At 38.0% G+C, this 144,179-nt stretch overlaps 1 protein-coding gene across 1 annotated transcript; it reads left to right on the top strand.

Annotated features, from left to right (window-relative positions):
* The first annotated feature begins 4,342 nt into the window (after window positions 1–4,342).
* Window positions 4,343–117,561, top strand: IQCM (IQ motif containing M). The gene is given in 12 exon segments (XM_074864956.1): window positions 4,343–4,480; window positions 8,675–8,819; window positions 14,353–14,443; window positions 17,819–17,896; window positions 24,871–24,895; window positions 41,488–41,561; window positions 47,231–47,411; window positions 47,717–47,724; window positions 48,760–48,895; window positions 51,924–52,071; window positions 92,962–93,120; window positions 117,464–117,561. Coding segments are annotated over 12 exon segments (1,281 nt in total).
* Window positions 117,562–144,179: the final 26,618 nt, after the last annotated feature.

The following is a 144,179-nucleotide window of genomic DNA, read 5'->3' on the forward strand; positions in this document are numbered from 1 at the left end:
ATTAACCTGTATCTACCCAGCTGCAAATTTAGTGGTTTATTGCTTGTCTTGTCAGCTGTGGATAGAGGATACCCTTTACAGATAACTATGTATGAAAGCTCTTTTTTTTCCTCCATTCAATCATTTCATTAATTGTCCTTGAGAAGTTAGGGCATCTTTGGGTGTGTGTATGTGTATGAATAAAAGAGATTTTTGGTGAACAGGAACAGAGGGAGAAAGGGGAATTAAATGGCAGTCTCCCCAAAAGTCTGCTTTTGCTTTCATCCTACATGTGTACCTTCCCACTAGCTAACTTCCAAACGTATTGTGAGAAGTGATATCTTTAATGACAGCACTCCAAGGTTATTCCTTGCTGTTTAGTAACTGATAGGAATGCAGTAAGTCGCACAGTTAGAGTGAGTCTAATCTGGGTTAAAATAATAGTTTGGAGGTAAAAATGGTGTGGTGAATTTATAAAGAATTGCAGATTCATTTCTCAGAGACGTCCGAGAAAAATAAGGCCCTGCTTACTGCATCTGTTCATAGTAAAATCCTCCTTTGACTAAACACTGCTCTTTCAACATCGCCATTTTCAAGAATCAGATCAGGAACTCCAGGGCCATTTTGATGAAGAAGAAGTCTTTTCAATGATTAGAATTGAGAGGTTTCTCACAGAGTCTCCTGCTACTCAACTAGTCATTGTTTCAATAACAAGAAGTTACCCTGCAGTGATAGTATCAGACTTTTCTGCTTCCTATGGTGCATTCAGAGGTCAGCTGCAATCAGAAGTCTGTTTGACAGAATAAAAGGAAAACTGCAACCTTATAAATCATCATGAAAGAGGTAAAAATTGATGTCTTAAGAAAATAAGATTACTTTTTTGTTCAGATAGGAGAATAAGGGAACAGGTTATATTTCTGGACATCTTTGGGAAAAGAAAGAAGTAAAGGCTCTGCAGAATTAACAGTCATATAAAATAACGTTGGTTTTGGCTGGAATTGCCACAACGTGAAGGTTGAAGGTGAACTTTCTCTCTGCATTCCCCTTCACATTTTTAAAAATTATTTTCACCTGTGCTGTAATTCTAAGATTGTTTTTGAGAAAAATAACCCATGAAACTTTAAATTCAGGCACAGAGATGTTGACCAAAGCCTTATTTTCATATATGGTTGTCCATATTTGGGAAGAAAATGGTTGTGTCACACATCTAAATAACTTGATAATTTTTCTCTTGGCTACTTTTCTTCCCTCCAATTTGCCTCCTACTGGCTATTTATCATGGAATCTGCTGTCATGAAAAGATTACATTTTATTTTTTTACATAATTATAGATTTCTTCTCCGTATATTTTTTCTTTCCCTGCAGAAATTATCTACATTATTATTATTATTTATTGCAATAAACAATAACATGTATTTGACAAAATAAAATTAGCATAAGCTCAAATACTTTACTGCAGCTTAATATTTCATACTGTTCTCTATAACAGAGAATCTTTTAAAGATACAAAAATTTATTTGGAAACATCACACAGAATACTTCAGGCTTATAATAAATGATATTTAAACCTTGAAAAATGAAGCTAATGCTGAAAGCCCAACAAATTAAAAGTATTTCTAGGTGATTAGTCAATGTGTGTGTAGTACTTTGAAAATGAAATGCTATATCTGTGCTTAATTATGATTGTCCTTGGAATTACTAGATGCAGTCTGAAGAAATATGAAAACATATGGATGTACATTTTAATTTCTGATGCCCCTCTTACCCTTTTGAGTCTTCTGTCCCCCCATTGGTCTTATAAAATATATTTTCAGGAAAGCCAGAAAATGCTGTGTCACCTACCCCTCTCCAGACGATGAGGATTCATTTAGTATACGGTCTGTCTGTATACGCTGCCATTTCTCTCTGGTGCAGTTTATGTTTTCTGTTGCAATGGGATTTAGGAATCCCTCTATTCTTCACAGTTTCAATGAATTCAAAGCTGGAAAAATAATCTAGACTGGCTTCCTGCATAACACGGCTGAGGAATTCTTGCATGATGCCATAATTTTTGAAATATATCTTTTAGATTAACATCCGATTTTGACTTAGAGATTTCAGATTATGGAAAATCTAATACCTCTTGGTGAGTTTTATCTTGCAACAGGTACCTTCTGTGTAAACAAGTGCACTTAATTTTAATTCTACGTGTTGGGTTTTTCTACACCTTTCTGTCTGATTAAAAAGCCAGTTACAATTTGAAATCTTTCCATGTAGGCACATACAGACTGTGATTTGTTGCACAAACCTTATTCTGCTATTACAGAAGATTTTCTCCCTCACTGTAAATAGGGGAATGAGAAGTTGACAGTTGATACCCAAGGTTTACTGAATCTTTGTTTGCTGGGAGTAACACAGTAAGTGTTCTTGGTTTGCAAACAAACAAACAATTCAATTTTTATTGATTTCTTTAGAGATATTGTCTGTATTTCGTGAGGTGGTTCTAAAGGAATTGTCCTTTCAACTTTTTCTGGATTTTTTTTTTTTATTTCCAATGCTGTGGTTGTTTAAAAAAACCCCTGAAAAACAACCCAAAACACACACTCCCAACCTCTGAACCCTATTTAATGTTTCCATCCTCTTTTCAGATCTGAATTTATCTTAATCCTTCTTTGTCTGGCTTATCCAGATTCCTTTGTCTCTTGTTTTTGAAGGAGTGGTGAAAGAAAATATAGTCCTCATAGCATTTTCAGCTTCTGACCAAACTTGTTTCTTTTCTGCCTGGTCTGAACATGAATGGTAGGTAATAAGGCAACATCTCTTCCTTAACTCTAGAATTGTCTGTTTTCATGATTTCTTGGAAATTAACACTGCAAATCTCTCATTTTAATAACAATGGTACCCTTTATATTTAACAGTATTAAGAGAAAGCAAGAGAAAACACCTGCAGGTGCATAATCAAACTATTTAACAGCTTTTAGTTGCCATCTATCTGCACGAATTCTGCACACATAACATGCACATGTTCCTCTAAACAGCTGAATCTTTAAGCTTATTGCCTTCCATGATTTCTCCTGGTTTCCTCTAGCTTCTCTAAAGATGAACAAATAATTTTCTCTCATTCTCTTTATTAGACTAAGTGTATTTGACCTTCTTTGGTCTTAAGGCAGATTTTTCAGGTGTCAAAATATGCTTTAATTGACTTCTGAATATTTTCCATTTTTTAATGTTTTTAAAAATGCAAATGCCAGACTAAACATAGTGCTCCAGCACTGGTGACATCAGTTTTTGAATATGGAAATAATGAAAAGCATCTACTTCTTTTCAATATTCCTTTACTCTTCCAAGGTACAAATTAGTTCATTTAGCTTTGCACTGGGAGTTCAGACAGTTTCTTACCCACCTGCAGTTTCAGAATCACTTTTTTCAGTGTCCCATCCTATAAATATGACCTGCATTCCCTGTGCCTAGATTTATGACTTTGCATTTGTCCTTATTAAAATTTATCTTGTTCAAATGAAGCCAGCTAACCAATTGAGACAGATCATTCTATAGAACATTTGCCTTATTACTTGCCACTCCACCAATTTTTGCGTGCTCTTCAAGTTTTACCAGCAATTGCTTTGTATTTTCTTCCAGATCATTGATAACAATACTTAGGACTTAAGACTTAGATATTGTTTAACCCATATTAGAAATACTGTGATTAGAAGGTATTCCTCCATTATAGCTGAAGAAGAATGTAGAATATATTTATAGCAGCTATAGCTAATAACTAATTAGTCATTTTAAAAATAAACTTTAATAATTTAAATACCATTTAAGTTATTGTATTTAATACTATCCACCCCTAGCTTCAAGAAATCAGCAAGAATGTGGTAGCTCAGAATGTGGAAATAAGCCAAATGCTTTACAGTCATGTAAGTACAGTATATTAACCAATTTCTTCTCTCAAGAAAAACTCTAAAGCTTGCAGCCAGAGAGCTCAAGGTACAATCCTCCATTTCCATAAAATCAATTAAACTTTTGGGGAAGATAAGAAAGCCACATTTCACAGTCCTTTTTTTCTAATAGCAGGATATAAGCTCAAAAATGTTATTTAAATTTTAAAACAGCAGTTCATTCTAAGCTTGCAGAAGATTACTGCATTATGACATCCCTGCTGGTCCATGAAGAATGAAAGGTGAAGCCAGCAAATGGTGTCAGGTGTTTTGGTTATGGGGTTATACACATGGGGTTATTTGGTTACACAGCTCTACTATCCCCTTGTTGGTCTGTTCCTATTGAAGGAGCTCCAAAACAGAGTAAGCTTGATCTAAGTCAGATCAGCTGTAGTCCTCTTTCCCTCCCACTGCACAGAGCCGCGTGTTTTGTACTGATATCAATGTTCACCTGGATCTGTGCTCAGTGGGCCTGGGGAGTTAAACCGGCTCAAAACTCTGAGGATGGTGATGATGATGCAGGAACCTGGCCTGCTCAGCCGTGCAGTAGGAGTGTGAGAACATGGTCTGAGCCGACAAAGGTCAGCATCAGTATAAATTGGATTTAGCAGCCTGTGCAAATTTTTTTAGGTCTGTTGTGCCTCTCCATTTCATAAACTGGAGTCACATGATTTTCCAATTCTTAGACTGGCAGGATCTTAAAAAATATTTGAGTTTGTCTAGCTCTGTTTTCTGCTGGAGTCAGTAGGACTTACCTTCCTGCTAATGATGGATTGGGAGAGGGAGGAGTTATTTACTCAACTGCAACATTTCCTTATGGAGCTAGTGCTCACAAAATAGTTCAAATGTATAAGCAGCTGTAAGGAGAATAGATAAATCATTCTTTATCATATTGCACATTAATTTTTGTCATGCAGGCACCATCTTGGTGATAATTAATTTTTTATTTGTAATGAACAAAACTATGCTATGTGAGTAAATGTAGAGATTATGCAGAGAAGTGTGATGTAGTGGGCATATACAAGGCGAAGTGACATGCATTCATAGATAATTTTTTCTACAGGTAAATGATTTGAAATTAAATACATGATGTTGTTTTCCATATAAACATATACTCTAAAAAGAGCAGTTCAATCTGATTAAGCAGTTTATAGATACTGTGGGCCACATAACTGTCTGTCTATACGCAATACCTCAAGCTGTAACATGCAGACAAGCCTCCCTTCCGTAATTTCCACTGCTCAAACTTGTTAGAAATCTAAATTCATTGACTTTGCAAACAGGAGTATTTACTTAATTTCTGTAACTATACCTTGAGTCACTTCTAGTCTGCTTTTTGTCTCAACACTTTCCTGAAACTCCTTTCAGCTAGCCAAATCTTGGAATTGCTTGGAATGCCTTCTGCTCTTTTCTCTCCTTTATTTTCTTTATACCACTGACACTTTCAAGTCAATCTTTCCTTTGAAAATACTATGTTTTGCAGGGTTTGGTGAAACATTCTGCTAATTTTCTGCCCACCTCTCTGCTTAATTCTACAGCATCTCTTTCAGTATGTTGTTTTTTTTTTTTTTTTTTTTTTTTTTTCACACTGTGAGAGTGCCAGGGCCTTTCTATCTGTCCCTAAAGGGCTTTCCCTCTGCACTGCATCTACTACCATTTTTATATTGGTGACTTATTTCTGACCCATCTCCTGCAACCTACCGGTCTTTGTTCTCATCATCCATTTTGGTAGTCCTCCTGTCTCCAGCTCTACTATCCCCATCACACCCTTTCAATCCTTTTACTGTCTCTTTCCTTCTTACTAAATTACATTGATTCTATTCATTATCTTTGGGTTTCTTCCACAGCTTTACTTTTGTCCTATGTGCTTTTACCTCTACTACATCATCATAATCTCTAAGCCTTTCTACTGAAAACAAATTTGATGAGTGCTATATCTGTGCCCCTCCTATCCCTGACAAGATCATATCCTTCTTGAAACAAGCTATATAGGAAACTGCTCCCTTTTGCACATCCTTTCTAAAGCTGGTGTCAAATTAAATGTCTCATGAAAATAATTAATTCATAACGTTCAAGCAAAAGGCAGTTGAGGATAGCTGCATTTTCTTCCTTTCCCCTCAAATTTAATGTTGCTTGTCTTTGATTGTAAGTCCTTTGAATTTGGGCTTGCATCTGTTTGCAAGTTTGGAAAGTGACTAGCCTGGGATGCATATAATAATTTTTAGAAAAGATTCTCTTGACTTATGAAGAACAAAACCCATCATCATCGTAAAATATTTAAAATATTACTACTTGATGTATTTAGCACGTACAGACAAATAACTGTTAGCTGCCTTCTCCAAACAGTGCATTGTTATGGCGATTTTTATTAAAATACTTGAAAACTCATGAATCTCCTGATTTAGAAGCCAATAGGCATTATTAAGCCAACAAGTTCTTAAAGTGTAAATATCACTGAATACCTCTAAGTTACCAAGCAGAAGACAATATTGTTTCTGACCATTGAAAATTTTTTCATCTGGGCACGGAAGAAGGGATAAAGGAAGGAATGTGGCCCATTCAAAAGGATGAAGTCAACAGGAGAATGAAAAGTCTCTCTTATTGCATCTTGAACAGAGAGTTGGTGGGGAAGGAAGTCACAAGCTCCAAGGCGCCTACAACAAATTTAGATTAAGGATAAACCTCTTGAGGAAGGTCTCAGATGATACAAATTGTCATAGGACTGGTTAAAAGTTATCTCCCTTGCTTACTTTACCTTCCATCACCCATGACTATTAAATAATTATTAACATATATTCAGATGGAGAGGGGCAGTGCAGGCATAACTTTAGCACATTCTCCTACTGTATTTGTGCTGTGGAAAGATGTGGTCCACTTGCTTGTAGCAGCTTGGAGAAGCATGTACCACCATACAGAGCAGCACAAACACGGCTTTTGTTGGGGTGCAACGCAGCTTCTGAAGGAGAGGAGCCAGGAGCTCGCCATGGAACCACCAGCAGGTCCCATCCCTCCACCCCAGTGAGGGCAGCGGGGCAGCCCAGGGCTGGCATCACCAGGCAGGGAGACAGGGATGGATTGCGCTCAAGGTGTGGGCAGGAAGCCATGCTGCGAGGGTGTCCTTGCCCAGGATTGCGCTCGGCGTACTCATTTGTGAGGTGCTGTGGCCATGGCGGGAGCATACCTGTTATCTGCTGGGTCCCTGGACAGGGGCCCAGGAAGTCACTGAGGGGTTATCTCAGAATGTACAGTGGGGAGAACTTCAGATGGATGGATGAGATGCTGGGCACATTTTATCAAGGACACTTTATTTTCAGGGGAGTGAGAGAAAAGGGAGAATTTTGGTGTCATTTGACACCCAAGTGGGGACTTGTTTGTGTCCTTAACTGAAGCTAGAAATTCTGGGATGCTGAATGCATTGATACACATGACCCATTTCTTTTTGAATCTGTCTTACAAAACTTCTCTCTCTCTTTTTTTTTTTTTTTTTTTTTTTTCTGCTCAGCTGAGCTGCTGCCCTTCTCAAATGTGGTCTGTCTGTTCCAGCACAGAGACTGATTCTCTCTACAGCCCCTTTCCTACTGGTTCCAATAGGAACTGGCTTAGTTATGAAAGACCTTTAGGATATTTTCACCTACTGATAAGAGTAGTTGAGGCCTTGTGAATCCTTGCGAATGCATCCCTCTTTTGTGGTATTACAGCCTGCAGCAAAACCAGGCTCAGAATTTAGATGGAAGAACTCTCTGAAATACTGTGTAATTACTACAGTAATTCACCTCTGCTGAACTACCTATAGATATGTGTGCAAAATGATTGTCAGTCAAACTTTTCTTCATTAAAGTTAATTTTACCTACATAAGCATGACAAAATGCACCAATATAGTGATCCTTGTTAGAACAGGGACCTACACTATATGTTCTCTAGATAAGACAGGGATCTCTGTACTTCATATCTGTGAGCTACCAGCCATGCTGTGGGTGTGATAGAATACTAAATAGCAGTAACATATTTAAAATATAATTACAAGTATTTGACTACATTCATCCATGGCATAATGTGGCAGCTGTATTATTAGGCTGTCCTTAGGAAATTGAATTACTCTAATAAATGGAAATGACTGTTATTCAAATGGAAGACTATTTGCATAAAATAGGCCAATGCTAAGTGACCAGCTGTTAAAAAGGTGTAAAATCTAATCTCAAAGTTCTGGGTCAAGGATGGATGGGTTCTTGCCAAAGATTTTCATATTTGGGCACTTAGCCTATATATAAAAATTTTGCGTTCAGAAGCAGCTTCAAGATCTGAAAATTGCAGATTAATTTATTCATTTTCCTTTTTCATATTTTTTATTTAAGAACAAGCTAGTGATTTGCATTCAACAAAATCAACAATTTCTCTTAAATGGAAATAAAGAATAAGAAGTCAGATGATGCAGCTTCATTTCATAAGGGAAACGAAGAGAAATGTCACTGTTGGACTTGTGGCATTTCTGAGATAACTAAGTGCTTATTTCACTGTTATCTTATTTGATAACAGGAGCTTGGAGATAATTCAGTGCAAAAGAAATAATTAAAAGTGATCATCATCTTAATAACATATATATTCACTTTATCAACAGAAATGCAATGGGTCCATATCTTCCTAGCAACTTTGTGTACTTTATTGCAGCTGAGGCTTGTCTTAGACTCCTGTGAGGGCTCCTTCTATTTTGGAAAATAATGCTGACTCTTACGGCACCAAAGCTTTCAGAAAGGTAATCTGCAAAAGGTTTTTTCAGCAAGATTCTTGGTTAGAAGAAAGGTTGTACAAGTGATCTAAAAGACCATTTTCTGTAACATTCAACCCTACATTCCCTGGAAAGGCTATCAAAAGTTACAAGGCTTATATCTACCTATCTCCACAGCATGCTATGGAGCAAGAAGGTGAGAATTTTTTCCTTTCACATGTAATTTTTTTAAACAGGAGGAAATTCAGCACTCTACTGTTTGCCCACTGCTGCTTTTTTTGTCGTGAGGCCACATTCTCATGTGACCTGACACTGGTACTTTCCCATGTCCATTAATAGATCTATGCAGCTGATGAGCTATGTTATAATCTTAGCAGTCTGTAAGCATGGTGTAGCTTGGTTTATGAATAACAAGCACTAGCAGAACTGCACAGTGAAAAAAAACTTGAGCAGACCACCATCTTGGAAAGGTTTTTTTTTTTTGGTATTGTTTTCTGTCTCTCACAAGTAACTTTTTCTGCCGAAAGCAGATAAGTTGGATATAAAATATTAATTTGCTCAAAGCTCCAGTTTCCATCAAAATGGTATCTTTTCAGCCAACGGTTTTTTATATTGAATATGACCCTTATTTGTTTTCTCACAATGACTCTCAGAGTCACTCTGATGTGGAAGAAAATGAAGCAAGATGTCATGTGAATACTATGACTGTTCTGTGCCATTCATGTAATGTCATGTGATTGGTCCTGGTTTGGAGTCAATTTATTTATTCCATGATGTGGAAGGGAACTTCACTTTTTGTGAAGTTGAAGAATTTTTTTCACTGAAGACCCTGAACTGTGTGTGTCAGAAGCGAACACGTTGTCCGCACATCTCTCTGTTGATCTTGCTTTGAAGACTGGAATTTAATACCCTTTTAAACTTGAATGTCCTGGCTTCATGTGTTTCCCTGCCATCTGCTAAGAAAGAAAACCACTGTAATAATAGACATTGTAGAAATATTTCCAATTTTCATACCTAGGGAGCTGATAAGTTTAACAACTTTCACTAGTTCTAGCTGAGGTAAAACAAAACTTACACAGGGTTATAAAGGGCTGCTGGATGCATATCTCTGAAGGAAAATATCTGTAAGTCTGATTTTTTCCTTTTCTGTAGAGCAAATGTTCAAGCCGTTCAACACTGAGAAAACTGTTCACATTTTGGGGAGAATGTCTTCAAGCTTTACTTCTTTGGCCTTGCCAAGTATTTATTTGGAGATAAAAAGAATGAAGCCACTAAATACTGCAAGATATAAACCACATCCAGCATCCTGTGTTCTTTAAGCTATAGACTTTTATCTGTATTTTGTACAGGTGGTCCAGGTCCCACAGTACTATGACATTTGTCAAGTTCTGAGGGAAAAAAAAAAGATCTTTGCAATTTAATAAGAATGTTGAGAAAGCCTACCTGGCAATTCTGAAGCCCCAAAGATCCACTTTTACATTTAGATTTGTATTTTTTTTTTCTTTTTCCACCAAGAAAGAGTGTACCTACCTTTGATGGATTGCACCTCATTTCAAATACTCTGAATCACATCAGCTTCTCCACCAGTATCCATCCAGATATTTAGATAGATAAATAACGCTAAATCTAGAGTCAAACCACACCAAATTCTACAGGAATAGGTAGAGATGACTGATACTGTGATATGTAGGTGAATATGTAGGTGACCAATTTGTAAAAGGTGACGTGAAACTTGCACTGGTTCATTTCATTAGCTAAGTTTGGGCCCAGCAAGGAGATATTGACTGATACCTGCTATGTTATTGAAGTATGTGTAATTAAGTAGTTCTCTCTAGGCATCAGAGAAAATGAGAGTGTTTCTGGAGAGAAAGTATCTAGGGTAAAGTTTTTTCTACAAAAATGATCCCTAAACAACAGAGAAAAGTGAAGAGAAAAATCTCTGAATAACAACAAAAAGGGGGAAAAAATCTGAAATTTATATTTTCATGAACTCCTAATTTCTTCCAGTTATGGTACCCTATTCCTTGAGCTAGTAACACAGTGATAGTTTAAATTATCTCTTTTTTTGTGTGTCTTTATTCTTGTACTAGTAAAAGGGCAAAATGAACAACATTAGCTCTTCTCTACCTCAGTTAAAATTCCAGTTTTCTAAAAGGTAATGGGCCAAGACAGCTCTCAGAGATTTTACTTTCTCCCCTAAAGAAACCTTCAATTATACTTGCCAAAGTGAACAGGGTTGCATCTCTAATATTTTCTTGATTTGGGAGCCCTTTCTTCTGGAATACAAGGATAAGATAGCTACAGAAAAGATAGCATAAGCATAACTATATTAGCACACTGTGGTAGATTTCCATGCTCAGCATGAAATCCCTGTTTCCACATGTTGGAGCAGGCTTGAGTTGCTACTAAAAGTGAACTCAGAAATGGTTCAGGGACTTCTGAAAAAAATAAGACCTCCTGAGTGTGCTCGCTCATCTAATTGAATATTTCAGTAAACTCAAGGCAATTATTAATCAGAGCTGGACTGGCACAAAATGCGTGAGTAGTTCCGCTTTCTTTGCTATGTTTATAAAACTGCCCAAATTCCATTAAATAAACTTTTCCTTAAAATAATCAGTTTCGTAACTTCCTGTAACCTTCAGCACTAACCTTTTTTAGATACTTGTGAAATTAGATCTCCTGAGCCTCCATGATATCATCAGAAATGTGTAATGCATTAGCATTGTATTTGTTTAACTGCATAAATACACGCAAGCAGATTTATTCATTTTAGCCCTTGGTAACGGCAGTCTTTCAGAGTGCTCTCCTTCCCATTAAGTTTTCTAAAGACACTGTTGTTTTCTTTCTAAATGTAAGTGGCAAAGAAAAGTGTCCCAGGCATGTAATTTTAGTAGTATCTTCTTCCCTTATGACTCACTGCTGCTGAAATCAACACAACTTGGGATGTGCTCAGGAACTTCAGTACCTCTTTAATGTTTTCAAATAGTAACATCTGTGCATGTTTATGACTTCATGCTCTGCCTTAGCGTTAGTCTTGGCCAATGTTTCTGGCTGTTAAATGGTTGCAGTTTTAGAGAGTAAGGTCCCTACACATTACAAGAAGCAGGAGAATTACCATTATTGAATATTTCATTGAACAGAACAGCAGCAATGCTGCAGAAACAGACCTACTTTTATCAGAACCATACAGGTTTGTTTAGAGCTTGCACCTTATATTCAAAGGTAACTGATACCCATTTTTTTTTTTTTTTCCTCCCAAGTCATGACCAAACCCTTCCTTTCACTTTCTACCTTCATTTAGAGACAATAACGCTTCTGGATTTGAACACCTCTGGATCTTCTTGCAGACCAACTTATTTCAGCTTGCCTTCTACCATGATGTCTGGCTGAGGGGAGAAGAGATACAGAGAGGGGAGAGGAGACAGAGGTGAAGAAAAGGCTGTCTTGAAGATAGATAGTGAGAAAAGGAGAGAGCAGATCTCAGGGAACAGTAGTGACCTAAACCACCCCTCCTTTAGGAGACGGCTGAAAAGGAATCTAGCAGTGGAAGCCTGCAACCATTCTTGCTTGTACTTACACAAATGTGTATTTTTATAGAGGCTATACAAGAGCAATATCTTAAAGAACAATTGCACATAGTCTGATGGAACATTTGCCATCACCTGACACTGTATCTTGTGTATTACTATGAGAATGGCTGATCTTTGAGCAAACAATACAGGGTGCAAATTGTCAGACCTGAATCTGCAGTCTAGCAGGACTGCTGGTTTTGCTACTCTAGACAAAGGGCAATTATATTAGATCAATTTCTGGAATGCTTTCAGGATAATTATCTGTGTCTGGCTACTTCATCACTATCTTGCTCTACATCTTTATATAGTGTGTTCAAAGTTTTGTGGTATCTAGATATAGCAAATAAATGAGCTATCTTTTAAAGCTCAAAGTGTTAATAAAACTGTGAAGTATGAAATGAAAGTGCCAAAATGTGAGAGAGGTGTTGCAAACTTGCATGCAAAGAGGAAAGACAATATCAGCTGGAAAAGCCATGGGATTAATGCTAATATTAAGTCTTCTCATAAAAGATGTGTACCTGGCATTTACAACAGTAGTTGTACAGTACTGCATGCTGGGGAAGTTACAGATGTCATGTAAAGCCTTTCCATGTACTTGATGGTACATAAAGAAATCTTGAAAGGTTTATGCCAAAGACAGAATTTTTCTGCTTCGTTTCTACATTTGAAATTCAAATTCTCTAAGGAAAATTCTCTTGTTGATTGAGGAACTAATGACATGTTAATAATCACAAGAACAAAGAGACTGAAAGTTGTGCAACTCTGATGAGAATGGGTTTAGGGTCATTCTGTTTAAAACAGAGTTTGCAAAAATGCATAAATGTATTGAACACAAAACTGAGGAAATATCCACACTAAAGACCAAAAATATGCAGCCTGCCTCGCTGTGGAATATGTGAATTTCCTTATGGCTCTGAAACTGAAAATGCTTTTACCTGTGTTAAATCAACATGTACACATTTTAAATGCAAAAGAGGAATGATTGATTTCGAAGTGATGTATTATAAAGTACAATATAAATCAGGGGGAACTTTATATTCCTAAGCAGGTACAAATCAAGACATCAGCACTGCTACTCTGGGTTTGGCACTCCATCTACTAGCGATACATACTTTGGTGCTATTTTTTTCTGTCTGGTACTTGAGTGTGGTAAAACTATATGAGCGTGTTGCCAGACTAATGGGAGTGAGCTGTTACTGGGTGAAAGCTGCGTGCACTGCATTGCATCTGCTGCAACGAGGTGAGAGCAGTTCACGGGATGAGTTAAATTGACTGATTTCTGAATAAAGAATATTTTTTAAAGAATACATATTTTTTAAAGAATATAGGGATATCCTTTACTTGCAAATTACAGTTCACACTTGTATTCCACTTTGTTTTAATGAAGTTAAGGGACTTCATTTGTTTTCTCCCAGTGTTTTGTTTCTCTATGAAAAGTGTGTGCACTCTGTTTGCAGGAGAGACTTAAAAATTGGTTTGTTTGCCAGTGTGCTGAACTGGCCTGATGGGGCTTGGAGGAATGAGCATCTTCAGTTCTACCTCACCCATAGTGCCCTGTGGTATGATTACGTGGGTACTAAAAGAAACAGAAAGCTTCCAAATTCATCTGTCTGTGCGTGTGAACACAGTACAAAATATAAAACATTTTTAAAAAGTATAATTTGTTAATTTGGGAAAGTAAATGGGAAGTAAATACAGAAGAAATATTTTTATTGTTTAAGGAAAGCTTCTGAAGGGAGCAAGGGAAAAGAAACAGTACTTCTAGTGTACATATTTGAAGTCTATTGAATGTTTTTGCTATCTTTGGTACTTCTAAAACAATTGCTGTATGTGTACATTCCTAATCAGATCCTTTCTAAAGCAATTTTTATGTTTAAAAGTAGTTTAGTTTTCTCTGTGCTTGTGAATATAAAACAGAGCTATGTGGAGTGTGTGGTCCACTTGTATAATGGTTTGCAGTCCAAAATTAAATGCAGAGTGACACTGGAAAAGATGTCTGCTTGCAGTATGTGCATATGTTTGTAGTTTTCCTGAGAAGTTTCTCATACTCTTGCAGAAAAACATGATGACTTGGTGTCTCTCTTGAGCTGGCTGTGCTTATAACTACAGAAATAAATATATTTTAAATCTTTGTTATATCACTTGCCTTTTTCATAGAGACAGTAAGTATAACTTAGTTGTTGTCCGGGATTGACTCTGTGAGTAGAGCTCTGGAGAATGAGAAAAAGGAGAACTTTTCATCTCTCAGGTAAGACCTGGGATAATTGGCTGGACTATTAATTTATTTTTCCTCTCAAAGCCGAATAAGAAGTTGACTCTGCCTGTTTACAAATTATATGTTATATTTACTGTAAATTTACTGTAAATTCTTTGAGAAATTATAAAGTTCTAAAAAATCTAGGACTAAAAGTTCTGTTTGGTTGCTCATTTACATTTATTTTTATGGAGGTTGCTATTGCCTCTTCAATACATAGATTATTCCAAAGATCTCACTGAAGAATGAAGGATGAGCTATCTTTTCCAGCAATATATTTTAAAGACTTATAGTAAGAACTGAACCTTCTTTTTTATATGTATAAATTTGCTAGTTTAAACTCCTGATTTTTTTTTTCTCATAGTGGTCAAACTCATATTTACATCTTGTGATATTTGGCCAGGCCCTATACCTAAACTAAAGCACTACTGAAATGTAGTAAAACACTACTGAAATGAAAGTTTTTTTTTAAAAAGAGCACTTATATAATTTTTAGAGTACCTACTTTGCCTTTTCAAAACATCAGTTATGCAATAACTTATCGTAGCTACAAAAAGAACAAGATCTTTGATTGTCTTGACCTAAACAAGCTGGTGATCATTTACGGCAGCTGAAGTTCTGACCCAGTTCTGCTCCAAAAAGCAGCTTTTCCCTTTGTTCTGTTCCAATCAGCATGGCATAATCATTCTGTGGCACATTTCTCCCTGTGGTGGTACCACTTCCTGTGAATCTGCATAGACCTGGGCTGCATAGCTCTTAACTGTTTTGGTAAGTTTTTAGTGATGGCTGCAGCCCATGTGCTCTGATGAGACTGTGTGTATGAACACATGCCTACCCACCAACATGAGTAATGGAGCACACTCTAACCCATTATGAATATTTATTTACAATCTTGGCTGATGCTTTGTGAGCCAAATCTTCCCCAAAGTTGCTTTATGCTTTTGATAATTTTAAAGATTTCACAAACATCCTTATTACTATTTCAAACACCTTTCTAATAATGCCTCAAAAAATAACTTTCTTTTGTCATCTGAATCCTAGAACTTTAAGGAACTCTTAGTGGAACACTCTCAATTTCAATTTGAGATTAAAATATTTGTAGGAGAATATAGAGATCTAAGTGTGTAGTTTTAGAGACTTATCACTTTATCTGTTTAGCAGGGTAATTATATTTGCCTTGCATGAGCACAAAGAAATGGCTGCTTACAGAAAATGATTTAGCTGTATCAGCGAGCTTTGGCTTCTTCTTTCCACGTATCCTCAAATGAAGACAAAATTATAGTTTATGAAAGACCTTCCCTTTGCTCCTGCTTCCATCAAAAAAGAACAAACCTTAATGTATTTACTAAAATGTTTATTTGATCATTTTGAAGGGTTTCCACTGTTTAGTATCCCCTCTCCATCCCCCATTTCTTGTGTGCACCTAGGTAGAAAAGAGAAGTGGAATCATAACGAGGGGAGGAAGTAGGGAGTAGCAAAGACCGCTATAGATCAGAAAAAGCAGGGGAGAAAGATGGCTATGTGCAAATGGATTTTGCATCAAGGTCTCTAATCCTGAATTTTTGGGCTGCTTTTTTGATTACTTTGAGTTTACCTGCACCTCTGTGACAACATTTTGCAGACACAATCCTGTTTACTGGAAATCCTTATGTGTGCTTGTTACGATCTCCCACACCTGTAGTTGCATTTGCACCTTCTTACATGTTTTCTAAGTGAAGGTAGTAACATGAACACATTGCCTAGCTACTTTTGGGGCACACGCACATCCACTGCAATTGTATATGTCTATTGAAGTGCAGAGACATGGCTGAAAATAAATTTGATAGTGGCCCACCATCATCAGTAGTACACGAATGTGAACCCTAACCTCAAAATAAATGGAAAATCCTATTCAGAATTTCTCTTTTGCCTTCTCTTACATCAGGCTCTTAAGATTCTTCAAGAATTACAGGAAAGCTCATTTAGTTTGCCCAAATCCTTGTGAATTTATGTAAGGGTCCAGTGGTGACACTCCCAAGGAAGAATAAACTGTAGCTATATTGATGAAATCTGACAAGCATCTAGTAAGTTTCTATACCTATTGTATCCTAGATCTTCATGAACATGAATATGGCTATTAAATAAATAGAATAGGAAAAAAAAATGCATTCTTTACAAGATGGCATACCTAAATATCAACCTCAATTACATACATGAGTTGTGATAGTGATTTCCTTTCCATGAATTTCCTGTTGATCTTTTGATAATATCTGGATCCTTGTTGCACAGCAGGTGTGGAAAAAAGTGCTCAAGTTTCAAAAGCACTTTGTGTTACTGTTGGCCATGGCAATTCTTGATAGCCTTGTTTCCAAGCCAGAGCTGAACCTGAGCTGTGTTTATCCCATGGAGGCTCCTGTGACTCTTCGTTATTTCACAACAGTCCTAGAAACCAGCCATGGGAACAAACTTGTTCCCTGGGATGGGTATGTTTTATGTGTCCAGCATTATGCAAGATTAACCATAGTTAAGCAGCTAGGTTAAAACACGTTAAATTTATTTATGTTAATATAATGTATTTATATATTTAATGGAGCACAATCTCCATGACTGAATTAAAATTCAGCAAATATGTGACTGCTACTCATGAACAGTGGGTAGTTTTCAGTAACTGATTTTTCAAATAGAATATACTTTTTTATTTCTGAAAATTACCACCATGACAGCTACACACCACAACGTTTTAACGGTAAAATAAACAAAACATCTGGAACTGATTCCACAGAGCAGCCCATGAACAGATGAGCAGACAGATTGGCATGACTATGAAGAAGCAAAAGCCGGACCAGTCTGCTCCCACCCATCCAAAAGAGAATGCGGCTTCACAGAAGTCATTCTTCTTGTCTCACTGACACCTATTATTCACATAACAGCTACAGCATAACCATAGGCAATGTTGCCTGCCCAGTCTTCTTTACCAATATGGACAAATTCATGTTTTGCAGTGCTACCACAGAAAATATTTGTTTACTTTCATTCTTTGACTTCCATACCCACAGTGCCAACATGAGTGGCAGCTAATTGCAGTCACAATGACAGAAGTCAGTCTGTGAAGAACTAGAATGAAGCCATCAATTTATTTCCTATTATAACCAAGCAGTTTTTAGATTGTAATGACTTTAAGCACATCTAATAAGAATAGCTAATTTAGAAATTAAGCACTCTTGCATTAAAAAGTCCCCAACCCATTTATTCAAATGGTTAATTTTGACTTTTAAGTGTTTAAAAACATATTTTGAAGTGATACTTTACACAGAATGAGACTTTAGCTTATAATGTAAGCTTGTAGAGATAGAGAAAAGATAATTTTGCTTTCTTTTTATTTTTTAAAAGCAGATCCTTGGACTTACCCTGTGCTTCTAGACCATATGGTATTCCTGGGTTTCAGATCATACACAAGAGTAAAGAGGAGTAAATTCTGTTCTGGTACAGAGAGTAGATATTATCTGACTAACCTACACTGAGTATTAGAAAAGTTATCTTGAGTTTTTGGAGGGAGAGGTATTTTTAAAAAATTCCTCATGTTGAGTGTGTTCTTTGTAATGTTCTGCAAAACTTCAAAAGATTTACAACACTGATGCTAGACAAATTTAGATTTTCTTTTTTTAAGAAAAATTCAGACTGTTTTGTAAATCCGTGTATCTCAGGGACAACAGTCCATATTTATCTCCTAATCCCCTCCTACTGAATAGTCTTTGCGAGTTTTCTTGAAACCTTTATGCTCTGCCCTTCAAACTCAGAGTGAAAGGTGTCTCTTTTCCTGTGAGCTATTACACGTATTTCTCTGTGTACGTGAGCACGTACCAAGAACTTGGCTGACTGACAGTACTGTTGTCACGTCCCGTTGTGCCTCCTCCTGTCTTAAGCAATCCTAGCATGCAACAAACCCCTTCCAAACCTTACTTGGATACTTGGGCACCTAATCACTGTCAATCCAAACAACAGCCAAATGGCCTGGTCGCAGTCTGTCCCCCAGGAATTCAGATACTGCCTTGAAATCTTGGCTGATGGTTTTCCCATCAGCCAGGTTTCCCCATCAGGCACTTGGGTGTAGCACTGTGATCCTGAGACCTAGCACCTGTTTGTATCTGCTCCAGCCTTGGTTTTTGATCCTGACTCTTAGATACGTATCCCTCTGTTCTGCCTCCTGTCCCAGCTTGTCCCTGCTGCCAAACAGCCAGCCTAATTCTGCTCCAGCCTGTTTGACACCTTCATCTTGCAGGATGGATCTCATAACCCTCAGCTGAGTCTGCCCTTTGCCAGCATTAACTGCTTGAATCCTGACTTTAGCTTGCATTAGCTCTTCATCAGCCTAATCTGCTGTAGTATAAGGGCAGACTGAGAGCCTGAACTCATATTCCTCCGTGGAAACTCACTAAAAATAATGTGACTGCAAAGAGAGCTGCAGTAAGAGCTCCTGGTGCAAAATTTGAGACTTAATACTTTTGAGACCTAAGGAACTTACTCAGTTCCATCTCTTTCAGTCAAAGGGCGCTGAAAAAAGATCTGACTCTTGTGGAAATAAGACACTTAATCTGACCCGAGTTCTCCTTGATAAACAGAAAAATAGCAAAAACATGTTTGCCAAAAATGCTTCTTAGGGCTTTCGCAGACTTAACTGGGCTCTGAATCATGATAGTCACTACACATTTTCTTAATCTACTGCACTTAAAAGTCCCCAGGTAGGCTGTTGCTAGCAGCAAAGTGATCTGTCTGCTCTGATCTTCCATTTCTCTGCACTCTGAAACCTTGGTATAAGGAAATGTAAGACTATGAAAAGCCAATGGATTCTGAAACAATCAGGTATTGAGAATGAGTTAACATCGGTTCTGTCTTCCAATGCCTTCTGTTTAGGTCTTTCACACATTTCAAAATCCAAATTTTCATGCAAGTAGACAAGAAAGAACTGATTTTTAAGCTACTATCAATAGGATACTGCTGTCTCAATGAACAGGAATGTTTAGACTATATCCACAATGTGTTTTTGCAAATATTGTTTAAAAAGGCAAAGAAAGACTCTGAAAACCTTTATTTGATTGTTTTTTAGGATTAAATTGCAACATGACAACTTGCCTTAAACTGACTCAGTGGCAGCCTATAGTTGTCCACCCCCAGATCAGATCAAGCAGGGAGCTAGCTCTCAATTACATTTTGTGCTTTGGTCCGCCATTCATTACAAGGAGGAAGCAATCTGTTACAGTCTATTCAGCACAGGATTACTTTTCCTTCCTAGCTGGTCCAGATTTGCTGGCCAACAAGGCTGGATATCCTGCTCCCACCACTCATGCTGTGCACATTAGTGTATGCGACGAAGAGTAAAAACCTCTGTGGAGTCACTGTGAGAGCTGTGATGCTATTCAGTGGAACAGAAGAATGTGAGACTATCTTGCAAAAACCTGTAACTGTCCTTTTTTAAAGGACACAGTTGCTTTTACTTTGTGATAGTCTCCTATTTCGGTCTATTAGTCAGAAACGTATACCCTGATATATACATATATGTGATCAAGCCCTAGATGTGCTGGCAGATTAGATTGCAGTGCTAGGGTTGTGAATGAAAAGAGGGAACACAATTTGACAGCCTATTTTAAAACCAAATAACTGATTATTTTATTGGTACTACTTAAACATTTGTACTATAAGTAGAGAAAGTTGAAGCTGAGCATCAGCTCAGCTATGACATGGTGTGTTACATATCTTTATAAAAAAGCCTCATAATTGTATCCTCACAATATCTGAAAAAATGTTGATTTCAAAGAAAAAGTTTTTAAAAATCTGCTATTTAATGCTTTTAAAGCTTTTAAGTCCATGCATTTCTAAAAAAATATACATTTTTAAAATACACTAAAAGAACACAAACTGCAGGTTATCCCTCTTTTTGAGGTAAAAGTGAGTCTTTCTTTAGGATTAGTGGATTTTATCATTAAGAGCTAGGAACTGATAAATAGTGGTGAAAATGGCTAGGAATATGCAAGAAAAATATGTTTTCTAATAATTTATTCAATGATTTGTGCCAATATTCCTCAAACCATATTCAAACAACTGTCAGACTAGCTGAATACCTAAATCTTCAGTAAAAAAATAGTAAATTATTTGATTAAAAATGTCAGAATTAGTTCTACAATGTTTTTAGCAAATGACATTAGTCCACCTGTCTTGTAAAGTAAGAGGACCAGAGCTTCTTCCATATCTTCTGGGAACAAAAACTGGCTAATTCTGTAAATGTTTGTACAGATTTGATTGTATTCCTTTGAGTCTAAACTGCATATTAATTTATGAATATTGTCATTCCTCTTGTAGGAGAGGCTTGAAACACTGTTAAAAAAGCTAAATAATTCCATTAAAAATATGAGGCAAGAGCTTTAAGGCAAACATCAATTCTTGTGTGTTAATGTCAGCATTTTTGTGTATATCACTAGGCATACGTAAAAATACATATGAACTCCTAGGATCTACTGATCCACTTGGCTTACAGATGCATCAAAGTAGGCACAGATACTCTGTTGATAGTACAGAATGGATATGATCTGTTTATTTGTTGATGCCAAATAATTAGCAACCTGCCATTTTGGAAACATTAATATCAAGAAGAATAACTCTAATGTTCTGTGAGCTTATTAACATAACTCCTTACAGTATTTACATGACCCTCTTAAGGTTCATACTACCATCTTGCATGATGGAGAGGCAGCACATATTTTTGTCAGCATTTCTTACTGGCAGTCTTCCTACAGGACCCTGGAGAGACATTCTACAAGAGCAGAAGCGTGCAAGTGAGGAGAGACTGAGGGAAGAAGAGGAGTGTTTCTTTTGCTGTTTTCTACCTACCCTTCTTGAGTAAAGTTCGTATGAGTAATAGGATCCAGAGGAACTAGATGGGTGTAAGGTAGTGTAAACTGTGAAGAGAAACATTGATTTTCTGGTAGTCCACTGTGGTCTGCAAGAGCTGAAGGGACTTGCAGGTTGACCTGGATCCTGTTTTTCATTCCTCCTCCTCTCAGCAAAAGTGTGAAACCTTTTGAACAGAACTTTGAGTCTGTCTTTTACTCTTTATTTTCTGCTATAAGTTATTCCTCATATAAAGGTGATAGAATGCAGAGTATTTCTCTTTCAATGAGCTAGATAGCTAAAGATGTGAGTTAAATCAAGGGTCTAGCTTATCTCTATCAGCCAAAAACAATCCAAGCCAAAGGAGCTGATGACAAATATGTGAGAAATCAAACATATTTGATGATAAGGAAATAATGCCAGAAACCTTGCATTGACTGGGTTCATCCTTATTCATGAACAGAGATGAGTCACAATCAGGCACTCGTTTGAACTTAGTTCAGCTTTTTCATTCTGTTGCCCACCTCTATTTCTGTCATATGGAATAATGATTTTCTAGCAGAAAACAAGGAGGCAAGTTGGAATTCAGTTTTTGTCTAGTAGGCTGTTTTGAGGTTTTTTTGGTGGGTTTTTTGTTGTTGTTTAAAGATGCATATGCTCAGCAAAGAAAACTTCAGCTCCAATAGTTGAGGTTCCTCTAAGTAGCTGAAAACAGCATTTTAATGAAAAAGCATTGACCAATTTTCATGGGAAGGACTGGTGACAACGCTTCTATTGCCCATTCATGCAAAAACATGGTTGAAGAAAGAGTCATTGAACATATTAACAGCAGTCTCAATGTTGAGTGAGGTGCTTCAAATAAGCCATCTGATCTATACTTTGAAAAAATAATGCTATGATTGAAACACTTGCAAACCCACCCATCTTTTATGGTTGGACTTACTCAATAAGGCAATACTGTTCTCTCCAGAATGGCTCATCCTGGCAAGCAAAGTCTGATTCAGATTCTTCACCTTTCTTTTAATGAATTAAAATAGTGAGCTTTTCCCAAGTCACTGTTAGTGTATATATTTTCATAGTTAGGCTGTGACAGATGTGGTACTGGAAAGAAAATAGAATCCCAGAATCCATATATCTATAAATATTTGCCAAACCTATGTTTTCTACAGATAGGTCCTGTATGAAAAAATACATTAAAATTAGCACCTCTGAAAGCTCTGATGTAAATTAACTTTTACAATGAAAGTCAGTTTTCCTCCCCTGGCTTAACAGATGATGCTAGTAAGAAATCTGTTTTCTGAGTGAAAGACTTGGTGCAACAGAGGACAGAAACTGAAAGGCCAAGTTTTGGATGGTACTTATGGCAGCAGAAGAGTTTTGAAAATCTGGTCTTCAGAGCTGAAGGACTACCAAAAGCTGGAGACCTTAGTCTGTTGCTCGGGCTCACTACTAAATAGGGGTTGCAGAATCACACTGCCTCTTGAGTTCCCTCAGTGTGAAAACATCTACACTCCCTTTTTCCTCTCTAAAGGGACATTGGCTAGTTGCTGAGCTTCAGTAGAAGCATAAGTCTAGCTCTAATTCCCTTTGTGTCACCATTTTAGGTGATCTGTAGTCAGTCACACCTGGGTAGAATGGAAAAAATCAAGGCTGGGATTCAATTTGAGTCCTCTATAAATGGGTTTTTAAGAAACAATCAAATTACTCCTGTCTGCTTCAGGCACATTTACCTAATTTTTTCTTATTGTGTAAGAGAAATGGCCAATTTTTCTGTCAAAAACTAAAAAATAGTATCAGATGAAGAGATGTTATCCTTTTTAGATTCCAACATAACTGATTTTCAATGATGTGCTCCTAAAATTGCACGGCTATTGGTAATTAACACTATTGCAAGTATAATTTCAAACCACCTAGCAAAATTCATGGGGGTTACATTTTAGGACGGCTCACTTCAATCTTACAACAGAAAACTCTGGAACCAATTATTTTTCTTGCTTGATTTATCACAGTTCATGGTCATACATCAATCAGAAAAAAAAAATACTTGTTTAATAACATGAAGATACACAGCCGATGGGGCTTTTTCATGGGTAAGCATGTAAAACATTTTATTTCATAAAGGACAGTGCTAGCTGGAAATAAGATTTACAGGAAGGAAAGGAGAAGAAAGAGCTATAGTACTGCAAATAAACAGTGCATTTTCAAATACAGCTTGAATCATAAAATAAAAAAGGTGAGGAGATTTCTCTTTCTAAGACAGGAAAACAATTTGACCTTTATGAAAGATATTCACACTACATATTGCTCAGGCCCTTTGATGCTTTCTTGATAAAATCAAAAGCTGTTTAGAGCAAATTAGAGTTAGCTTGATCTTGAAGCAATTGAAAAAATGAGAACAGTTTGCAGCAGTGATAAAACAGACTTTTGCTCTCCCAAGCAAGGCCACAGTTGTTTGAACTACGGTCTTTATTCTTTCCTCTGTTTCTTCTGACCCAGTATTATTTCTTCTCAGTCTTATATTTTTGCATTACACTTTAACAGAAAAGCTTCGCTGAATGGAACAGGACTTGTTTGGGACTACAGCTTTGTATGTATTTCTAAAGGGATTTGTAGGCAATCTTTATGAGTGCTGCTATATTTTTAGTAGTCCTCTCACTTGCCTATTAAATACAGGGCTGAACAATAGTAATTACTGCACAAATACCAAGGTCCCAAAGTAGCACCATTCACTTCAGTGAAGAGCTGCTGTGAAAGCACATTTGAAAAATAACCCATGGTGACAAGAGACGGGGAGGAAGGGAAAGAAACTGCAGTTCAGAGGGCTTTTTCTGAGGGAGCATAATTCATTCACGTGTATACAAGATCGTTTTGCCCGTTGTTTGCATTTTCACGACAATAAAATAGGCCCATGCAAGTGCCTTGTGGGCAGAAAGTGAGTTCTTTAATGGAAAGGTTTATATGACTGAAGTTAAGAAAAGCTGTGAAATAGAGTATCGCTGGGAGGCTGGAAATGAGCTGCATCAGCTAGGAGGGGATCAGCTGTACAAGGGGTAGAAGGGAGAAAATTAACTGTGGGATCATATTTAGAGAGTAGAAGGGGGCAACAAAAGACCTGCAAGGTGTAGCAGGAGAGATGTCAAGGAGTGCCAGTGAAGTAACTCTTCTGAACTGGAAATTTTAGGGCCATCTTCCATCAATGTCCCTATGCCAGCGCAATGACAGTGAGGGACCCCCAAGGTGTGTACTGGTTTAACTTCTATTTTGTTTGCAAATTCAGTATTGCTTTGGTGAAGTGTTGTAGTGGCATAATGTTTTTACTATTTGCAAGCCCTAATTGTACACTGCAATGGAAAACTCCATTTTTTTCAGGTTATGTTTCTGCTCTTTCAGGAGTGTTGCAAACTAAGAACTGTTCATTTTATTAAGCTTTTCCCTTTTTTAGAAAGAAAGTTTTCTTGAGAAAGTGTCACTTTTTTAAGGATTATTTTGCTTTTGCCAAAAAATATATTTTTCTTATCCCTTTAAGTTTTTCTACATTCGTGGAGCTCTTTTCCCTTTAGGTTAAATAAGGAATTCGTGAAGGAAGTAAGGAAAGAGAAAAAGGCATATGTTTCCTTTTGTCCCAAAATCTTAAGAAGACAGAAAATAGGACATTCAACACTGTTTTCACTCTATCTAATATTTCACATTTTGTCTTTCTTTCATATATTATGTACTCCAGATCTCAAACAAACTTTTGTGTACATGCTAATACATGCTAATTCTGTTTTAAGATGGGTCCACTGCTTGATTCAGTACACCATGTCATCGTTGAACTCTGGCATTAGGGGAAAACAAAAAAAAAGGGTCAGTGCTTTGCTCACATTTCCTTTTAAACAGGACAGCTTTGTAGATCTGCCTCAGCCCATGTTTAACCAGTGAAAATTCATCACAAAAAAACCCCCAACAAACTAAACAACCCAAAAAACCTCCAGGCTTGTCAGAAAGGCTGTCTGCAAATGCTGTATGGGAACCCTATTTATAACTAGATTTGTGCCATTGAGGTTGAAGACTCCATTCTCTTCCCTGGTGAGGTGTGGGTGTGCTAACCAAGCAGCTGAACTGGGTGAATGATACTCTGCTATTACAGGCACTTGGAAGAGATTTCAAGATTTCTAATGCACAAAAATAAAGCTGATGAGACCATCATGACATAAACACTTAATATTCTTCTTAACACAAGCAGGAAATGAGACCAAATTTCAGATGCATTTCTTGAATTACTGTGGTTTTCTAAGTGCCCTTCAAATGTGTTGCATGTAAACAAACCTATCCTTTGGGTTGGATAACTGGACTAACCCATGCATTCTTGATCCTTCAAAGCCAATGCTTTACTTGCCAATATCAAATTCAATTCTAAAGCCTCAGAAAAGTTTAAGGATTTCAACACATCTTCTGTGTTTTTTGACCAAAATGTAAAACGTGGTCTGACTTGTTTATGATTAGAAACACGCTTAGAAAAAACACACAACTTTAATTGAGGGTAAATTTATAACTCTAGTATGGGCCTGCCCAGTTGCAGTATGTACAAGCTTTACCACAGGACATTTTATCAGAGTTTGTGCTAAGCAGAGAGCACCTTAACAGAAAGTTCAGTTTACAGAAAGTATGTTTATTTCAAGTATTTCATGCAGGTAGATGTTTTCAATTCGAGCTGGCAAAAACACTACATAAAATGTGCAACAATGCAACTACCTTTTCTAAACAAAACAAGGTTGTTCTGTTTGCTTGTCAAGTCAGCTTTAGCAGTTCTTAGAAATGTCATTTATTAAATGTCAAGCTAATTACTTGTAATATCAACCCTGAAAAGCAAACCTTTGTGGGTGCACTTTCAGAAGCCTTATTCTTCTCTGTTCACAGTCTGTCTGGTACATTTCTAGTAAACTAATTGTCATTTTTCCAAAGATACTAAACTATTTGCTAAATATGCACTTTTTTTTTAGAAAATAGAAGGATGTTTCATAATACTTTAATGAAAGGAAATGCAGAATGTATTTTTATTTTAAGTAACCAGGTTTTTAAAATGTGGCTGTGATACACAACAAATGAATTCTAGAAAATATCGCATGTTTGGCAGGGACCAGTTCTACTTCTGCGGGATAGCGGGGACTGGTTTTGTTCTTGCTGCTGAACCTGACACCAAAAGTACAATTAGTGATGATTCAATAGCTATTTCTATACCATGAATCATTGCATCTTACACTGGCCACTTGGCACTGGAAGTGTGCTACCAGCAGTAACTGCACTATTAGGAAGAGTAACAGACCTCCTTTTGTTGAGAAAAAGAGGTTAGTAGAAAGAAAACACGTCTCAGTGTCACAAGTGCTTTGTCTGCAACAACCTGTAAATCAGTAACAATGAAATGAAAGTTGTAAATCAGTAGAAATAAAATAAATGTACTGAGAATTTCTATACTGTTTAGATTACAAAAACAGAATTCTTGCATTTGAAAACTCGTAACAAGCTCTGAAGTAGCCTAAGGATATATATCTGCAAGGGAAAATAAAGATGAACACTGTCATGGTGTGTTAGTTAAAACTGGTTTACATAGGTAACCATAAAGTAAAATTGCAGCAGTCCAAAGGAGCTAGCATATCATGAAAGTTGAGAATAGAAGTGACAAAGCTTGAAGCTTGGAGATGAAAGAGCTTGGGAATAGAAACAGTAATTTTTGCATTGGTAGTGCTGTACCTACATGTGGGCACAGGTATCTCCCGTCCTGGAAAGTTTGCATTCTGCATATCAACAAAGGCAAGTTAAATGAATGCATTCACAAAATAGACCAAAACTGAAGCTAAAAGGTCTGACTTTAGTAATGTTTTGGCATGCCAAAATGCATGCCAAAATGAGCACTGGATATTTTAGGAAAACCCATCAGGTTTTAATTGTTCTATTGATTCATGTGGGAGTTAAGGTCTTAGATTTGCCCAAAATTCCATTAGACAGGTAGCTATGTGTTTGTACAATTTTTAAGTTTGCCCACAAAAAATCACATGTCAAGGCAAAAAGTTAATCAGCATATATTTTGAGATGAAGTTTTGAAAACAAAAATAGTTCGTAACAGAGGAATTTATTAGCATGATATCTTGTCTTTAAATGTTACAAGTTTCTAATGAGATCTTGAATGTTTTTATATCTTACATTACCAGAGAATTGGAAAGACATCATAACATTATGTTTATTCTGGAATATTTAAATACTTCCTTGCTGCACTGAAGTTGTGCTTTTAATTCTTATATATGTATATAATCTCTTACTATACATACGCATAAATATACATAAAACATTTGCATACATTTATATAAAGTTGCATAAAAATATTCTAATTCTATTACAGCCTCAGCCACTGGAGACATACAGAAAATACTTATTTCTTGTTATGCAACTTTATTTAAAATAAATATAATGGAAGTTGCAATGTAACAGGGAGTGCAATCTCCTGTTTTGGTGCTGAGATGAGCCACAATCTTATTTATGCTATCCTGGCAGTGTAAAAGATGTCAAAGTGGATATAAACTTCAACCTCATGCGTTCTGTGACTGCTTTATATTTCTAGATCCTGGCCACTATTTTCCTGTTCACTGTTTTAAAGCAGTCATAGACTGACTTTATAGATAAAATTGAAATGCTTTGAATTAATTCTCTAACACGAAGTTATTAAACTAGCCCCCCCTTTAAATTATACATATAAACTGTGAGCTCCTAATTCTATATTCTAGCTAATAATTGCTTGTAAGTACTGTAGATTAAAAATGAGTGTCCTATTTAAAAAGGCATTAGCTAGCTGTGAATTTTCATCAACTTCCTCCTCTTCCCTCCACGAGCTCATTTTTGGAGTGAAATGGTAACTGGGAAAAAGAGTGTTTTTATGAGAAACTTGGTTTAAACTCTGGCTTTTCTCACCTATTTAGTGGATCACATAGATAAACCTTTCACAGGATTCCTGCAACAGCCTTTGACTTTAAAAAGAGTCCATGAAGGTTAAAAGCACTCCTGGTTGACCTTACAGAAATGTTCTCTATGGAAAAGGGCTAAATAAAAATGCCTGACATCAAAATGAAGCACAATAAGAATTCAGAAGAGAAGTTTATTTGGGACCTGATAAAGTTCAATAAGTATCAGAGAACTTGGGAAGGTATAAAGAATATTAATCTGTTTATTTCTTTTTTAAACTGAATTTTGACTCACTGGTCCCTGGAATTGCAAAGGGATGTAAACTCATTGGTTTTTCCTCACCAATCTTTCTTTGATATTGCTGATATTTATTAAGTTCTCAGGCTCCAAGGGAAATGGTGGTGTGCATAACGGAAAAGCAAATTACCAAGCTGTGGGAAGAAACGATTGAAGCAGAGAGCCCCAATGTGTTGTGATCTCTGAACGTCTCTGCATTAAGATGTTTGACTGTAATCAGTACATGACTTCTTTATCTTTCATACCTAGGTGTCTCAGACATTTTTCAAATATAATTTCAATATAGACAACAATAGACAACATTCTGCAATATTTCCTAAATGATCAAGGTTTTTAGAAGTGACTCAAATAACAACTTTGCAGTGGATTCCCTGAGTTAGGTGTTCACAGACAGAGTTAGAACCTGTAAAATCCATCCCACTAAACAGAAACACGCTTAACCGAATAAATAAAAGGTGCAAAAGAAAGAGATGTCTTTAAATCCTGTTCTTTCCTGCATGTAGAGGCTTAACTCAACATCATTTAGCTGCATGTTTCCTAATGCTATGCTGTGCCTGCTCTATCAAATATAGAGCAGCATTTGCTGTGTTTTTTTAACATATAGTCTACGAGGTCATCCAGTGCTAAGTAACTTAGTAGTTAGGAAGCTCATCTCTCCTGGTAGCAGTCATGAGACTACCATCCATGTTGGTTTTGGATAGAAGGCTAAGCTCTCATGTTCTATTAAATGTAAGTGTTGTGACCAGTAGAATAAAAGAAAGCACATTATGTTGTTAAGTGTTAATATGGCAAATGCAGAAAGAATAATAAAATTTCTTCATAAATTACTGATGCAGCCTCATCTGAAATACAGTGTGCAGTCCTGGTCACAGCATTCCAAAAAGCACGTGGCAGAAACAGAATGGTCCTTTTACAGTCCAAAATTTACCTGGAAAAAATCTTCAGAAAAGTGGACTTTACTATAAAAAAAGGACATTTAAACATGTATATATGTCTCAGGAATGCTGAATAGTAAAGAAAAGATGCATCAGAAAATTCCGTCTTCATGTGCTCCCTTGTTTCCAACAGAAAAACAAGGAATGTTTAAAAGAGAAAATAAACCCCCATACTTCCAACAAAACTGCAATTACTTTTTGCAATTATTGATGTAAAAATGTCAAGAATAGTTAGAGTCATTATTAATTATAACACTAAAATGTTCTAGTGACATTAAACATCATGACTGAAGACCAGGCAATCCAGAGAGGAGAAGGAGCTCTGTTGATTTGAGATTCCTCTATGTGGTTTGCAATTAAAATTTTCTCAGAAGTGTTTAGTGTGTGCTATTTTTGGAGAATGAGTCCTGGACAAGAAGGACTGTTGACCTCTTTCAGTAAGGCAGCTTCTATTGTTGTGTATATAATAGGCAAAACTGGCACAATTAAGATTTTCATTTCATTAGCCAAATTTGATGCCATTTTTCTGAAATGGTCACATCTACTGCAAGAGATATCAAACTCCTTTGATCTCCCTGGTGTTGCAGTACACTCACTGAAGTCAAGGTTATATTTTCTTTTCAAAATCTAGAGCAGAAAATTATTTCTCCCCTCAGCATCAAAACTACTGTGTTATGGGTTAAGCATGTTACCATTTAAAATTCATGTTATTATATATAGAACAAAACAATTACTGCTATCTGATGGAATAACTGCTTGCAGTCATTCATTTGTACAAAAACATTAGATGATCTAATTGTTTTTGAGAACTTTATAGTTAAGTACTTTATCTTACAATGTAAGCTGGCAATTCATGATTTTAAGTAATGCATGCATTTTCATTAAATAAGATGGTATAGGAGCCAGGAATTCAATGCAGTTGAAGTTGCTAGGGAAGGTTTTTCTTAGAAAATATTGTATTTTATCATTCAGAGTATTTTAAAGCTAGAGTATATTATCACATTAGAGCAAGAACTAAGTTGTGACTTGGCACAAGGCACTCATACTGACTGTGGCGGAGCTGCAGTTTCATAAGAAATTAGACTGGCTCTTTAAAATACCTTCAAAAGCAGCCTCGTTCCCAGTTTTAGCCCTGATCTGAAAAGAGGTGTACTAGTTAGATAATTTTCAGGAGATGAAAGAACAGTAAGTCTTGCAGCCAACATGCTTGAAGAGAAGAACAGGAAAGTATGCTAGTTCGATCCATGGTAAGGTGGATGGAAGAATGTAGAGCTGCTTTTATGCCTTTCTGTGAAGGATATCTGGATAAAAATTAGGCTTTCTCCTTTGAAAATACTTATGGGATTGCATTAAAAGCTATGCAATGAGATGCAGACTTTGAGATTTTACTAGTTTTGTTGTCAACGATCTAGACCATAGGCTTGAGAATATTTGAAGTGATTTATGGAAACTCCTGACTGACTCGGTAGGAAGCAGATGTCAGCTCCACTTCCAGGAACTGAAACTACTAATTCAATAACTTGAATACAAATAAATAATGTGATTTGGATAAATGACACATTTTTCAAAACCACACCGTTCTTCCCAACAGGCAAAGTATACCAGGACTGGAGAGGTGTGATGGCACCGAATCCTCTGAAGGAGTACAGCCAAGCGAGGCAAAAAAAGCATGAAGGGCAAGGAGGTATGTAAAATGGCAGAACATTGATCTGTACATTAGAAATTCTTGTGTTTTAGTGATGAATTTTACTTTCTACATTAGTGATCTCTAATATAAACAATGCTATTATCAAAACAGGGGAACAAAATTTATAGTTGGAGCAGTAGCCAAGATTTGGGGTCCAGAAAATTCTCAGCTTACATTATTATGAATACTGTGAGTCCATTACTATGGACAAAGCAGTGCTTCAGTATTGGTGCACTACCATGAGTAAAACTTCCATGAGTGTAAGTCTGTTGCATAGGTACATGCATATGACATGTTCCACAGAGACCACCATATAAAGAATGGATCCCTGTTTTAAACTAAACCAAACCGTATATCTAGATTTCTGGAGTACACAGACTTTTAAAAATTGATAGTCACTGTGTGTTAGATAATGTCAAAATTGAAATAACTTTATCTACATATATACACCCTTTCTTTATGGAGAGGGACGGGTAGACTGATATATGATTTCCAGTATATGAATCTTCATGGCTATCTCATTGTTTAACCAACTTGATTTTTACAACATGCTATCAGAAATGTAAACTTTTTTTTCCAGTGGGCTTATAAAACTGAAATTGTTTGACCTAGCCTCATGTAATGTAAGGCAGACACTGGATAATTTAAATTACCATACCTTTATAGTAATTTTAGCAAATATTTTATGAAAAATACTGAACACTGCAAAGATTAGATTCTCAAATTCATATAGTTAAAGTGAGGTAAAGCTCAGAAAGCAATAGAAATGTTTAACAAAACTTTACACATTTTATACACAAGATTTAGAAACTATATGGTTTTGAGGTACAAAGATTAAATCTTAAAAGTAATTTAAGGCAGCAAGCAGCCGTTGAAGGTAACTTCCCTACTTAAAGTTTTCTGTTTGACCTTAGAAGTGAATAGGTCATACTATTTAATAAAATAATTTTAAACACATTTTAGCCTGTTGGAAAACACTTGTGAAGACTGAAAGGCTTGCAAGAAACAAAAGTGGAAGCTTTCTTTTTTCTTTAAATATTTCTTTTGTTCTTAAAAAGGAGTGTCTGTGTTAATAAAGCAGAATATAAAAAAAGAAAGTTTGATAGCTTAAATTGAGTTGGACAGGATTCTGGAGAGTGACAGCTGAAATTCTAGCACCTCTTCAATTGAGAGATGTTATCCCTAAAAGCATCTTATAATGATAGTTACTTTTAAATGAGTCATCCTCAGATAGATAGAGTCAGATAATTGTTCTCCATATTCTCTGGAAAACACTATGAACCTAGCCTTTGTATAAACAAGAACTTTTCTTTCTGTACTGTAATTCAGTTCTCTTTGTAAATTGTCCTAACAGTCAGTTAATTCACAGAGAGTGACTTTGGACCCATAAGGGTATTTTTCACCTAATGAATTCAGGACCTTGGTGTAGGCACTGTGCCATTTAGATATTTATTAAGCATTAGTTTTCACCTAGTTAATTTTTGGGGTTTTTTAGTCCCACTACTTCCATGGAAAAACAGCTCATCTCCTTTGGTGGTCAGAAACCTTCAGTTTTCATTCTAAATTTAGGCAACTCCAGTTTGTACTTACTCTTTATTTTGTCAACACTGGCATTTGGTTTTATAACTCTTCTCCCTCCTCAACTTTTTACACCCACTCCTGCCTGAATCAATTGTGTCCACTATCAGCTTTTGCCTCTCTGGGCTGAAAAAAGTGAAACTGCTTCTTTTTTCCTCTCATATGAGACACTCTTCATTGCCCTAATTGTCCTAACAGCCATTTCCTGCACTTTAGTCAGTCAGAATTCACCTCGCTGGAATGTTGAGTGACCACAGTGATACAGAATATATGAACTCACAGAGTAGCATTAAGCTTTTCCTCATCTGATATTTCTAGGATCAAATTTACTTCTACTCAGCTATAGCTTATTGTCATGCTGAAAATTGATGAGACATCCAGGTCTTCCTCCTCCACCATTATCTCTAAGTAAAAAACTTGTATAGAATTTCTTCTCATTAATCAATTTAGAAACTTGCACTTTTACTGTTCACTCTGTTTCTATAACTCCAGTCTACAATATCATCTAGTTGTTCTTTTCCTATATGACACTTTGATCTTCCAGGTTTTTTAGTGCTGTATTCCAACTGCATGTCATTTCACTGGTACTCTCTTACTCTATGCTGAATACTAATAGAAGTATTATTATGTTCACTAGTGACACAGATTCTGGGGGAAATCCACCAGTAACGTCCTGCTAACCCATATTCTCTTGTTTAGATCAGTGCACCACTGGCTCTCCTTTACTCAGCTCCTTATCCAACTTACAAACAATGAGAAATCACAGCTAGGAACTAAATTGGAGTTAGAACTGGTCTAACGTAAAAAATTACATGGCTAAAATTAATTTTTTATTGTATTTGAAAAAAATAAGTTTGAAAAGGTAAATAACTGTGCATACTAAACAACTCGTGGTTGTATTTTGAGATTTACTTGTTCTCCATCTTAAACTTTGTATTTTACAAGTGGCCTCAGAAATTATCTGCAAATTGGTGATTCATATTGTTATTTCTGGTTTGAAAACTTTACTAGAAAGTGTGATTGTTTAAAGATCTCTTGGAGGACATTCATCAGTAAAGAAACTGAGTCTAAAATTTAGTTTACAGTATGGAATAGACTTACTGAAGATAAGATTGTTTTGGTAGTATTTCATTAAATGTTTTGTTAAACAGCACTGATCAGTCAAAATGATTCAAGATTAGAGGGACAGGGATGGTGGCAGGGTGTCTCCAGAGGTAGTTCAGTGACACTATTGTATTCCTAAGTCTGTTGTCAATATTAATGGCGTGCCCAAAGATGTCATCTTTAGTCTCTGCGACAAGTTTAGACTGACAGTGACTAAAAGCAAAATGTAACATTCAACCTTAAGAGTATTCTCACAATTGGAATGTCCTAGGAATTTATGTTAAGATCATTTAAGCTGCAATAAACGTGTTAACTGAAGAATCCTGGAGATGTATGAAATGACAGTGAAGTAACCCTTGCTAGCTGATGATGTGCAAACATCTCTGAGGAAGCCTTCCCAAGGAAGACTGCCAAGTCCACAGAGTACACTCACATTTAAAAAATAGTATGGAAAAAAATAGAAAAAAGAGAAATAAAAATCAAATGGAATGGGATGTCCTTGTCCAGCTTTAGATCAAGAATAACATTCAGAAGAAATAGTATTGCTGAATGCAGTAAATTTTCAGCTTTGACAGGATGGAAGAATCTTGGGGAATCTAGATAAAACAGGTTACCTCTTGCTTAGAGAGGCATCTGATCATTAAGTCTAAATTAAAATTTCATTTTATATTTATTTGTAGCGTGTTTTTTCTAATCTTTCATCAAAATGCCCGACTTTATCTTTCATTAAGTAAAGACTTTCCTGATTATTAAATTTGCTTGGTGTTAAGGATGAGATAATCATGGAATGCTAGTTCCATGGAAGGGGTGAAAGGAAGGACTGTGTCATGAGCACACATTGCTGAGGAACTATGTCCTGGGGTGAGTTTATAGAATTTAGGGAGTGAGAGTATCTCCTGCTACACTGCAAACACTTGCGTTAGGAACAGGTGCTGACTTTACTGTGTAGTGCTTATTGAAAAGTGTTTTTTCCAGTAAGGATAAGCCAGCATTTCCTCTACAAGGAGCAAATGACTGAAAAATATATGCTGACTTTAGGTAAATCCTGAAGCTCTACAGCTGAAATGTTTTCCCCCCAGAAATGAGTTTCAATGACATTTTTGTCAAGAAGAATTTCTCAGACCTAGAATATCTGCTGTGGTGAGGAAAGGAGAAAACCAGAAATTCTAACCTTCTCATGAAACCAAGCATGCAGAGGGGGTTTTGGGTAGGATGTGAAAAAGTGAAGTTGAAATCACTTTGCTGATTCTTTCAGGGCATTTTATTCAATATGAGTTTCCAGCATCACAAGTAAATGCCTTAGCCACCGTGTAGAAGCTCTTGATTTTGTTCTGCAACAAACCGAAACTGAACTTCAGAATCTTGAAATGTCATGTGAAGTTATAAGTGAGACATTATCCAAAGAAAAGACAGTACTATCTTTGTACAGATAAACATAGCTAAACTACCTTCTTGAAAGAGGTTTTGATGATAGGCCTGTATTGCCAATGCAGTTACGTTGTGTTCACGGCTGAATCTGGGGCACATCCTTTCAATTATTTTCAACATCAATTCAGCTTTCTATTTGCAACACCTATGTTCCTGGTAGGTAAATTACCATGTAAACTTATGTCCTTGCTTCATGGCATTTTTATTTGATTAAAGCCAACTGCAATGTCTAATCTACCGAGAAAAGCTAACCTGGATTAAAGAGCAGACAAGTGGGGAAGAAGAAGTAGTAAACATGTCATGCACAAAGACATCTTTGTTACTGAATGTTTCATGTGAAATAAAATCACTTTGCAGGGTATATCCATGTCTGATTGCATTCTCTTTAAGAGAAAAAGCAACAGGGATCACGGTAGCTTATGAATCTGGATAGAACAGTGAGTGTGCTCAGAATGTGCCTATAGCTTTGCTTACATACACTAGGGGTATTGTTTCAGAATGGCTTTCATGTATTCTCTGAAAAATTAACAGAAACAAAAAAGTGAGAGTGGTTCATGAAACTTTAAAATATGCCTAATAAAATCTTTCCCCAAAAGACACATGAGGAAGAACAGGTTATAGACAAGGTGTTACGTTACCAGAGTGCCATTATTTTGAATTATTGATTTATTTTCTTTGGGATGAGATAGGATATAGCTGTGGCGTTTTAAGAGCTGAGATAGCTTGGTTTGCTTGCAATTTGCACTTTAGTAGGGTTTTGCACTTGACCTAAAATAGGAGACAGTTATTTAAATCGAAAGCTCTTTCAAAGCTAGCTGTGAATTACCCATTTCTGCATTATGATTCAAGGCTGATAAAGAGTTCTACTGTTTATCATGCAAAGTGGTTCCATGGTTCAAATTCGCCAGTTTAGACAGAATACCATAATAATCTGAATTGAACAAAATATGAAACATCCTTTTCCACTCTATCATCTCTGATTCACAATAGAATGATCAGCTTCTATTCTTCCCATGGATGAATGATGCCAGTTTCAATGTTCCAGCATGCAACTGCAGGTGTTTTTCCTGTGCTACCTTGTAGGCTTGGCAGAAGCTCTTTGTAGATGGTCCAAACCAATCTCTTTAATGCACTTTACATTCATTCTTAAGATTAACCTTTACCACACTGTCTGTTCTAAAGTAATAACCATTAAGCTCCTGATGTACTGTGACAACTCTGTATCATGCCTCTCATGTTTTCTTGTGTTACTTCACTGTTTTCTTGTGTTACTTCATCTGTCTGTATTCCTCTGTTGTCTCTTGATTTTTACTGCAATTGTGAATTATCTGAGAGAGTAATTGTACTATACTTATTGTATTTAAGCAGTGTCCAGCATTATGGGACCAAGACTAAGGTCTTGAGTTTCTATGGCATAGTACCACTAACTATAATAGCTGAACTGAATTTTTTCTCTGGCTGCAACTGAGTCACCTCTTCCAGACTTTCATATGACACTCAATCCAGTTTCTTCTGGGCTGCAGTGAACTGTGGTTTTATTACTGTCCTGGTTTAACCAGGATAGGGTTAAGTTTCCCCAGCAGTGGGGGGGGAGCTCTAGCCGGGTTATTCAGATACCATGCCGACGTCACATCCTGGCAGGTCACATTTTTTCCTGGCGCGGAGCGCGGTGCACTCGTGGTTTTGTACATCGTGCTTCAAACTGCTGTATTTGGTAGCTATTTTGCTCTGTTCATTGCTATCACTATTACTGTTATTGTTATTGTTGTTGTTGGTTGTGTTGCTATTGCATTGTTGTATTAAACCTTTCCTTATTTCAGTCTTGGGGCTTTGTATTTCACTCCCTTTGTGGGGGAGGGGCAGCGGCCGCATGGTCTCAGACCCCGGCAGGGGCTAAACCATCACAATTACAAAGTTCCTTTTTTTTTTTTTTTTTAACTTTGGGACAGAAGTCTTAACAGTCATGAGTCATCAGAGTCCTGCATTTCAGCTTCTCCATAATTTCAGAAATGCTGGAAATATTACTATCAAAAATTGCTGGAAATTTTTAAATAATATTTTGAGTATTTTTTTGTTCTTTTTGTAGATTAACATAATTATTATATCCATATATATCCCGTCCTTGTAAGAAAATCTAAGGTATTCACAAATAGATCTTGGGCCCTGTACAAAGGAGGAAGCAGACTACCAGAGCTAGAATGGAATAAATTCATTTGCTACCCCTGATTCTGGAGTAGCTTTCCATGCAGACATTATTCTTAAATAAAAGTTACTTTTATTCCAGAATAATTATTCTGCTCACAAAGCAGCACCGGCTCTGAGACAAAGCTGAGACTTCTAACACTTTGTAAGTTTATCTCAGAATTCCTGCTGTGCAGATGGCACAGTGGGCTGGGGAGCAGCAGGACTAGGAAGCAATAGAGGAGTTGGCAGGTTGGCGAAGAAGATAACAGGTGGCTTGTGAAGTGGAAGCAAGGTCTTTATTGCAGGCCACCCTTGTCTCAGGCAGAATAAAACTTTGAATTCAAAGGAGGGAGGAAGCCTCACATGAAAGCGTATGCAACCTACTGGACCACATACTGGAGACTTGAAAGGTAGTTTGGGAAATAAAGGAAAAGAATTGTGAACTTTTGGATGGCCTTAGGTAAAAATTGGAAATCTAGAGGGAGGAATGGCTGTTTGAAGGGTTGCTACCCACTGAGATGGTGGACCAGCACAAACAGAAGGCTGTGGAAGAAAAATACTATATGAGGTCTTCAGATGATAGTTTCGGTGTTGTGGTTTTTTTTTTTTTTTTTCTCTCAGCAACCTTATCAGAGTACAGATTGCTGTAACAGCCAATTAAATTCCTTTTGCAAGTGGGAGGAAGAAGACTGAACTCAATTGGCAAGTGGCTTATCATAGTGTGAAGTGGGAACAGCTCATTCAGAATCAAACACATGCTTCACTGCACTGTTTTATATGGCAGATTCTGAGAAGATAAAGCCATTTGACTCCTTTGTTATAGCAGTGTATCAAATAGCCTGGAGAGTGCAAATTGTAAAGAACCTTTGCATGTATTTCTCACCTCCCACTTCCCAGGGGTTGATGATACGATTTTCCTTATTGTTAAAAGGGAACACACTTCAAGCTATGTCATCAACTTACTTTAAGAAAGTACGGTAAAATATACACCTTACTTAAGAAAGAATACTTAAGAAAGTAAGGTGAAAAAATAGTTTTCTCTCAGCTGTATTAAGCCTTATGTGTAGCAGTCTACTGATCAAAGGTTTATCTTCTCAAAATGTTCATTTTTGAAATGAACATTCTAGTTCCGGGAGGAACAACTCCAGGACTCAAATCCCTAGATCAAAACCAGAAGAAAAGATCAGTATAAAAGCCAACCAAACTGGACATGACTACCTAACGGTGACACAGAACTTAATAAATAAATGACCAAAGAACTATACACCTATAAAATGAGGTACTAAATAACACTATTCCTGGGCATGGGCATGCATTTTATCTCTCCCACCAGATAACAGTTAATTACACTGGTGGCTGATGAGCCCAAAATATACAAGGGTGTGCAGAGCCAGGTCTTCTATTTGCAATAGCAATTGCTTGAAGAGCATTAGCAGCCTCCTAAGAAGACTATTTTTCTCTAACAGTTGGATAACTCATACCTCACTGCTTGAAATCTGCAATACAAGTCAGTGCACTGACTTGCAGTCTTTAAAACCTGCATTCTTTGATTAAAAAAATGATAATCAGTGTCTCGCATTCAGGCTCTGTGGGTAGACTTGCTAAATAGAATGCTTGAAACAGTGGTTTAGTTGTACTTAATGCATTGCCAACATTAATCTAGCATGTACCACATCTGATTTTTCAAACAAAACCATGTTTTGTTATTTGTTCATCAAAACATTCTGGTAATTGAAAAAGTAATGAAAATGTTTGGTGGAAGGAATCACTCTGTACACATACACCTGAATGAGCTCTGAATTTGGCATTTTCACACAGGCAGAAACTTGGAATAATTGTGGTTAGTTGTCTGAAATTGCTAACCAGAGGGAGTACAAAACACAGTAGGAGGCTGGATATGGAAAGGCAAAGAACTTAGGGCTGAACAGAAAACATCACCATGTCTGTGTACCTCAAGGCAGGCAGAAGAGCGGAGAGAGGCTACAGTCAGGAGTTAGTGACACAAGCCAAGCACATCAGGTCAGAAGAAGAATCAGTGGAAGTGTTGGGAGAATAGCATGGCTGGGAGCTGGGCTGAAGTATCAGGAAGCCCATAGAGCACAGTAGGGTCTAAGGTGGTAGAAAACAGGCAAGGCTAGTGTACAGTTGAATATGAGACTCTAGTTTGAGTAAATGAGGCTAGGGAGCAGGATCTGAAGCAGAGGTAGCCAAAAAATACATGGAAATGTCGCAACCAATAGGATCCACATTTTCATGAGGTGGATAGGAGCAAATCACCTGTCAGGCATGCAGTCTTTCCTTCAGCTGTCTGATGAGTCACTTTAAGTCACCTTCAGATGAGTCTCTTTAACCAAGTAATGAGCGATAAGACAAGAGGTAATGTCCTCAAGTTGCGCCAGGAAAGGTTTAGACTAGATATTAGGAAGTATTTCTTTACAGAACGGGTTGTTAGGTGTTGGAATGGGCTGCCCAGGGAGGTGGTGGAGTCCCCATCCCTCGAGGTGTTTAAGAGTAGGGTTGACATAGCGCTTAGGTATATGGTGTAGTTGGGAACTGTCAGTGCTAGGTTAACGGTTGGACTAGATGATCTTCAAGGTCCTTCCCAACCTAGATGATTCTGTGATTCTGTGAATGCATCAGGTCCTTAACTGGTAGGAAGACTCCTGAGACCAGTTGTATTGCTGATAATCTAATTGGAATTTACTAAGAATATCAAACTACCTGTATAGCTGGCTGCTGATCGAGTTCTTACTACATCCATAGTCCACCCATGTCTTAAATATCACATGCCAATCATACTCTCCTAAAAAGAAGAGGAATCTAGAAGATTGTGTATGAGAATGCCAGAGGTGTGGAATAGTTTCTGTCATAAAACAGACTAAATGAGCTGGGAATCAACAGGTGGGAAAATGTTTCATTGCTGTATTTGCTGAGAGTGTATATCATATACCATTTTACCATCCATTGATTCAGTATCATAAAGTCTAGGCAACAGAGGTAATAGATCAGGAATGAAATCTTGAAAGTATGGGAAAGGCTAATAAAGAATAATATATATTTTATTCTAACTCAAGAACTAGAGGGGCCTGATGAAATCATCAGGTAGCAAATTTAGTGTAAAAATACAAAAATCTTTTTCATATAATGCATAATTGAATTGTGGATCTGTCAGCCACAGGTGTTGTTTCTGAAAATAGAAAAGGGATCAAAAATGGATTAGACAATTTGATGTCTGATTGGTTATTCAGTGGCTATTAAACATGCGGGTATAGATGCTGCCTCTAGCTCAGTCACCAAACTGCTGATAATCAGAAGTCTATAATGGGGACGAATAACCCTTGAAAGTGCCATGTTTCTTATGCGTGCCATACTCCTTTGTTGGCCATTGTTAGGAAGAGCATATAGGGATGGGTGGTATTTTGATGTGACGTCAGATTTCTTTAACACTCTTTGTTTATCACTGTGTTTCAGGAACATGGGAATTAAAATGGCAAGGACATCTGAGGGGGTTATACTTACATGCTTCAGTTATATACTGGGTTGTTCCTTTTTTCTTCTTTTCTTTTCTCTGAGTCTTTTACAGATGATGTAACCTTTTTAAGAGGTACCCAGATCAGAAACGTACCACAACAAAAGCCAAACACCGTGGTCTATACAAGTGATAGCAAATGTTTGTAGGTTTTGTGTTTTCATAAATCATTAAATGAAAACACTGTTAGAATTATAAGGTAACAGGACAGAGAGTAGTCATTGAGGAGATGGAAAAGGGAAAGCAGTATTTCCCCTTTTTGAACATGTTCATCTGAGCTTAAAGCAAAGTATTGCTAGGTTCATCCCTAACATTTGCTGTGTGTGCTTAGGTTGGGTTTATTTCTTTGAACTTTTTAGTTTTGCTCAGTAAAGCTGTAAGTCCTGTCTAAATTTAGAACCTTTTAAAGTATATGTACAGTTCTTGAAATATATAGCAGTTGTGAGCTGTCTTAGATGTTACCTATCTAATTCACTAGGTCTTTCTTCTTCTGCCTTTCCAGATTAAGGTAGACTTCCAAGCCAACAAAAAGAAGAGTGCTGCATCAAGTGTTAAGTCAGAAAGGAGGAATATAAGGTGCTTTTTTCCTATTCATCTTTTGTAAAAATGACAACAGATGAAACTGATGTACTTATTTTCAAAGTTATTTCTCAGGGTTTTTTTGAAATTGAATTGAAAACTGATAAAGGCATTAGAAAATATGAATAGGTCTTAGTCATCTATTTACACTATATCCAAGTAGAATCCATAGATTCTCAATGTCATTAAGTTGCAAAACCTCAGAATGGTGATTCTGGGTTCTTCTGTGTGAACGGGGTCTGTTTATCTGATGTGTATATTAACTTCCCATTAACATCATTGCAGCCTCAGGAAATCAGGCAAATTTTAGTATCAGGCCCTGAGACCAACTAAATTGAGCCCACTGAGGCTGAAAGTGGTGTCTTCAACTGGAAGTGAAAGCTGTTGTTGTGCATGACCTTAAGGCTTGTCTTTATGCCTCCATGTTGTTTTACTGTCATATTTTGTCTTCTGTGTACATCCTGGCTGAATCATTTGGGATGTATCTTTGAGTTTAAGCAATGTTTCATCACCTTCTTAATTTATGTCTGCATGAATTGTAATTAGCTGGTCATCAAAATTCTACTCAGCCATACATTGATTATGTACATGCATATCTTCAGATTTTATTTGTAAAGTGATAATTTCTGGATTGAGAACACACTGACACTTATGAGTAATCATTGGGCTCCAGTTCAGCACTCCATCTGTATTCAACAAAACACTTAAGCATACGCTTAATTTTAACTTTAGCTCAGGTAAGCATGCAATTGCCTTCATCCAAATTCAGCATAGCATTTTAAGTATGTGCCTAACTTTAAGCATATCCTTAAATCCTACTAAAGCTGAAATCAAACACATCCTTAAGTGTCTTCATAAATATGGATAACTACCGAATGAGGTTTGATGAAATGAACTCTGTTGGCCATTAAATAACAAGAAATACCTGTCCATGATTTCCTTAATATCCTACAGGCAGGGAAAATATAACAGAGAAATAAAACAATTTATTTGTGTTTTGAAATTCTAAAAGCTAAGCTGTGTACTGTTGAAGATAAAGTATTTTATAAACTGTGGGGGTCTTTCTATCCCTTAAAGAAGACTGTATCAGTAGAAAATCAAGACTTCATTCTCAGTGTTTCATATGTTCAATAAAATTCTGTTTCATTCTTTAAACAAGACATTTCAGATAATGTATCTAAATCTGTTTAAAATTATGATGAGAGTGCAAATGGTCCAGATACTTACAAAGAAAATGAGTAAACTGTATACAGGTGGTAAGGGTGTTACAGCTTATAGCATTTCTATTATTTTGTTTTATTTTCAGTGCTGAAGTGTTTGATTCACATCACTATTCTTTGTTTCATTCCATTTTCACTTTTGCTGCTTCAACCTCTACAATCTTTCTGCACTATTTATGTGAAGAGCGCTCTGCATTTTTTATTTCAGATCCTCTCCTATTGCAGTTCATGAAGTCTTTCAACAGTAGGCTGTTAATCCTTTGCAGATTAATATGATTTCAGTGATAATCCTTTCATTTGTTGAATTTTTAAGACATATAATCATTAAAGAAAGCGCTTGACAGATTTTCCATTAAAATAGTACAAAGCAGGTGGTATGTCTTTAATGTATGTCGGTAGCACTTTATGTTGCTCATTTGTAAAATTAAATTTGCAGATGAAGCAAATAAGTCTAGGGTTAGTTATTGGTCTTTTCTCTTTGGTATTACGGTTCAAATCCAGTCAAGGAAAAGAATTATTTGGGGCTTGCAGACAAACCAGGGTTAGAATATCTGTTTGAATACTCTTTTCACAACTCCACTGCTACTTTTCATTTAGAGTAAGGGTCAGTTTAGGTTCTGTCCCGATACTGTAAAGCATTAAGTATATGGAGAAAACGCAGGGTATAATTTAATATGTGAGGTTTGCTTTCAGGTAGGCAATAGGCGTTATTCCAGCTCTCCGTAAAAGGCTAATTCTTGTCTTCATTTAAGTTAAACATATGACTGAAATCCTCTTCTCCAGATGGAAGTGAAGTCTGTAATTATCTCGCAATAATGGCACACATAAATCTCTTGCCATTAGGGTTTTTGGTTTGCTGTTGATTCCCAGCTCACTGTCCATGACTGTCCTTTTCATTCAGATTCCTTACCCTCTTTTTGCCTTTTTTTCCCTCTGATATTTCCATATTCACTTATTTAATGATTTCCTGTTCTTTTACGCACACTGATGAAACAATTGACAGGAAGAGAAGGCACTGGTATTAAAACACAGTGATACTGAGTACTCTTGTAAGCCACATTTTAGTTAAGATCTCAGAAGCAATGCTTAAAAATTATTATACAAACAGCAGAAATACTTTTTAGTTAGAGATCTGAAAAACATTCAAAGCTTATTAAAACCTCTTTTTAAACAGAGTGATAGTAGGTGTGGCCTATCATAGTAGGCTGAATTTTTGCGTTTATATACTGAAAACTCATAGATACTTTAGGCAGGAGGGAAAGGAAGCAGACACCACAACTCTTTAAGAAAATCAGGTCCTGATCTTGGCAAACCTTTAGCTGATTTTGTCACATATTTGCAGCTTTAAAATGATTTGGCCTTTGCAACAGCCAAAATAAGTGTCCTTTAATCACTTCCAACCTATTAACAGATGGGCAAACAGCTTTTATAAATGGGGCATACAAAATACTTCAATATCAGCCAAAACTAATTAGTAGCATTATCTGAACTGAAATTTGTAAGTGATAGAATATATATTAATGCAGATAAACTGTTTAATAGAAATTCCTTTTCAAACATCATGCTTGGTATTTGTTCTTCTCTATGATGTTCTAAACACCTATTAAATAAAACCCACTTTTTTTTTTTTCTGTTTAGCTATTTTCTTGTATTAAACCAGCAAATTTTCCTGTAAAAGTTATTGTTAGTGTAACTGAGAGAAATCACATTGAGCAAGAGGTAGCGTAGTATGCATTTTTTGTGGCATGTAAGAAAAAGAACAGTGTAACTTGAACACAACCTTAAAATAAATTAATCTTTAAGAACAGCACAAAATACTGATATAAGGCATTATTTATACAGCAGTGCCAGAGCATATTAAACATTTCTTTACACAACACTATTAATCAGAATATGTAAATTGCATGAAATTAAATTGTGATATTATAAAAAAAAATGCCCCATGTATAATTCAGTAGGAAGAGCCCTTCAATGCATCGCCATCAGATCTGCAGCACGAATTTGATTTTACAAAGACATCTGTAGTGCAGACAGCTGCTGTACCTAAGTGACGCTTTGATTGTACACTCAATCTTTCAAACAGCCACTTGTCCCTATCTTTCATATAATTTTTATTATCGTACATCTAAAAAAGAAGGTAATGTTTACAAAATCAGAATTGTTCTGAAAAACATTATCTTTAAAAAAATAATTATTTTTTGTTGATTTTAGTAAGACTTTCTCTCCTTCCATCTGAGTGCCCTGCCTTCCCCAAATAACCTGCCTCTACCTCAACTTACATAGTGATTTGAAGATCTTGCTTGAAAAGTCAAACTATGTCTAGAATTTGAAATAAATCTGAAAACAATGCTAAGAAAACATTTCAAACTTTTCTTTCTGTGAGACAGCACAATGGGACCTGCCCTCCCAACATAGATAACTTCCTCTGATAAACTTTTTCTCAAAATTTGGAAAGAAATAATCTATAGAAATACTGTGTATATTCTATATATACCCAATAATTCAGGTAGTTCCCTTCCTGTCCATATGACATAATGTTGTTCCTTGATCTTCAAAGACAGTGAATTTGATCAGTCCACAGATGTAGTCGTAGAATATCCTCATGCTTGGCATATTCTTATGTCTCAGAGTAGATGGGCATGACCTGCAAACTGGCTAGACCTGTCTAGAAAAAGTTGTGGTGATGAGTCCACTCAGAGTGTTCCCTGTACAACCTACAAAACTACAATTTCTTTGTAGTTACAATGCAAATTAAAATGCTGCTGTTCTCTGATAGAATCTCTGTGGAAAATAATAAATGCACAGCCTCTGCTGGTATGGAGCTGAATTAAGCTGGTAGAGGGTTCAATTCTTTGTTCAGTGGAAAAGGTTAGAGGGTGTATCAGATTATAAGTGAGTGGTGAAATTGTTGTCCCATACTGTGAGGTTTATATGAAATACCTGGAAGATTTTTTTAGCCAGTAGAGAGATCAAGATTGATGGAACAGATTTGTCTTTGTGGCGTAGAGTGGAATGATGAATAAGTGCAAATGATATTTTTTAATTATAAGAAGATGGTCTGATGAAAAATCCTGCAGGCTCTTGGCTAGAGGGAGAAAGTGCTACAGAATACCAGAAAATAACCAGTTTGAAATTCATCATCTAAGTTATTTTGTTTATAAAACCCCCAATATATTATAACCTCAAAGCCAAAAACAAACAAAAAACCCCAGCAAAAGACAAAATTTTGATAAATACTCAGATCTCAATTTCTCAAGCATTTTATCTGACTAGCACCTTAATTAAGACCAGGCATCAAAAAACATTTTAATCTCAATGATATTTCAAGCAGATTGGTTTAGTCTTGGCACAATCTGGATGTGGTAAGTAAAATTGCAACTGACTTTACAGCACACAGCTACTTATGACCTTAACTATAAAATGACTATTTCTATTCACAATTCAGAAAAAAAGAAAGCTCTAAATGTGATCGATGAAAAATCCTCAGCTACATTTTGGTTTAAATTTCTTCCAGTTGCAGTGCTTGAAATGCAAAATCTAGAATTTTGATTATTCATCACATATATTTTGATTACTTTCTCAGTTGGGATGTAGTCAAGTAATCACACAGGAGGACTGTAGAGGTGAAACTTTGGAGAGTTCCTTTATACTCATTCTGTATGAAGACAAAATTGAGAGCTTTTAGGGTTTTAAAATTACTTTCACTGTAATTTTGCTGTAGCAAATACACATACAATTCAGGTTATTGAATATCTTGGCTTTTCTGGTATTTCTGCTATCTTGTTTTGACAGGAAAATCTCCAGTACAGCATTTCCTGGTGTGTTCTTATGAAAATGATTGGTTTTGTTCTTGTAAAATCTTTTTTTTTGGGGTGGGGAAATTTCCTGGCACCTTTAATGACTACACATTAATAAAACCCATGGAAGTTAGCATTCAGATGTAAGAGACACTTAAAGGTTTCAATGTGTGTATCTGATATAGTTCGTATTATCAGTTCAATTGTAAGAGCTGGTAGGCAACTTATTTTTTAGTCTTACTCAAATTAATTTTTTTGAAATAGTGTATTTTCACAAAAAATATGACTTTTTGTGTTCTCCGTTTTATAAAAAAGCTGTACAGTTGAATAGGAATTCAAAATGTTAACAATGTTGAAAATAATAACTTAATCCTTATAGTTTACAAAGCCATGGGCATTGTGCAGATCTACGCAGCTGCAGCAGAACAGTTGGCAAGCAGATTTGGATGCTAATTCTGTAATTGTAGATGGTAAATGACCAACAGTTCCTTTTCAATCTTTTCAAGCTATTCATGTAAATAAAAGGATTCTATGTGATTCTGTAATTATTTTAGGTGCACATTACAATTTGTCTTCTAGAATTTTGATTCATAGTTCAAGAATTTGTCCACCAAACTGAAAAAAGAATCTTCTGTACACTGATTTGTAGTGACAAATGCCTTGACCTTCAAACTCAGAAGAAACGTGTAACTCACCAGAAAGTCTTTGAAGCTTCTCGTGATAGTAGAAAGCATCCTAGCAGTAGAGAAGTACTTAAAGCAGCCATTTGCATTCAAAAATATGTGAGAGGGTGACTTCAGCACAGGGCATTCAGGAGAGTAAAGATTAAGGTAATGTATTGATTGTTTAATCCGTGTACCCCTTATATTGTAGTAGTGTAAGAATTCTTGATTATTACTATTTTGCTATGAAAAAAACCCCCACACAACTAGTCTTTCTGTTACGGCTGTTCTGCACCTTCAGGATTAGGGAAAATTCAGTGATAGTGAGTGCTCTGCTGGGACCCATTTCCATCACCTGGTCTCAAGAAGGCTCTCTATTAGTTTTTAGAAGGATGTGTGGGATATTTGATCCCTCTGCCTTCAGAGAGTCTTGGTATACATGCATATTGTACTGTTAATTCTGGCGCTTGCAGTTTTTCAGGTAGGGAAAACAGGTTGTAACTAAACGGACTGTTCATTGCACTCTTCTTCCACTCTGTTTTAAGCTTCAATTACTGAAAAAACCCAACATGGTTTCTATAGTATAATTACTGTTTTTCATGTTTGTCATCTAGTATTGCTAAATGAAATGCCAGTTCCTGAGAAATTACATACTAGAATGCCATAATATGCACTTTTGCCTTCTATCTCAGAGTTTATACCAAGTTAAAAGGGCTTATGCACATTGCAGGTTGAGTGCTAATGGAGGCCGCATAACTTCAGTTCAGATATTTTTCTGGTGATGTCTAAGCCTCCTATCTAAGGAGTATACCATAAGAAAACTTGTACCTAATTCAAATAAGTGGGTCAAGTAGGAACTAAGTTATCCATTAAACAATGTGTTTTATTAGTTTTCCATAATCCTAAACTAGGGTAATAAAAATCAGGTCATATTATTTGGCAATCATCAACCTTTAAAAATATTCCTTCACTTTTTATACTGGAGGAGAGGAAGTTTTTGATGCTGATATAATTAATGATGAAGTGAGACAGCATTTCTTGATATCTACCCCTGGGCTGTAGGAAACAAGTATGGATTTTCCTTCCCACAACATACTTTTAATGAAAAAAATGAATGTTGAACACAGAGTTTCTCACCTTGTCAAGTTTCACTGTTCCACTTTTCCTCTGCTGAGCTACAGAACCTTGTCTTTCCCCAAGACTTTGATTATGTGCAGGTAGTATTTCAAATAGTTCCCCATCTACTACTTTAATTTGGAATAAAGTGTTTATCCAAAAATAGTTTTATCCAATCATGTTTGGAAAGCATGATCCCTTATCAGCACTATGGAGTAATTGTTTTTACGTATCTGTCCATATGAGCTTACAGGAATGGAATTTGTTCTTGCTTTTTTAAAAGATTTTCTTATATGCTGCACACCTCTCAGTTCCACCTCCTCATCTGTTTCTTTAGTCACCCTTCACTTGTTTCTCGCAGTAGTGAAAGTGAAACATATCTGTAATTACACTCTACAAGTCATGGGCCATCCTTGCCAGCAGTTGTAAGGTACTACCATAAAATGATAGCCTGCATTAAACGTCGAGCTGGTGTTTTGGATGTCTCTACATCACTTTGCTATTTTGAATTAGAGGAGTGGATGGACAAAAAAAAAATGTAAGTCATCCCATTTTTTAATAGAATTATCTTTTCTTTTCATTTTAGTAGCCTGTCTATTCCTGTCATATTCCATGTCTGCAACACAATTATTTTAAACTGATTTTTGGTGCAAGGAAGGTTTTATGTCTCCATATGCACAGCTGCATTTCTAAGGTGTCATTCTGGCACTGCAGAACTGCAGGGTTTATCTTAAATAAAGAGATTCTCCTGGTCACTTGAGGAGGAGATTAATTATTAACTATTATCATTAACTATTTTATCTCTTGCACGCTGCACTTTGTGATTGTATCGTGTTGTGGTTCTTAGACTGTAACTTTGTTAACTGCTGAGTGATGGGCAGTGTCACAGACTGTCAGGAAGGAGGATTTGTAATGAGATAGTAGGTGAGAAAGTACAAAACTATCATCACAATTGTCTTAACACTTTACCCTTTTCATTCATTCTTGACAAGATATTTTTTTCCTAGTATTATTGCCCAATTGTATTTTTGGGGAATTGTGTGGGAAAGGAATAACACTTAAACATCTCACATTATTAAATAAATAACTTGTGTGTTTAGAGAGTCTCTTTAAAGAAGATCTCTCTGCAGATTTTTTTTGAGCAATCCATGTATTATACATTTTATTCATGGAAATACTTTTTATACCTGCTTTCATTTCCCCTGTTTCCTCATTAGTTTGATGGCTTACTGTACAGTCAAGCAAGCGTGGTAGAGAAGATAGATGTTGTTGTTCATCTGTATGGTGGAAAATTCATGGACACACACAATAGAATAAACAGCAATGGTCAGGAGAAGCATAAATGACAATAGCTTGAAGGCATAATCAGGAAGGCACAGACACAAGGGCTGCTTCTCCTGATGCGTAAGCAGAGAAGTGTTGAAAGAAGAGGAGATAGTTGACAAAACTGCCTGTTCCTTAGCTCCAGATGCTTTCCTCCCTGCCTTCTGCATTCTTCTGAATGCTTCTATTTGTGTAGTCCCTATGACCCCAAGGATTATATGAAGATATTAAAGAAAATATAAAGCAGTTTAGACTGCAAAATTTAATCTAAGCTTCCTTTTTGTCTGATCCATTGCCCTTCAAATTCCTCTTCCAGAGTAAGAGGTGACTGTCTCATTACAGAGTATATTTAAGATTAGATGAGTGCATATACTAGAAAATCACTTTCCTCATGGGAAAAAGCTGAGAAAAGAATTAGTATGAGGTTTCAACCATGCATCAAAATGCAGTACTGCAAGTTGGACTTAGGTGACCATTTTCATACCTAAGGGTTAGAAATGTACCACTTTTTTTTTCTTTTTTTTTCTCTCTCCTTTAAATAGGCATTAGCATTCCAGAGAAATAAAAAAGTATTACCCATTAAATACTGGAATTAGATTCTAATTGATTCTTATGCCTTTTGAGCTTGATATGTATTAATTGTTTATAACTTGATTCCCATTTCCATTCAGTCCTTTAATTCTGCATTCATAAAGCTTTATACTTCAGTATAAAGTAGGAGGATTGTAATATTTAATTTGAACATATTCAGTGGGTAGGCTTTGAGTTCCCTCCAAATGCCTTACAGATGCAAATCATGTAATCTGAAGATTTACGGCGTAGTTGCAGTTTTGACTTCTAAATTCCATAATCAGGTCTTATATTCCTAACTTCACATAGGAGAAAAAAAAAAAAAAAGAAATGTATATATACATAATTTGATTTTCCCCATATGCTAGAAAAAAACCTCAGTAAAACTAAATAATTCCTAAAACATAATCTATATCCTACTAAAAAGGGATAATCTTATCTAGGCTGCATAACTCATACTGTCTAATGCTGGCTGACTGAAAAGTTTGTACTACTCTTCATATTGTAATGAAATGCTGGTTGATGATTGAGTCACTGATGCTTTAATAAGAAGTCTTAAATTTATACCCTCAAAGCTTCTTTGTTTGTAGATGTGATAAGATGTTGCAGGACAATGTATTGTCTTTTTTGTGTTGTTTTATCTTTATGGTCTTCAAAGATTAGAGCGCAAACTCTGCCTTAAAGGGCATATGTTGTTTTTCTGAAATGTTAAGTTGACATTAATTTGCTCTGCTTTGAAGACAGAAAGAGACATGTTATAGATGCTCATGCATAACACAGAGTGTAATGCGGTCTATTGCTGTTAACCCTTACAGGAAAACTGGTGGTTTTGTTAATTAGTAGTAAATCAGCTAGACCAGTATCCTCTGTCTCTCAGGGAGAAAGATTTGCAGAATTGCACCAGTTCTACAAAAATCTGTGAGCTAGGTAGATCAGCTGAAATGTTCTGTGGATGGGAATGTATAGGAGACTGCAGAGTTTTTTATTTTTATTCTGTATCTTTTCTTCCCTGAGCAGTACAAAATAAATCACACAACAGCTATCTCTGAGTTAGTCTCTGACTGAAACTATATTATTTAATATCTTAAATTTATGAAGAAAATAATTGACTGTGAGCCTACCGGTATAAGTCCTCCTTGTTCTTTTTTTTTTAAGTAGCTGTGTCAAGGTATCTATGGGCATTCTCATTACGATAATACTGGGGACAATGTCTTACACTGTGAGTTTTCCCCTTGCCTTTTACCCTAGGGGGAGCAGTTTAATATACTGCTTTACCTATTTTGAGCATATCTGCCAAGTACAAAAGAGTGTTAGCCACTATCATTATATACTTACCTCGATCTCTTTCTACCAGCCTAGTTCTGCAGAGTCCATCACCTTTCCATACTGATAAATTCTAATACAAGCGAGATGTTTTTCAGCCTAACTGTTCGCCTTTGCATTTGGTAAGGATGATGTGTGAGTTTCACTTTAGTGCAAGACTAAGTCAGCAGCAAACTACTCCATCACATGACCTCTGCATAGGCCTAGGTTTTCATACAAAGTTTACTAAGCGTATTAACTTGATTCTGAAGAAAATCTTTCTAAAAGAGAAGAAAAGATGCTGAAGAAAATATTTCTAAATAAAATCAGTGCCTAATAACTTATTGTGAATATGTATCTGATGGAAACTTCTTTTCTTCAGTTTATGAAACAGTGTTTTTCAAGAGAGAATTTGACAAAAAGAAGGACAGAAACCATCTGCCTGAATTTTTGGGAGACTGTGGATATTCAATACCTGCTAGTGTAATACAGCATGTCTTCCAGCTGGTCTGTCCAGGTAAGTGGTTTCTTAAAAAGGCTTTGCAATGGTACACAATTTCAGCCGTAGATGTTTCAGGCTTTGGGTTTTTTGCCTGTTTGTTTTTCTCCTTGCATGAGTAAAGAAGCTACTATTCTTAAAAGCATAGTCAGAACAAACCCTACCTGATGATGATCTTTTTAAAAATGCAGCATTTTATCATTATGCTTGAAATGAAGTACATTTTCTAGAATCCCACTGTGTCTAACAATGCTGGAATATAATGTCTCCAGGCAAAACTTTTCCCCCCTTTGTAAAGTCAGTGGTGCTTGCCTTCCAACATCCTTAAACAGATCAGCCCAACAAACTTTCACAAACATAGATGAATGTTTGTAAATAAAATAAGACATCACAAGGCAAGAATCAAGATATCCTGTACTGTAAATAGGAGGGAGATCATTACCCTTTAAAAATAGAAAAAAAATTGTAACTGATTAAGCCCTTCAAACCAATGTAGAGTCGCATCTTCCTTCTGGTTTTTCTTTTTCCCAGGGCAGTCAGTGGAGGACCCTGTAATGCTCTGTCCTTAGTGTAGAACAGCAGCAGCTCCTGTGTGAGACTTATGGAGATGGCCTCTTTGGGCACCTCACAAGTTGAGGTGGGAGATGCCACTTGCAATTTCTCCTCTAGCACACTTTAGCAGCATACTTTCGGTTTGTACTGACATATGTAGGTGCTGTGAACCAAAGCTCATCTAAACATGAATTTTTATTACCTCGTTGTCTTCCTCAGTTTGACAGTCATCACAACTGGGAGATTCTTGTGGACAGGGATCTTCTTTGGAGGTCGTGGTTAATTTTATGTATCAGCATTTCCAAAGAATGCTTTTAAAGTACAACTTTATTTAGTGAGAGAAACCCATGTTTAACTGGTGCTTTTGATTTGTTAATGACCTGCATATGGTTTCTTTTTATCACAATTTTTTATATACTTCCTTCCAGCTATGTCTCAGTTCAAGCTGCATCTTTGAGAAGGTGGTCTCTCCGAGTGTCTGACCACACATCATACTTGCACATTATCTGCTTCTCAGCGTTGACTCCTAGTAAAAGCAATTAATTTCTCATGGAAAATCATGTCATTTAGGTCACATTTCTAAGACAGTGTGAATAAGACCAGGTATTTTTAGTCATTTGCTCAGTCCCCATCACTATGGTAACAGGAGATTTTTGACTGGTGAGACAGATTTCTGTCTTATATCCTAGATTTGGGAGACTATTGCTACTTTTCACTGTGTTCACAGACAGACTAGGAAAGGTTCATGCTTCCCTACTCATTATTTAATTTATTTAGAGTCTCTTAGCTATGAAGTGTTATCAAGGCTTGTTCGGCCATTTGAGGCAGTGTGTAGGCTTCTTATTCATTTTGAGTTCAAAACTTTCCCAAATTATGAACGTGTAAATGATGAACGATTGCTGAAATATGGAGATGTGCCAGTGTCTAAAGGGCACCCATAAAATGATTTCTAACATGGAAGCGTTTTAAATAAATGGCACTTACCTCTAAAGTGCCCTCTTTTTCTCAATTTTATAATACAAATGTCATTATTTCTGAAGATAAGTTATTAACAGAGTATAACCTTGATAAATTGCCTGGGAGAGACACTGCAACTGGTTGAATGTTTTGAATTGGTGAATACTGATTTGATGCAACTGTCTTCTGTGCCAGTGCAGAGCATCCCATACCCTCACACTGCCTATTCAGAAATGGAAAGATAAGGGAGAGGGGGTGTGTGTCTGTCTGGGCACAATGGTGGAGAGATCTACTGACATTTACTATATCAAACTTTTTTGGGTGAATATTGCATCCTGTATGGCCATGTGGCTGATCCATGGAAGGTTAAAACAAGAAAAGGGATCCTGGCCTTGTGGCTGTTTAAGCTGAGCACAGGGGAAAAAAAATCAGGTTTGCTCTTGAAAATTTTTCCATTTCATTTTACTCTTACTGTTCTCTCTCTCTCTTTTTTTTTTTTTTTTTTTTTTTAATGAATCTAAACACTGCTGAAAAAACAGGACTTGTGAAAATAAGTGCCCAGATGTTAAATGTCCTGTCACTTTTCCATTTCCAGTAATGAAATGATGAGTATTGTCTTTGGTTAACAACAATTTAGGCAGGAAAAGCTTGAAGACTTTTTATTTTAAATGTTCTCTTGAGAGTTTTAATTACATCAGTCATACATAACTATAAATCTGATCTGTATGGGATGTCCTTATTTGATGTAAAGGTTAGACACTGAAGATAAGATAGTAAAATTATCAGGCTAAAACAAGAATATTTGTAGCAAAATGCTAATACTCATCATTATGAGACAAAGAGCTTGCTGTCAAAATATAAAATACCTGCAAAATGTGAATTAGAAATACTAGGTGGAATAGAAAAAGCCATGGAATATATGGAAGGCTGCTAGACATACTGTTTTGAGTCTCTGTGTTTATACAAGCAAAGCTACAATAGTTTGACCAAACGAGATTATAGTAATGACACTGTTGGGAGCTAAAGAAGACATTGGTACCTGGAGTGGCCTTATGAGTGCTGAATTGAGGCTTATACAGAAAAACATGTTTGTGATTTCTTTTGAAATCTGCTTTTTAACTTCTGGGGAACAAAGGGAACTTCCTTTAGGTCAAATGAATGTAACCACAGATGATTCTCTAGAGGTGTCTATACATATCTTGTTCCCCACAGTGTGGGGCAAAATAAGTGACTGCGTTACTAGCTACACATCGCTCACTGAGGAGTTAGGGACTAGAAATAATTTAATGGTTTTCTATCAGTGGTGAGGTTTGGCTGCTAGTTTCAAGAAAAAGCCAATTAAAATTAAGGTCATAGTGCAGTGATTTTTAGATTTCATACACAAGTAATGATGCCATTTCATCATATTTCAGACCAATTTGTGCTGCTACTTCATTCTGCTATTGGAAAAGCGGAATGCCATGCACTATGCAGTCAGGAGAAAACCTCAGCGCAACACTGCTGTACTTTGAATAAAATAGCAAAAATAGAGGTAATGAACCAATCAATTCTGGTGATATGCTTTGAAGTATCCATTGAAATTATACCTAATTGTTATGAAAAGTATGTCTTTAAATATTTTTCAAAAAGCAGTATTGTAGTCTATGTTTAAATATACCTTTTTTCTCTGATTGATTCAAAGTACTACATGTTTTTTTCAGGTAAATATTTACACTGAGTTCAGAGGAACTATGCATGCATGTGGGTTATGTACTGTGCTAGTTATTTTGCTTATAGATTTGCTGAAGAGTCTGGCACTAGTATCTTGTTATTTAATGTATTCTGCAGTCACTGGTATTACTGCTATTAACACTGGTTGAGACTAGGTTAGGTAAATAGTTGTGAGCCGATCCTCGTGTCTGTTGTTAAAGCAAACTGTTCACAGTTGCAGCATCCTGAAAATTCGAGTATTTTCAAATAAAATGTAAACACAGTAAGGATTTTTGCTGCAATTGGCCCTTCTGAGCTGCCTCTACTAAAAACCAGATTTTCCCGTCTTCATATCTGTGATCTTGATAACTAGTCTTGTATTTATACAAAATATCCAGTGTTTAGGCTGAGGATATGAAATATCACATATTCTACTTGAATTTGAATCGTTGCCTATAAGCCATCTGAATTTATACCAGTCTTGCCTCATTGCTGATTGTTCTACATTTACAGGGAGGTAGTAAACTGTCTCTTCATTTAAGTACAGAAGTGTCCAGAATTTTCAGATATTTAAATTTTCATATATAAGTAGAAGGTAAGGTTTTTTACAGGAACTTTTAGGTTGAAGACTGGTCTGGCTTGATTTGAAACAACAAATGATAGTGCAAAACAATGAACTCTAACAAACCATGTCAAAGCAAAGTGTCTTCATTAAAATCAATGCCAATTCTCTTTCAAGCTGCAGACTAGGGGGGAGATGCAGAAGGTCCCCAGGATTTGCTTCCTTGCATGAAGCTGATAGAGGGTGGTAGAGCCATCCCACACTGCCCTTGTCATAACTAGTGGCTCAGAGCTTGACTCATGCTGAACCTTCATCCTTTTTCAATCCCACTGGGCTGTTCCATGATAACTGGTGCCTGTTACTGGGACTTTTGGAAAGCTCTCATGTTTTTGGAGGCTCAGCTCAGAAATGGCACTGACTGAAGCTTTCCTCAATGCACCCTACAGTTATTTTCTCTCTGAATTCTTCTTTACTGCGGTTCATATTTGTGACATCTTATGCATAAATTGTTAAATATAAACAACACCTAATAGCAATTTCTGATGCAGTCATGCCAGAAAAGCCTTATTTATAAAGCAGGACCCGTCTGTGTTGAGTACCATGCATATTCTGAAGAAAAATATGCTTCCTGCATCACTGATGGGAAGCTGCCTCTGAAAACTGTTTATTTTTCATTAAACAAAATCTTACAGGACAAGCAACAGGAAACTATGAATACTGTAATAGGAACAAAGGTGTAAGAGCTCTCACGCATCTGGCAGAACACAATACTCAGGAGTGAGTTTCTTTGTACTGTTGTTTAATAATGTTGTCCACACCAATGTGGTAATGAGCCCTGGGTCAGATGTAGGCTATCATTATGACCATTTAAGCCAAATATAACATCAAGAATTTTAAATTTCACAGTGGAAGAACTCTACAAGTGAGTTAGTAATAATGAATAGATGCATTAATAAAATGTCTTAATAGAGCTATTGCAAAGTTTTGTATTTCCTACTTAATGGTTGCTGGATCAAGGCTAAATGCAAATCTGATCTAATTATCCCTTTAAGTCTTAAAGGCCGTGGGTCATTCTCTATCAACTGCAGCAAAGGAAATAAAATGTCTATAGTACACCCCTCTCCTTGACTGCTGATTCTCTCCCAAAAGAATTACAGATTAGTATGAGTTTAAAGGTTAAAGAACTCCCACAACATCTGGAATGTTTGTCAACAGGCATGCAAAGATCTTTGCTGGATCCGAAAGCTATCTAATCAATGTTTGTCCACAAGCATTCTTTCTAACCTACCACATATATACAAACATAAGCCTGTGTTTCTCCTTTTGTTTTTCCTTTTAAAGGAAGGTAAATTTTGTGCTTAAGAACTTAATTTGCTTGAGTGTTTTGCTGTTAGCATATCATCAGTATGCTCCTCCTGGGGTTGGCAAATCGAACAGGAAATTCAGTTTTGGTTACCCACGCAACCTAGAGTACTCTAGGCCAGCCAGCACTATGTTTTAACATGGTTAAAATGTTATTTCTTTTTGAGAGTAATAATAGTCCAAAACATCATTATGGATTTATTAAGATGTTTTGATAATAAAGTTGAGAACTAAACAAAACAAATGTCCTACTTAGTTGATGAAGAGAGTTTTTGAAAGTCTGTTCACATTTTGCATCACATTTAGAATTATTCTAAAAACCTACTTTGGAGCAACAATGCAACTATCTGAGAAGTAAATTTTCTCCTTAAAATTCTCCTCTGTTACAATGTCTACAGAATAGTTGACAACAGTTGAAGTAGTAGTATGCTGACACTGCTGCCTGTCATACAGACTGATGCTGTCTTATTTATATTCTCCTGTCTTGTCTCTTCCTCTTATACCTAAGCTATAAAATCTTGGACTGGCTTTTTCTTCCATCTGTGTTAGAATCTGGCACTGAGGGTCTTGTTCTGTGCCTAGGGCTCCCAAGCACTATCCTAATACTAATAGATTGTACAAATAATGATGCATTGTCAAATCTGCTTTAAAGAAAGTTGAGGAATTTTTAAATTTAAATGATGGAACTTCTCTACACCCGTATAGGCAGAGTATAAGTCCTTACATTTGACTAGTGTCTATGCCAGCTGTCTCTCTCTGTCCCCAAATATAGGAAGGATGATATCTATCACATTGAATCCAGCAGCAGGTTATGACTGGGAAGCGTGACAGGATTGTGGTGCTTATCCATCAGTCTATGGCCAGTGGTGGAACACAGAACAGTGTTTGTACTGGTCTGACTGCTTCTGGGACCATCTGGCTGAAGATTAGGGAGAACAGACCTTCCCTGGGCCAGCATTTTTCATTGCAAGTGCTTATCACAAATCCGTTAGGTGTAACCTCTTGATGGAAGCTTAGCATGTTTTCTTCCCGGCTCTTTCTAATGACACCATTTAGGATCACTGCAATAGAGTGGCTTGATCGAGCTGCCCATCTTCTCTCTTAGCACTTCAGCCTGTCTCAGGCCAAGAAGGACAATTTCATCAGACCACATCCCTTTCCAGCTGGCAGTTTGTGTTTTCATTAGTGTTGCTACAGGGAATTTATATTTTTATATAAATATTAGTGGCTCAGTTTGCAATAATATCAAGTGCAATTCATTCCCTTGATACAATAGCACACATGTTTAAAAACTTTTTTAAAGATGTAAGTAAATTAGCATGTGTGTCACAATCAAATGGTTTGCAAATAACCATAATGCTGTTTTGTCTATTTTGTATTTGTGGACTCTTTATGTAGGAGATTTTCCAAATCACCAACTGGTACATGTAGGCAGCCCCCATTTCATTATTATGGACAAATACAGAAGTATTGTAGCAGTGTGCACCCACTGATTTGTCTCCAGCTCATCCTCATCTGTCTCTGGCTTCAAGTTTTCTCTTTGTTGTGGCTAGAGCCTATTCACTTGTTGAAATCTCTGACTGTTGGTGTGTTACAGAATCACAGAATCATCTAGGTTGGAAAGGACCTTGAAGATCATCTAGTCCAACCGTTAACGTAGCATTGGCAGTTCCCAACTACACCAGATCCCTCAGCGCCATGTCAACCCTACTCTTAAACACCTCGAGGGATGGAGACTCCACCACCTCCCTGGGCAGCCCATTCCAACACCTAACAACCCGTTCTGTAAAGAAATACTTCCTAAGAGCCAGTCTAAACCTTCCCTGGCACAACTTGAGGCCATTACCTCTTGTCTTATCACTCATTAATTGGTTAAAGAGGCTCATCCCCAGCTCTCTGCAACCTCCTTTCAGGTAGTTGTAGAGGGTGATGAGGTCTCCCTTCAGCCTCCTCTTCTCCAAACTAAACAACCCCAGTTCCTTCAGCCGCTCCTCATACGACATGTGCTCCAGACCCTGCACCAGCTTCGTTGCCCTTCTCTGGACACGCTCGAGTCATTCAATGTCCTTTTTGTAGTGAGGGGCCCAAAACTGAACACAGTATTCGAGGTGCGGCCTCACCAGTGCCGAGTACAGGGGCAAGATCCCTTCCCTGTCCCTGCTGGCCACGCTATTTCTGATACAAGCCAGGATGCCATTGGCCTTCTTGGCCACCTGGGCACACTGCTGGCTCATGTTCAGCCGGCTGTCAATCCACACCCCCAGGTCCCTCTCTGACTGGCAGCTCTCCAGCCACTCCTCCCCAAGCCTGTAGCGCTGCTGGGGGTTGTTGTGGCCCAAGTGCAGCACCCGGCATTTGGCCTTACTGAAGCTCATACAGTTGGTCTTAGCCCATCGCTCCAGCCTGTCCAGATCCCTCTGCAGAGCCTCCCTACCCTCGAGCAGATCAACACTCCCACCCAACTTGGTGTCATCTGCAAACTTACTGAGGGTGCACTCGATCCCCTCGTCTAGATCATCAATAAAGATGTTAAACAGGAGTGGCCCCAAAACCAAGCCCTGTGGGACACCACTCGTGACCGGCTGCCAACTGGATTTAACTCCGTTCACCACAACTCTCTGGGCCCGGCCATACAGCCAGTTTTTTACCCAGCAAAGCGTGTGCCCATCCAAGCCTCGAGCAGCCAGTTTTGCCAGGAGAATGCTGTGGGAAACGGTGTCAAAGGCCTTACTGAAGTCGAGGTAAACTACATCCACAGCCTTTCCCTCATCCAATAAGCAGGTCACCCTGTCATAGAAGGAGATCAGATTTGTCAAGCAGGACCTGCCTTTCATAAACCCATGCTGACTGGGCCTGATCATCTGGTTGTCCCGCATGTGTTGTGTGATGGTACTCTGGATGAGCTGCTCCATCAGCTTACCGGGCACCAATGTCAAGCTGACAGGCCTGTAATTTCCTGGATCATCCTTCTGACCCTTCTTATATATGGGCATCACATTGGCCAATTTCCAATCTGTCGGGACCTCCCAGGACTGCTGGTAAATGATGGAGAGTGACTTGGCGAGCACCCCAGCCAGCTCCTTCAGCACCCTTGGGTGTATCCCATCCGGTCCCATAGACTTGTGTGTGTCTACATGCTGCAGTAGGTCACTGACTGTCTCCTGGATTGCGGGGGGGGTCGTTCTCCCAGTCTCTGTCCTCTGGCTGAGGAGGCTGGATTCCCTCAATACAGGTAGTCTTGTTATTAAAGACTGAGGCAAAGAAGGCATTAAGGACCTCAGCCTTCTCCTCATCACTTGTTACCGTGTTTCCTCCTGCATCCAGCAGGGGATGGATACTCTCCCTGGTCTTTCTTTTGCTGTTGACATACTTATAGAAACATTTCTTGTTATCCTTGATTGCTGAAGCCAGGGTAATTTCCAGCTGGGCTTTAGGCCTCCTGATTTCTGCCCTGCATAGCCTCACAGCCTCTTTGTAATCACTGTGAGTGGCTAGTCCCTTCTTCCAAAGGCTGTAAACTTTCCTTTTCTCCCTGAGTTGCAACCAAAACTCCCTCTTTAGCCAGGGGGGTCTTCTCTGTCGCCGGCTTCTCTTACAGCACCTGGGGACTGCCTGTTCCTGAGCCATTAACACTTCCTTCTTAAAGAGTGCCCAGCCTTCCTGGACCCCTATACCCTTCAGGATCATCTCCCAAGGGATCCTTTCAAGCAGGTGCCTAAACAAGACAAAGTCAGCCCTTTTGAAGTCCAGGATGTCAGTTCTGCTTCCCCCTCTCCTGGCCTCTCTAAGAATAGAGAACTCTATTATTTCATGATCGCTGTGCCCTAGTCGTCCTCCGACCGCCACATCATCTACCAGTCCTTCTCTGTTCACAAAGAGGAGATCCAGCAGGGCACCTTCTCTGGCTGGTTCTCTCACCAGTTGTGTCAGGAAGTTGTCTCCCACACATTCCAGGAATCTCTGGGACTGGTCTCGCTCTGCTGTGCTGTATTTCCAGCAGATGTCTGGGAAGTTAAAGTGTCCCATAAGAACAAGGGCAAGCAATTGTGAAATTTCTCCTAAATACCTATAGAATATTTCATCCACCTCTCTGTCCTGGGTGGGTGGCCTATAGTAGACTCCTACTACAACATCTGCCCTGTTGGCCTTCCCCCTGATTCTAACGTAAAGACACTCTACCCTGTCTTTGCTACACTTGTGCTCAAGGCAATCATAACAGTCCCTAACATACAGCGCCACCCCACCACCTCTCCTTCCTTGTCTGTCCCTTCTAAAGAGCTTGTAGCCCTTAACAGGCGCACTCCAGTCATGGGAGACATCCCACCATGTTTCTGTAATAGCCACAACATCATAAATTTCCTGTTTCATCACGGCTTCAAGCTCCTCCTGTTTGTTACCCATGCTGTGTGCATTGGTATACATGCACTTCAGATGGGCTGATGTTTTGCCCCCTTCCCCCTTCAGATCTAGTTTAAAGCTCTGTCAATGAGCCCAGCAAACTCCTGCCCCAAGATCCTCTTCCCCCTCTGGGACAGGTGCATCCCATCTAATGACAAAAGTTCTGGTGCCCTGTATGCCAGCCCATGATTGAAAAATCCAAAGCCCTGATGGTAACACCAGTCTTGGAGCCACAAGTTCATCTGTTGAGTTCTCCTGGATTCTTTTTCATCCATCCCCCCAACTGAAGGGATGGAGGAGAACACAATTTGTGCCCCCGACCCCTTAATCACTTTCCCCAAGGACCTGAAATCTCTCTTAATTGCTTTAGGACTTGTCCTGGTAATGTCGTCACTACCTACCTGAAAAACCAGGAGAGGGTAGTAGTCCTTGGGTCTCACTAGAGTGGAGAGTTTTGCCTTGAGGTCCTCGACACAGGCCCCAGGGAGGCAGCAGACTTCCCTATGAAACAGGTCCGGTCTGCATATGGGGCCTTCGGTACCCCTCAGAATGGAGCCACCCACTACAATGACTCTTCTGGGGTTCTTTTTAGAACTGGTTTTAATACCTGGTCTAGAATGACCCAGCCTCGGTGGACCTTGGTCTTCCTCCTTGTTTGTCTCATTTTCTTCCTCCTTCTCTTCCTCACTCAAAAGTTCCAGGGCCCCAAATCTATTGTGAAGGGACACCATGGAGGGTGTGGGAGGTCGGGAGAGGATTTTCCTGCCTCCCCGAGCAGGGACCAGTTTCCAGCCTCCCCCATCTCTTAGGTCCTCTCCTTCTGCCTGGTAGCAAGAGGTTGAGGGATTACCTTCCTCCTTTGGAGCCTCCATTTGCTCCTGTTGCTGTTAGTATCCATATGAAGTAAAAAAAGAGAATCCATTAAGAGAACTCATCAAGTTCACTTGTGTCTTCATGGCTTTTTTTATGTAGAATTTGACTTCATTTTGTTAATTAGGTTAACTGCTCTTGAAGGCCCACCAATACTGATGGAGCAGGTTCATCTCTTATGCCTGAATGGCAGCATATCTCTTAAAACATCTCAGGATGACATTTGCTCTTTTTGCAGTTGTGTTAACTGCCATTCTGTTTGTTGTCCTCAATGGCACAAGTCTTTACTGCTGCCTAGACAGTTTCCCTCATTTTTGAGCATTTGATCATTTCTTTCCAAGTTTACTACTTTGCACTTGTCATTATTGAATTTTATCTATTGACTTTGGGCCATTTCTCCAATTTATCAAGATAATATTGAGTTTGACTTCTCTCCTGTAAGTGCTTGTAACTGCTTCCAGTATGGTGTCACCTACAAGCTTTATAAGTGTCTTCTCTAGTCCATTATCTTAGTAGTCATTAATGAAAATATTGAATAGAACCAGACTCAGGACAGACCCCTCTGAGACCTCTCTTTATACTTCAGCTCAGTTTTGACAGGAAAGCATTTATCCACCCTTTGACTAGGATATTTTGATCCGTAATAAGAAAAAATGAGTCAGGAGAAAATATGAGCTTAAAGATTATGTAGTTATTAAGATATTCACAGACTCTAACACAGGATAGCAGTATGTGGGAGAGAAATTAAATGTTCACCATTTATTGCTACATATACATCTTTAACATGATTTAAGAAGGTTTATTCTCTGATAATACATGAAAAGATTTATCATTGCAGTATTTTTGATCAGAAAGATATAGATTGGGTTTTAAAAATTTTGAGAACTTCTTGCTGTCTGTGAGGAGATGGACCATTGTGTTGGGTTTGTGTGTGGTGGGGATTTGGTAGTGAGGGAGAGGCTACAATGGTGGATGCTGTGAGAAGCTTCTAGAATCTCCTCTGGCTCCAAGTCAGACCCACCTCTGGCCAAGGCTGAGCCAATTAGCGATGGTGGTAGTGCCTCTGCAAATAACATATTTAAGAGGGGAAGAACTTGTTGGGCAAGGAGGAGCAGAGGAGAGGGGTGAGATGTGGGAGAAATACCTATGCAGACACCAAGGTCAGTGAAGAAGGAGGGGTAGACGTGCACCAGAACAGAGACCCCCCCGCAGCCCGTGGGGAGAGGCCAGGCTGTGCCCCTGCACCCATGGAGGTCACCGGTGGAGCAGATACCACCTGCAGCCCATGGAGGGCCCCACGCCGGAGCAGGGGGCTGCTCCTGGAGAAGGCCGGGACTCTGAGGGAAGCCCACGCTGGAGCAGTCTGTTCCTGAAAGACTGCAGGCCATGGAATGGACCAATGCTGGAGCAGTTTGTGAAGAGCTGCAGCCCGTGGGAAGGACTCATGCGGGAGAATTTCATGAAGAACTGTCTCCCGTGGGAGGGACCCCATGCTGGAGCAGGGGAAGAGTGTGAGGAATCCTCCCCTTGAGGAGGAAGGAGCAGCAGAAACAACGGGTGATGAACTGACAGCACCCCCCAGTTCCCTGGCCCCTGTGCCACTGGCGGGGTGGAGGGAGAGAAATCAGGACTAATGCTGAGCCCTGGAAGAAGTGAGAAGTGGGGGGAAGGTGTTTTTAAGATGTGGTTGTATTTCTCACTATTCTACTCTGATTTGATTGGTAAAGTAGTGGTGGTGGTGGTGTTCAGGTTGAATTGATGTCTTTTTCCCAAGTTGAGTCTGCCTTTTGCCTGTGCCCATAATAGGTGAATCATCCCTCTCTGTCCTTGTCTCAGCCCCTGAGCCTTTTGGTGTATTTTCTCCTCCTCATCCCACCAGGGGGGAGGAGTGAGCAAGCAGCTGCATGGTTTTTAGTTGCTGGCTGGACCTAAACCACAACAACCATATAAATGGACTTAACTATCACCCTAATTAAAATATATATTATAATATTTATAATATACTTTAGTAATTGCACAGTACAATGCATCTATACAGATATGTGGAAATGTATGTATAGTACATATAGAATATAGAAAAATAAGGCTGAAAACTTGCATAATATAACTTGAAATAAAAAAGATCTATATCCAGTGAACAGAAACCACTTGTTGAACAGGAGGAAATTGAATAATCACTGCTCCCATATCCAAGATCTCTTGACAGGGCAATGAAAGTAAAGAGTTTCAACATCTTATTTGAAAACTATGAAGGGAGAATCATTCTAATATCCAGTTTATGTATTAGTTTACGGATTATGTTAGACTTTCATCTTTTTTCTGCAGTTTTTATCCATACTTTAAAAGCACAATAATCTTTCCAATACTGCTGTGTTGTAGATAAGTGTATATTATTCTCATTTCTTATATGGAAAAATAAAGAGTTTAATTTTTTATCTCTTATCATATACTGAATCGGTGTTAGAAATTTGGCCTGAATTATTTAAAATTGGCTTAGAACTGCCCATGCTCATCAAATAGGTGATTTCTAAGGAGCAGCTTATTTTTTTGTCTGTCTTTCTTATGAGTATGCACATACACGCTCATACTTAATCCTCTCCCCCAGGCACGTGACTAACACACATGTACACAACTTCAGCTAGTTCTTGTTGCCTGTTGAGACAGATACTACTCATGAAAGAATGGTCCTTGAATTTTTTCTGTCAACAGTGAATGTGTGCAGGAGGCCAACTAGGATACAAAGGCTTTTAAACAAAAATCAGTCTTGCTTTTTCTGATGAAAAATAGTTGTCAAAGTAGAGAAACGGCCCAATTTATATAATAGAACCCTAAAATCTTAATTTTGCTTTTCTTTTTTTTTTTTTTTTTCTGTTAGGTTTTGATAACTTGACACTTTTTAGGCAAATTCTAATCTATCAGTAATAACAATATTTGGCTTTTTGTCATGATTACAAATGTAGGAGCATAGGGGCTTTGCTGCATTACTTTGCTGATGAAGTTTATGTTATTATACAGGATCCTTTTCCAGTTGAAAACAGTGGCAAAAAAAAAATCTTGTAAAATGGAACAAATATGATCTACATCAAAATGGTTTTAACTGTAAAATTGGTCTAAACAGCTGTATATTAAAAATAACAGGATTGTTCTATGCTGTCATCTGTTTGACACTTTATTTGTAATATTTTCTTAAATTTTTCCTTACTTCAGCAAGGATAGTCTTTGCTTTCTGCTGCTATGTAAATTATTTGAGTAACAATATTTTGTTATTTAAAATGTCCTGCCATGTGTTCTTGTAATCCATTGTTGCATTTAAAGCTCTGTCAGGTTAGATGTCATAAACTTAATCAATCATTAGATTGACATAGATATACTTTCTTTTTTGAAGAATAGTCCTCTATAAAACAACTCATCCACCCTTCAAACCTAAAGCAAGAAAGAATTCTACAGCAAAATTGTGCAATGTCATTACATCACCCATTTGTGATATCAACAACTGATGCTAATATAAACTATTCCAGTTAAGTTCATGTCCGAACAAATATCTTGAGCTTATAGATATAAGATTCTGCTCCTTTCATATCTGGTTTAAGAATTGCTACAAAAAATGTAATTATAGAGAGCTACAGTTATGTGAATTTCATCACTTAAGCATTCTGTGTATCAAGACTTACTGAGACCTTTGTTTCCTTTCGGATTATGATCTTTTTGCATTCCGTTGTTGTAGTAACTCTATATGAAGTAGTATTTCTCAATCTAATGAGTAATTTTTTTTTTTTTCCTCTAAATTATCTTTTACATTCTATTCAGTAGAAGGATTAAATATTTGTCTGGCTATCAGCTGTTATATCTGATGATCAAAACCAACATAAAACATCCTTTTTAACCATATAACTCTTCTAGAGAATTACCAGTCCTTTTATCAGCATGTGATTTGGCTATCAATATTTGTGTTTCTCCTGAAGAAAACAGACTTGGTTGTCAGTTATGAAGATGAATAATTTTTTGGTTTTCTGTTATTTGGCTTGCTGGGATTACATTGGTCTCAGTTCTGCTATTCTATCTGAAATTGAATTTTAGTGCAGTATGGCTTATATTGTCTGTCAACCAGCAAGAAACTGTTTCTGCACTGGGGACATCTATCATCGTGACTGTCATTGTTGGAGTTTTATCCTCTGGTTCATGAGGTATTATTTTAATTTCTTTAAGTTGTGCTGAAAGCTGCATACTTGTGGTAATTTCTTTTGAATCCATTGTTTGAAACTGCACCCCTTGCGTTGGATGCCTTTAATATAAAGTTGTGATATCCATCCAAATTCTTGAAACAAAGTCTCTAGAACATATGTGGAGGATAACATCCAAGATGTCTCTCTGCTGTAGTTCAAGACAGCAACTAATAAATCTCTGTGTAGTAGCTGACTGAATACTTTAGGATATCCATCAACAGACTGCATTTTCTTAAAGTCATCAACACTCTCACCTAAAAACTGCACTTAATATATTTTTGCCACTTTGAAAACTATAAAAAATTACGTCTTTCTATATTTCTATATTAATAAATCTTTTCTTTTAAATGGAAAATTGAAAATTTTTCAAAAATAATAAATTAATAATTTCTATAACCTAGTAATTCCTATTTCCTAGTTTCTTATCCAAAAACATGCAATCATCATATATGTAGTTTAAGACAGTGATGGATAAAATACCTGTAACTTTTGTTAGGAAGCATTCCAGACTAAATTATTAAGTCTCAAATAGATATTTTAGAGGTAGGGCCTCACTTGTAGAGTTCAATCCAGAGGCCAATGACATCGATAGAAAAACTGATTCGAATTAAGCTCATCACTCCAAATAATTGGTCTTGGCCATAGGTTAAGAGACATACAGGCAAGTCCCATTTAAACATTGTCATAATACTGTCACACTGAGTTAAATATTTGTGTGAAAGTAATTAAATAATGACTTAAGTCACTTATATCCCTTTCTGGAAACAGTTAATGATATCAGATTAAATCTCTGTAAAACTTCAGTTGAAAGTTTATGCTAGTATCATGGATACCGTTACTAAAGCTGCTTTTGCTATTTTGTTTTTCTAGTATTAAAAGGCTATTTGAATGTAACAGAAAAGGTCTAGGTAAAAACCTAATAATTAAAAATTAAGATTTCTATGAATGTCTTTATCCTGGGGAAAAAAAAAAAGAGCATGTGTGTTACACAGCTTTACCTATGGTCCGTTCTGTTAAATTCTGTAGAAACCATTACAGCAAAGTCCCTGGACAATGCTGATATTTTATGAAAATTTATCAATTTCATCAATATTTCTAGGTCAAGGAGAAAATTGGCAATCTATTATGAGAAAGTATTTTGTTAAAACACTCTGTTTTATTGACAGTTTCAGGACTGCTTTTGTCCAGAACTTTCTTCCAATGAAGAGTCAGAAAAGAATCTCACTGTAGAGGAATTATTGGGAACCACCCTGTTTTGGATTTAACAGGATTAATGGTATGTTTTATGTTAAAAATATATGTAAACATTTGAAATTGCATGATCCAGAATAGAAATTGCATTTTTATTAATTTTGCTGTCTGTCATGGCATAAAGTCTTTGCCATTTTAAAATAAAATTGCACCTGGATAACAATTAAAAGTTATTTGGACTTTCACAGCTTGATCCTATGCTTCCTGCAGTTGAAAACAAATCTTCTGCTGACAACAGTGGTACAGGAAAATAATTTTTTTTCCTTTCAGAAATGAGCAGGAAGCCATTGCTATGTGTAAACTTGTATATCTTAAATATAAGCCACTGCTTTTATATTGTCAAGTTCATATGGAGCATCTGTACATGAAAGAAGTGGGATTTTCAAAAGCTCATAGAGCTGTATTTAGACTGTTGACAGACCGTGGCTCGGTACCCTTGAAAATTGTGGGCCTTGATCGACCAGGGCAGAATTATGTCTTTTGTCAAAGCACTAGGGAAAAAAGTGCTTATTACACTGATTCTTCCTTTCCATTGAATATGGAGTACTTCAAGCAATACCTCATGCAAAGGAAATCTACATGCACATTTTCTGTTATTAAAGGGAACGTTGTCAGCGATACCTTAGCATAATAACTCATGAAATGTACTGGCCACAGATGTAATTATAGAAATGACAGGGAAAGGGAAGAATGTATAAAATGGAGATAACTACCCAAAATTGTCTGAATAGGAATCCTACTAGGTAAATAGACTTTTTGGTACAAAAATTACAAAAGTTCAATTTGGAGCAATATCAGGGTTTTTTTTATTCTTCTGAGTTCAGCTCATACATGATTAAAATTTCACAAAAGCTATCACCTGCATGAAATTTCGTCCAAATAGTGAAAAATTTGGCAGAGTGGCTTGTCTTCTGCCACCTTTAAAGGTAGAAATTTCATTAAGTTTTAGAGGATCACTGTTTATAACCTTGGCTCTGTCAAATGTGAATACGTTCCTAATTTATCTTCAGACTTCATCCATGGCCTAAACAAATTTGAAGGCACACAGTTATCTCTTCACCCCAAGACTACTGACAGTGTTTGTTTGTATACCCCTGTTAGGAGGTAGTAAAGCACACAGGATTTTTATACGTTTTATCTGGCTGGTGTAACTCCTCCATTCCTTTAAATGAACATAAAATTGAGGTAGATCTTTTCTTAAATGTTCACAAGAAGTAACGGGCCATGGTGCTTTGTGGAAAACCTGAGATGGAGTAACATGTCTAATAGCTCTGTCCCTGACACTGCCTTTGTCTGTTGCCTTAGGAGATATAGCTCATTTATGTTTTCCATTTACCCCTTCTATAAAGCATATCTTCTTGAAAGAAAAATTTCAGCTTGCACAATTTTCAAAATATGATATGAATTTATATGAAATATAAATATGTAGAACCAGCTTAATTACTGAAAGCTGTTTAATCTTTCAGGCTCTCAAAATGCCCTTTGTAGAATATGGTGAGCTTTGGATGTTTTACAGAACATTAAATACATTAAATACAAAATCATGTTTTAAGATATATACCAGGGCCAGCATTAGGACTTTCTCTCTTCAAAAGCAGTGGCAAAGTTCTCATTAATTGTAATGGTGAATGATTAGGGGACAGCACAGGAGACTCAGAGTTAACTCCCACATGCTATCTACATGTTCCCACCACCCTGCTGTCCTCAGTTAATTTCTATAAACATAGGAGATGAGGTTAATTCATATGAAGTAACAGCTGAAACTTTGAAATTCTGGTGTCTTTTGTTGGTTCGTGCCACAACCTGAGTGTTACTTAAACATCTATTTTTTCATATTTAATGCTGGATAATACTCTAGAGGCCTCTTTAAAACAGCTAATGTTCCCTTTGGCACTGAAATCCACTTACCTTAACTGACTTCTGTTATACTTCAACCTGATTCTCAGAGTCACAATGGTAATATTCATTTTAATGTCCCAATAGGCTCTTAGTATTCATGAAATATTTGATTTACATTTCTAATAAGGCTTATGGAATGCAGAAACATGAAACTCATACTCTGCCATGATTCTAACTACTGTCTCTTTCATTAACACTATGAATTATTTCTCAAAAATAATTAAAATCTGTAATTGAATATACTAGAATAATTTTGGAAAATTAGTTTAATTATTCCAGTGCTTCTATTTGGAAAGATCACATAATTTATAATAACAGAATAGACAAATATGAATTTATTCTCCTAGAGTCCTTTTGTTTACAGTTACCCTTTAAGAAAACATATATACTTGAATATGCTTGTTAAGCAACACAGTTACAATGTAAATATTTTTTACCCCAGAATTCTACTGAAAAAAAAAAAAATCTCAGAATTATTTCAACAATTAATAGGTGTGTTCTCCCCTTTAGAAATTTGTTGTTGCCATGTGCATACTGTAATATAGAAAGTATTTACCTGAGCTAACTGTTGTATATTCAGCCATGGTAAAACTGAATATGCAAATGAAGCATGTATACTAGATGAAGAATACACCAGAAATCACTGCACTATATATATAAAAACAAAAGTGCAACTGAATTAACTAGGAGATGAATTGGAAGACTTAAAAATGCCCAGCATATCCACAGTTTTGGAAGTATACTGCTTTTCTGTAGGCAACTGCAAAGGGTTCATCAGTGGCTTCCTGTGCGAGAAATTAAGGAGGTTTCTGATTCATCAGAAGCATGATGATAAGGTCTGAAAACTGGCCATGAACATCTGAACAGCATTTTCCAGCTGCTACTGCAACATATTGAGTTGTGGGACTGAATGGCGTTTTGACCATTATGAACGTAGGCAAGAAGTGTATTGAAGAGAGCAGAAAATCTAGGCTGAGAAAACCTGAACTGGAGAATTTGTAGGAAAGAGAACTGGAGTGAAGGAAGAGGATGGGAGATCAGTACAGTAATAAAAAGACAGGTATCTTGGTAACCTGAAAAAAATTTTAAAAAATCTTCAAATTGTGGAGCTTCAACTGCCCCACAGGTCCCAGTCAGTTCTTAGGCATGATGCCAAATGGCACCCACAAGGGACCTGCTTCCAGCATTGGTTATATCTCAGTTCTCCGAGTTATTGGACTGATGTGGGGTGGGTAAGCATAGGGCATGCACAGCTGTACCAAGAGATTGCTCAGATGTGTAATTCTACTTACACAGAGGGCTTGTGGGTGAGTGGCTTCCAGGCTGGCAATACTGCCGTGCCTAGAAACAAACGCCTCATAAGATGCTGATTCCTGTTGTGGTAATCCCTATATGGCACATTTCTCTTGTGATGCACCCAGCACCTCTCGTTCACAACCTGCACTGATTCCTGTATCTTTTTCGGTACGGTTTGTAGTGTTAGTCTGAACTCGTAAAATCTTAAATGTCTTGTGTGTGTGTGTTACTTCAGGGATTGCTTTTGCTGCATGATGGAGTATAGTTTATAGCCCTGCAGGGCTAGCTCTTGAACCAGGACAATACCACCACCTCAGCACATGTGTGGAACCTGGATTAATTAGCCTTGCTGAGAGACGTGGCTAATTAGTCCAGACTTAACGCAACTCTCACCATGCTTCTGGGAGCTGAGCTGGTATTGCTGCATGATAATATGTCAGCCTGCTAATTCATTCAGAGCTGTCTGTGGGATCTCTGAGGGGACTGGATCATCAGCTACACCCTCAGATGGCTCCTTTTTCAGGAGACCTTATGGCACAGAAGCTCTTAGGCTCTCACCAGATTTAACCTCAAAGAACTGACAACGGTGTCCAAGATGGTTTCTTTAATTCTAAATTTTGTTTCCATACTCAGTCTGCCAACATTTTCTGTCTTAACTTCGTGTCAGAGGTTCATTTGCTCACCCAGACTCCTGAACTTTCCATTCTTCTCTGTCTCGCTGCCTCTAGCAGGTGGATCTTTTGTAGCAGAGTCCCCTTTCCAGTCCTGCTAGGGCCAGAGGCTCTGTGCGGGGTGCAGGGGACATTATTCATTGCTGCTCCCAGCTTTCATGTTTTGGTTTGGTCATTGTGAAGCAGCTGAGTGCTGAGACAGTGAGCAATGAAGAGGGTCAACTGCTGGATCAGGAACCCGCCACGGATGTCCTTTATAATATCCTTCCCAAACCCAGTATCAAGAAGAGTGGGATCAGATTTTTTTTGCCTAAAGACAATTATTTTCTGTAGTAGTGATATGAGAGGAAAGGGCTGGAATCTGTTTGGCCCTACCTCGTTTCAGTCTGTTTCAAATCGCTGGCTGGTATTTTGTCACCTAACCTTGTCTGGTTTTGTATTTGACTCCTGCAAACTCTGTGAAAATGTTGCAGACTGCAGCATAGGAAGGACAAATAAAAGCCATGTGAAGGGAAGATGGGGGGCATAGTAGGAGAGGAGTAGTAAGCTATTTCTCTGTGTTCTTCGCTGCAGGCAAACAATGTTAAGTGGTGGAATTGCTTAGTGAATATTACTCTTTTCATCTGGTCTTATTCCATACATTTTACCAAACTGAATAGTGATTATTAATAATAAGTGAGATTTTAATAGGTCTTATAAAAATACTGTTTCATGTAAAGATTGCTGATTTAGCCCAAAAAGAGCTATTACAACAGCTGTGTATAATCACTTTTTTTCTGAAAGAAATACTAGAGTTCGGACAGCTGGGGCTGCGTGTGTGCACTGGGGGCAGAAAATAGCTTTTATTGTTGTCCTATTATTTCAAGAAAGGAGATTATTGAGTAACCTAAGAATTCGTGGAGCTGTTTAGCACTTTCCCTGTTCATGCCAGAGAGAATCACACATTTACTGCTAATGAGCAGAATGCAGCTTTATGACTTTGTCTGAATATTTTCCCTGAGATGACTTCCTTTACTACTAAAATCATTGGCAGAACCCCTCCTGTTGGTTTTAATGAGGAAGGATTGGACCTTTAATAAGCATCACGGTCACGTAAGCTTGGGGTTTGTTTTTTTAGCATCGTGCTTTTTAAGTGTTTTTAGTTACTGCCTGCAGTGTATACAGCTGTGAACTTGGATAATAAATAAGGATTATTTCTATGAAGAAACCTTTGGCAGCAATTTTTGCTTTGCTGAGGTAAGCTGTTAGTCATCTGCCACCAAAGGGTAATCAGCTAGATTTTAAATATTGCTGTGTCTTTCTACTTTTACTGTATTTTTGATTAGTCAATAAATACATGTTCAGTCTATTTCCAAAGCCCAGCAATCAGTATAGATGCAAGATACATTGCTGAAAAGAAACAAACCAGCAACAGCTAATTGTAAAGCTTTTGGTTGTTCTAAGAAGAGGTTGGGCTCACTTGGAAATTAGTGGAAGGTGGTAAAGCTTCATTATAAAAACATCACAACCAAAAAATTGTGTTGACAGGTGGTAAAGTACATTCTCAAGACTGAATAAACTTATTCACTGGTAGTAAAAGTGAAGCCAGGGAACCTGCACTCCCTGATACAAAGGGTGAATTTGAGCTTGGGTACCCTGCAGGCAAACACAATTCAGATTCAAGAGCCTACATTTAGGCTTCTAAATCCATATTTAGGAACCAGCCTGATTTTCAGAAGTGCTTAGTACCAAGTCAAGGACAGTGTCTTGTGTAATAAATATAGAGATAAGGGAGGAATCATAGTTTTCTATTCTTGCTTGTTATGAAATAATTCAGAGCCAAAAACCCTTGCCATCCTAACTCTCCCTCCTGAATCCCTAAACAAAAAATGCTGAAAAAATCTAAGAAAAAGCCCTAACAAAATGTACTGTGTAAATGGAATTGTTTGGCATATAGAGTAAATAAAAATGGCAATGGCCTGACATGGTTAAAAAACAATAGATGTATCCTGGCTTATAGGTAGAGAGTAAGGAAATTAGTTGTTTGGGTTCTTACTCACCCAGCCAAAAAGAGAGTTATTAGTTGCATTACAGGCAAACTGGGCACGTGATGTATTCAGTCATTGCATATACTGCAACAATGCACCAAATAAAAAGTAATGGTTTAGCCATATCTAAAGAAACTGTTCTGGCAAAAAAGGAACATGGTGTATCATCAGGTATTTTTCTGCACCTTTGCTATTTTTTGTCCATGATATGGATGCAGAGAGGGACATGTGCATTATACAGATGACACTTTGTTCAAATCTGGTTTGAATAATCTTTTACCTGGTATTTTAATTTGTAAAGCCTTTGACTGATAACAAAAGATTAGAATGCATAATATCGCTTCACCTCAATAAAGCAGTCCTAGCTTAAAAAGACTTCATTCCTTAGAATAATCAAGATCATATCTGTTATCATGTAGCAAATTCTTTCTCTTTCCACCCAGTTCACTAAGAGGAATTTTCATTTAAAAAAAGGTAAATAGATAAAATAAAAACTGCTGCTGCACAAAATAGTCAGATTTGATTATACAGTTATAACAGATATGAAACTGGGAGAACTTTATGGCCCATGGAAAAAACTGTCAAGAGAAACTTCTTGAATATTCCACTTCCAAGACATCAGTCAAGTTTGTAATGTAGGTATGGATGCTCGCAGATGTTCAGCTATTGATTTTCCAACGCTATTAGCTTCAGCAGTGCTTCAGCATGTATGTCATATGACATACCAGAGGGTAGAATTTAAGGTTTCAATTAGATGACAACTTTTACTTTATGCCACTTTTTTCAGAGTATGCTAGTTTTTAGGAGAAAGCTGTCCTTCAGCTCTTTGGGATATATTCAATCATTGGCTATATTTCAACAATACATCAAATGAACTGTTCAATCTGAGCATAGAAGATGAATTTATTAAAAGAGCGTGCACCACATTGTTCATTTTGCACATTGCTGTTTGTTCTTAATCTTTGGAATGTAGTAGTGCCTTAAAGGACATCATTAGATAATTGTAGGCCAAACTGTGAGTTTGAAAGCTTACAGTTTTGGAAGAAAATAAAGTCGAAGAACCATCCTAAAATTAAGAAGCAGTGTAGAGAATCCAGTAACATAATTAATTCTGACACGCAGCAATAATCTGGGGGAAAACTGAAGCACCTACAAAGCTGGAAAATGTATTGCAGCCAGCCAGTGCATAGCTGCCATGGATGGCAGAAGACCATACAAAAGGATTAGTTTACAGTCAGGTCTGGGAAGCAGGGCACAAAAACAGAACTGCAGAAGCTTGGGAATTATGCCCAGTTCTGCTACAGTCTTACTGGGCAACCTGAATAATTGTTTTATATTTTTGTTTCTTCCCGACACTCAGTTTTGACTATTCCTGACCTGATGTTATAACATGGATGTTGATGGGAAATCAAGGTTTGGACTGTAAATTCCCCTGGGCAGAGCACCATCCTGTGCGCTTGTACAATGCCTGGCACAATAGAGCTGGTATCTCTGTGGGGGACTGAAGGCATTGCTCTAATATAAGTATCAATATTTTAATCATCTGCCTTATTTCATCTGTTATCTCACAATTGTTTAGAGTAATTTGGACATTTGTTTCCTTTGCACATTTAAAATGGTCCCAGGGAGACTTCAGTGGGTTCAGGGATTATGTGGACCTGATTATTCAAATTCCCTGCACCTGCGGGGGTTTCTTTTGATATTGCATGTTTCAGACTGAATGTTCGCTAAATACAATGAATTTAAAATATGGAAAAAATGAATTAAATGAAAACATTAGAACTGCATCTAAGTTTATAATCAGCATGATGTGGGGGATGGAAATGAATGTGGAACCCAGCTGAACAGTGTGTTGGCATAAGAACTCTTGACTTACAGCTGTTCCTTTGTTCTTTTTTGTTAGTTTTACAGCATTTTTTTTCTAGAAAACCTTACTTTGCATGAAAGACAAATTCATATGAGAAGATTGTTTAGCTTTGTGCATCATAATTTAAATAGAGTGAATTGAAATCTGTTAAAGTTGCACAGCATTCTGATGGAGTGGGCAGTTTAGCCTTATAGGTCATTTCTGTCCAAAATTAAAAACTAGTCTTTTCTGAAATGTAAAAATCAGCTTACACAGAAATATTCTTACTGTCTAGTAAAGCTAACATGTCTTTAATACCAGAATTACTGATACAAGAAGAAAATAAAAATCCGTTATAAGAACTATATGTGGAAATCACCTGTAAGTAGCTTTTTAGACGTTGTGAAAGAATGAGACAGATGGGTAAGAGTGAAGGACTCTGTCTGGTAAGCATTCCTAGTCTACTGTAGGTCCTCATAAGGCATGGTTTCAACTGTTGCTTTTTCCACAGAGTAACTGGTGATGAAGGCCACCACCCAGTTTTCCTGTGAGAGCACAAAATAATTCAGGTTAGAAGGAACCTCAGGAGGTCTCTGCTTCTACCTCCTGCTGAAAGAAGGCTTAACTCTGAGGTCACACCAGGTTGCTCAGCATTTAATCCAGTATGATCTTGAAAACCTGCAGGAGCAGAAACCGTACAACCTTCCCCTCCTTGACTGCCCTCACGGTTGGTAAGTTTTTCCTTTTATCAAGTCGATATACTTTGTTGTTTGGTTTGTTTTCTTTGTTTCCTGAGACAAGGTATTTCAAGTTCCAACGCTTTACCTAACCTGAAAAGATTAAAATCTCTGTCTCCAGCCTCTCAGATTAATCTCATAACTGTTGCCATATAGGCTGGTTGAATGGGTTGGACTGTATTACCTGTTGAAATGGTTCATGGATCACTAGGCTAGAGAGACAGATCTAGGGGCAGCAGGAGCCTAGTCTCACAGCTAGGGGAGAAGGGGAGTAGGAAGAAGAGGCATTTGGTTTCTGGTCCATACTGTAGTAATTGTTATTATGCATTTCATGTTAAATAGTCACCAGATAAAATATCTGAAGAGATACATAGCCCAGGTTTCTTGCCACCCACAGGAGTATCCTGTTTACTGCATTAAAAAGACATATCATGGTTCTGGGATTTTGTTTTTTCCACAGTTTCATCTAATGAATCTTGAATATTTTTTGCTGAGGTTGTCCGGCTTAAACAGGAAGGTTATCATATCCTGTATAGCCAGGTGGTGAGAGATCTATTCAAACAGATGGACTTTGAGCCTCCTCCCCCTAAGGTGGTACAGCCAATGCTTTAGCATCAGTGCTTTGATTGCTTGCTTACCTGTTGCAGGACAGAAAGCACTTTCACTAACCCCTCTTCTGGACATCTTGGTGAGAGTGCCATATTCGTAACTACGTGTCAGCCCATGCTCACAGAGCAGCCACTGACTGACTCCAACATGAGGCAAGTTTATTCCCTGCTGGGTTTGTGAATTCGGTTCAGGTTTAGGTATTTAAGTCAGCCTTCATTAGCTTTAGTGGCAATGGGATTAGATGAACAGTAGAAGTCCTTCCCACCATCTGCCCCCAGGTTCTCCGATTTGCAAGGAAATTAAAAAACACAATGACAAAAATATCTCTAATTTCTTCGGTTATTATTATTTTCCTTTCTTCCTTCCCACCCTGTTTTGATTGCCTGTTCATTTGTTGCATAAATTGTAGTGTGCAAGGTGCAGAACTGTTAGGGTGGAAGGGTTAGTCTCATGGTTCAGGTGACCAAGTGTCACTGTGGAGGGCTGGGTTTCTCTCCTACCTTCACCACCACATTCTAATGGGATCACCAGCAGATTTCTTCAGTTACAGTTTTCACGGAATTTTTACAGATATTTTCTGTTTATGGACATGCTAAAAGCTCACATGTAAAGTACAAGTTAATGGGGGCTGTATTTTAAATGTGTGCACTGCTACGTAAATTACAACTTCTTCTCCCCCTAGAATACTTAGTTGTATCAAAGCAGGCACCCAAATTAGTGAATATTTAGCAAAGTGGCCTTCATCTCTCTGTGCTTCAATTACATGATTTCTTAGAGGTGTTGGGAGGATAGATTAATTATAGTGAGAGCTGAGAGCACCACAAAAAAGCTGAGAAAACCACAAAAAAGCCTATGAAGAAATTGGTAATTTTGTATTCAGTGCAGGATTTTGATGATGTGTGCTAAATAAGGTCTGGAATCAAACATAGAAGGATGAAGATAAAAAGAAAAACTGAATAGCTCCCCATTCAGTTAGTGTCCATTTTACACACTGAATAAGTCCTGTAAGGGGGGAAAATGCAACATTAGTTCTCATATTTTATAACTTTTGAGTTTTGAATCTGTAAATTTAATATTTGTGTAGCGTGAGATTAGAGAAAATGCACAGCAGAAATGGCACAAAAGAGTGTTCTTCCATGAGAACATCTCACGGATTTCATTTAAGCAAGAAATAAGAGTTTGTGCAAATTTTTATGTACAAAGAGCTTTTGTTATTGTTGTTGTTAGTGCCGGAAATGAAGCTGCTTGTTATCAGTAAACTTCTCAGCAGCTGCCTAGCCAACAGCCTGCCCTGTTTCCTTGTCTGGCTACACGGTGCTGTGTACCGCAAGTACAGCTGGGGGTAGTAAATAAACTTGGAAGAGATCTAATATTCCTGAGCTGACATGATGGGCCTGCCTTTTCGTGAAAAGGAATTGAAGTGTGGGATTCAGACACATGGGAGCTTAATTTTTAAGCTTTATGGTTAGAGGTACAGTCTTTACTGCCCTCACCTCTACTCTAACTATTTAAGTCTCCTGTGCGAATCTCAGTCCTCTCTGGAATCAAAAAGCAAAGGAAGCCTCAGTTTTTAATTTCTACCTGTCAGTCACTCGAGCAGAATTGATGACCCGTTCACAGGGATTACTAAAGCTACACAGGCAGGAACCCATCTGACAGGTAAAGGAAAACTCCCTTTTTGTTTGGTACCTTCGTGGCTGTAATTAACATTTCTGTTTTGTTCTAATTATAGTTTTTGTATCTTGGCCATTATGCTAATAGTGTTGTTCAGTAGTATGTGAGATTGCATTCATTATCACTGGTGAATTAAACCTTTATTAAAGAAAAATTCCCTCAGGCCTCATTCTGAAGTTAAGTAATTATTCATTTGGTTTTATCCTGGCAATTAGCTTATATACTGTAGCACTCATGATTGAGTTTCTATACCTCCCCAGATGAGATTAACCCACCATGGTAAATAAATGCGTAACAGCTCCCAATGTGTTGTTTTAAGCGCATTATTATATAGCTAAAAAAAAAAAAAAGACAAAAAAAAAAAAAGACTCATCATTCAGTAAAACAGCTTTCGAGTTCCTAGCAGACAACAAAGTCAGAAGGAGATTGTGCTGGACATTTGGGGCTCCATGGAGCAACAGTAATAACAAATGAGTTTACGAAGCCCTCCAACAGAGCAGTTAATTCTTTCTTCAACTGCAATGACTTCCTTGGTCAATATGCTTCATAACTAAGACATGCACTACACTCAGCCACACTCACATTTTAAATCAAGCCTTCTGAGAGCTTCCAGACATAAATAAATTTCCTGGATGATGTAGCCTAGCTCAGTCATGAGAGGGGGAAAAAATGTTGAGGAAAGTCTTATTCACCCACCCCTACATATTAATAGTTTGTGAATGCCTCACAAGCACTACTGAATTCAACAATACTTCCTGAAGAACGATGAGTTTTTATGCTTATTTTAGCACCAAAACATGGCGGCATGGACAAATTAGGGATTTACCAACTGTCACACAAGAAATCACCAATAGAAACAGATTCTGTAGTTCCCCTGTGGCCTAATCAGATGTTTTACCTGTATTAATAGTTTTCTCTCTCATGTCTCTTTTAAGCACACATTCGGTTTAGAAATCTCTTACAAAATGTGAGTCAATGCATTTGAAGTCTCTTTTTACTGATCCAATTCATCTTATACTGCTCTATGGGGAGAGGCGACCATTGTCCTGCCTTTAATTACAGCTACAGTTTTTAGAAGTATTTTTAAATGGAAACACCTTAATAGCATTAAATGAATCAATCAAGCATCCTTGATTCCATACAAGACTTCAGTGATGGCTCATATATAATCATTGTGAAAGGTGAAACCTAACGTGTTACCACAGCCAAAACATTAATCAACTACCCAAGAGTTTTGCCTCAAGAAGTAATTTAGGATTTGACCTTGAATTTGGGTAGCTAGTATATGTGAAATGCAGACATTACCTCCACTGTGTTGTGAACCTTGCAAATTTGTGCAGATAGGAAAAATTAGTATACATTGATTTTTGATAAGCATCATTTAATCTCTTGTATATTCTGGCAATATCTACCATATACCCAAAGGATCTAGGAACCACCTTAAACAGCTCCACTTTCAATTCCAAATGCAAGCTGCAGGTCATTAACCTTGCCTCAATATCAAACATGTGAAGCACAGCAGACATAAAGTAAATAAATGAAAAATAATTTTGAAAACTGCCACATAATTTTCCCATTGACTAAAAAACAGAGAAAAAGAAGAGGGAGGCACAATGCTGTTCCTGTCCTTTAATGCATGTCATGAAAGTATTTCACTCCAGATTCTCAAAGGTTATCTGCCTCACCTGCACTACTATCAATGGAAGTTGCATGCCTAAATATATTTGAGTTTCTGGGCTTCAGCTCCATGCAGCTGAAGGTCAGATGAAAATCTGAATAAGGACGTTAGTAAATCTTATTAAATTATGTGGAGTTATCGATCACATAACACAATGTTGTTTACAGTAGGTGTTATCCCGCCTCTCAGGATACTAAAGAGGTTGCTTGATTAATATTCATAAGGTGGTTTAAGGTAATAAAGTGATATATAAGTCACAAATATTATTGTACTGTACTATATGTCATTCCTCTAGTAGGTTTTAACTGTGTACTGTAAGACTTCCACACAGAAGTCATCCTCCTCTGAATGTGCTTTACAGACCACTGTATCCATTGAGGGCTCAGTGGCAGTATGGTACAACGGTCAGGGAGGTTCCACCTTCAGCCTTTACTCCTAACTGCTTTGTGGAGTAGCAGTTACATCACTATGGAAAGAAAGCTCTCATCAATAAATAGGAAATTGCAGATACGGCCTGTTGAGTGCTAACAGCTAATCAGGAGGAAAAGGAGGAGTAAACTTGGGTTTCAGCTGAAAAATCATCCTGTCAGATTGCATTAAGAAGGCTTCCATGTTTAATCATGTGTCAGTTATTTCACAGCAAACCTTTTCTGCTGATCAGTAAATCTACTTTTGATTTCCACAACAGCAAATGAAATCAGGCTTGGTTTTTATCCCTCCTGCATTATTAGAAGTCATGCTTTCATGGTAATGAAAATCCTGAAGACCGATTTCTTTTTTTTACTTGTATCTATTCAAGTGAAATGCTGCCTGTGCCCTGACCATCCAGTGTTGGAATGCCAATAGATAATGCCATGCCTCAGGACATCCATTGCAGTTGTGCAAAAAGGGAGTAGGTTTCCTCCATACATAAATTATCCACAGTATGATAGTCCTTTCAATCATGGCCCCTCAAAGTTCTCAGAAAAATAAAGTGGAAAAGAAAAGACAGAAAGAAAACTAAAGCTCCAGAATTTTCCACTGCTGAAATTGTCTTCTGTTGAGTTACTTCAGATTTTTGTCCCTGCAAGAATGGGAGACCTAAACCTGCATTCTTAATTGAAGAGAGATATTTTAGAAAAAAATTGTTGATGATACAAGTGATATTCACCTATACTTTGATGACGGGACATCAGACCAGCTGAGGTAGGCAGTGAGCTGTTAGGTAGAGCCTGCCAATGCGTTGATTCTTTTTCCAGACATTTTTGCCTCTACCAAGAAGTCCATCAGCTTCTGTGCACAGTTCTACTATAGCAGATTAAGTTTTACAAGCTTATTTAGTTAGCAAGACTGGTTATTCTTCTCTTTTGTCTAGGGAAAAAAACACTCCTGTTTATTCTTTTGAAAATCACTTTCTTACTGAAATGCTGAATTTCCATTAATTTTGTCATAACTGTACTCAGTGTAAACAGGAAACATTTGCACTGTGAATCAGAGTATCATATAAAAGTAGAAGATATTTCAGTGGAGAATTTTGGAGATGTCTGTTTGAATGCTCTGCTATGGAGAAGATGCTAGGAGGTTGTGACAGGAGTGAAGAGGGTTTGGTTTAAGCAATTTATTGCCTCTGGTAGGCACTCCAATGGTGAAACTTGTGCAAGGTTTTTGAAGTTGTTATTATCATTGAAGAACTGTAAAAATCATATCCAATTGCAGAGAAAAGGACATGTAATGATGTTCAAAGCTAGCTGATTTAATTGGCTGGTGAGCAGCATATTTCTCTCAGAGGGCCTGTATGTTAAAGTATTCAAATATATCAGGCTTGCATTAAAGCAATATCTAATGAAATTGTAAACCAGTGTAACTCTAGTTTGTTTGTTGCTTTGCATCCCTGTCTTCAGTGGTGATCATAACAACATATATAATCATAGCAACAGTCTTTAATTTTAAGTTAGTAGAAAAAATTTCTTGCTAAAAGGAGATTTGTTGATTTTCTGTCAGGCTCCAAATTCCTGATGTGGCAAACTGTGAAATGATGACTATACAGGTTGATTAGGAAAACAGGCCTTGCTTTGTAGGGACAGGTCCCCAATGCTGTTGCCTTAATGAAATCTGATCATCTTGAGGAAAGTTTTCAGATATTCCAGTAAAAAGGTGCTAAAAGAATATATTTATTAATGGCCTTTAGAAAAAACTCTAGCTTCACATTCTATATGCCATTGCCTCATTCATATCTGAATCACACCGATTCTCTGAAATGGTCAAAAAATAAATGTTAGCCCGTTAGTTATTTTCACATTTCCTTATGTTTGCTAGATATGGAATTCCTAAAATTTTAAGTTCTTCATTCAGGCTGCTCTTCAGGTGTAATATGTAGCACTTTTAAAAAGTTATATTAGAAAAACTATCCATTTCAAAGGAGTATTCCAGAATTTACCTGCAACAGGGAAGTCCAGGACTCCAACTTCTTTTTATTGTTAGAATCCTTTTGGGAAGGTGGTCCTTAACCATGGTAATCTTGAAAATATTGATGGCCATTTGACGCCAGGGATCTTAATTTTGCAGGATACCTAACCTGCTATCTACTGTTAGGGCACAGATTATATTAGTCAAATTTTCCCCTGATATTTCCTTCATAAGTAGAGTGAAAGTCGGGATATACTCAGATTCTGCTGTCTTAACTCTTGACAGATGTTGGCTTGAGTAGTCACCATTATAATATGCTTTTGAAAACCTGCAAGTTTGTTTCACCTCCATTTGACTCTGTCTCTTAAGTTACTAGGTATATATCCATGCGTTTATTCCCACTGCAAATGTGAAGAGAGTATTAACAAAGTTTTGGTAAATTATCAACACTACTTTTTATAAAATTTGAAAGGTGCTTCAGATTTCTGCTGGCATATGACAGGAGCTAATCTTCAAGTAAAGAGATCACAACATGCTGTGCATATGAGCAGAAAGGCATGTTTTTATTCGTGGCTGATACCTGTTCTTTTCCAGATTCCCCTAAAAGGAACTGGGCAGAAATGATACCATTCCTTAGTCTTACTGAAGCACATTTGAGTTCCATTGTAATAATGACCAAATTAAGCTTCTCTATATTGAGGCTGGGAATGGATTTCCTGAAGAAACAGGGTAAAAATAGTTTCAAATGAGCTCAAGCTTTTGCTTACTCTTTCCACAGTCAGGTAAAATAAGACCTTAGAAGGTTCAGAACCAGGAATGGAAAACCTGCAAATGACTTTGCCATGGGCAAATGTTTAGTAATGTTAAAGTATTTTTTAAAACTCTTTTGTTATATTGTTTTAGGAGGTTGCAGGGTCAAAAATAGAATTTTTAGCAGGTCAAAATATCAAAGCATATTTTTAAAATCACTTTGACATATTAGTGTTTTTATTGCACATAGCACAGTAATGGCTTGCTGCCAGTCAGACACATTCTGCTTGCTTTATTTACACATTGAGGTCAATGAGATTCCAAAGCAGGATTACTCATTTGTCCCTAACAAATTTAGATTTGCCAGTGAAATGACCTATGTTGTCAGCAGGATTGTTTTCAACCAAAGATCCTGAGTCCGTGCTACGTGAGTTAAAGGGGTTACTAGTATAATGGTAATAACAACATCTTTGGTAGACCTACACTCTTCAGTTTGTTTAAAGAGTACCAGTTATTATGACAATATGATATTATAACAGTAATATTGCTAACAGCATGTAATGTTGTTGGCATTTTAATGATCTCCTTTCCATTTCTGGAAACCTGACTTGTGGTTATGAATGGTCAAGGATCTTGCATTGCCTGACTGTGGTGCCAAGCTGCAAACTTGGAGTGACTTCGATTCCTTTGGTGATTCTTGTTTGTCTTTTCTACATGGGTGACCTTCATTCTGAGATTCGTCAACACACAACAGGAAATACAAATTTTGGATCACTTTTGTAATTCCCAATCCTGGGTTTTGTAATTCCCTCACACCCTGGTTAGGTGTTAGGACCACAAGAACTTGCATTTATGCAGTTTCTGTCTGCATACCATAAATATTATGTTTTTAAATGTTTTATTTTCACTATTTACCCATGGAGGGTATATTGATTTCCTTTCAGTGCTGGGTTAATGTAAAATGTATATTAACCTGGAAGAGATAAATTACTTAATGTAATTTTGTAGCTACAGTCTTTGTCATACTCAGAGGCTTGTTATTTACCCATCCAATTGTATAACCAATTATTCCCATAATCCTCAGCGTTTAAGAATAAGGTTTCCATGGTAATCTTAGATTTTGCAAATGCTTATCATTTCTCTAAATGGATAGCTTAAATAAATAAGTGATCAGCTATCTTGTAGCCAGAATACACTTTATTGGTATAAAAAGCAGAAATATACCTCTGTTATAAAAATAGACTAGTTTGTTCAGCCATAATAAGTTCACAATCTGCAGAATCATGACCCTGCTGATAGTGTTAACAAAAGCTTGCTCCTTAATTATCTGCATTGCATTCAGCTGCTGTTTCCCTCCTAAACTCAATTATAATTCTAATAGCAGCTGTGCTGCCATTGTTTGTTGCAATTCATTTTAAAGAAGTTTGATTGGATGTCATTGGTCTTTTTGACTAAATGTGCAAGGTTCAAAGTATCCACTGCCACTAATAGCCCTCATCTCATCTCAAGATTATACTAATTATTTACATAATTATATATTATACATTATAGAGCTATTATGTATTATTTCTAAATGATAGTTCTCTATCAAAGATGTTGAACAAAAGAATATATATAGTTTTATTGTCCTTACACATAATTCAGTGTTGGTGAAGATATGCTTATGCTTACTCTCTGTTTCTGTGTTAGCCAACAGTTGAAGTATCCTTCCAGTACACTGAAAATTTATTAGAGCATTCAGGAGTGTCTATTTCTTTCAGTTATGACTTCTTCTGTACATCTATGTCTGCAATGGATGTGATAAGCAAATACTTCTACAGGAACAAAAATGTCCTCTGATGTCCTTCAAGTTTTGTTGTCTTATTATAAGACAGATCTTTGTTTGATGATTTGGAGAGGGTCCAGAGAAGGGCCACAAAGAGGATCAAAGGACCGGGAAGCCTGCCATCTGAGGAAAGGCTGAGAGAACTGGGTTTGTTCTGCCTTGCGAAGAGAAGGCTCCAGGGAGACCTTATCACCATGTTCCAGTATTTAAAGGGTGGCTACAAAGAAGATGGAGACTCCCTTTTTACAAGGAGTCACTTGGAAAAGACAAGGGGTAATGGGTACAGGTTACTCCTGGGGAGATTCTGATTGGACACAAGAGGAAAATTTTCACAATGAGAACAACCAGCCATTGGATTAATCTCCCCAGGGAAGTGGTGGATTCCACAACATTGGGGACTTTTGAGATTTAGCTGGTCAGGGTGCTGGGCCATCTTGTCTAGATGGTGCTTTTGCCAAGAAAGGTGATCCTTGAGGCCTCTTCCAGATGATCCTTGAGGCCTCTTCCAACCTGGTATTCTATGATTCTATGAATGTAATAATTATAACAGCTAGTAGAAGTACACTTCATGATTACCACTTACATAACTGTAAAAAAGCCAGGTCATCTCTAGTGTAATATAAGAATTTATATGATGGAATATTTCAGGTCATTTATACAAGAATAGACAAAAGTAAATGAAGAAATTGCTGCAGTTCTTGGATTTTGGATTGGATTCCATGTGTGGAGCTAATTCTATTGACTTTATATCACTACTACAAACATGCCTATTTCAGGATAACTCTTATATGTCAAAGAAAATAAAGCAGGAAAAAGAAAATAAATCTTTGATTATCTTAATAAAAGGCTATCTGTTTAGATACAGAACTAGATTTCTTTGATGTTTAAAAGTGAAATGAAGTGACTTGAAGTGGCAGTTTTATTTCGAGGACCATGGAAGCATAAAGTTTGGTTTGGGTACATCTAACACAACGGCAAGGCCATGAATTCTGTTTTCTTATCATGGAAATGATGGTGACGGCCACCTGCATATATGTGGGGCATCAAAAGGCTCGGTGCCTGTTGAAAACTCTGGAGTGTCAGTGTATTAAATCATGAGGGCAGTCTTGCACTTTTTTTTCAGTTTGTTCTTTCTAATATCTAAAATGTTACCAAAAAAAAAAAAGCCCCAACAACTCCACAAAGCATTAAAAGAACCCTGTTGGATTTGCAAAGTCAAGTGATTTATAGTTTGCACATCAGCTGCACTGCATATGCAAATTGGCCTCTACATATATACATAGCATAATGGTCTTCAGTTGCACAATCATGTACATATTTGTGAGAAATTGCTGCCCCATTCAATACAAGAGATTCAGAGTTTATGGTGAAGAAACTGCAGTCAAGACTCCTGCATTTTTTGCAGAAGCTAGAAGGTACATAGCAAATGAGATGAGAATTGCAGGGAGAGAATGGTTACCTAGTTAGAGTATTTGCAAATTGCTCACAGCAGCTCCACAGAGTTTCTTTTTGCTGATAATTCATTTATATAAAAGTGTTTGCAGAGGTGTTCAGTATTTTTGGGTGCCTGACTTGGGATCTTGATGACTGATACACAGAAATGCTGAGGATTCAGAGCGACAACTGATGTTTAGATTTCTGCTACAGCTTGAAGCTTGTGTTTAAAGCATATAAAATGCTAATAGAATGCCAAACACTCTGGAGATGAGATACAAGATGTCTGAGAGTAGGAACCCACAATTCGTGGATTGTCTCATCCTTAACCTGTTTTGGTCAGATTTTTAAATGTATTTGCATGGCTAGTGATGGGCATAGTCTCATAGAAGAAATTTCAGAAGCACCTGTGTGCTGGAAATTGTTTTAGCACTTTCAGGAAAATTAGTCTCCTTCATGCATTTTTGGGTACCTATTTAACTGTGAAAAATCTGATCCTATGTGCCTTAGCTCCTAAGCAGTAAAATGGCCATAATAAAACCCATTGCTCCTTTAGGTTGTTTCAAAATTTATTAATGTCTCTGAACATCTGATACTCTCATGATGAGTCCCATGAAGAAGCTCATGAGGAAATTACTAATTCCATCTTCAGCTCAGACCATGAGTACTGTATCGTAATCAAGTCCTGGGATAAGACACTGAAAAAGGAGAAAACAAAATACAAAATAGTTGGTCATGAGGTGAACATCATCAGCTTGGTGCAGTGAAGGAGACAGGGCTCATGTGGATTGTGAAGTTTAGGACCTTATTATAATGCACATGCAAAAGGGATTCTAACACTTGAGTAGTACTTGACTTTGGGACCTTAGTAATGATAACAGAACACAGTTCTTTTATATGTAATATTCTATAAAGTTTTGGCTGACAGTCTTTTGGGAAGATACATATATCTATCTTATAGCTCTGCCACCTGTTATTAATAGAGTCTTCCTAAACCGGAGGCAATACAAGCTTTATTGCACCTCAGGCTGTCATATATTTATATTAGGGGAGTGATGAATGCACTTTTTCTTTTTTCAGAGTTGGCTACCGAATACTTACAATTGAAATCCTCTGGAAAACAAATATGAATCTGGATAATGAGACAAGTCTGCCATGTTGATGAAAATAAATGTAAAGTTTCTTCTAACAGAGCTTCAGAAGCACAATCCACTTAGAGGAGTACTGTATATCTGTTCCAACTATCTCATTGTATGGAATATAAAAATTTTTTTGAGAGTTATGCAAGGCATTTCACACAGAATCCAAACTTTAACATGGTTTAGGATTTGAAGGGTAATTTCAGAAGAAAAAAAAAAATCCACAGTTTTAGTGTGAATTCTACCACACACTTCCCCACACACCCCCTTTCCCCCTTTCTTTTTTTTATTATGTTCTTGGTATCTCTGTATATCTGGAGCTCTGGTCTGGACTTGGCAAATTCTGTGGATTTCCTTAGATTTCGGTTCCAGTACTATCATCCCATGAATATATTTCTAAATACTTACAGAAGGCAGCCAGTATGTTGGATTCATGGTCATTGTAGTGTTATTTTTGCTGCTTCTTTTTGCCCAGTGGATGAGGAAGAGCTAGCAGTTGTACCATGCTACTCCACTTTGAAGCAAAAGCTTTTAAAAGTCTTATTTTTGTCCCATAGATGAACATTTCAAAAAATATTTTAAAATTAACTGAGGATTCTGTTTGGTTCCACAGATTGTTTACATTTTGACTTGAAAAACTGAAGGAAAAGAAATGGAGTGAAGCAAAATAAAATCCCAGGGTACACCATTAAGAAATTGCACTTTTGAGATTCCAGCCTAACCTTCATCTGTTTTTCTTGTGTATTATTCTAATTAGCTTGGATCTCTTTTACATTCCTGTTTACATTTCTTTTTAGTAGATCTTTCTGATTCCACATTTTTTTTTCTTCTATTTACAAATTAAATGCAAAGTGACATGTGGTGTGAGTTACCAGATATGGGATGCTTTATTACCTCTGAAGCAAATAACACAGAGAATAAGTACACGTATCAGGGGAAAATGGCACTACCTTGTATTTGATTGGAAAAATAGTTCAGAAAATACAGATGAATATTCATAAGTAAACCTGTGTTTTCTAATAGCAAAGGCATAATATTTTAAGAAAAATTTAAATCTAGGATGAGAATAATTGAAAAAAGTAAAAAAAGAAAGCAATAGTGGATACATTTTTACAACTGCATCACTGTATAGTTTTTGAAAGAGATGCAGCACTAATGGTAAACCAACCAAGCATGCATTCTTATGTTTATTATTGGTCATTCTAATCAGCTCCAACCGTTCTAGCCTATTATTTTCTCTTACATTAAAAAGAATAATAATTATTATTTTGTATTAAAATAAGTGATAAGCATACATATCTCTGCACTTTTTAGATATTCTCATTGAATACAGGATAGCTAACAGCAGTAGCCTTCCAAATGAATTATAACAACTAGAAAATTTCTGAATAGCAGTAAGAAATAACGTAAGTAAAATATGCCACTATGACTTTTATAGTCAGATGATACAGACCTGATTCCGGTAGTAGAAAGCATTTTTATTTTATAGAATTACAGAGCAAATGCTCTAGTCCTTGAAAGGAGAACACTCACTCACTGCTTGTGGAATGGGGTAAAGGATGTAAAGTTAGCAGCAGCATAAGTCTGCCTAGTTGTATTTGCACTTCTTAATAGCTTAGTAAGGTTTCTGTGTTCCTTCTGGTTTGTGACCTTGCTTATGTCTGCAATTATCTGCCTCACTTGCTTTTAAGATGCACAAGAATTTTTTTTCCTCCTTCAGTTTGCAAAAGGTACTTCCTATATGCTTTTTTCCACCATATATCAGCACAGCAAGAGTTAGGATTTGAGTGTCTAGTCCAGACTGAGTGCCTACATATAAAATTTACTTGTGGCATATACAGGAAGCTATGACATGCCAGAACACAGGCTATCAGTAATGAAGAAGCAAAAGTAAAATGGTTTGTCTGATTAAAGTAAAATGGTTTGTCTGAGTGTTCATAAAATGGCATGTATGTCCATGTAAAGAAGGAGCTTTAAAAATGAAGACAGTTCAACTGTTGAATTTTTTGAAAGATAGATATATATATATATATATTTGTTAAAATGGAGAAAATTATTTATTTTCTGAAACTTTGTGATGTATTCTGGAAAAGATGAACTCATTATTTATCCAAGTACTTTAGGGCTAAATTGAACAGGGAATCATTTTTTTTTTGTTTCTTGATAAACCTGGCTGTTCTAAGTCTTTCTGTGTTTGCTGGTTTCTAGTTCCCATGTCCTGTGGGAACTAAGAGGAATCTATTTTTATCGTTTGATTTTCAACACGAGAAGCTTCTTGTAACTGGCAGGGAAATGACCTTCCTAAAACACTGCAAATCAAAACTTGGCAATTGGTTCTTAAAGTGTTTTTGTAACTGATGAGATTATAGACCTAGTACCTATACAGGAACATTTCCATACGCGTGTGATAGATCTGTGTTCCATCTTCTGTTATATATTGAAAGTCTTTTTAGTGCACTCAGTGTGCAATTTGAAGCCTAGTATTTGACAAATGCAAGGTGGTCTAATGTTGTAAAATGTTTGAACGTTATAACAGGACATTACCAAAATAAAGTTTTTCTGCCCAAGTGCTGGGAAGCAATGAGGAATTAGACCCGTAGATTGTTCCTCCTGAAGTCTGATGAGAGGTAACTGTTGTACTTGCTGGCACATGTGAACGTGTCTTAAGGCAGCCTGATTGCACTTAGGGGTCGAATGGTAGCAATAGCACTGAGCAGGAGGCCCATGTTCAATAATATTTATATCGTAGACGTGCTTTGTCTTTGCCAACTCCTGTTTCTGTTGTTTATCACCCACCTTTCAGCATGCCTTTGTAGCAGGTTGCAAACTGACTGCTTTGCTACCTAACTTGGCAATTCGAATTTGAAATCTTTGTTCTGTAATTCCTCCAATAGGTTGGCTGGTTTTTATTTTTTCTCTTCAAAATGGGTAATGTGGTTTGTCATTTCCCAGCTCTGGGACCTTGGCTGTTCTCCATTAGTTCTGAAGAATAATAGCCAGTGCCTCCAACACTATTTCTGCAAGTTCCATTAGCTGGCTGGGATGAATTCCATCTGATTTCTGTGAATTTTCTTTTGTTGCAATAAATGTATTGTATGTTAAAAGATCATTTACCGCATTACTTGAGAAAGCCTGGGCAAATCTGTTCTACAAGATTCTTTAGAAAGAAGGCTAGGAATGTGTGTATTAGTGTCTGGATGGCAAGTGAGAGCTGGATATTCAAAGGACAGCTGAACTGCTGCAGTGATTCTAGGGGACAGAAATGTAACATATCACCATACCAGCAGATGAACTGGCCAATGGACATTTGGGGATGTTGCACACAAATGAATTGTCTTTATAAAGAATAACTATTAACGATTACTCTTATTTAAAATTGGAATAGTGACAAAAAAATCTATTTTAAAAATCTTTTTATTAAAGTGAAAGTGCTTCTTGTTTATAAACCTGACCCTTCCCTAGTACATCTGCTTGATTAGTCCTGCATCTTAGGTTTCAAGTCAAGTTTTAATGAACTTTGTTGTCCTTTCTCCTTGTCATGTGTTGTGTGCATTGCATCGGAGATCAATGATCCTTACATTTATTTTCCTAGATTGTATCACTCGATGACATGATTCTGAAATGCTTTTTTAGCAGTTTTGCCCTTCAGCTGTAAATTGTGATTCTGTGCTTCTTCGTTAATGATCTTGGAGTGCTTACATAACTACTTAAGAGAAAATATTAAATGTAAGATGGTTCCATTAATTTAAGAGCAGGGACATTCTATTTAGACTCCCCTTTCCTTGCTCAAGGAGTACAGCATTTTTCATTTTGATAAATGATTTGCCTTGGTATAACTTTTTTAACTAATGGGTATAGAAAAAAACCTGTTAAATAAAAATGGTATGACAAAAAAGTGTGACATTCACTTTATTTTATACAGAAAGGAATGTAACACAAAGTGATTTTATTGAACTGTAACAACAAAACGTTGGAAGTTCAGTGCTGAATTGGCCTTGAAATTTATTCCTCATGTAATATAGATCCCTCCACCCCCAGATGTAGGTTCAGATATAGTCCAAATGGTTGAAGACCAACCAAGGCTGCTAGCAATGCATTGCTCTAAGGTATTTCAGTCGTCTTCCTTTTCGAAAGGACGTAACGGGTGCACTTACCCTGAGAGTCAGTATCAGCATCCCCCCTCCCACCCCCCAGCATGCTTCCAGAGAGCTTATTCTAATTGTTGCTACAAAAAGGTCATATCCAGAAATTGCTTTACATTGCTTTAACTGTTCCTGCAGTCAGGAACAAGGCTAGAGTTTCCAAGGAAGTGAGCCCTCCATATGTGAGTGCCAAAGCTCCTTGGTCTCATGAGGACTCATGGTTCCTGAGTGCAGCAGAAGTACACTGACAGGATCAGACTCTTTTATGGACTCCTTTTTCATTTTTGAGGTGTTCTGTTTTTAAAAATAAACTATGATAAGCTGCTGTTGAAGATCAGTGTATAAAGTGTAGTAAGAATAGTTTCTTACTTGAAATTTTAGCCTTTTCCGGTTTTTAATAGGGTACTGTTAACAAATATTTCATTTAAACATGTCATTTAATGGTCTAACTTCAGGTGTGCTACACCTTGTGATCAATAAACAGTAAGTATCAAGCTTGAGATTTTCAAAGGACCTGAAGAATAATGGCACATTCATCTCCCATTAAGTTTTGAATTCCTTTGAAAATTTTAGTCATGCTTATCACTGGACTCTACTCAGAAAAGTTTGAACTGGATTAATTAGTGAGTGTCTTTATAGAACACATTTGCATATTGAACAAGCCGAAGTATTAGAACAGTAATCAGTTAAATCTTTCCAAACTGGACACCTTTGTCCTGTTTTCTAATCACATCCAGCAGCTCCACAGTTTATAAGCCTACATACATCTCATCCTTGTAACTTGCAGAAGTCCACAATTCCATCCTAATGCGTTTCAGTTAAGTAATAAAAGGAAATCTATCTGTACAGGCTATTACTGTGAACGTCAATTTCATTTTTATATATATCAGAGGAAAGATGTTGATGATTATACATTTTTTTCTTTTCTTCAGTTTCCACTGCTGCTGTAAGAAGCATCAAAAAGCATCAAGCAATTGAAATGACTTTCACATTATTTCCTCCTCTTGGTGCAAAAGGGAAGAACCCAATTACAGTGCAGCTACCATGGGTGCACCCTCTCATGGCTGGAAAAGATGGATCCAAGAAATCAGGTAAAAATTTCAACCCTCAGAAGGATATTAATGTAATGAAGAGCATGAAGATGTTGTACCTTCCACATCACCTATTAGAACCTGTATATGTGTTATATACATGTCTACAAACAAATTCAGCACCATCACCACCCCTGCCGCTGAAGAACTGATGTATACTTTACAAAAATTGAGTTAGTTTACTTATTGGCTTTCAATACAATGAGAAAAAACCCTCAGTTTTTAGTAGTTTCCAACACAAATCCTACTAATTCAGCAACTGAGCATCACACTTAACCTACAACAGTTTTTCTGTGTGTGTTAATATCAACGAGGGCGTGCTTGGTTGTAATCTCTGAAGGTTCAAATTTAGGGGCAGAGCTGTCTTTCTGCCGCTTCTGCCTCAGAATCACAGGCAGAGGGACTCCACATTTACATGCAAATGAATCTGGATGTGCAGAAAGAATCCACAGTGTGTGCTGAAGGGAGGAGGTGAAAAAGATAGAGGAGAGGATGCCTCTCCGGGTTGTGCTAGCATTGAGGGTACAGTGCTACTGCAGAGTCTAAGCAGATACACTTGGCTTGTCTCAGGACATGATTCCACTGAGAAAGGGATGATGACTGCAGTCAGGGACTGTGTGAGTAGGGGAGGGGTGAAAATAAAAGGAAAAAAAAATCAATTAAAAACCTCCACAAAACTATGAAGTGTGTAGCAGGCTGGGGTTTTGGTTTCTTAATATTAGAATAAGAAGATTTTTCTTTGTCACAAGCTTGGAGTCAGAGGAAACATCAGACTAAAGTCTGTATGGGAAATGATTTGCACTTCTTATACCCTTTCCCCTTACTTTGCCAGGTAATAGCAGCCAAGCTGTATGCTAGAAACTCAAGGCCAAAATTTTGTCAGCTACTCCCACACCTCCATGGGAATTTCCTGCAGTTCATTTAGACTCTAAAACTAATTCTAGGATGTTGGCCCCAAGACAGCACTCTCTAGGTTGCGCAGAAACGTGGAATTTAAGGACAAGGAAAGACAAATGTCTACCTCTGCAAATATAGATTATTTTTCAAATGTGTATATAAATCAGAAGACTGTGGAAAGAAGGAATAAGTAGCAGAGGAGAGTGGGAGCCATCCCTTGTCCAGATAACATTCAGTGTTCTTGTGCTGCATTCAGATGAAAAGAGCACTGGATTGAAATTAAGACAGTTGTGCTCATCCTCGATGTGTTAACAAGACAGTCTCCTTCTCCTGTCACTTTTCACAAGTGTCTTCATGACAGCTGCTGTGCTGAAGAAATTATTATTCAAAAAAATATCTTTCTATCTCACTTGAACTTTAAGTTGCAGGATCTGTTTTTAAACTAATTTTTCACTACTGTATTTCATAAGTAATAATTCATTACTCTAACAGCTGTAAGCGTCTGATTGAAAATGAAATGTAAAAGGATATTTTCTTACCTGCAGACATAAAGGGTATTTTTAAGGCATACAAAAGCTTTTTTCTGTTTTTGATGTGCCATTAGCACTGTCTTTAACTGTGCTTGAACTCATACTATGATATGCTGAATTATACTGTCTTTGGGCCAGGTCCCTGTCTGCTGCAAATAGTCCTAAATTCATTGATTTTAATGCAGCAAGGCTGGTATACAACACTTGTACACAGGTGCCATTTTTGTGAGATTATTGAAGTCTGCCAAGACTTGAAGTATTTAAATGCTCTCCTCATGCTAGTCAATATTCTAGATAATGACTTTTGATTTAAAGTGCTTATTCAGATATTTGATAGCATATTGGTCTGTCAGATTTTGATTATATCATAGACAAGAATAGTGGAGGAGACAAAAATAGATCTTCAAATGAGATTATGATGTATATGGTAAGATCTACCTCTGGAGGGCTTTCGAGCTTTTTTGCTCAGTGACCAGAGTATTGCATCTTCTTGAGTTACAGCAGTTATTAAACTGGTTGACAAGAGAGATGCAGCAGTTGCCTTGAAAAGAGATTAGTCTATTGAAGGAGGACTTTCTGTAGCTCAGAGTCCTCTTCCAATAAGCATTTTAGCTCTGGATAGCCCTGGAAATTTATTGTGTGTTCCATCAGTAATACTCATAAACACTACAGGATTCATACACCCCTTTTTTGCTTACTGTGTCTGTTTCTGTGGCTTCTGAGATGCATTGAGCTTTCAGTGGGTAACTGTGAAGCAGTGAACACCCACTTACCAACTCATCTGTAGGCAAGGCTTTTACTATTTGGTAAAGACCTAAGCCAAGATAAACAATCCTTCAACTGTGATCATATTTAATTCAAAAGTGGAAGTTCCCATAGGCATATATTTACACCGTATATGTAAATTATGGATTCTGGTGCAGTGTGCCATTAATTTCTAATCTAAGTATAAAAATTTTACATGTGCTTAAATAAGCAGGAATTAAGCTTTTAAACTTTTTGAAAAACAATTTTTTTTTCATATCATTGGTATACAAGGCATGTTTTCATAACATTTCTGCACTTATATCAACTATTATTGCTCTTACATTACCAGTAAGTAGTGTGCTAACATCTCTTTTAAGGATGAGTAATTTTCCCTGTATTTTTTTAACTGGAAAATGGAAGATAATATTCATTTCCCCTTGGAAAAATGACTATATGAAAATGCATATTCCTCCTTGATTTATTTGCCAGCTCTTATATTCAGATTGCTTTACTGATTAAAGAGCCAGGACATCAAGGTTCAATTCACACTGAATGTTGTCACTGTGGTAAGTTTCGCAAGCATTTCAACTTTCCATATATCCCAGTTTTGATATTTGAAAATGGGACAGTATTTCAAATACACTTTCCTGAAGTGCTTTTAGGTGAAAGAAGGCATGGTTTCCTTATTTAAATAATGGCATGGACGATTGATCAATACTTTTATTTTGCTGTGTGAGCAGTTTGAAATAAATACTAAGCTGTATAACACTATCAATGATGACATAGAGTCAGCCTTTCTCTATTAGGCTTGTGGTACAATATATCCTTCTGATAGTTAAAGGAAGGACACAATGTTTTACTATATCTGTTAAAAAAGTCTTGCTCCCCTATGGAACCAGGACATGGTATTTTGGGTTTTTTTGTTGTAAAATAAGACTTTTCTTCAATGTTTTGCTGCTACAAAGAAGCAATACAACAGAAATGTTATTGTGCTTGCTGGAAACATACATATACACCTTGAAATTATCAATATTGATAGTACAGCAATGGGCTTATTGTGGTTAATTCAAATGGAGAAGTAAGGTTGCAAAAGGTTTTTGAAGAGAAGCCTTTCCTTGAGAAACTAATTTACAATCCCACTGTTTACTACCAGAGCCTCTAGAAGTCAATGGAAATGTTCAGTGGTGATGTAGATCAGTCCCTTACAACACGCTCCTGTATGCCCACAGCAGTCTGTTTACTCATTGCTATCTCATGGGTGTAAAGAATCTCTGCCAGGATGATTTCCTGGCAATATCCAGAACAGACACAATTCCATCAACCTTTCCTTTTGCTGCTAGACTTAACTGTGGCAAGAGGGCCCTGAAAGTACCGCATCCTACCGACTAGAATTGTAGTACTTTTCAGCATTATCGTGTATGTGAGAAGAATTTTTGTAAACATAGACTCAGCAATTCCATGGGGAAAGAAAGAAGCAGAGAGGAAGCAATGTGAAACAGAAGGCTGAAGCACTCATACTTCAAGGGGTAGAGTGGTTATTCCACTACCTGAGCAAGAGAGGATATGGCAGGTGTTTAAATGTCTGCATGTAGTGCATATTAGCTCTTTCTTTTAGCTTTTATATGATTTTCCCAGTTTAATTTACATGGTATAGCTTCAAAAATAAAAAGAGAAGATATTGAAGAGCTATGATGGCAAGCTTTTCATATGGTGTCAGTTTGGGATAAAGGAATAGAAAGTTCTAATAATATCTTTCAAGCATTAATCTCTGCAAGATGTCGTGAAGACCAGAATTAGAGCAATATGTGGTCTTTGCCATCTTTGACTGTTGTGACTCAAAGACACTTTTGATCACTTAAAAAGAAAATTCAACACTTAAAAAGCACTCAAACCAGGAGAATTTCCACAACAATCCAATTCCCCATTTTACATCCCAACAGGGTCAATTTTCAATGCATTTCACATAAGAAAAAATACACTGTTCTCACGATTGTTTGTGTGTGTAGTTCTCCATACCCCATGCTGTAAGTATACCCCACAGTGTCAGATCCATGCTGTGACCAACAATGTATGCCCAGTGGGCTAGACTTGCATTATCTACTGTATGTTTATATTTTTTTCCTTTACATTTTTGCAAAACTTCTTCTTCCTCTGTCTTAGTCTGGCAGTATGGCTTGCTATAGTTTGGGGGATTGTGAAGTTGTCTCTAAAAAGCAAATTGGAATGCAACATTTGGACTTACAAATGAAAGCTCAAGCTCTCTACTGCAAGGCCTTTATTTTCTAAATGTTTACAGGATATGCAGCAGGGCAGAAAAGCTGCACATCAACACGAGTGTTTGTAGATGTTGTAGATAGTGCAGTGGCATCTTAGTGCTGCCCTTAAGGTGATAATTGTGGCTCTTTTACTATGGGGCATTTAACATTAGAGCACACCTTAGCTTCCTGAGCTGTGTTGGATATCAAAGGAATATGAAGGAAAATTCAGACTAAAAGTCCTTTTAAAATATTGGAAGTTACAGCTTGACTGCTCAGAAAAGAAGAATTTTATTTCGTAAAAGGTGAAAAATAGTGTTTGAAAATTCTTTAGAAGAAGGCAAAAGGGAGATGTCACATCCCTTCTAGTCCTATTTTCATATGATTCTGTGTATGTGGCACTTGTGTTGGTAATAATTTAGCAATGAAATATATCCAATAATCGGGGAAAAGTCAACCCTTGTCTAATTTTGTGTTTAAGAGGTTCTTGGAGTGGCTGAGGTTTTCTAAAATTTCATCCATCACATTGCAAAGTCAGAGTTTGAAATGTGACCTGTATGCATGTTTGTGACTAGTCAATTAAATCTCACAGTTCTATTTCTGTTTCCTGATTTGATTAACTGAGCCCACTGAAATGTAAGTAATGGAGCATGAAGCCTTCATATTGACTTTCAAATAGGCTTTGCATTACTCAAGCCTGTTCATCTGAAAGTTAGCTCAAAAGATGCAGAGACATGCCTAAGGTAGAATTATGGAAAAATGCCACTAAGTACAAAAATTATTCTGGGTGTGTATACACAGTGTCAAGCCTGAACCATTTTGAAGTGTTCTAGAATTATCTAGGATCCTAGAAATGCAGATTTGGGATAATTTCTAAACTGTTCTACATCTACTAAACTAAACTGATATTTCTTAAATGTAAAGCATAAGTCATTGCAACCTGTGAGGACTAGTATTAGTGTAGCATTCCTTTTTCAGCTTTTGAAAAGAAATATAACATAATGCGTCTGCTAAGAACAAACTTTCCAAAACATTTTAATAATGAGAAATAGAGAACAGTATATATATGTACATACACACATGCATTTATGTATAAATATATAACATAGGAACGTTATACATACATTATTATTATTTATTTTATCACATCAAATTGTTTAAGGAAAGTGCAGCTACTGATTTTTAAAATATTTTTATTTTTGACTGACGTAGTTGGCATCCTTTTTTCAGCATCCTCTGAGTGAAAGATGTCAGTGTTTTTCAATGATACTTTTTTGTTTAAAAATTTCCTTCAATGTATTTGAAATACAAATTTCAAACCATTCAAAAGAAAAGAGAAAATTTTTAATCAAGCTGTCACTTTTTTAAAGTTCCACTGAACTGAAGTATAATTATTTCATTGTGAACCAAGAGAAGTTTTAAAAATATCAAAGATAACAGCCAAAAATATTTGTATGTTCTTTTCTTAACTGATGTTTATTATTGGATTGTCATTTGCTGCTTATCATGAAGCAAGACATAGTCTTTTCTAGGGAATGGTAACCAAATAATGTCATAAAGAGATTTTTAAATTTTATTTTGTTTGGAATTACATGATTAAATGGTGTTACTTATCAGCTGAGTGGGCCGAGAACATGAATCCTAATTGAAAACCAGGGTCAAGTTAGCCTTTGTTAGAGAGTTTATAAAATCAAAGCATCTTAAAGGTGTGCAAGGATCTTACAAAGAGATCATAAAGAATTCCAGTATGAATCTAACTGGAATTCTGCCTTTAAATTAGGAATTTAAAGTTCTGAGACAAATTGTTGATGAATTCATGGCAGAACAAGAAATATTTGTCCTACTCTGCAAATACTCTGGAGGTAATTTTTGTCCCAATAGTTGCATGCAGAAATCTGTGCTATAAAAAAAATGAGTGCAAATTAACCAGAATGCTGTGGTGGTTTAGCCCCTGCCGGGGTCTGAGACCACGCGGCCGCTGCCCCTCCCCCACAAAGGGAGTGAAATACAAAGTCCCGGGGCTGAGATAAGGAAAGGTTTAATACAACAGAGCAACAGCAACACAACAAACAATAACAATAAGAATAACAGTGATAACAATGAACAGAGCAAAGTATATACCGATACAGCAGTGAGAGAACCGGCTGCGCCAACCCACTCAATCATCGATTCTTCCCGCACTCGCACCAGGATGTGACATCAGCATGATATATGAATAACCCGGCTAGAGCTTCCCCCCTACTGCTGAGGAAACTTAACCCTATCCTGGCTAAACCAGGACAATGCTGAAAAGTTGATCTAAAAAATTATGCTTTTAGTTACAAGAATATAGAATCAAATTAATCTCCTGAACAGGAAAGACAATGAAATTGTCCTATTTATTAACTATACTACTAGTCCACTCATTAGAAATACCAGCAAAATATGTGGGTTTTGTTATAGTTCTTGCCTACCATTTGAAAGCTCCCTTGAATAAGAATTTCATAACTCATATAGAATAGTAATGCATGCAGTTCTTTATGAAGGACTGGTAGAGTAGGAACACCATGTTATCCTTTGGTCCCTATATTAAAACATTACATGCAAAAGGAAAATTTAACTTTCAGCTTTTGTGGCTACTGGCATAGATATGAAATCAGTAAATCAACTGATTTGCTAACAATTTTCTCAGTTCAGGGTAGATAGTAGAAAAAAATTCTGAACAAATTCTAAAAGTCACTCAGGTTTGACTTTAGCGATTGCAACAAAGCCTTGACTTCAGAGAACCATAACTGCCTCAAAGAAATTGCTGCACTGTATTATATCTATAGCAAATATATAAAGACATATAATTTTAATAACTTAAAAGCTTTGGAATTCCACAGCAAGAAGAGCTGTATTTCAAAATTGTGTTGGGAATGATGCAAGTGTAACCCTGAAATCAGATCCCTTAGAAACCAAAATTGCAGTATTACAGTTAAAGAACATGATACTCAGAATGGTGAAGCTGTAAGCAAGACAGGGTTTCAAAACAGCAATTGTTTTTTTAGCATCGCAATTACCACCTGCCCTTCCCAGATGCATATCTGCAGATAACTTAGTATCTTCCTGGTAAGTTTAAGAAAAACAAGGTTAGTGTGAGGGGGTGTTTGGGGGGAAAGTTAATTGTACTAGAGAGTCTTTTTGTTTGAAAAAGCACTACAAATGTAGCTTCAAGTATACAGTCAAGAAATTTGGTACTGTCAAATCTGTGATTCGTGCTTGCAGTCCTTAGAATGTGAAATCCATTGACAAGATTGATTTCTAAAACACTAAAAGTGAGTTATAGTTTACAAAACCAGAAATTCTTTAAATCCTACTTTCTAGGCTCTTGAAACATATTTACTGTTTATTGCCACACACCTACTTACATTCTTTTTGCTAGTGTGCTAGCAAAAAGTGTTAGTAGTCTAATGGGCTAGTGTGCTAGTTTTCACAAATATGTTTATGTTGTTTTTCTGTAATGTTTAAAAACTAAATTGTTTTAAAATATGCAAAATATTTAGTGAATCAATTGTCTGTCTTTGAAATCAATATAAACTACATGCTTTGTAATCCTACTAAAATGTTTGCTTGCATTTGCTTTGGGTACTATAGGCAAAATATTGCTTACATCTATTTCACTTGATGCCAATGGAAATTTTGAATACAACAAGAATCAGATTGCTGAATATCTTCTAGGCCCAGGCATTCCACTGTCTAGTATTTATAACTGATCTCAGGGTCTCAGTCACAAGAAGAAATGCTGAATCTGTTGCTTAGCAAACTCCTTCCTTTATTAGCAGGAAAGACATTTCAGAAGATATAATTCAAATTAAGAAATTTGGACCAATGATTTTAGTGATCTGATTGTTTGAGTTCCTGAGGACATCTCAATACTGGCTGGTGAGTATGACAAATTATCCACAGAGACATAAGAACCTGCATACCCACAGTTATTTTCATTTCTACATCCCATAAAAAGAGGCTCTGGGATTAATAGACTCATAGATCAATAAAATATTGGCCATGTTATAAGAAAGTGTTAAGCATCAATGAGAAGATTCCTCAAAGTATTAGGAAAATAGGAATCCATTTATTTCAGGGCATTTTTTCCCCCCAGAGTCATTGTTACTGGCCTTATTCCTGTATCTGATTTGTTCTCTTGAATAGTCTCCAGCAGGTGCCATATTTAATACAAATGCTCCCAGTCCTGAGTAACGTACTGGAGTGAATAATGTAGTGGCAAAGTTTTAATATTTGCTAATCTGTTTTCAGTTGGTTATCCTGAAAATAATGTCTGCTTGCCCTGTTGGCAGCTCCAAAGGCTATAGTGAACAGGTGGGGCGTTTTCTTTCCAGGAAACGTCAGTTTGATGTCTGGAAGCAGATGTAGTTGTCCCCAACTCAGTGCGGGTCTATCTTCTAACTTAATAGGAGCTCTAAATAGCTGACAGGTGATAATACATCTAGTCAGCTCAAAGCATATTCTGACTATACTGCCAGCTATTAAATGGGAAATTTTCTCTTCTGCAATGGTGATCTTAAAGTGATCAACTTTTAGAGCAAGAAATCATGTTTAAAAAACTTTCTGATTAGAAAATCAAGTCAGCCATCTTCATAAATTTATGTAATTGATACAGCTATGTATATAGAAACAATATTTTGAAAACCAGCTGATATATTTGTTATCTGATATTAAAAATAATTTTCAGGGTAGAAGAGATTATTTAAATCTCCATTGTAGCTACCTCTTAAATGAAGGAGAATACAGAAATCTATATCTAATCCGACCTCTGATGTCAGCTCCAGATCTAGCAGCTCCAGATCCTCCAGCAAGGATCTAAGCCTAAACCAATAATTCTTATCTTCCAGAAGAAGACTTCTCACTTGCTGAGAGTTTCGAGTGGATCAAGTGTGGCTCTGTGAGTGCAGTTCTCATGGGCTGAAAACTTTTTCTCCAGGTTCTAGTACTCTTTCGGTGGCTTCTGCAGTCATACTGGTTATTCCAAGTGTGCATTATTTGGAGAGAAGAGGGGGAGGAAATGAAGACAAAGAAAGGGGAATTCAGATATTATTTTTTTTCACTTGCTCTCAATCCTACTGTCTCCCTTCAGTCTTCGCTGGTCTGAGAGAGAACCATCTGTTCCTCTCACCTTCCAATTTTTCCCAGCAGTTGGTCCAGCATTTAGAAAGCAGTATTTTCTTTTAGATATAACAATTTGTTCTCTGAGAGTCGCATTGCTGAGGATGTTCAGCTAATACCCAACTTCATTCCTACTCCAGCTAGTTCTTGGTGTAAGTTATTGCAAACTGTGTACCCCGGAGTGAATATTTCATATCACGCTGAGATGGCATCTAACTCCAGGTTACGGCCAATTCCTGTGGTTTGGATCACAGCCCACTTAGAAAGTAGAAAATCCATTTTAGGGTTACCAATACTTTGCACATGGAAGCAAAGATTTAAATCTGAGGCAGCTGTTCTAGAACCATTAATATGTAGGACCAACAGTGTAGTGATCAGATTTATGAAACAGGAAAGTTCTTCACATTCCAACCACATGCAAGGCAGATGGGCTGTTTGGGTTAGATAAAGAAAATCCTGTGGGAACACAGGATGTAGAAGGTGTGAGAGCTGAGCTGTATTGTAGATGTGCTGACGTTCTTCAAGGACGGTAATCAGCCATTCACAATCACAGAAGATCCCCTGTCTCTGACGCCAAATCAGTTCTAATATGAAAAGAGGAAGATGGAATATTTATGTCTATGGAGAAGGTGCTCAGACCTGGTGCACATGGTGTACCAAAGCCTCAGTCTTCTGGGGCTGCCCGCAAGAGCATCCTCAAAAGGAATTGTGGAATGGCCAAGATGATCTATGAGAAATGGTGCTTGCACAGTTTAGGGATCCACAGATCCTACATTTCCTCCTGAAATGTAATTGCTTTCACTCTTCACTTAGCAAAACAGATGGGACCTGTGTTCCTTCTGCCTTCCTTGATGTAACCTGGCAATCTGAATTTTGAGGATTTAGCCCTTTGTACATTTGCAGTTGTACAAAAGGTAAACTTGATTTTAATGAACTTGCTCTGGTATGTAATCATCTCCAATACAGAATGTGCTCTTGAATGTGGTAAAATTGCTTATTCTAGGATATTAAATCAAAACAAAAACTGTCCACTCAGTTTGTGATACCTAGTTATATACCCATTCTGGGTGAAAAAGATCTTGGAGATGTAGTACATGCAAAAAAACACAAGCCATAAGAAGCAAATATTTAAGCCTCAGTCCTGCAAATACTCAATTAGATTCTTTTTGCCATCAGGAAATCCAAATTAACTTGACTGTATGGTGGGTAAATCATTTGCAAAACCCCACTTTTTAGAACAACAGTGATTTTGAGCTGTGCAAAGTGATATTCCAAAGAACTCACCAAACGGATGATTCTGTCAGTCGTCAATGTGTACTGCAGGAATGTAGATTATGTGTCTAGATAATAGACAGACAGACCGACTGACCAACTTTATTTCCTAAGCCTGAGATTCAAGGAAGAAAAATTACTGGCAAGTTAAAAACTCCTGAAAAACAAGATTTAAAATATAAAGGATGACACAACCCTAACAATAGCATTGTGAATGGCGACATTGTAATTCTGAATGGAGATCTGCTTGAGTCAAATTGAATAACAGTGCTCTTTTTCTTCATTAAGGCCATTAAAATCTGTAAGGCTATGGGACCTGGATAGACATAAAGGTTTTAAAAAGCAATGAGGAGAGACTAATGCTCATTGCTGCATACTTACTTGAAGAGCCCAATTAAGTAAAAGTTTGTGCTAATTTGTGCTCTGAAAAATCTAAGCAGAAAAGCCTCATTTTGCTATTGCATTGGTTCAGAAAAAAACACTACGATTTTTTCTCGATGTCACCATATAAACATTACGAATTCTTTTTGGAGTGCAAAATCATTTTTGCTATTGTAACTGGAGATAAATGTTATTTGTGCATAACATCAAAATATAAGAATTCACCAAGAATTCTGTGCCTCACTATGCTTTTTCAATGGAGTGTCTCTGGGAATACTGCAGTTTTCTATTGTTTTTTGGAAGTGCTAATATTAGCATGAAATGTGATAAGAATTATTTAAGAATCTAATTGCATCCTCTCTATTTTGCATTTGAATTTTGCATCTTTGGAATTCGTCTTTTCAAAGTGCTTTATTTAGTTTCTATTAATACCCTGTAATTTTATAATTGTAGTGGGAGGCTAAGGAGAGTATGGAACAAGGAAAGATTTGCATATTTCTTTGATATAGTGGTTTGTGATAGGCTCTGACCTTTTTTTTTTTTAGACTGATCTTAAAAAGCAGTTTTGCTAAGGCTGGCATGAACACCACAGAGCATGGAGAGACCAGATAGGGAGACTATTCATGCTTTATTCCATTCATTTGTCATATAACTAAAGGAAGGCTGAATCAATCAATCAAAGCTCTGCAAAGCAGTATTAAGCAGTGTAATTCTTGATTAAATCTTGCTTTCAATGTACATATCAGCCTGAAGAAAAGATCTTTTAAACTAAATCTTACCATGAAAGCAGAAAGAAAATATTGCTTTTTCTGTTGCCCTAAGACTACGCTGAAAAGCACATCTGAAAAAAATTGTGGCTGTGACTTCATGTTTGAGTTTTTGCCTGTTAAAACATATTACTACAGGCCTCTGTTTTTTGCACTTGTAACCCGAGTAAGAAAATGGCATGCAAGAAAGAAATCTTCTGGAAAGATTGGCTAATGGCTATGTAAACAGCAAATGCTTGCCACATATGGGCATTAGGAGTTTTTATTGCAAAGACTCAGTGACTACTGTGAACAGGGTAGAGCTCTGAAATGTGGTAGCAAGGCAGATCTTTTCGGTGAGGCTTGGAAGTAGCTTGGCTGTGTCCTCACCAGAGGCTGCAGGGCTTTTTACTCAGGGCCTATCTGAAAAAAGGACTACAGCAGCTAAAAGACAAGGCTGTACTGTGCTGCTTGAGTCTTCTGCAAGGGCATGGCGTGATGTGAACAAACGGAACACATAATCAACAGAACAGGGCTTAAGCAGAGTCATCTGAAGCGTTTTCAGGTAAGCAAGGAAGTGCCTGCAAGGCACCATTATGGGGAAGGTGAGAGGGAGGAGTTGCTCTCTATGTGAGAAAGTAGCTGGAGTGCATGGTGCTCAGCCTGGAGGTGGGTGACAAGGCAACTGTGAGCTTACGGGGATGGGAGACATTATACTGGGAGTCTGCTATAGGCTGCCTCATCAGGTAGACCAGGTAGATGAGGCCTTCCACAGAAAGCCTCAAGTAGCCTTGAATTCACAGACCCTGGTCCTCATGGGAGATTTTAATCACTCCAATATCTGCTGGAGAGACACAACACAGCAGGGCAAAAGGAGATTCTAGGAGACCATTGATGACAACTTTTTGACAGAAGTGATAGAGGAACCGATAAGGGGAGGTGGTCTGCTGGGCCTCATACTTGCATACAAGGAAGTGCTTGCTGGGGATGCGACAGTCAAAGTGACTAAGAAATGGTGGAGTTTAGAAACTGGAGAAGAGGGAACAGGGCTAAAAACCAAGATCACAACTCTGGACTTCAGAAGAGAAAACTTCAGTCCCCTCAGGGAACTGCCTAAAAAATTTCTGTGGGATAGGGCGTTAGAGGAAAGAGGAGTCCAAGAAAGCTGGTTGATATTCAAGAAACACCTCCTCCAAGCTCAAAACCAGTCCATCCTAAAGAGCAGAGAGTCAAGAAAAAATGCCAGGGGGACTGCATGGATGAACAAAGAGCTCCTGGCCAAACTCAAACACAAAAAAGAAGTAGAGAAGGTGGAAGCAGGGAGATGTAATCTGGCAGGAATATAAAGACACTGTCTGAGTAGCCAGGGATACAGTGAGGAAAGTCAAAAGCCACCTGGAGCTGGAGCTGGTGAGGAATGTCAAAGGCAACATGAAGGCTTCTACAACTACAGAAGTAGCAAAAGGAAGACTAGGGAAAAGCTGGGCTCACTGCTGAATAGGGCAGATCTGGTGACACAGGACATGGAAAAGTCTGAGGTACTGAATGTCATCTTTACCTCAGACTTTACTACCAAGAACAGCCTTCAGACATGCAAAGCCCTGGTGGTCAATGGGAAAGCCTGGAGCAAGGAAGGCATACCCTTGGTGGAAGAGGATCAGGTATGGGAACACTTAAGCAAACTGGGTATACATCATGAACCGTGGACCCTGATGGGATGCACCCACAAGTGCTGATGTCATTGCAAGACCACTCTTAATCATCTTTGAATGATCATGGCAATTGGAAGAGATTCCTGAGGACTGGAGGAAAGCAAATGTCCTTCATGTTTTCAAAAAAGGCAAGAAGGAGGACCCAGGGAACTACAGGCTGGCCAGCCTTACCTTGATTCCTGGGAAGGTAATAGAATAAGAGACAACAGGCACAAACAAACACAGCAGGTTCTGTTTGAACACCATGAAACACTTCTTTACTCTGAGTGTGACTGAGCGCTAGCCAGGCTTCTCCGAGAGGTTGTGGAGTCTTCATCCTTGGAGATACTCAAAAGTTGTCTGGACATGGTCCTGGGCAGACTTCTGTAGGTGGTCCTGCTTGAACAAGGGGGCTGGACAAGATGACCTGCAAAGGTCCTTTCCAACCTCAACCGTTCTGTGATTCTGTGAGCTGACAAGAAAATTGAAAAAGAAAGGCTCCAAAATATTGTGATGGTCCTGAAAGAAGTGGGCTCCTTGCTCCACCTTTGTCAAGAATGAAGTAAAAGTTTCAAGAGGCTTCCTCAATAATGATAAGTGGAAAAACTCAGTTTCTACCTTCAGTCTACTTTTTGAGGGTTGGAGAACGTGCCCAGGATACAGCAAATATTGGGGCATGGCAGAGGGGAAGAATGCACTCACTAATGGAAGTGGGCATCTGAGTAACTGGCCAATTTGCCTTTCCAGTGATTGTCCCCTTTCCTCAAATAACATTACCTTCTGTTTTTCCAGTTAATAGGGAGGGATCCGAAATTGCTCTACAGATTTTGTTATAGAAATTATTTTAACTACTGTATTTATAGGGCTAAATACAGACCATAAATGGAACAGTATTTGAGGTCAGCTCAAATAAACAGAGTGTATCAGGAGGAAAGAGTTATTTTGATTTAACAAGGAAACCCAGTCTAATATATTTTTAGTTGGTTGCATTACATCCATGCATGGCTTATAACCTTCATAGTAATTCTGAAGACAACTTTCCATTAACTAGTGATAATAGCCCTAAAAAAAAAAAAAAAAAAAGGTGGCTTTGTAATGTGCTGCTATTTCTTTGCTTGTTCTGGAAAGATCAAGAAAATTAGAAGTAATTGCCACAAGTCTCTGCAGTTTGCACAGAAGTTTCCCATTTTTTGACGGTGTCTGATGTCATGAATGTACAGACCATAGTGTTTAATCTTCATAGCTTCTCAGAGCAGAATTATTCTAAATAAATTTTTGTATCTATGAAGCTGAAGGTACAGAGAACAAAAAAATCTAGAAGCCCCAAAAGCATAAAATATTTTTATCTATAATTATTCATATAGGTCAGTTGATTCTGACAGAAGACTTAGGTGTTGTTTTCCCATTGATAAAATAGTAAATCCTTATAGGACATAATATGTGTTTGTTCCTAACTGGCTTACGGTACATGGTGAGGTTTTTGCTCCCAGATATAAAAATTATTGAAAAATGTGTCTCGGCAAGATGGAAGAAAATGCAAAGGGATTTAATTGAGTAGTTTGCATTATCTCTTAAATTCTTGATTTAGCATTTTTATTTCAGCATTTCTATTTTGTCACCTGACTCCCCGGACACTTTCTCTGAAAGAAAATGTTGACTTTTCAGGAAATTACAAGCTTTGTTGAATGGTTGGAATTTGACTAAAGGCTGAGTAAGGATTACTTGCATAAGAGAGATTTTATAGCAACAGCTTCCCAGATGTGTGGCTATGTTTGAATGTTTCAGGAGCGTTGTATGAGGACATGTTCTAATATTCTGTTGTGAAATCCCAATTTTCTCACTTTCTGAGAGTTCAAGAAATTTTTGTTTCAAATGCAACAGTAGAAATAATATCGTTCTTTAGCAAACAGTCTTGGACAGATTGCAGAAATCTGTTAAATATTAATTCCATTAAGGCTGAATATTCAACTATAATTAATTTCAATGCTATGTAAAAATAATTTCATGAATTTATTTAAAAAGGGATGCAGTGAAAAGTATAGAAACTTGTAAGTAGTATTTTAAATAATACAGTGAAGCTTATAATAATTTAATTGTATACTTGATAGTAATATAGATACAAACTTGAGAAGAAAAGATCATATATATACTTATATATATGTGTGTAAGTGTGTGTTACACACACACGCACATATATAAATACAAATATTTTTAGATATATAGATATATATATCTATAAACACATCAGGAAATAAAGCAGAAAATAAACTGGTCTTGAACAGACAGCCTACGGATGTCCTGCCTGTGCTTGTCCAGATTACTGGTCTTCTGAATTCCTGCATCCATGTGCACAAACCTGTTCGCACCTCCATTTCCTGGTATGTGGGTTTTAGCGGCATGAAATTATGACTGGATATGTGTTGATCCAGACTGATGACTGATCTGGACGTTTGGGAAGCTGGTTACTGGAGCATGGTGTAGCATGATAAATTAGCAAGGAAGTACAGATGCAGTGACTGTATCCTCACTGAATATGATTGGAGATGGTAAAGAATTTAGAATATTAGGAAAGAATTACGGTGCCTGTTCTCCATTTGCTGCACAGTTTTTTAAGGGAAATAAAACTTTTCAATTTATTTTTTTCTTGCTCAATATTTCTCTCTATCCTTTCTCATGTGGCCCATCAGCCATGTGGATATTTTGCAGAAAGAATAAAGACAGATATATGAGTAGGAAGGGAGAGAGAACTCAGTATAACTACCTTTTTCCTTTCATATATGTCTTTTCTTGTGGTATATTTCCCCTCAAGAACATTCACAGGGTGAAAACAACATAAGGGCTACTGAAAATATGTAGCAATGTACTGCATGATTCTTATCCTCATTAATTCAAGACAGATAGCATTTGAATGTAAAATATCCCTCAATATCACTACAAAAAATGGAAATATAAGATGAGCAATGCAGTATTTGTTTCAATGATCTTAGTGTGAAGTTCAGTGCACCACAAGGGACTATGGCATAAATATTCAGAGGTATTCAGTTTTCTCACCCTGCATGTTACAGGGTTCAAGAGAAAGCTCTGTGGGATGGCTAATCTGCTTTTCCAGACCAGATAGGTATGTGGACACCATTTCTTACCCCTGGTTGGAGAGCACAGCCACCATGGGGAACTACTTGCTGTTAATGGAAAGGTTCCGTTAAGTTCAGTGGGCTTACGAAAAAATCTCTTCTATTTCATGCTGTATCGAGTGGTTTTTCAAATGAAGATCACGGTATCTGACTGTCCAGTCTCAGACATTTTATTAAAAGATTGGGTCCGGGCTTTCTTCCTGTTCTTCCTGTTCTTGTTTCTAGGAAGACCAGTTGTTATGACCAAAATCAATCACCATTTCAAGATTCCTGGCAGACATATGTACAGATGAATCACCTCCTATCATGCTTCTGTTACTACAATTATGTGATGAAAAGGAGAACGCAGCCCAAAATACAGAAGCCCCAAATCTTCAAATGCAAATGCCCTTGCAAAAGAACCCTCCACCCACATGGAGAGAAAAGATCCAGGCTTGGATTTACTGTACATAACCTGGCTCTGATTCTATGTATGAGAAAGCTTACTGTAAGACCAAAATCAAATTATCTTTGTGTTCAGAAGATAGTTACCATTAAATTCATCTCTGCAACATCTAATTTCATTTTCAGATTTTTGTATAGTTTATCTTAACTAATGAAGAATGTTGACACAGCAGGTCATATTGCACAGAGAGGGGCTCAACTTTCTTGGCTTTAAAATGGTTGTCTTCAAAACACTTCTGGGCAGAATGACATGAATGGAATAACAAACCAGACTTCTAGCTGCAAATCCATATTAGAAAACTTTATGTTAATGTTAGGGTATCAGGGTTGCGTTGCCAAAGAAGGGCAAAGATGCTAAGAGCATGAGAAAGGCTTTATTTTGTGAATATTTAATGCCTAATGAAAGAAAAGTAGCGTAAGAAAGGAAGTGATTCTTTTTCATCATTTCAGGCTGCATGTTAATGTCAGTGTATCTGAGTGCATTTACAGTGTGGTTTATTCTAACAGTACCAATTTATCTGTACTACAGCATTATTTCAGTAGTTTTGTTTCAGGCTGCTATTTTTATGTCAGGGAATCCAAATTAGGAAGCTTGTGAAGTCCGGGATGGTTCTAGTAATTTACTTAAATTTTTATAATTCCTTTATAATTGTTCCAAGGACTTTTGTTTGATTTTATTCTGCAGAAGATTAGACCTCAGTATTACAAATGTTTTCATTGGGACTGGTATATAAGGCTGCTAGGGCAAGATACCACCTGGGTAACATTGCTTGCTTGGAGTGAAACATATTCCTAGGACAAAGTGCCAGGACAAATAATTCAACCTTTGTATCACATGAGTGCCCAAAATGTGTCTGACATGCCACTTTGAAACCCATGAAACCACTTCAAAGACAACTTCTTAACTGTGGCCATCCTCAGAAGAGTTAACTGCTTGTTACAGCCCTTGTGTGTCACCCCACAAAGCCTGGAAGTCCAAGGAATCCTACAGTTGTACCTGCAGGAGCCAAAATACTCTCCAGGTCCTGCTGTCATTCCTACAAATTCCATTCCTCCCTGGCACAGGTGAGGCATCAAGCCCCAGGGTCCCTATGTTTTTATGTGCAGACCTCACTCTGATGTACCCACCATTAAGTGGTCCCCTTTAAACAAAACTCAGGACCTCCTGTTCCTTCCCAATTTTACATTTTGGTGCTTTGCTCCGATAAATTTCTTCTTGGAAAACACAATTCAGGATCACATACTCAGAAATTACTCAGCCTTTCCAAATGAAGTCAATCATCTCCCACGTGATGATTTAGAGGCTACTCCACAATTAATTTTACCCTGGAAACAATAGAGATGAATATTCTCTTGAGAAAAAACGGAGGAGTTTTACTTTAGTTTGGTTGTGAGGAATGGCTGGTACAGGGAGAATGTGAATTTGTATTCATTATATTACATGTATATTATATTACAGGGAATGTATTCCAACAGCAGTGTTATTGTACAGCATTATACAGTAGAAAATGTGAGCAATAGCACTTTCAGGACCTGTAAGAAAACTGAAGATAATGCCTTCCCATCCTTCTACCAATGTTTATTAGTCCCACACCAATAAGACCACCCTTTATTGACAAATGTAGTTATCTCGCTTGGCATCTTAGAAACTTAAATACTAACCAGTCTGTGACTTTTTCTTCTCTCCTTAATACACAGAGGATTACCCTTGTGAAGGACTACATAAATAGAAAATGTGATGGCTTTGCTTTAGCTACACTAAGCCTGTCTTTTTTTTTTTTTTTTTTTTTTCTGGCAACAGTTTTAAGCATCAGTGTTGCATCCATATTAAGTGTGAATTCCCTCGTGTAAATCCCATTAAGGTTAATAGAATTTTAGTTTTACTGCTTAATAAATTTCAAAGTGGATTAACTTTTGAGAAATATATAACCAGCCATAAGGCACAGAACACGTTCCCATATCAGCATACATATACTGTAGCTAAGATATGGGAAGTGCTAACGGAGACATGATGAAGAAGCTTCATATTATATGTAAAGAAAATAGAATATTTTCAAGTTTGTAACTTAGCTAATATTTCAGTATCATTTGTCTTTTATTGTTTGTTGCTTTCATTTGTCACTTCCACTAATTCTGAAATTACATTCTTCCAGCTTTTGTGCTTCTGGATTATAAATAATAATGAATGATTTGAGACACCATTTTTTCCAAACTGTTAGATTATAATGCGATCTTATATACGTAGTAATCACTGGACCCAATGCAGGAACTGGCCAGTGAGAGAGCTAGTACTCAACTGCATGTATTTTAAGAGGATCGTAGAATCATATTTTAAGAGAATCCCATGACTTTATGTCACATACATCACACTGTGTGTATTCACTTTGTGAATTTGAAATTGGTTTGTAGTATTAAGTATAGGCTTCCTCTAAAATTACCATATTTGTCTCTCAGGAGCTTGCAGAGACTCAGGTCTCTCCAGTTGCCTTTCTCCAAGTGCTGTTACCTTGGATTTGCCAGCTTTAAAAGACATGCCAAAGGTAGAGGAACCTTTTTTCATTGGAGGCAGACAACACTCCTGAACTTTTGGTCATTGGTGCTGCTCTGAAGTCAAGGTGAGGCTGTGTCTCCATGGGCTGGCATCCTTTTCGCTGACCCTCTGTGGGACAATGCCATTCCTCATGGGTGAGGGCCAGCCCTCTCTTCTTGACCCCAAATTTAGCTAACAAAAGTAGACAAAAGGTCTAAGCTTTCTAATTCTCACCCATCTCTGCATTTCTACTAGAATGCTTTGCTTTTTCCCATTGTTCACATCCCTTTGTACATCTCAGTTTTTATTTGTGTTGCCAGTGTGGTGAGTCGGGAAATCTGCCTATGTATAACTAACTGTAAATTGCAGCCAAGGTTGTGAAACAGCAGACTATCTGATTATTAGTTATATTCAAGAGACTGACCAAAAATGTCATTACAGGTTTTCACATTTATTATCTTGGAGAATTCCATATCCAATAAGAATATGATTTCTTTTCTTTACACGCCAGCCCTGTAACTCTGCCTGTGATCTGAAAGTCAAGCTGTCATCTTTGCTTTTAATGAATTTTTTGCAACAGAAACTTACGTTACAATATTGCTGCTAACTTGAGCCAGCATAGGACTGAGGCTGTTTTTATAGCTCCATTGCTTCTGGAAAGAGCTGAAGTGAAAAGGGAAAGAAGTAAAAAAGAAAAAAACAAAGAAATTATTTTTGTTATAAAAAATAAATATTTATGATTCTAAGTAGTTACAGGAACACCAGTGGTCCAGAAATAAAATGGCATGTCTTCGTAGTCTTTTTTCATGACTGTAACTGTACTTTTAGTGTCTAATGCAGTAAACAGATGCAATAGCACCCATCTAAACAGGCAAGGTGACTTATGCTTCTCTAATGCACATAATATCTTAAAACTGAAAAGCATCTTAAACATAATTCATTCATGCTAACAAGAATTAACTGGAAAGCTCAAGAGAGATATCACTCAAGATTTCAGCTTGTAGCTTCCTTCTCGTGGAAGGATCCAAACCGACCCTGTTTGCTTTACCTGCTGGTGTTCCAGGTCATGCTTGATTTCATCTTCAATTTCAGCAGTTTTCAGTGGCCATCTATGCAACACCTGAATACCTGGTTTTGGGATACTACCTAAAAATTATTTCCCTTAAGAATCATTTGTAGTTCTTCCTCTTTCCTCTGTGATTAGAACTTGCAGTTAGATTTGCAGCCGGCTGTGTGACAAAGTTGTACAATTCTGCCTTTATTCAGCTCGGGATAACTTTGTCCAGGGTGAGTTAGGCTGCTGTACCTCTGATGCTGACCAGTGTAAAACGTACATTTGCTGCTGCACTTTTAACACCAAGTGATACCTAATTTTCTATAGCTTTAAAAAAAAAAAAAAAAAAAGATAATTAACGGTTGCAAAAGGTTTCAGTATTATCCTAACTTTCAAGATGAGGAAACTGAGGCAGATGACTGAGGCAATCTGTAACAGTGCACTACCACAGTCACAAAGTGTGTTTGAGGCGTTTATCAAACGGTTGCAGAAATGGACATGTCAAAACCAATTCATTTAAATGATCTGGTTTAGACTTTGTAATTTTTTTTTGCCCACAGGAAAAGTTTTCGGTATCAGTATCTCATCACAATATGTCATTAATGAGCTGCAAAGTGTCTGCCTCTGCTGTGTAGTATGCTTGTACAGCTTCATGTGTGAACACTACAAGTTAATTTTTAGGTAGCATGGATTTATTTTGGAGAGCTGGTTTAGAGCAGCTTTTTGTTTATCTGTTCTATAAGTATCTTGAGGAGTAATTGTGAAGGATACTTTGTGTGGTCAGTTTTTTGTTGGTTTAACAACATGCTGGTTCTTGGGATTTTTTTAATGAAATACTTCTGGCGTTGTTTCCTCCCAGTCCCACTTGTGACACTTCTCATTGCTGATCAGACTTTGAGAAACCACAAGTGGTCTATTCAACAAGGAGAGTTTTGGTGAGGCAGTCTCCATGCACAGAACCTGAAGAAACCAAGTGCACCATGCAGAGCAAGAAATCAATTTCACTTGGCCCTTCTTATTTGGACTGTTCTCTAAACTACCAAAAGCCCTTCTTTTTTTCTTTAGTTGAGCAGCATAGGTAATAGCAAAGTTTAAATATGTGTATAATTTAAATCTTTATTTGGTAATGGATTATTTTATACAGTTCAGCTCGATGGATATGGGTCTATTTTCCACAGATCCTGCCAAGAGAGTTTCCATTCTGGGGCTTCCTGCTTATTTCTTCCAGCTGCTTCTCTTTCTTATCCCTTCTGTTGTTATTCTCCTCCTGTCTCCTTGTTTTCACTACTGATGGAGGAGAGGCTTGGTTAGACTTTGAAGTCATAATGTAAATGTTCTTGGCAATTGTTTCTTTCTATACTCTTTATAATTATTCTCCAGCGATTCCAATTGTATTTTCCAGTTGGAGACCATCACTGAGGACTGCATTGCTCAGTCAGAATGTTAAAGGTGCAAATAATCTTTTAAGAGGATTCATAAGGAACATGTCGAGCATAGAGACACTGCAGGAGTAACACAGTGGCCAAAACGGTGTTGGCTGTGTTGACCAGAGTGATGCAGGAAGGAAAACTCTTTGAACAGCTCTTCATTTCCTGCCTAGTCTCTACCCTACCCCACAAAGCCTGTCTGCAACACAAAGCCTCCTGTCAGTCTCACCCTGCAAGTTCACCATCAGCAATAAAGGGATTTGTGGGACTCGTCCACCTGACCTTCTTCAGTGCTGTGGTACATGAAGCCGGGGTGCACATGCACATGTCTGTGTGCATCATTTGAATCCCCTATTGTATTAATGACAGATAGTTTTAAAAGAAAAAAGAAAAAGTTGTTTTATGTCTGTGGAAGTCATTTAACTACCTGTTACTCCGACGGCAGTAATCCTAGTCTTGTCAGAAGGGAATCGGTCCTCCTTCCTGCAAAAATAACAACTGGCGTGGAGGCAGCAAAGTGCTGTTTTCTCACATGTGAAAGTATTTGTGGAACAAAGTCCTTTGTTTGTTTGTTTATTTGTCTCTGTGTGTGTGTGTTTGTTTTCTCTGCTTTTGGAACATATTAGAAACCATCCTGCTCTTGTTATTTCTTTTGAATAGTCTATTTTCTGAAGAAAGTAATATCCACATGGTAAACTCCTATTCATCAAAACTGTGCCAAATATGTGCCATTTTAAAGCTAAATATATGTTATTTTATTTTGCTTTAAAGCAAGCCAAAATACATACCAAGAACATAGCTCTGGATGGTGTTGGTCCTATTTTCAAATGAGTATTTACTGTGTGAGGCACTTCTGTGCAACAAGCTGAGTTGCTAAGGGGCTGCTTTGTGAATGCAGTATAGAAGGAAGTATTTCTCCCTCCTCTTACCCGGAATTTACTACTTAATTGTCAAAATACATGTTTTTCTATTTTTGGCAAGGCATGTGAAGCATGACCTTATGTGCTTAATGCAGTCATACCTGGCTCCCTAGCACTCCCCTTTCACTTGCAGTTTAAGAGTGTTTCTCCAGGGGACATAAAGATTACAAAAAAAGTGTTCGGTTTTGGGGGGGGGGGGGGGGGGGAACTAAAGTGTTAGTACTTAGGAGCTTCTGTGTCAACTCTTATATCCTTCTGTAGGTATGACTGGCTGATGTACAGGACTGTATTTTTGGTCCCATTGTTCTTCCCTCTTGATGGGTGCTAATAAGTCCTCTTGTCATGTGCTGGTGATATTTTTCTTCCTTGGCTCGGTTAGGATGAGAAAAACCTCTTAAACAAACTCTCCCATTCCTCTACTATATGCCAAAACAAGGCCTCACTTCAGATCAGCAAAAATAAAATAGGGAGATTCCTGGGGTTGCAGGACCACATGGTAAATATCTTCCTTTTCTATTATTTTGCTTTATAAAATATTAAAAATTGCTCTTTTTTTTTTTTTTTTTTGTAAGGATTGCTTTTACATATCTGGCTCAACTTTTCCTTTTCTGAAAAACAAAAAATGTTACTGAACTACTCTGTTAGCAAATGCTGAAACTAAAAAGCTGTGTTATAGCATGGCCAATTAAGGATGTGTTGTGAGGTTTATAAATTAAAAAATAAATGTTTTATAAAGATTTGTGAGTAATCCAAAACAGTGGTAATTTCTCTTTGATCACACGGAAAACAGCTCTACATGACCTGCAAACTTACTGACTTAGGGGAATCCAGTAACTGGAACTAGGAATAATTTAGCAATTCCACATCTTACTTGGACACTTAAACCGAGCTTTGCTTGCAAATACAACATGGTTCTGTAAACAGAGTCAGGTCAAGTCACCCTTGCTAATAATTTGTTTATTTAGAATATGAGTTTGGTCTCCTTGAAACAGTCTGAAAATTCATCCCAGGTTTTCTGAATAATGTCAACTGAGAAAAGACATTTATCAGTCTTCTCCCAAGAATGTAGAATTTGGGGGTTTTGGTGTTGAAATGTTATTGGCCTTTGTTGTCAAACTTCTACGTATTAAACTTCTGATATACTTCTAATTAATAAATGTTTATTTTTTATTGCAGAACTTTCCCATCAAAAGTCAAAGAACACTGATTTTCAAGTGTCAGCTGCATTAGCAACTTCTTCTCAGAGAGAGTGGAAAAGAAAATCACCTCTCTGATCAGTATCTTTGGTGTCGCTGCATGAAAAATAGCTGGTGAAGTCTTTAGAAATAAAGTTCTAGTGTAGAGACACTCTTTTGTAGGGTAAGAATATTACATCTGAGAGCAAGCAGGACACAGGACTCCTTCATGTTGAAGACCTCCTTAATGAGGACATAAAAATAAATGTGAAAATCCAACAGGTTACATAATTTTAGATCATTTTTTAAAACATATGTATGAATTTGCATATGACAGGGTGAATCAGTATGCGATGTACATAACGGATTCAAAGATCAAAATGCTATGACATAGTCAATTGATAAGAAAAACATAAAATTGTACCAACTAGTAACATTCCTAGGGCAACATATAAGCCAGTGGGTTTCTTTTTTTAGGTCTTTTTTCTTTAACCTGTATAAGGGACAAATCTTCATTCTGACAGTCTTCCTGTAAATGGAGAGACAACATCCTTCTGAAAAAAAACAGCAACTATTTCAGAATTTGGGGCCTAAAAGAGTAAATGGCACCTCTAATTTTTCTCAATGAGTGCAGTGGTACCTCTGTCCCTGAAACTGGCATAAATCTGTTGTGCAACATGGAGGCAAGTATTCAGGACTGCAGGCAGGGCTTGTTTCTTTTGTCCTGTAAGCACAGCTGACAACTGATGCAAGAAAATCATTAATTTTCACAGAGTTTTCTTCCCCGTTGCTGCACAGGCACACCAGCAGCTGCTTCAGCATCCAGCCCACCCGGAGGTGAGAGCCAACGGGGAGCCCCTAAAAGAGATGTGCTGCTTAGGGAGAAGTGTCTATTCACGTACAGATGATGCCCTTTAGATGTTTCCAACTGTCCATCCCCAGCTGTTCATGACCCTTCTGCCAAAACAAAGTGCCTAAGCATCTGGCAGAAGGAAGCCAATCAATTATCATTTCTGAGATTAAAAATGACCTACCAGGTTTTCAGTTAACCACACTCCTGCTGATTAGTTTGAAGGCATAAGCACGTTGCATATGAACAACTGATGCTGTGGCTTTGAGGGTAAATTGGGTGCAGAGGAAAATTTGGAGAAGGGTTGAAGCGTTTGCTGTTGCTGCTGCATGGATTCTGCCTACTTTCTCTCAGTGGAAATTGGGTAATTGGAAGGCTTATGTTCTGCTTCCCTTCATTCTTTTTAACACAAATGTTAAAAAATAGTCATCTGAATAGATGCTGTTGTGGGACACGTACTCTGGCTCTGTCCAGCTTCTAGAATGAGGGTACACATTCCCCTTTGCCTGTTTCAGTCTTTTTCAGTGTTTTAATTATTATTTTTTTTCTATTTCTTTTTTTCCTGTTATTTTTTATTAACTAAAACTTTCTATTATTATATTTCTATTATTTTCTAAAATTTCTTCTGCCGTGCTCTTGACCTTGTAAATAATGCCTTCCAATAGCGAACACCCTAAGTAAAGTAACTAACATTAACCGGAGTGGTTTACTCTCCCTCATGCCCTCCAGGCAGCGGGTGCACGTCCGTCATCTCTTATCACTGCCAGACCTTTGGGTATGGTTCACCACTGGCTCCTCTGCTCCTCCACTTACCATAGCCCCTACATGCAAAACCGTATCAAGGACTGAACTCTGTTTTGCCCCAGCCAGTTGCAGCTCACAGCAGGCTGGTCTCTTCCCTCTGCCTTGCCCAGCTGTATTTGCTCTAGCTGTGAATCCGTTAGCATCCGCTGTTAGGAGTGGCATCCAGGCTGCCCTCTCCCCCTACTCCTTCCAGCACCAGGGGAGAGTGTGTCTTTTTCATACAGCTCTACAGCTCATCCAGCTCTTACCATCCAACCTACAGTTGTTTTGATGTTTATTAATACCAGCTTGCTCTACATGCCTCTTTGGAGGAATGATTTTGCGTTTAGTGGCATGACAATATGTCACTCCAGATCTGCAAAAGACAGTGTAAGGTCAGTGAAGAGAAGCCTTCACTTTCCAATAGTCGGTTTCTATGTATAAGTTGGCACTTGATGCTCATCAAAGAACAAGAAATATTGGATATGCTCTAAATGTCCATTGTATTTTTGAGCCAACTACCTGATGGAAGTCATCACTTATATGTAAATGAACTGTCAATGGCTTGCCTCCGTTGGCAGTCGCTGGACTGTGAAGGGTATGTCTTAATAAGAACCAAAGCTCTTCACAGACTTTGATTTACTGGAAATAAAATAGAAAAGTCCTCTGAGACTACAAAGGACACTTGTTTCAGATAAAATGTCTAGACAGTAGCAATATATTTGGGGCTTTTATTATAGCAAAACTGCAAATTAGAATAGAGTGCTGAGAAAGTTCCTATGACCCAGCTGAGTTCAAAAACACTGTTTCAGACTGATCCTTGAAACACTTACTCTCAAATTAAGTTCATGAGCATTCAAAAAGTGAAAGAAAAGATGTGCAAGGTTAACGTTCAGGTTTGCTAGAACTCTAGAGCTGCCCAGACTTTACATTCTCTCTGACAAGAAGGGATTTGCAATTCAGCTGTGATTTAAATCAGTTGAAGAAAACACAAATCACAAATCACGCATTGTGTTTTACTGCATTAGATAACAGTCTATTTTACAGTTCATTCCTGTATGGCGGCTTTTTTCTTTGATTATTGAAAATAAAACACTAAAGAGAGATTAATTCTGTGAAATGTTACATTTGGGGGAAGAAACAATCAAAATGAAACTGAAGCATGCTTTGTCTAAGACATGTCTGTCTCTTGTTTTAAAGGAAGGCAAATCATACAGCATTTCTGATAAAGATGTGGAAATTTCAGAACATCCAGTTTACCTGAAAACTACTATTGTTACTAAAATTGTTATTTTATTATTATCTTCATTGGCAGTTTTTTACCATCCAGAATTTTTGGAAGATTTACTGAATTTTTTTAAAAAAATGGTTGGAATGAACCTATGCCTTTTATCACAGTTGATGTAACCTGAGCTCAGTATTTTTGCCCAAGAGTATTTACATGCCAAATACAAATACTATATGCGAGAACTTGGGTACTTAAATTAGAACCTTGGTCACCTGTATGGCTAATGGAGAATCCAGAAGGCAACGCAGCGAAGCATCAATTTCCAGCACCAGAGTGCTCTGAATCATCTTCCATGTGATTTATCACAGCTTTCCAGGAATCATCCTGCACTGCTTGTGATCACCTTCTTTTCCATCTGTACAGAGATCAAGTGGAGACACATGGTGGTGCACCCTACCAGCATTTCTTCCCAGTTGCCATCTTTGGTATTGGAAACTCTGCCTTTGGAAAAAACACATTAGTCACTAATTTTCAGAGAATGAATGCATCCACAGTCACGTTTCCACATACCTGAAACAACGGCTCTGGGAGGTGTGAACTGCCTGGGAATCTATGTGACACATTGCATCAGATAATTAAAAATCAATTTTGTTAGCTGTCAGTTTTTTCACAGAGCGGGTTTATGATGCTTGGTGGAGTATGACTGATCTGTGACGTGGGTCTCAAAGCAGAGATTTATATGGTGCTCTCAGTCTTTGAGTGCTAGTTTTGAAGTGGGAGGTCAAGGTGGGATTCAGACAGAAGGCTGAATAATTCTTGCTGATTTGAATGAGATAATCTATTTGCAATTGCCATCCAAATATAAAACCAGAAATAGTTTAAGAGTATCAGGCTGACTCTGCAAGCAATCTGAAATCTTATCTCTGAGAGGTACGAAAGGCCCCTTCCAATTCAATAGGCTACTGTCCTGGTTCAAGCCCAGAGGGAAACTGAGCACCACAAAGCCACTCCCTCACTCCTTCCCCCTCAGGAATGGGGAGGAGAAAATAAAACAAAAGGCTTTGGAATCGAGACAAGGACAGGGAGGGATGACTCACCAGTTATGGTTATGGGCAAAAGACAGACTCAGTTGGGGAAGAAAAAAATAAAATTTAATTTGAACACCACCACCACTAATTTACCAATCAAACAGAGTAGGACTGTGAAAGGGAATGGGGGTTGCGGTCAATTCATCACCCGTTGTTTCTGCTGCTCCTGCCTCCTCAGGGGGAGGACTCCTCACACTCTTCCCCTGCTCCAGCGTGGGGTCCCTCCCATGGGAGACAGTCCTCCACGATGTTCTCCCACATGAATACCTCCCACGGGCTTCAGCTCTTCCCAAGCTGCTCAGGTGTGGGTCACTCCCACGTGTTCCAGTCCTCCCAGTGCTGAACTACAACAGCGGGGCCTTCTTCCCTCAGAGTCCCGGCCTTCTCCAGGTGCTGTCGTGGGGTCCTCCATGGGCTTCAGGTGGCATCTGCTCCCCTGGTGACCTCCATGGGTGCAGGGGGTGGCCCTGCCCTCTACCCACAGGCTGCGGGGGGTTTTTGCTCTGGTGCACCTCCCCTGTCTTCCTCCTTTCTTCCACTGAACTTGGTGTTTGCACAGTTATTTCTCTCACAAATTTTCCTCCTCCCAGGTTCCCCTTCTTAAATACATGCAGAGGCATGGCCACCATCGCTAATTTGGCTCGGTCTTGGCCAGAGGTGGGTCCAACTTGGAGCCAGGGGAGCTTCGAGAAGCTTCTCACAGAAGCCATGGCTGAGCCTCCTCTCCCGCTACTAAACCCCCCACCACAAAAATCCAGCACAGCTACTAACCCTGAAAGCTGAACAGTAGCAATTTGGTGTCCTTTTGAGTGTATAGAAATCTAGATTCAGCTCAGTGCTTGTGTACCTAGGTAGTCTATTAAATGATTGTGGTCTATGGTTTTAGTTCCACTGTAAAATTAATATAAGCCCTAAGGTTAAATGGTACACATTGTCAGCATGATGACTGCATTAGCTGTAACTGTTCCAAAAATAAAATTTATTTGATAGTAACTGAATTTCTACATAGTCCAACAGATGAGTCATCAGATAATGTCCACAGAGATCAATTTTATTTATACTTTCAGAAGATTAATATTCACTGTTTTCTAAATCTAAGGGTATGCATAACAACAGACTGTATTAAATCTAAGGAATGTAAATGGATAATCAGAATGTCTTTGGGGCTTCCTACTGATTCAATATTTGATACTCTGATCATAGCCACAGTGTACCATGTTATCTTTTATCTTGTCATATGGCTGGTAAATACCATTACAAATACAAAATTAACGGACTCAATTCCACACAAGTATAATTTGATGCAAACCATAGTAGATTGTTTATGGACTCCTCAAGAAGGCTTTGTACCCCATCTATCCTGGCATGCAGTCCTTCAAATATTTGACAAGTCACTGTTGTCAGAGAGTACAAAGCATGAAAAAAACACATGTAATATTAGAAAATAAAGGCTAAAAAGCACAAAGAAATCAGATTTAGAACATTATCTTTAAAGGAGCAAAGGGCAATATTCCGACCGATGTCTTCCTTGTTTTGAAGTATGTGATTTAAACTTTACCTGTTGTCACGGAAATAATGAAAAAGTCTGTTTTCACTAATTCCTTGACGTTATACCTATAAGCAGTACTGTGTTGTAGTAGTTTCACTGACTGAAGTAATATCTGGAACATCTATTTTGTGCTCAAGTAAGTGCTATATTTAGAACCTATTTTTATTCTGCCTAAAGTATACAGTACACTAGACCTTAATGTACCCTCTAACTACAGACATGGACACAGAAGATGTAGGCTAAAAATAGTTATTACTCTAGAAGCAATAACTCGTTTGAAAGCCATCACCTGAATTCCCAAGCAGTAGTAAATGTTTAGGACTTGCTTGTCTTCTCTGCTGGAGAGAAACCTCCTCAGCAGATCCTCTTTTGCAGTTGACAAATTTGAAATTTGTACAAAAATAGTAATAGAAAAAGTTTGAAAAATTTCAGCATGCCATTAACTCCTGCAGGAGGACAAAGTACTGTTTGTGAATTCCTTTCAGCAATAGTTTTCAGTGTTTTATTTTCTCCATGGGAATAAGGTAATTATCAGTAGGAGTAGCAGTGAGGAAGAAAAATAAAATTGTTTATTATTGGACCAATCGAGCCCGGCAAGATGAAGGCCAAATTGTTTTTTCTTGTCTGAGTTTGATTTTTAGTCAGTCTGGATGTGTTTTTTGTTTAGCAGAGAACTTCAGTGAGGAGTATGTTATTTTATGACTGAGGCCAATAGAAAGTCATTGGCATAATAAAACTGCAGATTTTACAATTTCAACGCAGCTGCTCTGTGACTTTTAAGCAACTGTGAAATCACATTGTTTAAACTGTGTTTAGAAGGACTGATGCCTGGATCCATCATTTTTCTTCCTTTTTTTCTGGAGAAGTCAACAGAAATCTCTCAGACCAACAACTGGTATTGCAGCCTAATCATTTTAGTGAGTGTTTGCAAACCTCCATTTAGAAATAACCACCTGGTCACTCTGTGTTACACTCATGTATGAAAATGAGCATGATGTTACCAGTATCATCAATGAATTTGCTAATACTAATTCACCAGTGAAAACCTGTTTGTTTAATGACAAACACACTTGTTTGGATGACACACTGATTACGTGCAATGCCCTGAGCAAACTGGCATTTCAATTGTTTTGACAACTCTTTTATGACCTTTTAAACTGCAGCAGCTAGTAGTATTTGGACATATTGTTATACTGTGTTATCAAGACTATATATACCCTATTTATAAGAACTATTGCTTGCTTCTCATGGACCAAATTCTTTGCAGTGAGAGGTGAATTCTGGACTTCAGCAGCAGTCAGGACCTATGCCTTCCTGCCCTGAGCCTGTGATCCCATAGACATTCATAAACGTGTTTACAAAGTGATATCTAAGTGGTTTTTTTTTCCCTGAAATCTCAACACTTAAGTAAACTTACTTGTTTAGCAGATTAGGACTTAAAGCTAGACTTTGGGTCTACAACCCAAAACATTACATGTCAAGGCTGAATCACCCCTTATTGACAACAGCGTATCCACATCTGGCAGCTCTCAGTGAATTAAGTGAGCCCCAAGGGTTCAGCCTGCCGCTTTGCATGAGCAGATGTGTCAGGGCCCACTCTGTGGATGCAGCTGGGCAAAGATAGGTGTTTGCATTAAAAAGGGGCTAGTGATGTGGGGAGGAGAGATGTGAAGCCAGCAGGTTTTGTGTGCTTGTCAGAAGAACGGTGACAAGGAATAGCTTGTCTACAGTAAGGTTCACTATTAAGTTACAGGGTAGGAGCTAATTCTTGTGGTGATTGACCCTTGAGACTGAGAAGACCAATAGGTCAAGAGTCCTGGTGAAAAATGGAAATCTAGTTCAGAGGTTTCTCTGTATTTTGTTTGGCTTTTGAGCTTTGCTGAGAGCCTCAAAGAAGGAGCCCAGCAGCTGCTGCCCTGAGAGAAAAATTAGATGTAGAGGAGGCTCTGGAGAGACAGGGAAAATGTGACAGAGCATTTGAATTGGAGGCAGCAAGTTTGTGATATATTTGAAAAAGGGCATAGACTTTAGAGGAGTGTAGAAAAAAGACGGCATACATCTTTATCAGTATTTTCTGGGATAAAAGTCCTGAGGATATCACCGGGATGGTGTACATAGATCACATGATCAACACAATGGGTGAAACTGGAAACTCTGAGAGCTCTAATGAAAGGGATTGTATAGCAACTTTTTAACTGTTTCTTATGACTTAAAAATTAGTACCAAGGAACAAAAATATCCTTTTATCTTCAGTAGATTAGCTCGGTTTATTGTATCTGATTCCAAGGGTCGAATCTTTTTATTCACACAAGTTTTACTCACAGGTGGTTTGTAGGTGTCTGTGGAGTTATTCTAACTCCCCTACAGATGTAGGGATAAATGAAAGTTTATCCCCACAGGATTTTTGGTTTTTTACAGCCAATGTGGGGCATGAGACAAAAGCACAGTCCCAGGTTCTTAGGCAGGTAAGTAGCCACACTGAAATAACTGTGCATTGCAGGACAAGCTCTCAAGATTACACCTCCCTGAAGTTACCACAGCCAAAAGGTTTTACACACTCATCAGCCTCATGTGTAGGGGTTGTATATGGTAGCCTAATGCCTAATCCACAGGAAGGATGTGTACTCCCAAGGCGTTATTCCTTTACAATACAGGATATTTCCAGAGTGCGCATGGGAAATTTGATGAAGTAAGGCACGTTTTAGATTTGAGTCATGTATGCACAGACATTCCTCGGATGTAGGAAACCTTCTGGAGATGTAGAGCCATCCTTGGCTTTTATCAATAATACTATCTCTCTCTGGCATTAATATGGTCGTCAGTAGTGGTTAGTTATTCCGACACTTGGATTTGAAGGGTTCCTTCTGCACACTAAGGAGGAAAGAGGGAAATTGTTACCATTTCCCATGTGTACAGTGCTCCTGCACAAGTGAAGAGAGATATCATTTAGCCTGCAGTGTATAAAAGGAGTGGGTTAATGCATGAAATGTACCGGTTAGATAAAACCTTGACTCAAGTCTGATATAATTTTTAATATGCATACAAAAATAATAACTCAGGGATTTAGTTTCTATTTTGTTTTTTCCACTGCACAACAAAAACAAAAGCACATCTGTTGCTAGTCTTTCTCACTCATTTCTTTGCCATCTCAAATTAAGATGAATTGCTTATGCTTGTCCCTTGAACAATAACACTGCTCAAATATATAAACTGGGATCTCCTTCTGACAAGTTTTAATTGTGGGATGAGTCAAGCTGGCATTTACCTAGAAAGTTCATACATGCAAAGACTCCAGTGTCAGACTCTGTCTATGCTGCATTATAAAAACAGGAAGCTGAATTTCACAAATGTGGTGAAGAAAGGGTACGGCATTTGCAGTGAGCCTGGAAATTCAAGCACCATTAAAAAACTTCCCAGCAATGCATGTAATGAGAGCATATTAGGTTCCCTTGAAAGGAAGGGAAGAGAAGGTTGTATCCAACTGGCACGTCAGGAATGATCCCCTGGGTGCATGCATAACGGTAGGAGAGGAGAGAGGAGGTGGATGGGAATGAAGAACCCAGTAAATTCACAAACTGGAAAGAGCAGAGAGCCCTGCTGCTTCCTGAAAAGAGAGTCTGCTTGAAGTGGGTGTTTTCCCAAAGGTTTCAGCAGAATTTGGGAACCAGATTATATATGTATGGTTCTAAAACCAGGACTATGGCTAATGGTTTAGTGTGTTTTTAATATGTGGGAGTGTATTCTTTCACAGCCGTAGAACGAACAACAGAACGAATGAATGAATGAATGTGGTACTGAATGTCTACTCCCAAGAACAGAATTCATCTCTGTTAATATGTACTTATGCATGGTACAAAAATATGAAAACAAAATTATTCAAGAAATCCTGCATCTCCATTCACGTCTTTCAAGGCTGCCACCCTCCTACAACATAGACATCAAACAGGAAAACATCTGGGCAGTCCCAGAGCTGGGGACAAGAGAAAAGTACAGAAGGGGATACCTAGAATATACTTGAAACTTGAAAATAGGGGGCAGAGTAACGTGCTGGCTTTCTGGTCTTGGTGGGAGACCTATGTCTCTCTGACCTTCTTGCAATCTCAAATGTCTTGTATGCACAATGTGATGCTTGATCTGATAATTATTTGTAATTCTAAAAGCTTTGAAATGGTGCATAAATAACTGTAATTATTGGCAGAGAGAGTTCCTCCAGAATTACAGGGGCAACGTGGAATTCACCCACTTACTACTGACCCAGGACAGAAGTAAATGAGTTTATACCTTCTGCTCACATCTAACCTACTGGCTGAAAATGTACCCCAAATTATAAATTGTACTGGGTTCTTGCAAAGGTAAAATTTATTCTGGACTTGACTTGATGCCATGAAACATAATGGATTTTTGCCATACCTTGATATTACGTGACTGACACACAGTATAGCACACACACAAAAGTAAATATTGAGTTCACCGTGCTCTATAAAATGACATTCGAGAGACCCAGCAAGACATCAGCATGGTGGGTTAGGATGGGGCTACACAGCAGGGACCTATTTCTGAGTGGGAAAGGAGGACCTTTAAACCAAGTCACTAAAATGAGAATGGATTCAAATTTTTTCCTTCTTGTTCAGCAGAAACAGAAAGAAATCAGTAAATAAGAAGTTCTGAGACTGCAAGGTTATAAAAAGCAAGAACCCTAACTTTCCGAGAGAAGTGGGGATCTGGTAACATTTATATACTTTGCTTTGAGTTTGTAGAACATGACATGCATGTTGCTGTCCACAAAACAAAGAGAAGGTGGTGCTTTATTAATGGGAATTGGGCTGCTTGTGTTTCTTCCTGGCTTCTCCATTTGCTTTATTATTTTTCAAAAACTTGGTGCAAGAATTGAGAGAGCAGGAGAACAACACTGATGTAATCGTAAAGAATACATTTCAGAAAACAATAAAAGCAAATATATTTTTAAAAGCAGGGGAATACTTCATAGCATACATATTTGTAATTGAAAGCTGTTCAGAAGGGAATTACTTTTTTGTTCACTCTAAATTGTTCTAATCCCAAGACAAAAATCTTCCTGCATTCCAGGAACTAATAAATCCATCAATCAGCAACAAGGGATAAAAACACCTGAAATTGCCAATAGGGAATAAAAGATAATAACAAGAACCCTCTGTTGAAAATAAATGTTTGTCAAATGTAGAAAGGTAAAATTGGTATTACAGAAAGCAGAGTCCAAAATATCTCTATTTTTTCTTTTACTTTTTTTTTTTTTTAACTAAAGCAGGTTACAGTGTCCTCTTTAACAATGGATTTCTGAGCTCTGATCTTTTTGTGTAATGCCTTAACAATCCGTTAATGAAGTTATGATGGGTGCATTTCAAAAAATTATCCCCACAGTTTTGCCGAATTTTAATCCATGAACTAAGAACAATCTGATTTTGCAGCAAAAGTATCTGAGAGTAGATACAGTGCAGTTCTTTCATTGATATCACATTAGCTTTTGGAGCTGATCCAGACTCGCTGGAGGTTTACATGCAAACCTGACTCACTATGGGTCTTCCATTCATATCTGATCTGCTTCCAGATCTGATGTCAATGGAAACACTGTATACTCTATGCTGCCGCTATCCAGCTTGGCCTCCCTCCAGAAACTTAATGTTTTTCTTCAGTTGTATCAGTGCCTCTGAGCAAAAGGAGAATGACATCCGTATGTTTTAGGATTAAAGACGAGTCAACATTTCAAGTGAAAAAATGTATGCATTTGTAGACCTACAGTAATATCGTGAAAGGGTAAATTTCTTGAAATAACAGTTTTGGTCTCAAAGTTGCTGAGGCCATTGTGTATGTTACATTTTCTTGAAAGAGATCAGCAAAAAGATACATGTAGATTGCCATGGTTTTCGTTTGGCAGCTAAATTTTGAACCATATAATTTACTGTGTTTTTTTTAAATCAAAGAAGAGAATTTGGCCATAAATATGTTGATAAACTCCCATTTAAAGCAAGTGAAGGAGCAGTTAACTCAAAAAGCTGATCAAGAGAGCAAGGAGTCTATTGCTGCACATGAACAGGGCTCAAAGGTGGTTTCTGAGGAGAATTTGTGTTACTGCAGTTGCATAACACAACAAATGCCAATAGATCACAAACAATACGAGTCACTTGCACGCACAGTGAGACCAGACTGGCATTTTAAAGTAATTTATTGAAGAATTCTTCAAACTCTTTCACAAATTTTATCATTAAACATACCGCTCTGAGGGATTTTATTTTACCTAAACGTGCTCCTGCAAAGCCCCTTGCCTGGGCACCTCTGCCACAGGACATCATATAAGCTAATGTTCCCTCCAGCATGCAGAGGACTGCGCTAGGGAACCAGTGCTCCCTCCACCATGTAAAAACATCATGGACAGAGAGAAAGTAGTTATAAATGCATTGTGGAGAGGGTAATTTAACTTGTAATCTGGTAGGACCACATGCTCATACCTTACTCCAGGCTAAGTAGGACCGTACTGGAGACACAGTGATGGTTAAGATAAGCCCAAACAACTTTAGGAATCTGCACTTGCTTCATTTTGTCTTAAGTCTCTTACAGACTAGTATTATTCTTCCAAAAGCATAATGCCCTCCAAATATATTTTGTAATAAGTTGTGAAGGAGCTGAAAGGCTAAAAAGGACTATATGTAGGGTCACTCCAAGAGGTTTTTCTTAAAAAATCATCCCCCCCTTTTTTTTTTCTTCAATGAGAGTGAGATAGGAAATGCTTGGTCCTCACTATATTTATTTGTTAAAAACAATTTCTGGAGCTTGTTCCATATATTAGCAGGTAAAGTGAGCTAAATTCTTAGATCTCAGCGAGATCAAGATGACTTCAGCTCCTGTTTGCTATGGAAACTTAACACACAGGTCTAAGCATGACCTAGTTAGATAAACACAACCCTGATTTTAGCTTATTTGTGTCACTTGACCAAAAATCAGATTACAGTTCTTTGAACTGTTTATTAGTTTCCTGAGTCTTTATTCACGAAATCACCACCAAACACCACATCCAGAGTATTTGTAATATACCAAGCTGCTTTGTAATGTGTAACATGGAGCAAAACATGTGGCATTTTGCGACTGTGATCACTTTGAAAATAGCTGAAGCAGTTCAGGATAGGTGCCTATGTGCTTCTTCACCCCAGCACCTGGTGAAAGGATTGAGGGACTGCAGAGCGTGCCAGCATTTGCCTCTTCTTCTCGATGGTGGGAAAAGGAAGAGCCATGGTGTGCTGAGCTGGGAAAACACAAGAAAATGGCAGCTGCCACCACTGCTACAATGCGCCTCTGCCTTCTGGTCTGTCTGCAGGCATGTTCAATTGCACTTCGCAGATATTTTTCATAGCTTTCTAGAGCATTTTCTTACACTGCTGTGTAGAAAAGCCACACACGAGAGATCTTTTTTTTATTAAATCTAAACATAAAAAGAAAATTTCACAAATCTGTTGGTCTGGCTGTTTCCCAGTCATATGTCATCTGAATTACATTACCACAATATTCCAGACATTAAATTAAAGACAGTAGGAACAAGTATAGTTGACATCTGTGCAAAATTTAAAACTAAGGAACTTCCAGTGGTTTCTTTAATCCCAGCCAAATTATGGCGTTTACCACACTCTTCCTTCTATAATGCCAATTTTTTTTTTCTTCTCTCTCTCTAATACATTCACAAGATCACAACCATGCAGCTGCAAGGCATCCTGTGCTGTTCTTGTGCGGGCTGGCCATGCCAGCAGTTGTACTGGGGAGAGGATGCTGGCTCATTTCTGAGGGGTTGCTGTCCTGGCTTCCTTGATTTCTTGGTATCACCAGGAAAGTGCAGTGCTTGGAAGAGGTAATCTCTGGTGTGCCAGACATAGCTTTCATACCTTTTTGCCCAACACAGAGAAGAAATCAGTAAGAGTTAAGTTTCCTTGCTAGGAGGAGGGTGCAGCCCTGGAACATGGTATCCAGGGAGACTGTGAAACATGCATCCTTGGGGGTTTTCAAGATTTGCCTTGGCACAGCCATGGCTGACCAGAGCTAGTGCTACAGGCAGGGTCTTGGACTAGGTCACCTCCAAGGTCCCCCTCAAGTAAACATTTTTAATAATCACTGGGCAAAAGAGCAATGGCCATTGCTAGTGGCAGAGCAATGCCTGCTTAATTCTAACTATGACTCGTGAAAATCCATCCACAGTAAGGTGGAGGTTTGTTTTTTTCCCTCTTTTTAGGCTGAAAGATGTTAATGGCTTCTAGTAAACATGTCTACCAAGCTGTCAAAGATGTGGTTAAAGTGAATGATCAGCCTTTAGTTCAGGGCAACTAAATGCCCTGATGAGTAGTGGTAGTGGAGAGAACCACAGCTCAAGGCAAAGCCTGCTGTGGTCAGACCAATTAGAAGCTAAATCACATGCACACATTTATATGGGGGAGAAAAGGAAAACCAACACAGCTACTCAGCTGAGGCTGGCACACTCCTGCCCTAAATCGGTGGGGCAGGCAGAGGTTGCCTACCCTGGTGCTGCAGGTCCCCCCCTGACTCCTGCCCTTCAGTGCCCACCACCATCCCCGGGGTCCTCTCCACAGTGTGCCCGTGCCATGGGCTGGCCCACACAGAGTGAATCAGGATGCCTTGTGATTCCCTGCATCCCCTTGTTTCCTTCTGTGTTTGTTCAGCTGCGAGTATATTTGGAAATGCATTGGTGGTGAATGGGTTGCTTTGACATCGCAGAAGGAAGAGTGTGGTAAAGGCACTGTGTTTTTCACATTATCTGATTGGTACCATTCTTCCTTCCTCTTAATAGAAACAATCCACTATGGCTTTGAGATTGCATTAACCACATAGGCCAGAAAAAAAAAAAAAAAGAAAAAAAAAGAAAAATGTTCCATTTTGGCTTGGTATATCTAAACTTAAATAGTATTTTCTGTGGAGTTGATCAGGCAAAGGTAAATATAATGTTGTGTATTGCCGCAGAAGAAACCTCATTCCTCTACCTCTAATATTTCCTTCAAGAACTATTTTGGTGTGGAAAAGCTGGGATTTTGCATGTTCTTTTCCCAAGGGGGAGAGGAGTAAAATAACTTGAGAAAACATTGATGTTTTCTACCACAATGAAATGAATACTTTGCATAGAAAAAGATGAGAATGCTAGTAGAAATGAACTTATTTTCTGCTCTAAGTATCAATTCAATATACTTCACTTTTTGTTGTATTTGGAGACTCTGAGATACAGAAATGAAAACTGGGAGCATACTTTCCTGTTTCTAAAACTTGAAGCCATGTTCTGCTATGTGGCCTTAGAAGGGATGGCTTACAAAGACTGCAAATTGCCATGAGAGCAAGGGGGACCGTGTCTTGATCTTATCTTTACAGAGCACCAATGGCCCTTTGATGTAGCCCTCTGGGTTGTCCCTCTGAGTTCAATATTGTTAAGGTTGTACAATCTGTTAAGCAGTGGATAACACGGGAAAAGTAGGACCTTCTCATGCTTCTTGACAGAGTTCTGTTTCCTATGGGTTTGTTATCCCTCAGACATGAAAATTGAATTGGGAACTTGGCTTCTTAGGTTGCAAAGTAGGGTTGTTTGATATGGTCCCTCATTCAGGGAGGTGACAGCCACTTGTGAAAGGCCAAGCAGACCATGACCTGGCACATGGTGGCTGAAGTACCTGTCTCGATTCTTCCCTACCTACCCAGTCCACACATTTGTAAGTGAAACCAGGAAGAGATACTGGTGCTCTGGCAACTACCACAGTGACAGAGCGGTGTATATTGCACCTTGTTTACCAGGCAGAATGTACCCATCGATCATCTTGCTCTTAGCTTGTGAAGGAAGTCATGAGACCTCCCGACTCCTGGGCTTTCAGCAAAAAGTGCAAATTAAAACGTGTATAAGACTCCACCACGTGTATTATTTGTTTGTTAGGTGCTGGCAACTTGCTTATGGCACTGCAAGGCAGAAATGTGAATTACAACCATCCTGTGCAACATCCTCACTTTATGGTCTAGACCTCAACTTGAGTATCTGCACAGGCCACGTGAGTTTTGATGAAGTGTGTGTGGAATCTCCTGTGAGTAAGTCTGTGAATATTGTTCTCTCCAAAGGATTAGAGAGGAGAGAATGATATGTGATGTTTTATTTCTATTTCCTTGTTCTTTTTCATTTACTTGCTATTCAATTATGATTTTTAAACAGCTACAAACAATGAGGTTCAAATACAAAGTCCAGCTGTTTTTAACATCAACCAGATATCTGATATCTGCTTGGCAATCTGGGATCCAGAAATCAATGAATAAATTGCCATCATCCAGTGAATAAAACAGTCATCTGAATAAGTACAGCACAGATGTGCCCTTTCACTTCACTAACATGTACTGTATGCAGAATACCTTAAACATGATGCAATTTCATGTTTCATAATACATGCTTTTTGGTGAAAGAACATATGTCTTCAGTTGTGATTGTTTGAAGGTACTGCTATAAACTTGATGGCTATTATTATGTCTGTTGCAGTTGACTAGTCAGTCTAGAAACCATTTTTTCCCTGCTAGTAGAAGAGATCCGTTTAATATAAATCAGCTCAATAAAAATATTTATTAAAACAACAGTCAACAATCTGCTCTTCCTAGCTTGCGTCTTGTATGGTATTAGAGTGAAAGCACATATTATCGTGTTACTAAAAAGAAAACTACTGAAATAAAAAGATTTATAAAAGAATATCAGTAAACAACCTGCTCGATCAGGCATCCTAACTGCTTAGGTGTGTAATTATAGAAATGACACAATGTTTATGCAAGTGTCTTAAGAATAACAATAAAGTGCAATGTGTTTTCTACCAACGAAGAATTAATTAAATAAATACACTGTAAGCCCAGCAGGGCTACTGACATGACAGCAGAGGAGTAAACAGGGAGAGACATTCCCTAATGCACAGTCAAAAGGGCATAAAGGCAAGGCTACGGAATATGAGGTTTCATCAGTGTCTGAAAGGTTAGTGGTCGGTCTCATTTTTCTTTTGTTGTGTTTCAGGTATTTGTGCAGAGGGGGTGGGCAGCGTAAACAGAGCTTAAAGCTGTGACACTCAAGGCTCTCCACTGCGCCAGGTGAATAAGATGAAAAGCTGGGAGGATGCCTGTATGAATTTAGTGCTCATGTGTGTCTCGCTTTGTCACTGTCTCTGTTCCACTTTTATATCTTGTTTGCTCCTGGTTCAAGGAAGAAATTTAACCTCTATGTCTTACTTCTGGATATTTCTCCTAATCACTCAACTTATAGAGCAAATTCGTCCTCTCTGCATCAAATTCTTACTCTTTATAGCCCTCTTTCATGTCTAATCTTCCCACTGTGACAGGAAAATATGCCCTGCAGTAGTGCCTTATGATGTCAGAATGAGAGGCTTCTGGCTGGATGAGCAAAAGAGTATTTAAAAGGCAATTTTAAATGTGCAAGTTCTGACCACATAGTCATCACCAATCTCAAAAAAGAAGGGAACTGTAACTTGACCTGCAGTTTCCCTTCTGCAGCCTCCAAAATACAGAGTAGAAAACACTGCTGATTTGAGGGGTGGCCTTCTGCACCTATTCTGTGGAAGAGTTCATGATGTCAGAGCGTCAGTCCCTGGAGTGTTAGGTCCTCACTGTTTGTGACCAGCCTGTTTTCTGTGGTGTTTCAGCAGATCTGAAACTGGTCAACTGCTTTCACATAACAGTCAAAATAATTTGTCCTGGTATTTGGGTCACATCAGCAGCCTGCTCCCAGTCCAGTTATTTCCCTGCAGTACTATGGCCTGTCTAATACTCCTGTCTGAAGCGGGATCTGACGTGTTTTCACAGCTGAAAAACCACTTTCTCCAGATGCTGGTCAGCAGGATGCAGGAGAAACAGCACAACCCTCCAATGTTTTGGCTGCATCCCACTCACAACTGACTCTACTCCCTGGTAGACATTACCTTGCACCCTTATCCTGGAGTCGCCCAAAGTCACCTCGTAGCAGTGTTAATAAAACTGAATTGCGTTGCCTCAAGGGTACACAAAGATTTTGGTCACTTTTGCCATAGGTGGAAACGGAAGATGGGATCTAGGGTCAGTAATCTGGGGTAAAAGCTCTGAAGACTTGGGTTCAATGCACCAACTATAACGGTGGGGTAAGACAAATGGGCAGCAGTGATTACTGCTGTGGGGAACAGTGTTTCTCTTCTTACGTAGCCAGTTAGCTCCTTCCAGGTACTTCTGAGGCCTGGCCCATAGTGTTCTGCAGATCACAACTGTCTTGAGGTTTTCCGGACAGGATTTTGGTTTTCCTTTTTCTATCCATTATTTGTATTATGTTATGGTAGCAAATATGTAGGAATATTTATGGCTCTGGCTTGAAGAATTTCCTGGCTGTAGTGGAGCCTCTAACCCCTAAGGAGCCTGGAAAGAACTGTGCTTCAAAGGAAGATGGTGGGAAGCTTAGTGGTGTTACAACACTGATTTTGAAAACTACGATTATCGTCATTTTCACCTGGGATATTTACCCTTAAATTGTTGCCTTTATTCCTTAAATAAACCTGATTTACTCCCATTTTTTGTAGCGTTCCTCATGTTTCCCTAGTTTCCAAAGGGGATCCTGGAAACATCAGCATAGTGTTTGCTTTAAGTTATGCAAGAAATTTAACATGCTTAGAAGTAATCCAGGCTTGAACACAAGTGCCAAGAATGACTAGAAATATTTTTAAGTCCATGCAGATCGAGGTCACTAGGGCCCTTGGTGTGAAGAGCCAAATGCCCTGCGCCCTCTTCTCGCTAAGCCCAAGAGGGAAAGCAGACTCCAGACAGATATTGACCAAAGAAGAGCTACAAAGCAACACCTGTAAGTGCAAATCCATGTTGTGAAGGACAAGCTCAGCAGCTGAGGGTGGGCACTGTTTCAATAACTAGTAATGAATCAAGGCATTCCTGTTCTGGGACAGGGCTGGGTGTGCAACAAAAATGAACAAGATGCAGAGACCTCATCGCCCTCCACAACTACCTGAAAGGAGGTTGTAGAGAACTGGGGATGAGTCTCTTTAACCAAGTAATAAGTGATAGAACAAGAGGGAATGGCCTCAAGTTGCACCAGGGAAGGTTTAGACTAGATATTAGGAAGCATTTCTTTACAGAACGGATAGTTAGGCATTGGAATGGGCTGCCCAGGGAGGTGGTGGAGTCCCCATCCCTGGAGGTGTTTAAGAGTAGGGTCGACTTAGTGCTGAGGGATCTGGTGTAGTTGGGAACTGCTAATGTTGGGTTGATGGTTGGACTTGATGATCTTCAAGGTCTTTTCCAACCTAGACAATTCTGTGATTCTGTGATTCTGTGAAATCAGCTGCTGGTTTGACATTCAGAGGCACTCCCTCTAGCAGCAAAAGTATCCCCAAAGACCATAGAGTATGTATCACACTTTTAGATCCTTGCTTTCAGGGTGGTGCGTGTCACATCTTGATTATATGGTTCCACCCCTCCTGTTGCTAACCACTTGCTGTGGGACCGTGATTTTCTCCAAAGCAGGCTTGACAAGGAATGCTGATCCCCAGGCTTCGACCAAGGGAGAAAGGCTTTCAAAGCTGACTGTGTTTGCATTCAGGAGCTGGAGATGAGCAGTACAGAGGTTTGCATGAATGTGCTCATCACACTGGGGTGCTCAGTGAACCTGGTGGTGGTGTGACCTTGCAGTGTTGGTACAGCCAGCCAGTGCCAGCTTACCCAGTACTGCGGTGGTCCAGGAGGCCCTGGGTCCTTGACCTGCCTCAGGCCAAGCTGTGAGTCCTCCCAAGTGAACTGTGGGAAAGTTAGATGACTTTTGTGGCACTTAAGGAGACTGTGGAAAAATGTTGGAGGGCTGTCAGGACTTGGATGATTTAGCCTAAATCTTCTCAGCAGAGCGAATGTTCACAGTCTGAAGGGAAATCTTGCCTGTAGCTGTGTGCAAGCCAACTAACTTAGTCTGAAAGGACCAAATTAACCTTGGATAACAGGTTTTTGTGCATGGATGGTTAGTGGATTAAAGGAGATGTCTAAGTGAAAGCCCAAGTTAAGCAAAGGAAAGGAGCAGCCCTGGCTGTGCACCTGCTCAGCCCAACCCTGCTTCCCTCCTGCCCCACGCCACCAGCCTCAGGGCTCTGGGGTGCAGGTGGCCTTGGGGTTGAGGGGCTGCAGGTGGCCTCAGGGCTGCAGGTGGCCTTGGGGCTGCAGATGGCCTGTGCCACCCAGCCTCCCCTTCTCGCACTCTTTCCAGGGCTGCCAGCAAAGCTCAACAGGAAACTTGGGTCTATGGTTTAAAATTTATTTACTGAGAGCCTGTAACTGCTTTTTGGGTTTTTTTTTAGACCCACTCACCCTCACTCAAGTGAATAAGGGACCTCCTGTGGGTCCCTCGGCTGCAGCCTATCAGGTAGCTGCTGCAGGCCCTAATGCACACCTGCATTTGAAGAGCAGAGATCAAGTCAAGGAAGAAGGGTGACACTGCATCCAGGGGGGCACATTTGGTATGAAAAGTGGATCTCACATACTATCACTCTATCATGCCTGTTTTAAAAGTCATTGTACCTTGGAAAGCAAATACTGCGTGTTACTTTTGATAGGGAGAAAAAATACATCTTTAATTGGATCTCTTTTTAACTGGGTTCAGTCACTTATCCCTTATGTGGGAACATTTGACATCAGAAAGTTTTGCATTGTCAAGCTGAGTGCAAGCAGTTACTTCATCTTTTTCTCAGAGTGAAAAGCTTACATCCATCAGGCCCCAATTCCAGCAGGGGTGGGAGCACTGGGAGTTCACAAGTACAGTAACCCTTTTTTGGATATCATCAGCTGCTTCCAGTGAGCAGTGGGACTGGTGTGGGACCCACATTGCTGTCTATGGCCTGGGTGATACGTTCCAGCTATACCACACTTGCTGCAGGGAGAATAAAGATGGCTTATGGCAGCTGACGGCATTTGCAGGACGTATAGCAGCTGCTGTGTATTGGCTCCATGCTGATACAGGGTCAGCAATTGCCTGACAGATTGAGATAAGACCATTCCTTGTCAAGATGCTTCCAGGCTACTGAGAATGTAAAATCAGAGGCTGTCTAGAAATATTGCTCAGCATTGTTAGTGTCTCGGAAAACGCCACGCATAGAAAAAGGGCAGCAGACAGCATGCATATTCAGAGTGAGAATTACAGGCAGGCCAACTAAATCAGTAGGTCTTTAAGACTCAAAATAACCTTGGAGCTGCCTTAAACCATTTCTCTCAGGGTTCCTTTTGTGTACCTACAAAAAGGAGGGAGTCGCTGACTTGCTGTTGTACTGCGCACTCTCCTGCGGCGCCAGAATGGTCTTCTTGTAGTCAAAGTCATACAGTAACAGTCTCGGATGTCTTTTAAGATGAAATTTGGGTCCAGCCTGCTGTGTAATGAGCAAAGATCAGGGAATCACAAAGATGCTTATGACCATTTTTTGATTTTCTGAATTTGACTGAAGACTAAATGGATTAGACCAGGATCTCCAGTCTGCCCTCATTATTACACTAAAAATATTTTACTGTAACTTTGCAGACGGCAGGCTTGACATAATATCCACCTCATTATATTTAAGTTTTAAGTTATCCTTATAAGCAAACCTGTTATTTGCCATACTACAGAACTAAAGCCATGCAAAGGCATTTACAGCATATACCAAGCAGCGACATGAAATGAACATAAAAATACATATATTTATGTTCTTTAACCAGCAACTGGAGTTAATAATAACTGAAGTTTGGAGTTAATTATAACTGAAGCTTGGGCTATTCATTTTTATGTTTAGGACAAACCGCCTGAGGTTTCTGTGACTAGGATTTTACAGCCAGAGACAAGAAATTTCACCATCACTGGAAACATACATATTGCTATCAAGTCAGTTAGAGAAGGAAGATAATCATCTTGCAGGAACATGCCCAGATAAACCGAAAAGGTAGGATTAGGTTAGTCATGGAAGATCTTATCTCTCCTAACTCCTATATATTGCAGATAGTAAGAATCACTGGGAAGACTTTAAATATTCAGAGGGAGACAGAAAATACAAAATAAATTTTTACAATGTCTTCATTTTTCAATACCTCAATAGAGTTACAACTAGCATCGAGCAGATTCAGCAAATGGATGAACTAATTCCTGAGAGCTGGAGTTTCACTAGCCTGGGTTTGAGCTGGCTAGGAAACAGTTTTCCAATCCTGCAGAATTTAAGATTTGTCTTTTCCTTCCCATTCCTTTCACCAGAATGGAATCTAAAATTTACAAAGATTTTTTCTGAAGCCTGAATGTCATTCCTGGCAGGTAGGTCTGTGAAGGATCTTTCCAATCTTCAGGGAGCCTGGGCTGGAGTGGCTATGCTGTCATCCCTTCTCAGGTAGGAGAGGCTTCTGTAGTCAGACTCTCCCACTCCCTTTGGCAAAAATTGTACAGTGGACAAGAGAGATTATACAGGTTAAAGTTCAGTGGAAAATACTCTTGTGAAGCATTTTGATTTTGATGAAAAAGCATTTTCTCTTCCTTCATAAAAGGAAAACACGACCCCCACCGTGTAATAGCTCTATTTTGCATGCAAGCAAACACAATTCCCCCCCAACAATAGCTCTATTTTGCATGCAAGCATACACACATTTTCCTTTGTTATTGTTTGTAGAGTACTTTGAATAGGAAATCCTATTTGGTGCTAAGCATTAGTGCAGCTTGTTGGCAGCTTGTTTGCCTGGTAGCCTGTGTGTCCCTCTGGGCCCTGAGACACTTGGTGCTGCTAGGAAGCAGCACCTCTCTCTGTTCCCTCCATGCCTCGTAGTTTCTTGGTGTGTGCAATAAAGATTGTATGCTATGTTTTAATTTGCTTTTTTAAGCAGACATGGTCTCAGCCATCCTATGTGACAAGAATGATTAGTCTGACCTGCTATCCAAATCTGTCCCTGCCTCTTCAGCTGCCACCCTTTTGGCATTTTGTATCTTAGACAGAAGAAGGACAAAAGCCAAGCATTGAAACTGAAATCATTACATTAATATGTGTGAAAAATGACATGAATATGCTTCTGAAGCCCAGATACTCTGCTTTTTCATTCTTTCCACTGTCAGAAAGAGATCTCACAAATATTTGTCACTGGAAACAGTGCATAGGAAGGAGGGCCATATGTAGGTAGACAGACAGACAGCTACCTAAAGGAAAGGACAAAAGAGGTGAGCCTGGAAAGCTTTTGTTTGAACTGCACTGAACATTACTTCCTGGAGACTTTCACAATGGAGTCAAAAGACCTTGTGTTTAGCAGGTAATTGTACTCTGCCAAGGTTTGATGATGGAGAGCAAACAAAAACATCATTCATAAAACATGTCCCCAGTACATGCGCTACAACCAACTGGGTCAGCTGGCAGTGTAGGAAGAGCCAGCTGACAAGATCTGGGAAGTCAGAGCAGCTGTGTTCTAACCCCAATTACTATTTATTATTTATTCACTACGTTCTGCTTAAGCTGGGACGTGCAGGCCAAGACAAAATTGCATTGCCTTTTAGAGTATGTTTGAACAGACAAAACGGGTGTCTGTCAGTGGGTTTACCTGATGTGAGAGCACTTACCGTTATTAACCAGGGGATGTGTGTCAGGGCAGAACTTGCAGCATTTGATAAATTCAGAGCCATCTGCAGCATGGGCCCACATGAAAGGGCATGTAGCCCAGGGTCCTACAAACCATGAGGCTTACTGCAACTGTGTTGATCACGCTTGCCTACAGCCATCCTTACAGCCAGAGGGGAAGTCCCCTGAAGCCAGCCTTGCTAACTGTAGTGCAGTCAGGAGGCAAACTTAAACACCCAACAGAACAACCTACATCAGCAATAGGACTTTTTTTTGCCTATTGGTTGCCTGTAGTAAGATTTCTGACTGCATAAAGACAGATTTCTTTTCATGCTGCCAGCCAACACTGCTTTTTTTGCAGGGAATCATGATTTTTCTTCTGTTTGTCCTGCAAGTGAGCCTTCTCTGAAGAAGAAAGCACATAGTTGCAGTTAGCTTGGGAATAAATATGCTCTGGAGTACAAAAGCTTGGGCTCTGCACTAACCACAGCAACATGGCTTCTGTTTCAGTGCTGTCTCACATCTGTCCAAAGAGAAGCACAGGCAGATGGAGTTTGCATCTGCCTGGAAAATAGCATGTAGATGTACCCATGTGTATGCTGATGAATCTTTTAAGCACAGACAAAACCTGTGAGAAATAAAAGGGAACACATCTCATGCTAACTTCAGCTAGAGAAGTTTGATATTGGTCTTTACTTATCTATGAAGCTAAGGATTTTGGTTTGTCAACTTGCTCTGGAATGGGAGTTTGATGCTTAAAGATGGATATAAACGGTGCATTCAGAGTAGGGTGTGGGGTTTTTTTTCATGTGTTGGTCAAACTATGTTTAAAGGAGGGAAGAAATGCTGTTTCCCCGAATTGGCCATCACTGTGCATGGCTATTTCTCAAGATAAGGCAGGTTTGAGTTGGATTCCCAGGTCTTGGATACAGTAACTTTTAATTTATTCAACATTTTTTCCTGAATTAGTTTATTTAAACATCAGTACCAGACTAGCAGCTGCATGGTAGAGGGAGAGTTGACCCATGGAGTCTTCCTGAAGGTAACTTGCCATGCAAGTTACATCTTCACAACTGCAGTTTGCAGCAAAACCCAACACTGCTGAGGATCAATGACATAGTGACAGTTTCACTACAGGCCCAATAGTTTGACCTCAGCATCAGCCAGGAAGAATTTCTTTCACATTTCTTGCCTGAACTTTAGTTCCTTTTATTTGTGCTTAAGTTTCCATCTCTCTGTTCTTGTAAGTGAGCTGTGAAGCAAAAGCCATAGTCTGTGCAGGAGATCCTGCAAGTATTTCAGCCATGAATTACTGCCATTTTATTGCTGGGCTTCATCTTTTTGTGCAGCTTCAACTCTGTGTTGTTGTCCCTGATGAAGTAAATGATGATACTGAGCGACATCTTTTCAATTTTGTCTGCTTCTAAATGAATTCTAGTTTTATTTCTCAGCATAATGCAGGCCCTACATCTAGTTTACTTATGATTTATATTCTATTCAAATACATGAGCCTTCATGAAGCCTACTGGCTAATAATTAATTAAGCTTATTTTAAGTCATTAATCTATTGTTCTGCATGATCTTTCCAGAACACATTTAAGATGTCTGATGTAATGTTTATTCTCAGCCCTTTTAATGCAAGTCTTCTCTATAACTGCCTGCCTTTATTTTCCATTTGCATCACCTGCAAATGATTGTCCATACAAGCCTAAGGGTTTACAGTAACCCCTTAAAAATTAGATACTCAAGGTAACTTATTTAAGATAATTTTTTACAAAAGGCTAATATTCCACCCAAACACCTTCACATACCTTCTGAACAGAAAGCCAAATGCACTAAATGTATCAGCATTAGCCCAAACCCATTTGCTGTGGTATTGAGGACAGACACATAAATGACCCTGGATCTCAGTACATGGAAATTACTTGTAATTATTCTATATTTTCCAACCCTCAACCTGTTCATCTCATAACTCTTTGGTAGAGACTCCTTTGAGCTGGCTCTGGCATTATCAGGGGAAATTCTGAGATCTCTGTTGGAGCTCTCCAATTTGCAGCTGAGTAGCTGACCCATTTTTGTTTAGGGCAATGTGTCTTTGGTTATAAAATCATCATTCTTTATAAGCCTCTTGCAGGGGGACAAATGAATGTATTTTTTACTCTATGTGACATTTTTAAACTGATAGACAGACACTATTTGCCCAGCGTTTTCTAATCTCAATTTCATGAAAAATGAAGGTCTTTGGACTAGAATTTCAATTTCATTTATATTCACAATTTCTCTTAACGTGTTTCAGCCTAGCTGATATCAAAATATGAACATTAGCTTTAGCCATTACCAAAGGTTTCCATGTGATTTAATAGTGAGAGAGGATGTTGGTTTTCTTCATAATTTTTTAATTTCTCATAAACTGAATATCAAATTCACTAACTTTCATCCAAAATCAATTACTTCAAAAACCTGTAGGAAAGGACACCTTGAAAGAATATCCTACCATAATTTCTGTCACTCTATCCAATCTTGGTGCTGTCTCTCATTAGTTGGAATCATTACTATACCTTAAAAGTAGCAACTTTGTGCAGTAAAATATCACCGTACTGCTCAATCTATCTGCTAGGTAGGAGTCCTCTGAATTTTTGCTGCATATTCCACTGAAGTTTTTTTGTGTTTATTAACACTAGTGAGTCAATAGAGCTGTGAAAGTATGAATATTTCTCTATTCCAAGTCATCAGAAAATAATGCTTTTCCTGTTCTGAGGCCAGGATCTTCACGAGTGGACAGAATGTAAATCAGAAATGAAAAGGATTCGATTCCCACTTGCCAAGGGGAGGTTCCCATCTGTTCTCATTGAAGTGTATGGGGATTTTTGCTATTGACTCTCTTGAGAAAAGGGTCAGACCTTTATTTGTGGGAGGAGAGAGCGTTTAGCTGGTTTGTATTGTTATCTAAAAGAAAAATGTTTCAGCTGAATAGGCTTGTGACCATCTGAAGAAGCTGCTTAGTAACAAACATTCTCAGTTTTGCAAAGGTGTAAACTGCTAGAAATTAGGTGGTCTTGCCCACCACAGCAGCAAATCTACATAGGTTAAGGGGGTGCTTCGGTACCTCTTATACCCCATGGAAGCCAATTCTAATTCATCAAGGCATTTTCCACTGAATATACACCTTGCTAAGAAAAGAGTATTCAAAAATTTTACAGGTCATCAGGGTTGTGCCTATTCCTACCACCAGCCAGAGGAACCTCCTGGCAACGAGCCAACCAGACATAACCTCACCTTCATCTTTTGCCACCAATCTACGCTCTTGATACAGAGACTACATTCTGATCTCACCACTTGGACAATATTTTTTCCAGTAGTTTCTCTAGTTCAATCAGCCTGAATAGTCACATATTTATGCTGAAGTGTTTCTTTTGTTACCTTCAGGACAGAACTGGGGACTCTAATTCCAGCTCGGTGGTGTGGGTTACACCACAGATCACTTTTCCAGAGTTTTACAGATTTTTGAGTACAAAATTGATACCTGTTGCCCTCCAGCTTGCTCCCAGAGCAAGGTAATTCCAATATTTATTTTCAACATGCAGTTATTTTCCCCTTCAAGTCACTC

Source organism: Strix uralensis, chromosome 4 (genome assembly GCF_047716275.1).
Source record: "Strix uralensis isolate ZFMK-TIS-50842 chromosome 4, bStrUra1, whole genome shotgun sequence".
Classification (NCBI taxonomy): Eukaryota; Metazoa; Chordata; class Aves; order Strigiformes; family Strigidae; genus Strix; species Strix uralensis.